General features: G+C 39.5%; 3 protein-coding genes across 10 annotated transcripts; all 3 read left to right on the plus strand.

The window, feature by feature from the left end:
* The first annotated feature begins 13,424 nt into the window (after positions 1–13,424).
* On the plus strand, positions 13,425–98,529 carry neto1l (neuropilin (NRP) and tolloid (TLL)-like 1, like). 8 transcript variants are annotated; one of them, XR_015775368.1, is made up of 13 exons: positions 13,426–14,428; positions 15,850–15,906; positions 16,012–16,146; positions 16,536–16,784; positions 68,415–68,456; positions 68,727–68,854; positions 78,031–78,113; positions 78,955–79,100; positions 88,084–88,197; positions 92,574–93,198; positions 94,094–94,168; positions 97,784–97,846; positions 97,990–98,529. XR_015775368.1 is itself a non-coding variant. In XM_088072038.1 (12 exons), the coding sequence occupies exons 1-11, from the start codon at positions 14,401–14,403 to the stop codon at positions 94,152–94,154; spliced, it is 1,668 nt and encodes a 555-aa protein (XP_087928164.1). In that variant the 5' UTR covers positions 13,426–14,400; the 3' UTR covers positions 94,155–94,168; positions 95,111–98,529. The 8 variants fall into 8 exon arrangements, 6 of the variants coding, with proteins under 6 accessions (XP_042366592.2, XP_087928164.1, XP_087928165.1 ...); XR_015775367.1 differs by lacking the exon at positions 94,094–94,168 and having other exon boundaries at positions 13,425–14,428; positions 95,111–97,846; XM_088072038.1 differs by having other exon boundaries at positions 95,111–98,529.
* Positions 98,530–99,666: 1,137 nt separating this feature from the next.
* On the plus strand, positions 99,667–103,462 carry timm21 (translocase of inner mitochondrial membrane 21). Its single transcript, XM_042510664.2, has 6 exons — positions 99,667–100,282; positions 101,629–101,691; positions 101,786–101,883; positions 102,130–102,203; positions 102,344–102,449; positions 103,002–103,462. Exons 1-6 carry the CDS (start codon positions 99,955–99,957, stop codon positions 103,092–103,094), a joined length of 762 nt encoding a protein of 253 aa, XP_042366598.2. The 5' UTR covers positions 99,667–99,954; the 3' UTR covers positions 103,095–103,462.
* A 1,098-nt stretch (positions 103,463–104,560) lies between these two features.
* On the plus strand, positions 104,561–118,483 carry LOC121960590 (uncharacterized). The gene is made up of 5 exons (XM_042510373.2): positions 104,561–104,926; positions 105,194–105,296; positions 106,404–106,563; positions 112,502–112,634; positions 115,707–118,483. Exons 2-5 carry the CDS (start codon positions 105,277–105,279, stop codon positions 115,925–115,927), a joined length of 534 nt encoding a protein of 177 aa, XP_042366307.1. The 5' UTR covers positions 104,561–104,926; positions 105,194–105,276; the 3' UTR covers positions 115,928–118,483.
* The last annotated feature ends 3,413 nt before the right edge of the window (positions 118,484–121,896 follow it).

Genomic DNA, 121,896 nt, shown 5'->3' on the forward strand with positions numbered 1-121,896 from the left:
AAAGTAGTCGAATTGTAAGAAAAATCTCACCAATTATCTCCCATTTCTGCTTAAAATGACTCCATTCAGAACCCCTATTATGACAAGTCAAATAAAATCAACTGCGACCTAAACAAATCAACTTTCCTGGATGCTGTTATTAACTCCAGACACTGCAGGGTTTCACAAGCAGGCTTCTCAGACAGCGTTTTTGTATAACTCCCAGCAAGCTCCACCAATTAAAATGTCAGACAACTCGATGTAAGCCTATACTGTACAGCCAGTCTCCAACATAAGAACTAAAACTCCCCTTTTGTTTGCGAAGCTTATTGGGAACTGTACAAGGTCTAGAAATAAGGACTTCCTCATACTGTAGGCTTAATTTAATTTAGGTCAAAAAGAGTTTCTGACCAAACACTAACATTGCTTATGATTCCAGCCCAGTCGGCAAAATAAAATAAGAAGTATAGATAGAGGTATAGAAGAAGTATAAATAGAATAAGAAGTAAAAATAAAAATAAAAGATAGATGCTTAACCGCAGACAGCAGCAGACCACTTTTAGAAACTAACAAAAGTGTGTATTTTTTATCAAGAATTAGGGACATTTCCAGTCATGTTTATAGCAGCAAAAAAGGTATTTATTGACGACATGTTGGGACATTCCAGCTGTCTTTTCAGCAACAAAAGGGGTATTTTTTAACTAGAGTTTGGGTCAATTCCAGTCATGTTTATAGCAACAAAAGAGGGTATTTTTTCATAAATAACTGAGACATTTCCAGCCATCTTTGAATCGACAAAATCAGGTATTTTTTTAATGAGCATTTGGGACATTTACAGCTATGAGTGTAGCAACATTGACACGCTGGCATATTTCCAGCTGTTTGCAATGACAAAGATTTTTTTTTTTTTTTTTTAATAATAGGCTGGGACATTCTCAGCGATGTTTGTAGCAACAAAAGAAAGTGTTTTTTAACAACAGGTTGGGACATTTCGTTCTTGTGCATTAGCCTAACCACATGTTAACCAGTATTATCACAACATAAAATAGAAAACTGAAATGTAAGGGTTCAATGTATCTGCTCAATGTGAAATGTATAGATGTAACATATACAGCATGTGGCTTGGAGAAACCCTACAATCTTATTTTTTTGAATGGGTTGATTTTTTTTGCAATAAATCCTTTATTTTTTTTAACTTTTGGAATAAATAGCTTATTTTGATTGTCAGATTTTCTCGAGGACCTCAACATTATGAACCTTACTGCACTTTTGAAAAGGCAAAGTAACAAAACAGCTTGCAAATTTTCAGAAAAGCTTTGTTTGCGCATTCCTGTCTGTCTTGTGTGTGTGTGTGTGTGTGTGTGTTTGTTTCCACATCTTCTATTGTGTCCTGGTGTACCTGCTGCCAATGCTGGAGTCAGTGACTGTGAACAGCTCAGGCCAAGAGTGGCAACTGACAGTGTTATGTGCTTGTTGCCCGCCCCGCACCACTGAATGCAATGAATTAAACAGTAAACAGGTTGTTTGTCTATGCCGAAACATTTAATTAGAAACTGCATGCCTCCAAATAATCACAGAGTCCCTAGCGGCCTGTGCGGGCCTGTGGCCTGACCTATCTATCAGTATTCAACTACTGGAAACATTCAGTCTTAAGTGACACCAATTCATTACAAACAGGCAGCAGTGGGGACCACCAAGGCCACTGCTGCTGCCTCCTGGGTTTTGAGCTGTCAATATGAAGGACAGAGAAGCAGCAACAGTCAGCCCAAATAAGCAATTAACAAATAACCTTTTTGCATTAATTTAGAGCCAACTCTTAAATCAAACTGGAATAGTAAAGTCATTACACAGAATTGCTCTCATGAGTGAGAAATTTACTGTTACTTGCAACTCTTGGGAATTGGGTCAATGAAGTCTACTTGAACAATCCAAACCAGAAAAAAAATGATAAATAATCAGTCATCTATTTAATTTTAAATAAAATATATATTTTTAAGCATTTTTTGCTTGTTTATCAGATGGTTGTGTTTCCATTTTTGGAGAGAATAATAGGATTTCCTTTTTATATTAAAAACATAATTGCAAGTGTTTTCCACTTGACTGGCCAGATGTTCATTAGTTGTCTGATGTGTTGGTTTTACAACATGAACGTTTTGTACTAACATCAGAATAACGTCCAAGCAATTAATGTCTTCTATTAGCGAGCAAAAATCTTATCTGTTACTGACACAGCACTCTCCCCTTCCAGTCCGAGGGGGTTCAGCTGCTTTCATGATGAGCTCTTGTTGAATGCTGAAAAGATTGATTAAAACACCAGAATTATGTGTCTCGCAGCACAATTAAAATCATTGATTTTTTAGAGGGCGGCTAAAAGGGATTTCTGTCCTCATTGATTGTTTGTCCATTCCAATTTGTTGATTATTTCAATTGATCTGAATCTTTGCTGTGATGACACCTCGCTGCAGTGAGTGCAATTTTTACATTAGACTCATTAAATCTGCACATGAAAAAGCAAAAACTGTCAAGATTTCTCCTAATAACCACAACAAGCTTTAGTAAGCGGATTTGTGGAAATTATCTTTTTGCCTCTATAAAAAAAAAAAATACAAGAGCAAAAGTGTAAACAATAGATTGAGCAGTGTTCAAGTGCTCTTTTGTAAGCTGCCAAGCCCCATATCATTAGCTAAGATTACTTAATAATAAATAGCTAATATGACATTGTCATTATTAACTGCATATGTATTTTGTATTTGCATCTAACTGCCCACACACACATTGGACCTGAGTTGGTATAGGTGTGTGAAGCAGCTTCCTCTCCCTGCGGTCTGCTGCTGGCTAAGCCTCTGTTAATTTCACTAACCACCCTGGCCATCTTCTCTACAGTCATCATTAATCATCTCTCTTCTCCTTCCCTTCCCGCTCCTCTTCTCTCCTCTACTCAAAACCCTTCCCCCACATCCTCCCCTTTATTTTCCTCCTCTATGCTATCTTCTCTCCTCTCTTCTGCTGCCTGGTGCTCCAGCATTTGTGTCGGAGCTGCAGCGATGAGATAACACCAACAGGCCTAATGGCAAGAATGCAATAAAGTTGACAAAGAACCTCATACATACAAATTATACTGATAATGTCCTGCTACACTGTTGTGGAACTCTGTTAACCAGAAGATGCTATAAACCCCCATGAATTAAACATATAAATATTGTAAATTACATTTATGATTCAAGTCTTAAAAACGGCAGTGGGCTAAAATGTTGACCAGTACACAAAGAGTCAATCTAAGCCTTTCTTACTCATTGTATTAATGACAGTACACACTGACATGCTGGAGCTCCTGCATGAAACATATGAAAGTAGAGCAGAGACCTTGAGCTAGACATTAAAAACAATTTAATCATCATTCATTATGACATTACATTGTTCATTGGCCTTTTGGGATGTTTTTTTTTTATAGGCCCATGTAGATGACCACAGCTGTTATTCATGAACAAATAGATGAACTACAGAACAGAAAATGTAAATGTAAAAAAAAAAAAGAATCTGTTAATTCAGATGAGAGATCACATGAAAATAACTCTTACCAGCATCTCCTGAGGTATAACATGGTATGAGATTAGGGCAATATGGCACGAGCTGCCTCTGAGATGAATAATTTAACTGCCATATTGCAACATTTGGGCGAACCTATGAGTCGCTCATGAATCCATATGCTACCATGTCCTCGTTTTTTACTTAGAAATAAAGCATTTTAAAAAATTCAGTAGATATATTTACTGTCAACTGTTATGTATTCACTATTATTACGTCACATGCTGCCAGACAAGGCATGGGTAGCCAGAGAATACAGCTGTGTGTGCAACCATGCCTCCTAAAAATGATGTTAATTGCATACTAATTTGTAAATGTTTTGAGAGCATTGTAAAACCACCTGAATTATGCTCAATTATGTTTTAATTTATTTTCAAGAACACTCTCCTCTCATCCAGTTCTAGCTGTTTAAGTGGCATTGCCAGAGAGAATATAGTTCCCACATCAAACTGCTCAAAACAAGGTCTGTGGATTATGTTGAGTAACTGGGCCATGATTTCTGGAGAGAGACACTGCTTTTTAGTTTTCCAAATGTATTTTTTGAGAGAGGGCAGACATCTCCCTGGCTGACATCTCCAACACTTGTCAACTCACACCAAAACAATCTAGCTTTATTGATAGCACAACAGGTGATAACAAAAGTGTGTGTTTTTGATTTTGGGGTGAACTGTCCCTTTACATGAGGTGTGTCTAGCTCGCTGTATTTTTTCACTCTAAGATTTGTGTCCACTGAATGTTATTAAGGCAGCAATCACATTTGCCTCAAAATGGATTTGGCACAGTATATCAGTATATGAATGACATTTTTAGAAGTTAAAGTTGGTGTATGACAACTGGAATTTGGAACCTTTATTGCCTGATACAGTTAAACAAACCAACAAAAATGTCAGAAAAACTGACTGCAGAGATTTAATATCCCTCTCTTTTGAATCCCTAATTTTTTATTTTTTTTTTTGCAATTCATTATGCATCAACACTTTAAAATGTACGCTAAGAAATTACGTTTCTGCCAGTGTTGGATACTTTAGAAAGGAAGCTGCTTTTAGAAATGCAAGTAACACAAAAGACATATACAAAAGAACAGGTAATGCAAAAGATACATGGCAAACATAACAATGATAGATAAGGGCTTTTGATCTGTGCCTTTGTCCTTAGGGTGTATTCTTCACTACAAAATCAAACTTGTGAGATTAAACTTCAAAGTTCGTAAAAACTTTACTCTCTTACTTAGACAAAGTCATTTTATCCATTATAAACATTAACTGCTGCCGTGTGCCCCAGAAAACTGCATTGGTCACACACCAATGACTTGTCTTCACATGTCAATGAGAAGGTTAGGACTCTTTCACATCACTCAGTTTCCACTCAGCAGTGCCTGTGAGGAAAATAAGAAATCTCATGATGGAAACCCAAGTTTTGCTGAATAACTGAAATATTATAGAATGTAGTTTGTATGTTATAGTACTGAAAGAAACAAATCCCACTGATTTTTAGTCTTCCCAACCGAGATATCCCATATAATCCTGGTTTACTTGCCTAAAGTGGGTGTACTCTTCACTGTGACATTTTCTAGAGCAACATCTTTGACTCCAGTTGAACTGAGTGAAATGTACCGTGCACAAACACTGAAGTACTTGACAATTTGGAAACAGAGCGGGGATGTTTAAGGGTGAGAGGATCTCAGCAGCCCGGCCGTGTCTTCAAACACTTGGGCCAATATAAAAGGTCATCTCTCACCACTCCACAGAGCCCACCTGGCATTTCAGCGGAAACGATCTCTCTTCATGCCAGTGGGCAGCGGGGCTCCTTGAACACAGGACAAATAACATTTTTACACTTACACAGAGAGGAGGGAGGGAGTGTGAATCTAAAAAAAAAAAACAACATCAACATATTTGCCATTTTTATTAACAGACTGACCTCAACATGAAGTTGGAAAATTAACCACTGAAGATTTTCAATCATTTTTGAAATAGTGGATCTTTAATTTCACACATAACTGAACAAAAAAGGCTTTTTATTACTAGCCAGCGATGATCCTCACCAGCTGATAGTCCATGTAAAAGGAAATAATAATGATAACTATAACAATAAAACACACTGTGTATTAAAGTTAGTTGGCCCTGATATAAGAGTACGGTATAGTTAAAAAACATTAAATTAATATGAATTTATTCCAACAAAACTGTTGGAAGGTTTTGATGCTTTCTATATAAAGTCAACAGTGGTGAGATTTATGCTTTAATGTTCATATTTGTCAACAGTGTTCTTCACTTTTAAGAGAGTAGACATTGAGAATTAGGAACAGTTGATTAATTTGCATGAATTTAGTTAGATCTGCACAAGTTTGGCTGGAGCTGCTGGAGTGTAAATGCCTCTAAATCAAATAAAGAAGAGGGCAGCGCCAATATTGTTACTGTGAGAGACTGAGCTGGCAGCCGTGAGGAATCACAGGAGGACTTCCAAAAAAGAGAGAGTTTTATTCACCCAAAAGTAAAACAAACAATTTACAAATTCATAACAAAGGGCCCATAAAAGAGGGCGACTAAACTGAGCTCAGGCAATGCTGACTTGACATAAACTTAATAAAAGTGAACAGACTAAACTGACCTAAAGGGGAACCTACTACATATATGATCAGACCATTTTTTAAACAAAGGGGTAACCAAATCTCTAAACTATAAATCCCAGTCCCCCCCATATGTGGTGGGCACTTGGTACATTCTGGTTGGCCACTCCTTGCGTTTAAGAGCTGTATGCTTTAGGGTGCATGGATGTATTATAGGTAAGTTAGGGTGCCATCTTTTACTCCAACCTGACAAGATGCCTCTCCAGCAGCAACAACTAGCAGCAACACCATCAGTACTTGTAAGTAAAGACAGAGAAATTAGAAAAACATAAGAAAACTTTTTGAAAGACAAACTTAAGGCTGACTGTATAAAAGTCAGCTTAATGTGAACACTATGAGGATGAAGCATGAAACAAGAGTAAACTACAGAACACTTAAGGAGTGTGCAGGAGGGCTACTGACATTTGGGACTGTGTGGCAGCAGGAGCAATCATAACATTGACTCTAAAACTGAAGTTTTTACTCCACAAAATGTAGTTAGCTAATGACATGTCCCTTGCCTTTATAATTTCCCCAAGTTACTGTACATGGAAGTTTATGTTACAGCAGATACACACCGTTAATCAGTTTCTTACACTTTAGCTGATGTTTTTTAGGGTCTTGCATAAAAATAACCCCCAAAAAACCCAGAGTAGAATTATCACCTTGCATTTATGCCTCTGCTAACAAGTCAAGTTGAAGTTAGAGTTTACATCCATGTCTTTGAAAACATTGACACCCAAGATCAGTATCACCAATTCAGTATCTGAACAAATGTCTCCCCTTCTGTCACTGAGTTATGATGTTAAATAATAAGTGTTTTTGCAGAATATTATGATGTCACAGTGAAGGCCACCTTTCAGCTTTTGGATATAAAATGTCCTCACTTTATCATTTAAACCTCATTTGTGGGACATTTTGTCATAATTAGCGCAAGTCATTTCTTGAGTTAAGAACAAACACATGTTTTGTAAGGCCACTTTGACCTTTGACCACCAAATTCTGATCTGATCATTGTGAGTCCAAGTGGACGTTTGTGTCAATTTTGAAAGAAACCCCTAATGTTGTTCTTGAGATATTGCATGAAAATGGGATGGACAGATAGACGAACAACCCAAAAACCGTCCTTGGCTATTGCCGGCGCAGAGGCATGAAAACAAAACAATAAAAACCACCCTTTACTCTTTAAATATGAATTATCGCTGTTATTAAAGCCACATGCACAGCTTTGTCATGTGGAGAAATGCAAAGCTCGACAGGCCTGCTATGCCTAGTTATAGTTGCTAAGATATGATTGGACTATTGCTGTGCAGAGGCAGGGCTATGGGAATATGAGTTCCAATGGCTTTTCTAATAAATGCTAATTTAATTCACTCCATGCAACATATATTTGAAATGCATCTGACTTGAACCATGGTTTATTGGATGCTGTAAATAAACAGAGGGCTTATTCAGTGTCAGCTGCGATTCTGGCTTCTCTTGCTCAACCTCAATCCAAAAATAAAAAAAATCTGTTTTTGTTGCATTATGACATTGGTGACTCTAATTCCCTCATCAGGGGTGTTATTGCCCACAGAGTGTCACTCCACAGTGTCTATGGCACCCCTACCAAACCCCTACCAAGTGGCTAATGAGGTCAAATGACGAATTACACAGTCAGTTTAACCCAGGGGCGACTCTGTGACTTCATACACAGAGCAGATTGCAGTGTGTGTGTTAGCCCAAAACCAGGACACCTGTGAAGCAGCAACTCACTGTTTCCTTGTGTTTGATCGTGTGGACAGGAGGGCGGAGTGAAAGACATGCAGAGGAAACACGAGGACAAAAGATCTGCTGAAAAGTGCAAAAAAATGTGCCCTCCCGTATAACTATTCTCCATACTAGAACTAGAGCAGAAATCTGCAGACCAGGCGTAGCAATTCAGCAGACGTTTAGGTTCATAGACAGTGCAGCTGCCCCTCTTGGGCTGAGATTAATTGCTGGATGGATAAAGCCACAGTGATTGACAGATGAGTTGCAGCATTTAGGAGACATGAGAGAGATGAATGTGGAGCAGTTCAAAGTGAAATTAGCATTGAGCACTTTTGATTCCTCAAAAGAAAGTATGCTGGAATCAAACATTTGGAGTTTATCTTGCAAAATGTGATTTTTGCCATCGCATCGGGCGACTCGTAGACGTAGACATCAGAAATCCCTGCAGTATTAAGGTTAAAAGCGATGCTTCTGATCTAACTGACGCATGTGGCGAGTATTGTGTGTTGTGGCCTTGCGTTCTTTAGCCAAAGGTCATGGAGCTCGTGTTGCCTCCATCTGTAAATGTGATATTGTGAGCCGGTAACAAAGCACATTTGACCTTCTGGAGGTTCTACAACATGTATGAAATGATTGAGCAATGTGTTTTGAAGTGAAAAGAGAAAGAAAGCAGGGCTGGTTATGTATATATATATATATATATGTATATATATATATATATATATATATATATAAATAAAAATAGATAGATAGATAGATAAAGATATACATATACATATATATTATATGTCCTGAATTGTCATCACAGGGATACATAATTATACACTAATTACAACCTCTTTATACACATTAAAGGTACACTATGCACGATTTTCCTTGCCCTCTGCCCAAATGTTCATATTTTTGCTGTTTTTGGGACATTCCTTGATATGAAAAACAAAAACACAGCCATAATAATGAACGAAAGTGAATCTTTGGCTTTCACTTTCGCTGGCGATAATGTTAACAAACAGTAGCCATCAATTTCTGCATAGTTCACCTTTAATAATTCAGCTTTAACCAGTGCTCTTTGGCCACAATTGTTCAAATGAACAATATAATATTCATAAATATATTTTCTTTGATGTATAATTACCTGAAACTAAGAATCATTGTGTTTTTGTTACCTTAAAATGGGCTATTTATATCTGTATTGTGGGTTCTCTTCTATATTCTATGTAGCCCAGAACAGACAAACCAAACACTGGCTCTAGATAGGGCCGGTTAGGTTTTTGCGGTTTCGCGTCAGCCACTGTAGTTCTCCAAAATTGACACACAAGAGAAGTTACAGTTGACTACAATTTGCAACCCCTTTACTGGATGCCATTAAATCCTACACATTAGACCTTTAAGACAAAATGATTGATTCATCAAGAAAATAATTGGCAAATTAATATGTAATGAAAATAATCATTAGCTGCAGCCCCACTGAAATGTCACTCCACTAAATTATGCTTTGTCCTCTACAAAGAGTTGCACAACTGGCAAATAATACAGTTTTTTTCCTCTGCAAAGTTTTTTGTGTCAAATACAGTTTCCTTTAACCATGTGTCATTTTTCACAATAGAGGATGGTCTAGTGGATTTTTTGAGAGAGAGCACAGAGCTTGTAATGGCATGCTGCATTGCAAAACCAACAAAGACACCTCAACAAAAAAAAAGCCACAGGTAGTTTATGGGCTATCATCTGATGGAATTATTTTCCCACTGGCTCCAGGTGCAGAGCTGGGATAAAGGCATTCTATCACCAGAGACCCAGACAGCTAATGTAGCATAAAGAGCAGCTCAAAATTTGCCCGTGGTTGCAGCGACCCTTTCTTGTAACTGGGTCCTGCTTAATGAACTACAAGGCGCCTTGAATGACAAATAAATTGTGTTTTTTTTTAGGCCAACAAACTGCTCAATGCATCACTAATAAGGTTAATTTGAGTCCCACCGGGCAGGAGGCATTAGCCTAAGTGTTTATCCGCTTTAGCGCTGTCCCCTGTTAGACTGACAAAAAGAAACTGTGCTGGCAGTGTCATTAGAATGACACAAAGTAGAAGGTGAATGCCCAATTTGCTCATCAGGTCTGAGCCAAATGAACAGGATGCAATCACGAGTTACTTGCTGTTTTATATATGTTGCACGATAATATACTTGTTGTGACCATGGGTGTAGATTTTAGGGGGACGCAGGGGGTCATGTCCCCCTCAATATTTAGAACATTTGCAGTCGTCCTTCTTAATAAGAACATAAAAGTAGCAAAGGACTTTTATTTTGACAAAATTAAGACATTTACACCATAAACCGAACCAGCAAAGACACAAAATGTTGCATTCAAGAAAATCACAAGAATGCAGGAAATTAATCGCCTGGCTCTAGACCTTTGAATCCAGGGCAAAAAGCCATGGTAGCTTTCCTTGCTAACAAATAATGGACAGTAATGTTGACAATCTGATTTTATGTAAGTCTGTATAACATTAATCTGTTTTCTGTCTTAACAGTCTCCCCTGTCTCGTTTGTGTTAGTAGCTCCACCTGTTTGGCGCACCAAAGACATAAGCCAGAGTGGTAATGGTGCAGACCCATTCAGGTTTACACGTTTGTCTCTCGTGACTGGTTGGGAAATATTAAATCTCCCTCCCCTGCAGAAATTAATTAGAGTGGACGCAGTGTCAGACTTATGATGGAAATGCAGTGTAACCCAGTTGATAGTTCTCAATTTTTAGTGTTGAAAGGAAACCTGTGCCCGTGGCTGTAATGGTTGTGACTGTACCTTTGCATGTTGTAAGTGAATCTCATGAGCCTTGAGGTTCAGGAAAACAAGCTGAAGAAACTGTGTTAATTAAACTGAAACTGGACCATGAGCAATCATAGGCAGTGCAACGTATTGATGTGTCTACCTGTGTATGTGTGTGTGTGTGTGTGTGTGTTGTATGTAAAATGCGTGCTTCCCAGTTTGGATGCCCCATTTCCCCAAACTGATTACAATTACAAATTTAGGTTAGGCCGACACAGCACAATAGTTATCTCCGGCCAAATGATAGACTTCCTTAATTAAAAATGGCAGACTTTGAGGCTGCTGTTGAATGAATTATTTCCCTGAGATGCTCCCACTGCCTCGGCGCCATTCAGTCAAACCGACCGTTTACACATGCTGGAGAGCTAAACTAGAGGCTGCTGTTAGGGCTACTGTTGCATACAGTGGGCCTGATAAGCCTCATTTGAATAATTCCCATATAGCTCTGCTGCTTTATCTCCCAGTTTACCCATCAGAAATGTGTGGCGTTGTGCTTATAAAGTTGTCAGACACCACAGCACTACTGTTAATCAATAAAAAACCTCAGGGCACTGCATTGTATTTTGGCGCAGATATTATTGACACCCCCTCAGACTGTACAATCTATAATAGGCTTTGCAAAGAAACTGACATTTTAAATTCTTTTCAGCTGTGTTTGTGAAATCTGAAAGAGCGAGCCAGGCTGCACATGTGGGCCTCGAGCTTCATGAGAGTCAATTGTACAGTGGCAAAAAAAGTCACCAGCTAAGCTTCAGTTCTTGTGTTGGAAGGGGGGTCTAAATCCCAAGTCCATTAAATCACTCTGTATAACAGATTAGCAGGAGCCTATTAGCTGAAAAGAGTTCTGAGATTTCCCACTCCCACATGTCTTCTCAAAGTCAGCGTGGCTCCTGCGAAGTCTGCATTACCTGCTGTAAAAACACTTTCAGAGAAGTGAGTAACAGGCCAATCTCAGGACAGGATGCAATTAAGAGGAGGACATTAGAGACGATAGTGCGTCTTTATCTCAGGGATCTCAAGAGGGTTTAAGAAAAACACACAGAGGAAGAGAGAGAGGCATTTTGCTCTAGCCTGTCATGGGCCTAACCGCACTACAAAATGAAGAGGGTAGTTCATTAACGGTTTATTTTGAGCTGATCCAAATTGTCTGGCGGATGCTAACCAGTAGCATTAACATACACACAGAGGGGACTGAGTCCAAGACTGCCTCTGCAGCAGGAGTATCTGAAGATGGATATTGTCTGCTGGGTGCCAAGACTATTTTGGGAGCCTGAGCCCCTGACTTGTCCCTGGGCACCCTCTGATCAGCTTTGTCATCAGGTGTGAGAGTGGCTACACAATACATACATCCAGACACTCACACCTCTGGAAAGTAATAATTTTTGTTTCGTTTATGAGTAAAAAAAAAAAAACTGACACAAGAAAACATGCCTGATTCACTTTTAATATTTCATATCTTTGGATGTGGGGTGGTATGGGGTACTTATCCATAGTCCGTATGTTACATACAGTAGATGTGAGTCAGCATAACCCCAGTTTGAAAAAAAAAAAAAACAGGCTGGAGGCCAAGATAGAAGCCAAGCGATCTACTGCTGTGGATGGATGGAAGATATTTTAGCCACCTATAAAAAAGTTCCACTTAAAAAATTCAATATCAGTTTAAGTATATGAAACGGGCAGGGTGCTGGATGGGTCCAACAGACCCAAGAGCCTGCTGTTCACTTTCATTATGAATGTAGAGCCAAACCATAATGTTTTTCTCCAAACCTAACCACTCGTGCCTTTGTTAACCATGGTCTTTTGTTGCCTTCCTGGCATTGATTGCCATGTGTTTTTGTTGACATACCGGCATTGGTTGCGGCATACAGGAATGTTAACAGCAGTTGCAGGAGGATACCTAGAGCGTAATATGTAGAAGCAAAAGCCCACTTACAAAGCGGAGATATGTGACGATTTTGGATGAGAATGTGTTGTAAATAGCTAATCGAAGCAGCAGTTGACCAGCAGCTCCCATGTTCAGGGAACTAGAACTGTTTTTCTCAATGCAGTCTGGCGACTTTGACAAGAGTGTAGATGAGGAACTGCAGCTGTTAACGGCTTCCCCATTGGAATGGGCTGTCTGACAGAAAGGATAAAGTAGTGAAAATACTCTCAATATAGCACACACTTAAGTGCACTTGATATTGATTTTTTTAAGGTAGCTTTAATAAACGTTGTTGCTTACCCTCATGCACAGTTGTAGATTGCATAGGGTCCACTTTGGACTCCAGCCTGTTTCTCCAAACTGGGGGTGTGCTGACTCACATCTGCTGTATGTAATACACTGACTTTGGCTAGATACCTCTAAAAAAAAATCCCTTTAACTCTGTAAAAATTGTAAACATGGAGAGGCAATAGATCATCCATGATAACCTCTGACTGTTTGGCACTTTTGCTTTATTTCAGGGTACATCCCAAATATGAGAAATACATTAAAATGCTGGTAAAAGCTTAAGCATTGGATGGTTTTAACCAGAAACAAAGCTCTGCGTATGGATAGGCAAAAGCAGGATGAAAAACGTGCTTTGATGCTTCTTGTTTATAGATAACAGTGCTGTTTTTCTCCAGTCTGTTTCATCCTGCAGCTTTTCCCATGTTTGATCAGGCTGATAGAACTCTCACGTGTGTGCGTTTGCGCTTGTTTATTTCATTTCATATCTCATTGCTTTTTTTCTGCTTACCTTTCAATTTTTCCATTGCGCGGCAGATCTCCGCGAGCTGAAATGAATTCTGCGGCGCTTGCTTATTGTTCCAACACACACTCATTTACACACATAAAAAGCGCTTCTTTCTCTACTCTTTCTGGTGCGTGTTGGTGCGTTTGTGTGTGCGGATCAAGTCCTATCCTGGAGAAGTTTTCACTGCGTGCTTCAGAAGTACGTGCGGATTGTGGCGCATTGGACGGCTGTAGTGTTGAGTGAGCGGAAGGAGGAGGGAGATCATACATTAACTCCTGCTGGCTGCGGGGACTCTCCAGTTGATAGAAGCCAACACAGGGATGGGATGCGCTCAGAACAACAGTGACAGCTTTTGGAGCAGAAGGGACAAATGAGACCCAAAAGAAAACCCACTTAATTTTTTGCTTTCTTTTGGGCAACCCCGTGTTTTCCAGGGGATTTTACGCAGCGCAAAAAGAGTGGAGAAAACGCCGCAGAGATGAGTGTTGCGTGGTTTTACATGCTCCTGAAGGATCCCCTCTCCTGATAAAGGGACCAAAGAGGACAAAACAAGGCTGTCCATGATATTTTCCCAAAAAAGATTGCAAAGGTGGAGCGATTAGAGAAGGGCTGATGACGGGACTATTAATCCTTTCAGTGCATCAAAAGCACCAAAGGGTTTTAGAAACGCTTGGATGGAAATCGGGCGAGTGTTTAGAACTGTTTTTGGTTTTGTATGAAACTGGTGATTAGTTCATCTGCAAGGATCATTGTTTCCCACTGAAGATTTTACTAAGGAGTAAATTTGCTTTTTTTTGTTTCACGGAGAGGTTGTATTGTATGAGCGGTTTCCCGGTGTGAATTTTCAGAAACTCTCGTCTCAATCTTTGTTTCTTCTTCAAGTATTCCCAAATCTAAATGGAATTAGTTGAGTCTGAAGCCGTTTGTGAAAGGAACAGACATGGTACATGGGCACAGCTTCCATCACGGTAAGACATCCGTGTTCATCAGCTGAAGCACACTTGCTCAAAGCTCTTATTGCTTAACGAAAGAGAAGTATAGTAATCCTTTAATCGGCGTTAAAGGACGCGAAATATCAGAGCAACAGATTAAACTAAATAAAAGGAGCAGAGTGGCGACTAAACAAATATGATGAGGTGACACAGACACACTGCATCTTACAACCTGTGAACTCAGTTGAAGGTCACACTGTAAGTTCGTGTAGGTTTTTTTTCTTTCTTTTATTGGAAATACATTTTTATTGCGATCATAGGAAGAAAAAAAATGTGACAACTCATGCTACAGATGTTTTGGCAGTCTTTCTTTATCATTTTTAAAGTTATTTTTCATAATTTGTGTTGTTTTTTTTACATTTTCTATAATGTCTTTTTCTAATTTCATTTTCTATAATAATTTCTTGGTCATTTGTAAAATCTTTTGTATTTTTTTCCCCCTTTCAAGTTTTTTTTTCATGTTTTGATTATCTGTAGTCATTTTTCATTTATATTTTTATCATTTTTGGGTTATTTTTAGTATTTTTTCAGTCATCTGTATAGTTGTTTATAGCATTTGTGTTCATCTTTGGTTTTATTTTTATCCCTTTTTGTCAGTTTTTATAATTTTTTATTATTGGTAGTCACATTTAGTTATTTTTTTATCATTTGCAGTCATTTCTCGGCATCTTTTAATCATGGTATTATTTTGGCTATTTTTAGTCATTGTGTGAGCATTTGTAGTCCTAGTCCTATGTTATTTGCTGGCATTTGTTATCATGCTATGGTCATTTTTGTCATCTTTTATTTTTTTAAATAATTTTTGATCATTTTTAGTTATTTATGCAATTTTAGTAACTAATCATTTTAAGTAATTTTTGGTAATATGTTGATAGTTCATTGGTTAAATTTGAGTTATTTCTAAAAATCTCATCATGTTTTTAAGCACTTTGGTTAAAGCTTATGGCTGATAAATAGTAGAAATCGGAGCCATTCAGACTATGTGGTTGCCCAAAGTTACAGTGCAGGCCTATAGAGGTTACGTTTAGAGCTATTTGACTCTATTAGCATTATAAAGTCTTTTATATTTTTACATTACAGAATACATAAATCACCATAGTTGGCAATATACTGAGAATTCCCTCTTATTCTAATTGTTTCAGATGTTGTGTGCTGGGTTTTTTTTGGGGGTTTTTTTGGTGATTCTTTAAGGTTACAGTCAGGCACAGTTTTAGCATTAGCATAATGCTGATGTACAGTGCATGAAATCCAAAACCTGAAATGTGTTCCTCGCTGACTCAACCCTCCCTCAGCTGAAATCAAGCTGTGCACAAAACAAAGGAAATAAAAGAAAATAAACAATATATCCATGTCACAGTCCTCCTTCAAAAATGTATTTGTCTTTCTGTTCTCACCAGTTGTTGCAAGTCTTCTCATACTTGGGTTGTCTGGGGCAACAAGGAAGGATACAGCAGGTAATCTCCATCACTGCAGCTGCACATCTTTACTCCCTAAATATCCTCTCTTCAAAGCTTTAATCTCACACTTTTTTCTTTTCTCTATGCTGGGTGTTTTTCTAGTGAAGAACAACTCCGGAGTGAAGCCTGCAGGTCAATGTGGAACGTGGGTGAAAGAACCAGAAGGAGGTCTCTTCACTTCTCCCAATTACCCAAACAAATACCCCCCAAACACAGAGTGTGTTTACATCCTTGAAGGTAAATATTCTCTTTTTTTAAAAAGCAGCGTGATTCAGTTATTTGTTCTCTCTGGGCTTATCCTGAGGGGGAAATCATAGGGTCGTCTCAGAGGCTGATGAGATGCGTCGTTTCATTAGACAGGCTGGTATTTTTCACATTAGGTGGTGGTATATTATTGATCAGCGCAGATAATCGGGTTAATAAAATCACCAAAGTGAACGTAGAGGCTAATATCTTTCACAGCTCTGGTATTTTAGAGATGAATTGACTCACAGCCAGGGCTGGAGGTATTGAGCGTGTGGGCGTGCTGATATTGAAATAGGTTGAATGTTCATCAATGGAAGCATGACTAATATTTCACTCCCTATAGTGTGCTAGGTGGTAATTATTTTCATTGTGTCCTCCAGCACCTCCAAGGCAGTGTATTGATCTACACTTTGAGGAGAATTATTCAATCGAGTCCTCTTGGGAATGTAAATTTGACAACATCGAGGTTCGGGATGGACCGTTTGCCTTCTCCCCGATGCTCGGACGGTACTGCGGTCAGCACAGCCCGCCTGATATCAGGAGTAGCGGCCGATATCTCTGGATAAAATTTGTTACGGATGGTGAACTGGAAGGAGTGGGATTTTCAGCAAGTTACAACTTCACTGCAGGTACATTTTTTAAGTTGTTTTGCCTTACTGCTCTTGTCAATTCACTTCTTTCTTTGTAAGCACTTCCCTGCTTTATAGCTCTAACTGCAAGGCTCCAAATGAATAACAAACATCATCCAGGGAACTCGCCCTTGTGGGAGCCTCTTGCAGTGTTATTGATTGTCTGTCTGCACACACTCAGTATTTCCATTGGCAATATACTGTCATTGGCTGAGACACTCTTGTGATGGGGCTAGGCTGCTATTTCTTTTCTCTCTATATCTGGAGCGACGTGGAGCAGTGTCAGATTTTAATTCAGTTCAGCAGCACCACTCCACTCTACAGCTTACAGCGCTCGAAGAAGCTGAGAGAGCGTAGCAAACTAATCGGTGTTGTCGAACACAATTGTGGCAATTACGGTTGTGTGTAAAACCTTGGCTTTCTTAATTTGCCTCATCTTAGGTTGAGATCCCATTACTGAAGCAACGTGAGGATTGATGACAAGGAATCAGGGCATAACCACGATTTAATATTCCTTCACCTACACTCGACTGGGTTTAATAACACTGTCAACTTTTTTAGTGTGTTTGAGCCTTGAAAGGCACAGTGCCAGGAAGCACGAGCGCTATGCCAATTTGTCTTCACATCAACTGCACCTTCAGGGGCATTTTTACCGCTGGAGGTTTGAGTGTGTCATTGTTTATATGATGAACACTTATACAGTACATCGACCTTTCTTCCGAAAAACATGCTACTAGCTATAGGCTGTTAAAAAGAAAGCTATCGAGGTGAAGAGGGACTGCAGATTCATCTCCGAAGGCTTTTTGTATATGCTGTTATCAAGAAATCAGGATGGTGAAGCCCTTCATGGGAAATTGCAGTGAAGAGGTGCAGTCAGTAGGAATAAAATCTACAGAGGAATCAAGTGAAGGGCTTCATACCATGGATTGTTAGGCAGAGAGGCTGCTACTTCTCTGATATTTCCAAGTAGAAGTTAAATCGCTTATGTAAAACTACACTAAGGTAAAACTGCTCAGTGCATTCAGTGTAAAAGCTACAGAGTGTTACACTGTCAGATCCGATAGTTTTCATCCAATTCAGAAAGGAGTTGGAGGGGGAAAAAGAATAATAAAACATGAATCGACACAAATTTCAAGAGAGTGCCAGGCTTGGATATGTTCTGTGTTATAGAGACTGCTGTCTGCTGAGGCATGAATCTCTTATCCTGCAGCTGTTATACACATCAGCTCTATCAACTTCGATTAAGTTGTACTATTTAAAGTACTGCATACAGTATGTGTTACTTGGTGCTCTTCAGCAGCAAGGCCAGTTGAGTAGCTGAACATTTTCCAGACAATTATGTCATTGGATGGATGGCGTTTTAATGCATTTTAAAGGGACAGTTCACCCCAAAAATCTAAAATAGATGTTTCCTCTTACCTTTAGTGCCATTTGTCATTCAAAATTGTTTTGATGTGCATTGCAAAGTGTTGGAGAAATCAGCAATAGAGATGTCTGCCTTCTCTCGAATATAATAAAATCAGATGGAATTCAGCATGTGGTGCTCAAAGCTCCAAAAAATACAGTTGAAACACTCAACAGCAATGTGTCTTTCCAAAAATCATGACCTGGTTACTTAAGATAATCCTCAGACCTTGTGAGCAGATTCATGCAGGAACTTTTTCTTTCTACCAAGCTGCACCCACCAACCGAATCATTACGCTGAAGGAAGCGTGCATCTATTCATGGAGAAGAGGCTTGTGCTTGTGACAGATGTAAATATTAATGACTTCCTCCTTAGCTGAGCTGTAACATTAATTAGTTTAGCGATGCCAGGTGAACAAGCAATGCTGTGCTACCATTAAAGAAATACTTCAACATTTCTGAATTGAAAATTTGCTATTTTTCTAAGAGTTAGCCTGTTTGAATCAAACCCGTACTGCCCAAAGGGGAATGTGCTTTTGTACAAAGGCATAAAAGAGTTAACAATAACAACAATACATACCCTAAAAACAAACACTGGGAATTTGATGAAGGACATTAAGTTTAGTGCCAGTTGCAGATCAGGTGATCAAAGCTTGCTCAGCAGCTGAATGCTGTGTGGAATAAATTCTGATGCCTCTTTTGACTCATATCCTGGGCATGCTATACCTGCACCCTGAAAGGATGCAGTGGATCTGCTTTGATCTGACTCGTGAGTGTCAGCTGCAGAGAAACTCATCCATGAATTTGAAGATCGATATTGATATTCCCCTATTCTTATTTTAAAATTGTCAAATACTGCCACTTTGTCAGTAATTCAGTGTAAGATACTGGTATGATTCACCTTTTGCGGTGTTATAAAACGCTGCCGGTTGGCTGGACAGCACCTGGTGCGACGGTATAATACGTTGATGGGACAGAACGTGTCATGGCCATATCATACACCACTGGATATTGTCAGGTTGAAATGCTGCCGATTACAATGTAGTGTAAGGAGCTGGAAGGTCTGCGTAGGTAGGGTGGGATGGGTGGTGGATGGGTCCAACAAATCCAGGACCCAGGAGCCCAGTGTTTGCTTCCTATATGAATGTAGAGCGAAACCATGATGCTTTTTTCTAAACCTACCCACGCACCTTTGTTGCCTAATCCTAACCACCAACCTTTGTTGACGTTCTGGTGTTGGTGGATAAAGGAGCTATCTGGGCTTCATTAGATAACAGATGGTAACAAAATCTGCCTACCAGACAGGAATTTTTGAATCTTCACTTTGCAACATTCAACCTTTTGAACAGTTTGTGTTGATTCCCCCTAAAGAGCCCATATACCAGCTGCACAGTTGGTAGCTAGAAATGTACACACAAAACCTTTGTTTAATAGTTTGTGCTATCTGGCTAAGCAGTCTCTCCAGGTTTTTAAGGGGTTGTTTTTGCATTTGTTTTGGCCTGAAATGCCTGAATTCACAGCAGCTTTTTCTAAAAAGTTGCATTGCTTACTTGTACAAGTATCAGTATCAGTGCTTAAGCATTTTTTCCAAAATGTTGCACTATTTCTTCAATAAATATGAGCATTTATTATAACTTTATTTTTATGTTGACATCTACATATCATGCTTACCCTGATGTAGTTGGGGACAGTCTCCAAAGCTGTCTTCCCTGAAGGATGTCAATAAAAAATTTAAGCACAGAATAATAATGCAAGAAACATCGCTAGAAAAAAAATACTTGGATAAAAATACATGGAAAGGATAATTTGTTATTTCCAGCCCTTGATAGTCAGAGATAAAGAACCCAGACCACATTTTCTGTAATGTGCAGTTGAAGTATTGTTTCCTCTGCCTGCTCCTCTTGGGAATCTCATTGAAAATTTGCTGAGAGGAAAGAAAAAAGCCCTGCCTCTCGACTTGATAGGAAATATCTGTGGCATATGATTTACATAATTAAAGAAGATAAAAGTCCTGAATTCACTCGACTTGATACTCTGAAATCTGGCAATGTGAATAGTGCCTCACATCTGCAGCTGCTCTGCTAACCGTGCTAATTCACACAGCCCTCCTCTGATGAATGGGAGAGAGAGACTGAAAAAAAAGCAACAAAGGTGACATGAATCAGCTCCCTTCTTTCCTCAGTCATTTTCGGAGCGGAGAGATAAAAACTCACATGCCTCTCCTTCACATTCTGCCAGTGTCCTCTTGGAGGCTCGTGCTCTTGGTGACTAATGTGGTTAGTACAGCAGCCAGTGGAGAAAGCAGTGACTCGAATCTCACAATATCCAGAGTCACATTAAATGTTCAAGTACTTCAGTGAAGCACTTGAAGTCTGCAGATGCTATGTATTCACTTTGTATGTGGCACCAGAGGAAGCAAGAGACGCTGGCGTCTTAGACACCAGAGATTCACTCAGAACAGTGACTAAATGAAGTTGGCTGTCTCGGTGATGCGATGCACAATTTATTTGTCAAACAAATTACACCCAGATGCCTCATGATTGGTCTTTTCTTGCACCACAGAACTTCTGCATCAGTTTTTTTTAACTGCTGCCAAATACATTGTAGCTTATTTTTTCAAGAGTTTGAAGCCTTTTCAGTACATATTTGGAAAGCATATATGTAAATCTATCTACTATTGAGATGATTCAGCTACAAAGACACACTTTCAGCGATGACTGTGCAACTGTGTGAGGATCAGCACACGAAAGCTTACCAGGCCGTGGAGTCCATCTGGCAGGCTGATTGTGTGACTCACTTTAGTTACCTGACTGAATGAGCATATCTTACGCTGCAGTGAGGAAATACCTCTGCCCACCACACACATTTCAGGTGAATCATAGTTACAGCTTATGCAGCCCAGTGTAAGGACAACTTTATAATACTCAGTTCAGCAAAATAAAATGATTTGTTTTATTTGCTAAAAGTTAGATGACAAGCTCAATACCACTTTACATCTGAACAGTAAATAGAAAGCTGGTGCCAGCAGCCAGTTAGCTTAGCTTAGCATAAAGAGGGAAAACCTGGCTCTGTCATATAGCCAAATCTGCCTACTGGCACCTCTAAAGCTCAACAACACGTTTTATCTCCTTTTTAAAAAGCGTTCATCAAGTTAAAACATTTTTACACACAGTTTTACTTATTAAAACATATACTTTTCCCCAGATAGTAATTGTTCTTTGTACAAATTAAACTATTTGAAAATACACCCTGTTCCCTGCAACTTCCCCCTCTCGGTCCTAAGCCGCTAGACAAGCATAAGCATATGCATGTGCTTTCCAGTGTTTCCCATACAGTGATTCACTTCATCTTTTTTGATTATAGAGGTGCATGCAGCACATTTTCTTGCCCAGCTTTAGCTTTCTCTGTTTATACAACAAATGAGACAAGAATACAGTCCCTTCAGCTCGATTCCTGCCGCTGTGGACTGAGGAGAATGAGCAGCAGTCTGGAAATGGACCTTTGGTCAGCATAGGCAGTTGTTGTCAGTGCTCAAATAGCAACGTTTTAAAACCTCATTGATATTTCTGAGTTGAAATACTGTGTAAAAGGAATAGCCATGGAATATTTAGCAGAAACCTGCATTAGCCAATGACAGCGAGCTGACCAAGAAGCATCACCAAACATAAGTAACATAGGTTAGGATTGTAGAACAGCCCGAGTAAGACTTTTTGTCTCTGTAGAATAGGAGGACAAGCTTGTGGAATTACAGCAACAGTATGAGTGCTTGTTTAAACTACTAAGTATATACGGTAAGTGTAAAAACTGGCATCTTGACTGAATCATCTGGTGTGTGCATTCTTACAGTTAAAACATTAAAAAGTGGTCATTATGTCTGCGGTCTTGCACATTTTATAAAACCAGTTAAAAGTTGAAAATCCTCTAGTGTGCACCGGGTATCATGAGTCTCTCATAAATGCCAATATGCAGTGCACTTAACCTCAACATATTATCCTGATGTGACTTTGAAACGTCATGCAGCGCCTGTAGTGTAAGTGTATCATTGGGGTCATCACGTTCTATTACTCCACACTCATGTCTACATATAAAAGGCAGTTCAATCGATTAGGTGGGGAAAGCCGGGGATGGAGCAAACCACCCATGAGAGGTGTAATGAGGGAAAAAGGCAGGAACTCTTAGGTATGTTTGGATTTGCTAAATAAAGCTTTGGAATGATTTCTGGTTTTTTTATTTTTTTATTTTTTAAATCTTTATGTTAATATTCTGCCCAAGACATTCATGGTGGAATGATAAATCAGTTGAAATAGTGGCAATTTGAAAGTAAAAGCGTGATGTTTAGCCGCTGTCTACGTGCTAATGTGATGTTGTGAGGCAAAAAAGGAACATAAGAATAATGACATTGAAATGAAATGAAATTCAGCTGTCCGTCGTTAAAGCCCGAACAGTTTCTTATTGTTCACAGCACATGTGAGGTTGCCTCCTGTAAATTCACATCATCTCTGGCGGTCAGCGACAAAGCTAAGGTGTTATATTGTGACAGACAGCCCTATAATTCACACATAATATCAAATTGCAGGTTGAATAGTTGAATACAGCATGTGCAGCAGGGAAAATTACAGAGTGGAGGTAGCATGGTGTGCATATTTCTGTGTGTGTGTGCAAGGCTGTTTGGGGATTTGAGCAGCATTCTGCTTTTCAGGTCGTCCTAGGGCGCCGTGACCTTAGAACCCTGTGGACTGGTAGATTAAGTGGTGTTTCAGCACCTTAAGCCAAAGCCAGAGCAAATAAAAGCTGCAAGTTCTCCCTGTCTTGCGCTCTGCTCTCTGATCGCAGACTGTATGCCGAGCCAAAACCTGGTGCTGAGGCAGATGCTACTCTATGGAGACCGCTCCATGGAGTATTTGTGCATTTCCTTGACCCAAGAACTAGTTATATACTGTGTCTTTACCTAAAATATTGTGGGGATGTGTAAAGAATATATATACAACATACTCATGTGGCCCATTAGGTTTTCTGCCGCTGTGGGTATGAGAATACATTTAAAGATGAAAGATGAAGACTTTTCTGTGTTCCTTCAAGAAATATTAAATTCTATATTGACTTTGTGTAGTTTTTACGGGATCATTTAGTTTTTTTTTTAAGTGGGGTTGTAAGTACTACTTATCCATGGACAGCATATTACTGTAGCGTACCAGTCGAATTAAACAAGCCTGGAGTGATGGTCTAATGTAGTTTATTTTGTCCTTTATGGTGACCATAGACCAACGTAAGAGCTGAATGTAAATTAAATAAACAGAAAGCAAAACGTAACATTAAACTCTTCTTTGACAGCACCATAAAATTGAGAAATGCACAAAAACTCAAAGTCATGAGACAGAGACACAAATAAATTCAGTTCATACCTCGTTGCCCTCTCGACGGGTGCTAAACTCTGTCAAATTCTCTCCGTTCATCTTTATTACTTATTTATTCCCCATGTTTGTCTCCATATTAACGTTACTACTGTGTTTACCTTGTAGTCAATTTCCATCTGTTACACGCCAGTCTACTGTCTCTTCCAAATAAAAGCATGTCTGTGTTTACAATAAATAAATATATAAAAGCAACATAAAAAATTATAAATGCAAATTTAACACATCAGCTAATGAACATTATGGTCATTATGCACAGCAGATGTCAGTGGACATGCCCTTAGTTTAGAGAAGCAGGCATAATCTAGCCTATTTCTGAGGACAAGGTCAGCAACAACACATATTTTAACCACCTAAAAGTTACAACTACAAACAATCGATATCAGTCTCTTCAAAGCCAAACTTCATTGAGACAAACAGTGATTTGACATTGCTGAACACGGAAGATGCTGGGCTACCACTGTCACCGTGATTATTTTGTCTGTCTTGTTTTAGGGGGCTAAAATATGTTTCATACTGACCCCTCAACAACAGTACGTTGCTTAGCGTATATGTTAGACTCCAGCCTGTTTCTCCAAAGTAGGCTGAGTCTACTGTATGTAACTTATTTTATGAAGTATTTTTCATCATATTATTGGTTGTCAGGTGTGGACGTGGGAAAAGTTTGTTAAGGTTCCCCAGACCTTTACTCAAACATTTGTGCCTAACACAAACTATTATTAACGCTAGTGAAAAAAATGTATTCATATTTTTCTCTGATGGATAGAAATGGCAACTGGTCAGCATGCCATTCATCTTCGTATACTACTCATGCACCTTCAGTGGCACTGCTACTGTATGTTTTCTACTATTAAGAATTCAGGCCATGACTAATGTATCTATGATCAGGATGACACTGATTGATCTAAGTGCCTTATCGCCCCAACCAAGCTCTAACTGGACTGAGAATCATTTTGGAATGAAATGAGTCAAATGGCATTTAAGATTATCGTTGGAACAGGATATATGGGCCTATCATAAAGGAGGCAGGGCCATGAGATTGAACCTAGATGGACTTAAACTGGAAAATTGAAAATTGAACCATGGAGATCGACTCTTTGCTCTTGGAAGGAAGGAACTGACTTTGGCAGCACCATGGCCAGGGTTGGAAAGAAAGTTCAGCAAATCCCAGTTTCACATCTGCCTCCAAAGTCATTCGCCAGTGGCAACATTCGACATTTTAATGTTTGAGTAGTTCAGTTGCATCAACTGAACTCACAGAATGCAATTTCCAAAGACACTGACATTCAGCAGATTGGCAGAGGGTATATTGTAATCCATGATGATTGTCATATACTGTATTTTAGGACAGAATTGAACATATTCTCAAGCCTAACATAGTGAGACAGAAGTAGCTTTAGGTAAGCAGGCCAATGCATAGACCAAAGGGTTAAATTAGCCAAGGAGATGATGGATTAAGATCTGGGGCTTTTATGTTTTATAAACAGTCAAGATATGGGTGAAAGAGCAATAGAAAGTGTCAAAAAATACCATATACTGTATAAAATAATGGCTGTAGTCACTGTGATGTCACCCATTGATTCATGGACTTACTTTTTGAAGCCTTGAGTTTGGCATTTTGGCCAAATCACCAGCTTGGATTTCAGAGCCAGAAATGACCATATTTGAATAAGAAAGTTAAACTGACCCTGAAACTAGCTGCTGGCATAGTTGCATTAACAGCTATGGTTATTGGGGTAGTGCGTATAGCCCTTAAATATATGCATGTTTTAGCTGTAATGAAATGTAAACAGGTGAATTTGCTGCAAATTTGGGCACTGAAACATGGAGGGCTCTATGAATTTACTCTGTTTTGGAGCCAGTCTCAAGTGGCTGTTTGATGAATTGCAGTTTTGGTACTTCTGCTTTGGCTTCATTTCTCACCTTCAGAGTTTGCTGCTTGCCCTCTGCTCTGCCTCTGCTCCTAGTGGAAACTGTTCCTGTGATCTGTGGTCCGGCTTTTTCCACTGTGATACCTCTCAAACTAAATCCAATAAAGACACTGTCAAAGCTTTGTCCCACACGGCTACAGCACCTAAGGCACTGGGAGTAAAATTTCATTTTCCATGGCCTAACACCGGTAGGGATTCAGATTCAAGGAGCACAGAGAAATGGTAGATGTAATTCATGAGAAAGAAATCTCCTGTGGTGCATTTTCTGCTGTCCTCCCGAGATCTCAGTGAAGAGCGTGCTTGCCTGAATGAGCTGCTTGCATATAGTCACTCCTCCATGAATCAAAAAAAAAAAAAAGAAAAAAATATCCCAATTGTTGTTGGCAATGTTTTGCTCTAATGCTTATTGTCATCAGTGCTCCCTACAGTGCAAGTCACATTCTCTTGGAGTTTTCCTCCTGATTGTTCACTGCTGCCTACTGTTTCTCTGATTGTTATGGGCCTGTCTTTTCTCAACTGGGAAAATGTGTAGGTGTACATTGCTCACTGCGAAGGTATGCTCCTCATGTGTAATGCAATTTCTCCAAAGTAATAGCCAAAGGGACTTTGGCAAAAAGAAAATGAGCAGGTCTGTGTTTGTGTTTATTCTTCAGATGACTCATTTCGATGTTAGAAAAAAAAAGCTGATAGTGATCTCGACAAAAAAAAAACAACCTGTGTTTAGAGAACAGGCTCTCTCTTTTAGTTTTCCCGTGGAGTCCCTCATCTGGCTCTGTGTTTTTTAGTTCTGGCTGCCCACATCAATCTCATTTCCAAAAGAACCTCCTATGCTCGCATGAGGGTGAAGAAGAATGACAGTTGCTGCGTTTGAGCTCAGCTGAAGACACCCGTCCCTCGACACTGCCTCTGTTTTTAGCAAAACGAGATGGATGGAGCGAGTTAGCATTGCAGGCACACCTCTTGCAGCTGTGGAAGAGAGCGGTCTCACCCTCACTCTCCTCACTCATCTCTCTGTCTCTCCTCTTTTCAGCTAACACTGCCTCTTTTCTTCTATTCTTGCCTCTCTCCCTGACATGCCTGGCTCATGCTCTCTGTGTGTCATGTATCAGATTCATGTGAAGCGAGATTTCCCATTTACTCATCCTGGCATACATGTTTTACACAATATCTGTGGTTCAGCTATGCAAACCCCAATGTCCACATTAAAGGATAATTTCAGTTCATTACAACCTTATTATTATAGTTTGCCCATCATTTCTATCTGCTATAATAACATTGTACTTCAAAAACATTCTTTGATAAAGATTCATCACAGTTTTTCATTTCCAGTTTCGACTTTTGTATGTGCACAGACTATACTCTTTCACTTTTTCCTTTTAACCCTTTAAAACTTAATTTGACATCACTGTTCTTGATGTCTCCCACAAGCTATGTAACCCCTTAAAACCTGAGCAATTTGGTTTTATTTCTTTTAAAAACTTGTTGAAAAAAAGAAATGTCCCACAAACTTTGAAACTGCAAGATATTACGTTAAAAGGTGCTTATTTTCTGGTAATGTTTTGTAGGTTTTTACTCATTTCGTGCTATTTTTTGGGCCATGTGGGCCAAGCATACATACACAGACAGAGCCATTTTTCCATTCTCTGCATTCATTTGTCCGTATTTGTGCTTATTTCCTGGAAGCTTCTGGATTCGGGTGAAATGGAGCAGTACCACTGGAGATTGTGTGTGCAGTGTAGCATAGTTCAGGTGTGATACAACCATAGGAGAAGACAAAGACATCTAAAAAATGGCGGAACCAAGTGAATCAGTAATATAGTGAAAAGAATTCTCCGTCCACATGTTGCAGTGTATTTAATGGCCTCACAAATCACTGCGATCTACAACGCCGCCTCTGTTAAAAGGTACATTATTACAACCTCCTCCACCATTGCCTCATTTGTTGTATGAAACTTTTGACCCTGTCTTCTAGTGCCATGTATTGGCTGTGTCTGTGCTACCTTCGAGGACACATGGAAGAATTAGGGGGTTGATGTTTAAAGCACATGTATTTTTGTATCAAAGGGGTGCATAAATGAGCCTGACTGACTAACACAAGCATGTTCCCAGCTGAGTGGCAGGTTAGCAATTAGCCGGCGAGCTGCAGTGGTTTACCTACCAGTCCTGCAAGTTGTAAGTATAAAAGTAAATTTATATAGATGAATTTCATTTCACAGTCTCTGGTGTGTCTGCACTTTTATTCTTTTTCCTCTCCTATCTGACATCACACCTCAGCCCATCCGGCTCAGCAGAGAAGTCCCAGCACAAAATGTTCACCATCTAATCAAACAACAAGCCTTCACTCAGGGGACAAGCAGTCAGAGATCATCACCTAGTGGAACTTAACTCACTATCCAACAGGATTGTTGATATTTACGTCCTTTGGCTGTTTGAGCCGCTCCCAGCCAATTACCCTGCAGATCAATCAGTGGCTCTGCCTGCCTCCTGCCTCCATCCTCTGTGGCACTTTGTTAGCCAGGCCTGCTGTTCAGCTACAGATGCTGTGGGGGTCAGGGCTCCGCTCTGTTGTAGCTGGAAGACTGCAGTCGTGTAAACCATGCTGGCTGTGGGGGTTGATTTGTGGCTTGGTTTGGGGATTGGAGTGAAGCATTTGTGTGTGTATCTACCGTATACACACACCATATGTATCAATATCCGTGTGTACATACAGTATGGTGGAACATGTGTATTTTTCTGTGTGTTTACACCGTGCATCTCTCCAATCTGTAACTGAATTTTGGCTGCCTTCCTGTTCAAACCCCAGTGTCCTTCCTGTGCTACAACCACAATAGAGCAACCTATTGTGTATTCACGTGGTGTCTGCTACATTGTACACATGATGCATATGGTTTAAGCACTCAGACCTGCATTGAAAATTAGCTGGGTTGTTGTAAGTGTGTTTTCCCCCTCGCGCCTGTGCTCTGTAGGCATAACAGCTCGCCTAGGGCTCTTTGTTTCATTAGCCTATCACCATGGTGGATCCTTGGCTGTCATGCTGAGAGCCTGACTCTCTCCATTATGCTGTATTAGGCAGTGGTGAGATTGAGCTGTGTGTTTTATCTCTGCACACATTAAGGCCTCAACCCATTGAAAACGTCTTGGAGAATTATTCTCTTAAGAGTTGATTGAAAAGGTCTTTTCATTTTTGGAAGGTGAACCAGTTGCGTTTGCTCATCGCTCCTGATTTGTACCTCTGATTTTCGAAGGACGTTGCCGAGCAGATTGCCTTCCATGCTTGACAAGTTTGTTTTCATCTCCTCGTCAGTGGGATGCATCCTTAGGGAGTTCCTGTATTAACATACAAGGATGAAAAAGTCTAATAAGTCCTTCAAAAGGAGCATGAATGATGAATGGTCTCGTCTGATTATCTACACGTTGCTCCCCGGTTTTCTTACATCGTTTTTGGCAGCGGGTTGGACTCTACATTCCCAGCTTATCATCTAAGAGCAAATGTCTGATTCCAAAGGGATTTAAATCACATTTGGCATCAGGGTAATCTAATAGGTAATGGCAAGCTTTTGTTTTGCCGCTGGGAGAATGATGTCAACGTTCAACAACAAAGGAGGGCAAGACGGTGATGGGATTATGAGATGTGGAATTCGAGTAATCCTCACAACAATTCAGAATGATAAAACAGTTGTAGATTCAGGCATACGCCCACAACAACATATAACACTCCCATATAGGAAATGACAATAAAATGAGTTGATGGGACATTTCATGAAATGAAAGAGCCACTTGGGTCATACACTGCTGGGACTGTGTTGGAGTGTTAATGCATATCATTACCATTTGATAGGCTTATAGAAAAGCCATGACAAGTGGTTTATGGTTGACAAACTGACTGTAATTCTCCGGCTCTTCTCACTCCATCATGTTTTATTTATTTGCAGGTTCCCTGGGTTCAACCAAGGAAGAAATATTCCAATGTAATAATAATGGAATAAAATTTTTATACAAAGCAGGACAGAATAGTGTGCATCGATGTGTATCTGTGCCGGGTTTGGAGAGGTTGTTGAATTGATGCTTGCTCATTCATAACCATAATGGCCAAATTTCGAGGCAGGCCAAGGCAAAATTTTCCACAGAGGGACCTGCTTAGTTCACCTGCCTGCTCCCCCCGCCTGTGTGAAGGATTACTATTGCACCCAGAGGATCTATTATGTGAGCTTGCAGGCTGCTAAATGGCTCCTAAAGGAAAGACCAGGTTAAATTTGAATGTCTGCCGTTTGTCGTCTTAAAGGTGCGCGCGACATTTGGTTTTCTTGCGGCTGTGAAACAGATTGCACGATGTTCTATGCTGGTGTTTTCAGTTCGCTTTGCTGGAGGTGTCAAGCATTTCTTTGACTCCGAAGCCTTGAGTCACTAAAGCTGAAAGAACTATCAGCGTCACAAACATAAACACGTTCTTCGGGAGGTGTTGGTTCCCATCAGCTTTTCTCGCACATTTTCGTCATCTTTCATCCCTGTCAGAAGCTTGAATTGCTCATCCATCTGTGATTATTGAGGTGCAGGGGGATCCGAGAGAACATTTTTATTTCCTTCTCAGACCACTGACCGAACGCCGATGTCCAAGCAAGTCAATTAAGGCCATCGTCTTCCATTGGGCATTTGAAATCTCTCTGGCAGATTGCCAAGAGCAAGGACCTGGAAAAGTCAGGGACTCCATCATGTGTGTTCATCTCTTTCTTCTCTCTCAAACAAACACTAACAGCCTTCTGAACAGCATGGCCTTGCTGGCATTTCATTTTCCATTTGGCAAGCTCGATTAATCACAGAACTCCTATACAATGCGACGCACATGACCACCCACGACTGCTGGCTCTCATTATTCCCCAACGCTGGAAAATGCACAGCTAGGGGAAGCTTAGGTGGAGCAAGAACGACGAGAACGCCATATACTGCCGCATGTATGGAGCGAGGCAAAGAGACAAAGAGGAAAAGAAGAATCCAGCGATACACAGAAGATTTGGATTGCTCTGAATAGCTTACGACCACGCTGTGAGGAAGACCGATAAAAGATTGGGTCTGCTCCATGTCCCCTCAAGGCTCTGCTTCTATCTGAATATTCATTGAGCTGACACTGGCTTTTCTCGCCACCGTCTATAAAAGGATGCCAATTGGCTTTTACCTTGTGGCCACTAATAAGCCTCTGTGCCTAACATGCATACAAACGACTCTTCATGATACACAGACGCGTAGTGATTTCTGCACTTCCACATAAACAGCCATTGCCCTAACAGTTTACTCTCTGTGTGTTTAGATTGCCGTGCATGGAAAACGCATTACTAAACAGCAGTTTTTCTGTGACAGTTGCTTTAAATCTCTGGGATTGAAGTCAAGATGTGCTGACTTTATATTTCATGCATACACTATGATTATTTCATTCATTCTGTATATATATATATGTATTCTGTAATATCACATCTGCTGCAGGGGGATGAAGTTGTTTTGTTTTGTCATCCATATAGCACATTTATATATTTTTTATTCAGTTATGATGCACCATAGTCATGTTTGCAGTTATAAGATTGTAATTTTGCACAGGTCAGATGTATTCTTTGCTGACAATCTGTTTTCTGGAAAATCTGCAGATACAACATCCTGCAATGATCACCCATGAGTCCGGCTGTGTAAACAAGAGTTGAGTTCACTTGTGGAAAAAGACGGGTTTTTTTTTTTAACATATGCTCACTGCGCACATGTATAGATTCATGCAAAATACAAGGCTTCTTTTATTTCTGTGTCTTCATGTACGGAGAGGACGCTTCTCATCCAAGTCAAGCTGGATTCTAGCTGCGGGAAACTACTCAAATCTGTATGCTACTCCTAATCCCTGCGCACAAACACAGACGCACACACTGGACCTCCGCTGAGCAGCTACATCTGAGCCCTCAGATCAAAAAATCCTTTTCATTCTCTACTCCAGTTTGTTTGTAGAGGTGACGTTGGTTCGTATGCTGGCTGTAAAAACGGGTTTGTGAGGTAGAGAAAATAATATCTTTCCAAATACTTATTCATAACCAACCTCACCATGTACAGCAATCTTAAATATTCAGGCATAATCCTTTTGGGGCTCTTCTGGTAAGATGTAGAATTCAAGTGAGATTGAAATCACCATCCCGTCCCTAGATAGCTGTGTGCCACAAGGACATAATTTTCTTTTTCTTAAATTAGAAAAGATTAGGTTGAATCTTTGAGGCTCGGCTGAGAATTTTGTTGCCCTCTGGGCAACACTTTATTTCCTAGTATCTCAAAAGTCTGCTAACTTTACCTTCTGATTTAGTTGATATTTCGCAGTCTCCCTCTAACTCTGTCTCTTTGTTATAGGATGTGAAAATGTGTGCTGCTTGTGCAGGTGATTCATATCAGAGAAAAACAATTTGTCTGTGTGCAAAATGAACTTCACTTATCATTTCAAAGACCTTTGACGTGCTTGACTCTGGTGTTTGACATGGAACAAAATGCCGTACTATTAATTCTGTTTAAAATCACACGCAAAAGGCCATTCCACCACACGCATGGAGCATAATTTATTGTGTTCGTAATCACACATCAGTGAACTAATCTCCACTGCCACCACATTTATTTCCCCATCGCACAGAGCGAGGTAAGAGGGCCTGAAACAGAATCCCAGGGACATACATTAGACAGAGAAATAAAGAAAAGTGTGGGGTAGGAGATGGTGGCGGGATTAGCTTGAAATCACCCTAAAAAAAAACTCATTGTGTGTTTATAGTTTATAGGAGATTGACTGATCAGGAGTGAAGTTGAGTCATTGATTTTATCGTGCTCTGCCTCTGAAGAGACGAGGCTTTGTGGAAACTTAGATTGTGCTAGAAGGAGCTCAGTGAAAATGCTTAAATTGAGTGTGCAGAGAGGAGGGCTTTGGTGTGGCTTAAATATTCATTTGCTGGTGGCACTTGCTCTGGAGTGAGGTTTTAGCTCCTAGCGGTGGATCTCTTGACACGCTACTTGTCAAACATCTGTGATTTTCAGCTGACACAAAGGTGATTTTAGAAAAACTGGCATTTTGGTTGCTCAGTTGCATTTATTGTTTTTCTGTTAAAAGTGAGGAAGGCCTTTTAAGGAAGGCCTCTCACGAGTGTGAAGCTTGTGAACATGTTAGTGTGGTCGGCTCTGATTATTTTCTGTTGCAGCTGTACTGTTGCATAAAGAAGTAGTTAACTTCTCAGCAATAGCTCAGTAAACCTCTATTATATAGAATAGGGAGGCTATGAACCACACATTTCCACATTTGTTTAAACCTTTGAAACCTAAGCAAATTGGTTTTGTTTCTTTCAAAAACATGGGAAGAAGGCAATGAAGGCGTACAAACATACAAGGAAATGACCTCAGAAAAGCACTTAAAGGTTATAATAATTCTGTGACATGATTTTAAATGTTAAATTAGGAGAGATAGAAATATAGTTATTCCTTTTTTATTTTTCCCTAGACATTTTTCCTTGTTTTTTTTTTATATAATTTTGTAAATTCATGTATTTCTTGCAATTTTTGGAACAAGTCTTACCAAGTTGCTCACTGTCTTTTTATCTATCCTTTTGAACGAAATCGCACTAGGTGTAAATACCTGTGAAAGCCGTCTGAAATCAGCACAAGAAAACTGATGCCACTCCAGGTTTCAAAGGGTTAAAGTACTTTTTAGAGTTGAGTTGCAGTAAAAGAAAACAGCCGGGCTTTTGTTTCCTAAGAATATAAAAACAAGTGTGATTGGTTGTCACTCCCACACTTTTGAGATGTTATTTTGAGGCTCCATTCGCATTGACTGACAGCCTGCTGTGCCTCGAGTGTTTGAGGCTGTATGTAGCAGGTTGACACCAACCATCAAGACACCACCCCCTCAACTAACCAAGAGGAGTAGCTAGTGCAGTGCCAAGTAAGTGATCCCGCACTGGCTTCCTAAAATTTGATCACAATCACTTCTGTTTGTTGAAGCCAAGCCTGAGAGCTGATGATGATGAACTGTGCCTTCACTGTGCCTCTTATAAAGCTTTATGTGAAGGTTAAATCCACAACTTTCCACACATTGTTGCCTTCTTGAGTAGTAAGGGCAGTTTCCATAGGTGCATTAATATTACTTCAGGCCCTGGGGCTACACATGTTTTTGGAAGCTCGTTCCTGTCTTCACAAAATGTCGCTGCAACAAGATTTCAGAACCTCCCGATCAATGGACGGCAACAAACAGTAGACAGAGTGCCCCCTAATAAGTAAACAGAATATGAAACTCATTAATGGCAATACATCAACAATAAGTCAAGACAAAGCGAAGTTATCAGCAAGAAGGCCTGCACAGCTGCAACTCGAGGAGATCAGTCTTCTAAGTTTAAAACTTGCAGTCATCACAAGCAAAGGACTGGTATAAACACTGTTTTAAAACCGGCTATTTTCTTACCTTCAGAAGTGTTTTCTCTTGGTCGTCTTCACTGCAAATTCCTTAGTTGTATCTGTAACCGTCATAAAAACCGACTGGGATCCCTGTGGTGCCCAAGGATAAACTACTGTAAAAACTGCCCATTTTTTCCCCCAAAAAATATTAGTTATGTTATTAATGTTAATGTGGGTGAAACGAACAAATTATTGTTATTATTTCATGACAGTTGCAGTGAAGTTACAGTTAATTTGACTTTTTAAATCTGGTTTAAGCTCATGACTGCTGTGGCCCCTGGTACTCAGTCAGAGGCCTCAGGATTTAAGCTCCGGGAAGCCCATGCTTCAAGGCACCACTGGCAGTTGCAATTATGTTATAATATCATCTACAGCAATGATGGCAGCTGTTGACTTGCTGTTAGAGTTTTGCAATTTTGCTGCTTAACTGTGCTAAAATATTGTTGTTTATTTTGGGGGTGGGGGTGTGTGTGTTTGGGGGGGGTGTTATCAGTGAAGGTGATAATTCTTGGCACAGCTTGTGTTTTGTCAACACCTCTCAAAATCTCTTTTGGGTATTCTCGATGCAGTACTGATTGGGATTGGGGTTTTTCATTTCATTAAATGTGAGAGGGATTTCATCAGCTGGAGGCAACAGCTTGCCTCTGGTTCAGATGTGTGAAGCAACAGAAATTACAGTATTTCCCTCCCATAAACTAACAGATGGGATTATGAAAGAGGTTTTAGATATGAAGTGACAAAAGAGTTTACACAAGGGCTGGACATGTCCAACAATGAGCCTGTCTTTTGTGCCAAAGGTTTCATTACATGTTTCATAACAGAGGAACAGTGCATCCATCTTAATCACTTTACCACCTCTGTCATTGCACCCTTTTTTTTCGCTTTGAGCGATCTGTGCTGCAACTCGGCCGACATGATTAGCCAGCTCACCAAAGAGCAGCGTTTCATTACATTGGAGTGAGATCTTTATTTGATCCTACTCTTTTAGCACATTTCCCTGTTAATACCCCTTCTGATGTCTGATTAAAACTCTCACAGTAATGTGACTACAACCCCCACCCACCCCCACGCACGCATGCACACACACACACACTCATACACTCACACTCCTTCTATCAGACACAAAAAGCCAATTTGAGAAAATTAAAAATCTTTTAAAAGGATGTAGTTATCTCACCCTTTTCCAACCGACATTTTTATGTAACTCAATTGATGCATGACTGCTTCCATTAACTTCTGATCCCTAAGTTGGTATAAATACTCTTTTCAATTTAGATAGTGGCGAGTGGTGAATGGGGCATTGCTTTGCCGTGCATGTAGAGTACCGACCTCCGTCAGACTTCTTGACGAATCATTCATTCTTTTATGATGGAGCTTGTGTTCGCTTACCGCAGCTCTGCTGGCACATTCAAAGAACCAGCTGTCTCCGGTGACGTGGCGATACACATCTCTCAATCTTTTACGGCGACTAAGGCCTAAAATTGCATATGTAAATCTTTTCTAACACCACCCCCTGCCACAATCTGATTTTTTTCACTCATACTGAGTAATCTCAATCAATTTAACTTCCCTTTCTATAAGCATATGCCAGTTATTTATCTTCTCTGTCATCCACTCCTTCACTCACTTACTCAGGTTTTATGCAGTGCCGGAGCAACCTTGTATTTTGCCCTCACACCCAATCCTCTGAGGCTCATAGCTTGTAAGTGTGTGCGCGAGAGAGAGAGAGCGAGAGAGGGAGAGAGATAGCGACACTCTAATGGGGTTTATCAAAGTCAACCTGAATACTCTAACAGTCTGGGCCTGAACATCAAAGCCGAGTCTCCACTCCACTGCCAACTACTCTGGACATCCATCAAACACCCAGGCAGGGGAAAGCCTAAATTGACTAAATTGGATGACGGAAATGTTTGCATTGTAAGGACAAATACTCTGATGGTCTAATCCCAGCGTGTCAGTGGGACTGTGATAAAACCTGAAATTGTGTGGGGGAGTTATCTCGATGGTGTCGCAAGAAGCTCCTCTCTATTTCAGACTGTGCAAAAGAATGAAGAAGCAGTCATCCTCGTCAGTAAATTATGCCAGAATGCTGCAAGGTCTGCTCCAACATACTTTATGACATGCTATCGATTCAAGAGAAGATGAAAGGAAATGCTGTGTGATTTGATTTCTCATTCAGGGGTCTTAATTCCCCCTGACACGCATTGAGAAACAGACGGTCCTTTTGATTGCAGCGAATCTGACCAACAGGGTTATTCTCTCTGGGAGATCAGAGTGTTTCTCCCCATTTTTTATTAGACTTCAAAGGTTACATACAGAAATAAATGCAGTGTATATACAGTATATATATTCATCTTTTTGATAGGTTTGGACACACTTTAATCCATCATGAATCTGTATGTGCTGTGCATGTGAGACTCTGTCCATCTGGATTTAGAGTAATGTTTGCATACTCTCCTGGCAGTTATAAATGAAAGTATATTTTTCTCTCTCTCACACACACACACACACACACACACACACACACACACACAAACAAACTGACACTCTGCACAGTAATTCCATGTAAGGGATGGAAATCCATTATGTGAATTGCACTTTACATTCTCCACTGGTCACAGAAACAGATATTTGCATAAAGCTGATCAGGCCTCACTTTGAATTGCACAGTTACATATCATCTTCAGCCATATGTTGCCACTCTTAAATGGAGCTTTCTGGTTAGGACTGCGCACCATATAGAAATGGATTTTGGTATTATGCTGCTGTGCCGTAAGATTACAGCCCCCACTTTCTGGGTGTATTTATGGCCATAGTACTGTGAAAGGAGAAGTTACAGATGAGATAAAGGCACCATATTGACCACGTGCTTTGGTTTGTAGCCCAGTGGAACAGCAAACTGCACGGTGTTGATGATAAGTGATGTAAAGTGTCCTAATCAATTAAAGTGATTTCCTATAAGTGCTTACAAATCAATGTCAAAGAACAGGCATGGCAGTGATGCTTCATCATGAAAAAGTTAATTCACCTGTGTGCAACTACAGGAGTCTACAGCAATGGTAGCAGCTCTGTGAGGCTGCACTTAGGCACAGTGGTGCTTTGAGCTAAATGCTGAATTTAATGTTCACCATGGTTACCATGCGGATTTGGCATGGTGGCATGCTAACATGTACTAATTAGCCCGAAACACAAAACACATCTGCGTCGGATGGGATTGTCATTAGTTTTCGGTCATAAGCCGAAAGACACTAACACATTTGGAGCTGATGGTGATGCAGTGTAAAGTTTAGGGATCACCAGAGTTACAATTTATCCTGAAAGGCGCATGAAGGTATGCACCAAGTGTTCACAGGATGAAAGGTAAAATGTCAGTGGAAAAGTCATTTTGATTTATCCTCTGGGCAACATGACCATCTGTAACAAATATCACCAGTTGTTGTCAAGTTTTTGTTTTTTTTCCTAAGAGCCAAAAACTGTCAACTGACTGATGATTCTAGAGTAAAAGCCAGAGGAGCACTAAAATAATAGGATCATCTGCTGGGGACCCTGAATAGTAGCTGTTAATGTTTATCGAGTGCTAAATCAGTAAATCATCCAATATTTGATTATTGCAACAATATTGGTATCAGTGTATATGTTGTCTGATAAAAAACAACAAATAGCCGAACTGAGGTGCCATTTAAAAACAGTGTCACTATATCATAGTTTGGCCACCAGAGAGAGCTGACAAGTTGTTGTTTTTTTACCGTAAAATGTCCCACATGGACTCATGGATACCCGTAGAACCCACTTTCATTCAGATATTTGGAGGTCAAAGGTCAAGGAACCCCTGTGAAATGAGCATTTAATATTTCCATAGCCAAATTTATAACGTTGTTATTCAGCCCCTTACTGAGAAGCTAGAATGACTTTGTTGGTACCACTGTATTCCTTAGATCTGCTATCATCACTTGTACAGCCTCTTAAAGACAGGAAATTCAGCCGGCAATTAACACGATTAAGAAAAAGTAACACATTATGTATGGACCTTAATTGCATCGTGACTAACACATTAACGCTGACAGCCTTAATAAATATATAATATTGTCTGAGATTTAGTTATCTGTTGTTTTTTCTCACAATTTACTGTGGAAGATTGTACTAATTGACAGTAGACTCATACAAAAGTAATCCCACCCAGTCATCACTTATGACCCGCTAGAAGTGTGTGGCGCTGTATATATTTCCAGAGACTCTGCCCTCCTCCTGGATTTTCTTATTTTCTTCTTATTTTGTCATGTTCAGGATGATTAATGGCAAAACACACAGGTCAGGTTAGGATTTTATATTTAAAATGTATCAATCAGGCGCCGGACTGTAAGCAGTACGCATCCAGGAAGCTGTGAAAGTCACAATCATATAGTGACCCCAAATATAGCAATTCTGTTGTAGTACTTTTACTTTTGCTAGCAATACTGATTACAAAAAGTACTCAAAAATTCCTGCGTAGAATACATGTCAGAGATAGCAACATACATTTGTATTTGCCCCAAAAAATCCAGTGATTGTCAGGCATGCTCACATGTATATATCATTCATATACCATATGTTTCTACCAAAATGAAGCGGTGTCGATGCAGTGTAAGCAAACTGCAAAGGCCAATGCACCAGTGACACACATACACATGCACACACACCTTAACTGTATAGTTATTGATTGCTCCTCTCTATTTTGCTGAGACAGATGCTGTTTCTCCCAGGATGGTACTAGACCACTTGGCTGGTGGCCTTCCTCTCTCCCCCTCTTCTCTTCCTCTCTTCTTGCTAGATAGCTATTCTTCATCAGCAGCCACATGCGCACATACACATACACATACACACACACTCACGTCAAGTCATCACATCACTACTAATCACCTGCCTCTCTTGCTTGAATTTAGACAGCTTGCAGTCCTCCACATTTGTCTTTTTACCCATCTCTCTCTGCTTCTGTCAGCCTCTGTTTTGCCCATTCCCCATCACTTGCTTTTTTTCTTCCATTTCACAATACTGTTTAATAGCATGTATTCTTTCACTTTCCTGTTTCTCTCCAGCCCCTGCCATTTCTCCACCATCTGCTGTTTCCTTATTCTCTTTCTACTCCAAAACCCCCCTCCATGTCTCTGTCTCTCTCCTTGTCTCACTTTCTCGACAGCCAGGACCAATTTCTCTCACCCGTGTCAGTCTTTGTGTGTCAGCCTGTTATTCCTGCCATTTTGCAGCGGACAGGTTGTACCCTGCCTCCGTCTCTTAGCACCATGCTGGGCGTCTCACTGACTTACCACTCACCCTCAGTGAATACTGTCTGTGTCATACTAGATTATTTACAAAGCTGCTGCACTGTTTATCTTACTTTTTGCTACTTTACTGCCAAACTTCATTATAGTTTAAAAATTTTTGGAAAAATACTTTATTACAAATGATGATTGTTTTGTGCTGATTATTGACTAAATAAGGATGCAACTCACGGTTATTTTGACCATTGATTAAACTGTTGATTATTTTTTTAAATCATGCAATCAATCATTAAGTCCATAAAATGATTTCATTTCCTTGTAATGTCCTACCAACAGTATTACATTTCTAAGATATTCAGTTTCTAAAGACATAAAACGGAAAAGAAGTAGTAAACTCCACTTTTAAGATGTCTGAATTGGAAAATATTTGATATATTTCCCTTGTAAATTACTTAAATGATCAATCAGTTATCAGCTGATTCATGATTAACACAGCCATAAATTGTTATGTGTCTCAGCTGTCGACTTATGTTTAGATCAATGAAACACATGTAAACAACAGGTACAAAAACAGGCCCCATGTGACACACCAGGCTTCAGCCAAGCCCAGTGTAAACCCAATTATGTCATTATTATAATAATAATAGTATAACATAGTATAAAGAGCACGAAAGTCTGCTTGGGGATGGGTCCAACAAGCACAGGACTTAAACTCAGGAGACAGTTTTTTGTATCCTGTGTGAGACTAAAATCAACATTGAGCTTTTTGTCACATCATTTGTTAGTCAGTCTTAAGTTATGTTAGTTAGCTGATGTGACTAACATCTAACACAATCTTTTTCATACCCCAAATTTGTTGCCTAAACCTAACCACGACCCACTGCGTCAAAACACATGAAAGATACTGCCCCCGACATCACTGCCCAAGCATCAAAATATAACAAGGACGCATGAGATACATTGGCTCAGCTACAGCAGTCCTGTGATCTATGGAATACATGGAAAGTTTAGATTTGTGTTCTGGCAGCACAAAGGCGTACACAAGAGTACAGGCCTTTGGGATGCAGGAGTGAAAACACCACCAGTTTTTGTTCTTGTGGTTTGTTTATTTTTTCCATTAGGCTGTTTTTGGAGAAATTAGCTGTGGAGGAAATGGAGCTTCGTAATGAATTCAAATGAATATTGAATGCTGTTCTTTAAAAATTGCATTTAACACAAGAAAGCGGTTTCAAAATTTAACCTCACTAATGCAGCGTTAGTGGGATTTTAATGAAGTCACAAACAAAGTGCACACGGCAAAATGATGTTGCTGCAGAACCATTCGGCGCGGATAAAACTCCTTATTAAAAAGTCGCTGTTAATCTTAACCATTGACAGAGCTTTAAATGATGTTTTAGGCATCCTTCTCATTCCCAGAAGGCTCCCTTGTTTTTCGAACAAGTGAACTGTGACCTGTTGAGTAATTTGGTTGTGGGAACCTCAGTCAGAACAGCTTAACAAGCAGTAATCTCCTCATCTGGCACTATGCGCTGTGTCAAGCACAAGTGGGCTTTATTTCACTTATTCGTTGGCACCCATCAAAAATAGATTTAACTATTTTTAACTTGGCACCTGTGAAATAATGCATGTGAGGAAAGGATAATGAATGATCATAGCAGGTGTCAGAAGTATTCTGGTTTAAAGCCTCTGGGCTGAGAGGAAAATTGGACAGATCTTGCTGTGTTTATTTATTCATGCTCGAATCTGGCAGACATGTAGCAAAAGCTATGTTGCGGTACAGCCTCCCTGCTGCTTAGACCCCTACAGCTAGTGCTGAGAGCTAGTGTTTGGCTAGCGTCCTGTTGCCTTCTTATTGTGCTGGTGGCAGGCGAGAAAACCACTGCCAAGTAGGCCTTATCCTCCCTTAAAGCTGCAAGTATTATTTGAAAAAAAAAGTACCATCACTGGTTATAAATGAGGTTGGAGAAGATTTGAACTCCTTCAGATTCAAATTGTTTCATCTTCAAAAAGAGTGTAAAATCAAATTCTCTTTACAAATTATACACTTGTTAACTTTTACTTGTGTGTGTTCTCTGAGCTCCAATGAACTCTTACTTCAAATAGCAACTGCTAACAAATTTGAATTTCCATTGACAGTGAGAGCGGCCTAATTTGAATTTATGAATGTTTTTAACCAAATGCTCAAGAAAGCCTAGGGAGGAAAAACATTTTAGTTGTACTTGCCCATTAGCTTTTCTCAGCTGGCAAATAGCTGCACTTCTTTTTTTTTTCTGTTGTACGCCCTACTACTCGCCTCACAAACAAGCACGCACTGCACACACCTGCAGTAAAACACGCACAGGGAGGAGAGCCTGTCACAGGAGCCGCATCCGCATCGGCTCTGACAGAAGGCAGATATTTGCAGATCTTGTGTTCGTAATGATAAAATGCATGTCTCTCTCAGTGGAGGAGGTTGTAAATGTTTTTAACTTCAAATAGTTTTTCCCCGGGATCTCTCCAGTGGAGGTCCAGCGATGTGCACAAGGTGCTCCTATGTGTTTTGAGCAAGAGCTCAGAGAGGAAACCTTAAACTTCAAGCTGATGTTGATGTGGAGAGGGGAGCTGGTGATGCATTTAAATGGATATTCACAAACAAACGCCAAAAGCTCGGTAAATTCATATCCTAAACTAACCAGCTTTATCTATACGGCCACATTGTGTGCATACTGTATGTGCTGTTAAACACACACAGATGCTCACGCTAATGCCATGCAACAGTGCTTTCACATAAAGCCCTCACAAACAAACGCTGATATAAAGTTGCTCATTTACACTCCGTGCTGTACTCTGCAGTGAAATTGTAATGACGTGCAAGAATATCTATATATACATGTTTAGGTGGACTTAATTGGTCTGCGAAACACGTGCAGAACAATAACGCACATCCGTTTGATCTAAGAGAATTTGCCATAGCAGGAAACTCGAGGCACTTCAGGCGAGTTATCACCCAGTGTTTGTTTATTTTTAATTTTAATTTCAAAGGCAATTTCTTTTCTTTGTGAAACCCAAAACAAGCAGTTACAACGCACCATAAAGTTGCAGCAGAATTTAAGCTGCCATCTGGTTATGACAAGAGTGTGTGATAGTGCGACACTGTGGTTTGCAATGAAAAACATGATGTGATAAACACACTCTCATTGTGAGATGAAGATATATAGACCTGAAGGCAATAAGGAAGAGTCTTCATGGTTTTGGAGGTCATTTGAAAAGTGTGTTGTTGATGCAATCTACCCACCACCTTCTGTGAGCTACTAGATGAGAACTGCAGAATCAAAGATCTAAATTATTTGCACAGATACAGAACCTGTGAGGACCCACAGGAGGAGCATGTAAGGGGCACGTTTGTCTTAATTTGGATTTTTGTGCACATTATGTTATTGCTAAGCATTGTGTTATGATTGTAGCTTTATTTTCATTTTCATTTTTGTGTGTATAATCACACTTCCATAATTGGAATTAAATTGCAAACAGCTAAATTGTCTTGACAATTTAGCCACTTACCCTAATGAAATGGTCTCTGCTGATATAAGATTTAATTAAAGGTGCCCTGTGGAGTTTTTGACCACTAGTTGCACTGTGTAGCGCTTTCATGAGTAGGTCCCCATTTTATTGAATCATTTGCACATGAGAACACATGTGGGAGACACACATCCTCCTGTTGTTTTCATGCTATTTGACTCATCAAATTCACAAAGTTGAAAAACAGAATCAGAATTTAGGAAAAAAAATATCTTTGCAAATGTTTTATGAGACAGGAAATTCATTTGACACATTGATTATACCTCAAGGGTACATACATTACGATTTGGTGAGTAACACTAAATGTAAACATTACTTTTGTTTGCTTACAAGAAACTCTGCAGGGAGCCTATATAGGTTCATGCAATTTTGAACATCAGTGTCGCAGCAAACCACTGTTGGCTATGTAAATGTGTAGCAGAGAACAAAGTCACGCTACGCCTGTGTGTGTTGCAATCTGAGCTTCTCTGTTTTTTGTTTTGGTAGACAGGCCAGCTGCAGAGATCATGACAATACAGAGCTCTAATACTAAAATTCGAATAAGAGAATAATAACTTTTGAGTCTCCTTTTCTATAGAAAATTTAATTTACAGTACTAACTGTTGTGTGCACATATACAGTTTATATAGGCCCAAGCGCATATAACATCTGATGTTTGGGTGAAAGTGTTAATGTTTGTATGACTTAACTTTAAAAAAAAGAAACAGCCATTGCACCCTGATGCATCACACTGACATTGTTGCTCATTAAGTTGCTTCTCTTGACACAGATGTCACATCACTAACAAGGCAACATCCCTGATTCAAAGTGATACCAGGCATGTGTGTGACATGTCAGAATGATGCAAACCTCAGGGTGTGAGGGTTGTGTCTTTGTTTTTTGGCTGTCACCACTCTCATGAGTCCAAGGCTAGTGACCTTCGACCCTCACAGTGACAGAGGAGCACAGGGACCACAGATGCAGAGACCTAGATATTGTTTATGTCTACCCCAAGATGTTGGATTTGGATGTTAAACAGTCACCAATACCACGCGTGTGTCGGACACTCGATTTGATGGGTGGAAAATTTGACAGTGTGTCACACAATGGTTCAGTGACAGCCGGTTTGACGTTTCTAACACAAGAGTGATGGGCAAAGGCTGGAAGATGAAGGAGAGGGAGGGAATGAGAGGCTTTCTTAACCCCTCTCTGTTCTGCACCATGGGATAGAAAGCAAAAGCGGGGAGAGTTTGACAGGACAGGAGAGAGGGGAGCTGGCATTTTGACAGCTCTGCTCTCTCCCTCATACACACACACACACACACACCCACACACACAGTATGCATATACGCTATACATAAACAAAAAAGGACTGATTTTAATACAAAAATCTGCACTGTCTAACAACTGTCAGGGGTCAGGTGTACAGCCCTTTTCATCTAATTTGTTCAAAAAGAAGTTGGTGCCCTGTCAACACTATCACCTTGACAAGTGAACTATAAAGTTAGGTTTTAGGATGCAAAGTGTGCGAGGAGCTCCCTGCGGAGCATTGTTAAAATATTGTAGCTGGATAACATTAAAAGTGTACTGCAGGAGCTGATAGAGGGCAAAGCCATCAAAAAGTCTGCATAGCCACTTTAGAGGATCTGGCAAGAATTATAGTCCTTTTTTCATTGTTTTCCAGATTAAAATCAACCAAACCTTTACTGCAAAGTGTAGATGATAAATAAGTAATTTGTGTTGTTTGTGGCTCATAGCGATTGAAAGGAAATCCAAAATGTGTAAAACAAAAAACAACGAAATATAGCCTTGAGACCTTTTTTTTTCATCTTTTTAATGCAATTGTGTTATCCTATTATAATCTGCCTCCATGGTATAAGCTACAGTAAAAAATCTGCAATCTTAATATATTTGCACATACAGATTACTCTATTGATAGCCACTGCAACAGTTTCTCTCCTTTTATCCATAAAAGAAGCGGATATTTCAGTGAGGTGTCGGGGGTGGGGGTGGGGTGGGTGGTTCAGTTCAATAGATGGATACTGAGGAACAAGGCCATGAGAAAAAAAAGACACAGGATATGAATAAGATCCAAAAGAGACAGAGCAACAATTCAGTTATTAGACCTTTCCCCCTTGCTCTCATCCCTCAGAGTGCTCTGAGTGTCCAGGCATGATGTCGCAACATTTCATGGACATCCTAAGCGCCAGGGACACATATAGATTAGCCCTCAAGGGCAGTCTCACACTGAGCCCATTGGTACTGACTGATTATAGATTCAGCCTGACTATTCTGCCCCGGCATCGACTAAGGATATCAGTGGAAGGGGGACAGTGGCACTGGATACTTCCTCAAGTCACAATAAAGATTATAGAGGATTTTTCACTAAATACTATCACTGGTGTCCCACAGAAACTTTAATTCACTATTGACCCATTTTTCACTTTCAGTAACACCCTACTTTACATGCACACATAGTTATAGAGATTCCCCCATTGGAAATGCAGTCTTCTGCTGTTTGCACTGTGCAGCTCCAGTTTGCACTCTTTGTCTTGACATTGCTTCCCCTGTGGAAACAAGAGTCCACAGCTGTGTGCTTGCAGCTCTGTAAGACTTAGGCACTGCAGTAATTTGAGCTAATGCTAACATCAGCATGCTAACATGCTCACAATGACAATGAGGTAGTGTTTACTATTATAACCATAGTTTAGCATGTTAGCATGCTAGAATGTGCATACTAACAAAGCTGAGGCTATAGCATTAGTTTTTTTCTGGTATTTCAGCCCATTCTTATTCCCAGGTCATCAAATACATTAAATACATTGGGGTCATTGTCACGCCCCCAGCATCTCCTGCCATCACAACACACAGGGCAACCTTTAGTGTATCTATTTAAAACACACTGTAAGACATGTTAAATGTTGTGAAACAATTTCGGTTAGGTTTAGGCAACAAAACTTCTCGGTTAGTTTTAGACTAAAGATCATGTTTTTGGTTAAAATATGTATGTTTGTTACATAATATAACGTGGCATTCAGACATCACATGATTGAGGCCAGTGTGCCATGACCATTTGTAAATTGCATAATGTTATATTTAAGCAGTGACTTTTGGTTTCACACAGGACACAAACTGTGTTCTCCAGAATGAAAGTCTGGCTTTGTTTGACTTTTCCACCTTACTTACTTCCCATCTGCCCTATGCAGACTTTATTGCTCTTAACAATACATCAGTTGCTCTTGCACCAAGTTTTGTCATGGATGGGTGTACATGCAGTTACTTGAAAGCCCTGTGCATCACATAAAGAATCAAGAGGGTGCTTTTGGCTTCAATATGAGACCCTGAGGGCTGTGACAAACTGGCATTTGGGCCAGAAGAAGGCACTAGTTTAGATATAAACAGGTCACAAAATTATTAGGCAATTTATCCTAAGGGGGATGTGGATGTGCTCTTTCATGCCAATCCATCCAGTAGTTGTTTAGACATTTTTACTAAAAATCATGAACCACAACCTCATTGTGCTGTTAGAGGAAAAGTCAGAGGATCACCAAAGTTATTAGGATTCATCCTCTGGACATCATAGATACCGTGTATGCACCAAATTTCATGGCAAACCATTAAATAGTTGAGATTTTTCATTTTGGAGCATGGCTAAAAATGTTTCCTTCAAATGGTAAAACAAGCAAACTGTAATATATAGTGAGAAATATAGTGAGAATATTGGCCCCTATATAGTGAGAACTCAGTGGACTATGCTAAAGCTGTGCCTGCATTTCATCAAGGACTCTATTTTAATTTATTGCTCTCTTTGTTATTCCAATAAGGTTTTATTCTTCTTTTTTCTCTTCTACATGGAGGTCAGACTTAAGGGTCAGCAACAAAGTGGCGCATGTTAAGAAGCTTGCAGCGCCTTGACCAGAAACATGACTTTAAACCCCTGCCTTGTAGCTCTTCATTATACACTGTGAATTTTCTGCCTAACATCAGCAATATTCCAACTACTATAGAAATTAAAGGAGAAAAGGTATCATCATTTTTTTCTTTGTGCGAGTGTTTATCAGATTGTCAGACAGGCAACACTGAACAGAGCTGGATGTGATTGTCCATCCGTGGTTACAGTGTGGACTCTGGCAGCAGTCCAGTCTTATTAGAAGACATTTCAGTGGCCTTCACTGGCTGAAATGATGAGCCTGTCACCAAAGAGCTGTCCATGTGGGCGCATGTCAAAGCAATCATGAAAGCACTGATGGCAAGCAGTGCAGCAAAATGGAACATTTCGACATTCCTGCATGAAAATCTTGAATATACACATGTAGTGTAGGTTATAATGTATGCACAGATAGTCCTCACATGTACATACATCACACATACAGATAAATACAGAGCCCTCCATGAACTCTCCCTCTAGGATCTCAGTGTGATCGACCACAACACCATAACAACCTAATTTCTCAACCTCCTCAATGAAATCTGTCAGTGCCGCCAGTGATCAGTCATGTGCCGGGATGAGAGTGGACTGAAATTTACTGTGTGACACTGAAGCTGCTCTCCCTTATAGCATGATGAGGGAGAGGCTGCAGGAGACGGACACAGCAGTGTGGATGGGTAACAGTTGATGGGTCATCAGTAACTCAATGTGCATGCTGATATTTGTTGCTTTGCCAACAGGGACTTAATCAAGTGTGACTCATGGAGGTATATTTATGTGTGAACCTATTTGTGTCTGTGTGAGAGAGTGGAGGGATTTAACACCTTGTTTTGCAGTTGCGAATAAATCTAACTACAAGAGAAGAGTGTTGTTTCTAAGGAACAGTTGTATGGGAAATATGCTTATTTGTTGTCTTGTCTGAACAATGACTATGAAGCTACAGAAAGCAGCTGATTAGCTGAACTTCAGCAGTTGAAAGTAACAAATTACACTTACTTTTGGACTGTACTTTTGTTTGTACTGTTTTAGTATCTGCATTTTACTAGGGTGTTATTTTTTTGTAAACGTATTGCTCCACTTTATTAAAATGACAGATATTTTACTTTTGAATCCAACTATATTTCTATGAATTATCTCATTATTTCTTACATTTGCTTTGACGTCTCCATACTGGCAGACACTGATAGCCTGCTGTTACTATTGAAAAAGGAAACCAGAAGATCATCCTGACACTTGATAGCCACAATCCGGTGTTGAACAAAGCATATTTACCTTACCCCAGTGAAGAAGAAGAAGAAGAAAAAGAAGAAGAAGTTTGTTTCGACCTCACTTCCTCTTGGCTTTAGCCATTTGTTTACTTTCCTGATGTTCATTTCTCTTCTCTGGCGCTGAGCTGAACTGTAAATAGAGTAATTTGATTCACCAACGGGCTCTGCCTTCTCTGACATCGATTCAGCATGCTGAATCGGTCACATCACAGTGACTAGGGCAACAGATACTCACCAAAGGCCCAATATTGACCGACAGCTGGCTGTTGGGTTGGCGTGTCAGGGCCCTTAAACATAACAAGGCAAGCTGTTAATGCATTCTATAGCTTACAATGGAACTAAACACACATTCACACTTCACATAAAATATTCATTGTATTTTCAGTGACACAGTATACGTGTACATGCATGTGTGCATTTGTGCACTCACTGACTTTGAAGTGCTGATATCTCAGTACCGAGTTATTGACTATCGGCTCCCAGTGCCATCAGTAAGTGAGATTGCAGTCGAAGATGAAAGCAAAGAAACCATGATTGTAAAAGTATAGAAGTGCTGAGCTTTTAGACCTGGATCAGTATGATAGAGGAATTGACAGATACTCAAACATTCTGACCTGCTCTGCTCCGCTGTGAGTCCGCGTAGGAAATGCATTACTCAGCTTCTTTTAAAACACAGTAGCAGCAGTGGAAGAAGTCTTTTCCTTCTGCGTTTATGTTTTTTTTCCTTGAGAAACACCTGCTGGATTTTGAAGTCCTCTTGGGAATGAAGCAACAGTTAAGAAAGTGTGCGAAATGTGGGAGTTCTACTGTTGCTTGTTTATTTTATAGTGTCTCTGCTGCATGGATTGGCTCTCGGTGGACATTTAGCACATACAGTATTAATCTCAAGTGAATTTGAGATGAGGTGAATGCATGCTTGAGAACTTACTGTTGCTCTAAACCTGCCTGGAGGCATAGGATGTTGTACAGTAAGGTGAAACAAGAAAGATTCCTCGTTGCACAGAAACTTTGATGACAAATTCTTTTGTCAAATCTCAAGTATTACCCGTTAAATGGGATAATGCAAAGAAGAAAATGCAAATAATAGCGGGGTTGAAATTATTGTTATACTTAAGGGTGTGGATTTCTAAAGCCACCCCCATTTCATTTCAGTGTTAAGGCATTTCAGCTGTTTCATTGTTCCCAAATCGTTGGCGAAATGAAGTCCAACACTGCGGTCACCCTCCATTACCCTCTAGTCTACTCTGCTGGGAGTTGTTTGGAACAGTAAAACCTGAGGTTGCAAGTGTAAATGCAGCTTTCAGTGTGCAGATAGAAATTTAATTTCTATTAGTATGTGACTACAGTGCCCTACTCTCCCCCACCATTGCCCCTCTCTCTCTTTCCCTGTTGATTGCATTTACTTATTTGGATGTTATGGCCACAGCTTGAAAATATGCTGTGCTGCAAGGAAAGCACTCAGTGGGGGTATTTGCCATCATTATGTTTAACCACTCTGGGTGATTACTTACCTGGCAATTTCATGCGATTTCATACTTAATGTAGCATTTTGGGGAGAGCTGACACAATCTTTGATGTACACAAAGTGAATTTTCTTTCTCTCCAAATAACATCCAATGAAATGAGTATTCTGGTTGGTGTGAAGCCAAATTCAGCAGTTTGCTGCCAGTCACTCTGTCAAGCAGTCTCTCCAAGAATAATTTGCTGACTGGCGTAAATATTTTTCTGCCTGTTATGGCCTTAATGCACAATCAGGATTGGTTGGCTAAATTTAGCAGGAAGGGTGTTTTGGAAATAGACTGCAGAGAGAGAGGCGGGGAGGGTAAGAGCAAGAGAGTAGGGGAAAGACAATGGCAATGAACAATGACTACAGTATATCACTTTTACTATGAGCTTATGATTTTGTAGAGAGGATATGAATCCAACAAATCCAATTCAAACTGATCAAACCTACTTTTATTATCGAGGACAAATGATTACGTAAAAATACTAAACACAAAAGAGGAAATTAATCCAGTTCAGTTTGATCAAATGTGGAATGATTCAACAAGAGAGTCAAAAATGGCCTCATGTATCCCTATACAGCTGCTGCTTCCAATACTGGTTGAAGAGACACCAGCCCTGCATGGATTATCTCTGGGCTCAATGGAGAGAGACTCAGTCAGACCGAACACAGGTTGCCCACTACACTGAATATTTCCATTCTGATTCAGCTAATTTAACACCCGGTGTATCCCAACAGACAGGGGTCAAAGTAAAGACGACAGGAGATCGAAGCTTGTGGGTTTGTGCACGTCAGGGTCCAGCAGCCAGCTTCACTTCATCTTTCCCCATGACATGCTCGCTAGGCCTGGTTACCTGCAGTGTTTTTGTGTTCACAGAGGCCGCTGTTGGGGCTTTGAAAAAAAGCGGCATCTCCTTGGTGACGACTGAAAGCAGCAGCCTGCTGACATGTGTGAAGAAAGTGTGGTGGTTATTAGTTGTGAGTCATTAGAGGTGTTGCTAAGGGTAAAAAAAGTCCCTCACAAGCCTTGAGGCAGCTTAACATCAAATCAGGTGGGAAGAAGCTACAGTATCGGCAGAGGTGGGGCTGATATATAGCTTGTAGAACTCTTGAATCGATCTTGATCTCAGGTGACATAAGGAATGTTTTCCAACCCGACTGCAAGCTATACACAAGATGTTATCCTTGTTTTGATGTAGTGTGATATACAGCTAAAGGCCCAGTTTGATTTCCAGTTTCATTGATACAAAAAATTTCGTCATATACCAATGCATTTTTTTTGTTTCTTGTATTAACTCTGCATGCCTTATGTAATTGTGATACACATTCTGTCTATATCATCTGTCTGTGCTTTGTATGCATCTGCTGTGGAAAAGCAGTTCTTCTTTAAGCTATCTACCTGTATCTGTCTGTCTGTCTTTTTATTCTAACAGTTGATCACATGACTAAGTATAGGGGTCATTTGTAATGATGAACTCACATATTCTGCAGTTCCCTCAGTTCTACCAAATATTTCAGCATCTTTCAGCTGTTGTTTTTTCTCGGTCACAACGTTACTGGTTTAGTCTCTTAGTGCCAATATTGTTTACAGCAGACATTTGTTATTAGCAAAAAGGCTCTAAAACTTACTATACACCACCTGCCCATCACCATCTAGCACATAAAGTTAGAAAGTTAGCACCTAAAATAAGTGAATATTGAACTTAAATATATTAGTGGTGCCTCTTTTTGCTGTCCCAAAGTAGCCAAAAAAGGTTGTCAGGTTTAGAGGTTTACAAATGAGTTATTTAGCATTGCAAAGGTTGAAGGTTTTGCAATAAAGAATTCATGTAGTAGAGGCCAAGATTGCCCGTATTTTAGTATTGATAAAGGATAAGGGCAAGGTCTCATGGGAGAATATTTGCCTCTCGTTTACTTTCATTAAATGTGAGCAGAGGGGCATATAAAACATTGCTTCTGGTGGCAAAGCAAATTTGGAAATTTGCATCATCACATCTTGTGAACTTTGGTGAACTTTGACTGGCACAGTCGGTGCCTCAACCAATACAAAGAATTAGCCTATGTGTGGAGGAGACTTTGACTGTTGCCATGTCTAACCAGCCAATAATTTATGGAATTTGGCAAGGAAAAATACAAACTGCCCCACATGAGATATGCTGCCTTGCTGGCAGATAGTCGGGAGATAAGCAAGGAATGTAAGAAAATGGAAAATGTACCAACAACATCATATTCTGCATTGTTAATTGACGTATAGCAAGCTGGCTTTCTGTGTTCATCACACCCAGCACTGCCCACATGATGCATTTAAAGCAGAAGAGAGAAGATAATGTTATCTCAGAGCCTTACAGTGCAAGTCATTTCTCTTCTGTGCTGCTGCATCATGTCCGCATCTCCCTGTACCAAAGACTAGTGTGAACGTCAAAAGTGCACACCCCACAGCAAATCTGGAGAGCAAATTGTCCTCAAGCGTACACTACACAGCACACTGACAAGCAAAAGCAAAAACAAAAAAGGGACTGCTTGACTTAAAGCAATTTAGGTCGACAGAGGAGTCTCTGACTGATGATTCGACTCTCTGACCTTCAAGGGGCAGCACTAGACTTAACAAGGGTTAATAACTTGGGCTTGATATAGCTCTTTTTATAGCCAGAGAAGACAATACCTTTTTTCACAAGCTGACTATGACTTGTGAACTGACTCTGCATTAGCCAAGTTCTTAAAATGTTACAATTTAATGTAAGAAATGCGTTTCAGTATGAAAGTCTGATTTGCTGCAGCTGGTCTCAATGATTACTTTAGCTTACTCATTGATCTATTCTCCAAAATGCTTCTAGCAATGCAGATTTTAACAGCAATTCTACAAAGCCAATGTCAAATTAAATCCTCACATTCTTTATTGTTTTTTTTTTTAAAGTCAACATCTGCTGTTTTGTCAAGTGCTCAACATTCAAAATCTCTTTGATTACTCCTCAAAGGAAATGTGTCACTCAAAAAATGGTCCACTTGTGTACAACGGTAGTAAACTGCACTCCATACTGCCAGCCTTGTTCCAGAAACAGACATTAGAAGTAGCTGTAGTAGTAGCCCATGTGTTGTAGGGATTATGTTATCAAAGGGAACATGAATGTTGGAAATGTATCCAGCACAGCTGACAGTTGTGATTGTTACCAGAACTGTAGGTTTTATAGCTTGCTCTGCCTCTGGTCTAATGACCAGCTCCCCATAGAGCTCTTGTTGTGCTACACAGCTGCACTGCTGGTGTAATATTCTTAATGCAGCTGTAAATCCTTTTACAGTACTTTTCAACAATTTGTCAGTCACTTTAGTGATGGAAAGTGAAAGAAAGCTTGGAGCTCAGAGACCAAAGTCTCAATCTGCATCTATCCCCCTGTTTCTTAATCTCTCTCATAATCCCTCTCTCTGCCTCAAGCCCCGTAAACACTGTGCGATTTTTGGCTGTCTCAGACGAAAGAAAACGACTGTGGCAGAAACGTATAGCGATGGTCGTGGCTCTAAAATGATGGTCCTATGTCGCACAGTAAGAGAGGGTGCAAAGACAGCCGTTGTCTTGGCCGGCAATCAAAGACAGCCTGGGATAAATATGACAGTGTCGTTTGGGATGAGTATCTCACAGTGCGACTGCTGTTACGACTAACCAGCCAACAGAAATGCAGCATGAAATGACGCACTGACCAGTGCGACACTACTAAACGCTTACAGAGCTAGAGCTCTTGTTGCAAAACTGGTGTGCCAAGTTGGCCTTTTTCCCCCAGCCATGACCGTGTCCACATTCCCTTCCTCCTCCTCTTCTTTAGATTTTTCCTGACACACATAAATGCCGCTACGGCAAAGATTCGATTTGTTTGTTTTACATTTTTCTCTACAACTACAGCGGCGTAGATGAATGACGCCCGCCGACAACCCTCTGTTGTTGATGCCGATGGACGTGGGTCGTAGGCTGCGATTCAGTAGGTGATATCATCGCACAGTCTGCACACATCAAACTTGATGTCGTACCCATTATTAAGATCCATGTCACACAGTGTGGCTTGCGCTAAATTTATAAGCTTGCAAAAATCTCACAGTCTGCAGGAGGCTTTAGTCAGTCTCTCCATTTCTCTCTATAACCACAGATTTAAAGACCTTTCCCCACTCACCCCTTTATTTATCCTGCACTCCCTGATTCAGTGTATATAAAGGCTAATATTACCCACAATTTCACCTTGAAATCACATTATTTCAAATCTAAAACCATGTTACCGTAACTGTTACTCTGCTAACATGGCAAACAATTTGTTCTGCATTCTCCCCTTAAATCCACTTGTGTTTGTATTGGCCACTAGCTAAAGTGTGTTTGGCTGCAGTTTATCACCCCACTGGGTCAAATTGTAGCCTGTTGTTGGCATAGGAAAGTCTGTGAGCCATTGATTCCCCCCTGGGCCCGCTGGAACAGATGCAGAGCGGCAGTGAAAATTGAAACAGGAGCCTGCTACCTCTCATAATTCCATGACAGCGAAATGAAACACTATCTCAAGAAAGCAATCAGACTCTCAAATTACCTTTCTTGGGGGTGCATTGTTTGCAGATCAGCAGATCTGTCCTCGCTCTGTCCCTTTATGTCATTGTATCTCTCTCTCTTTTCCTCTCAGACACTCGGTGTGCAGTAATGAGTGGCAGAGTGGCGATGTTGTGTTGATTTATTGCATGGTTGCCCAAATGGAACCTGGATGGAATGTGTCTGTCATTGTGGCCTGAAACACCTGTGATGCCTTGGGACAACTAACTGCTCCATCAGGAATGGGTTCCCGCCTGAGCCATCAGTGCACCCTGCACACACGCGCACACAGAGTGGTTTATACAGATACACAATCGAATGCACAAGCACTCAAAACAAAACGTGTGCTAATCTGCTTCGACAAAGCTGCACAGTCATTCTCACAGATTGGCTTGCAGTCAGATTTAGCTGCTTATACAGTATACCAGAGGTGTGGTGGTGTGTATAAGCAGAAGTATAATCTATGGCATTGATACAGTATTTCACCAGTGAAGCACTACAATAATACAATGTCTGACTTGCAATAGACCTTTAAAATAACTGTCGAAATAGATGCAGCAATTTCTCCATTATACATTCTTCTTGTCCACATCTGGTGCCTCCTATTACCAACAATGCAACTTAAGTGCTGAAAGTTCAGAAGGACATTTGGGTGTTTGATGCAGCTAAGGGGTAATGTAGCCTTGAGTTTTAAGCACAGTTGTGCAGCAAGCCACAGATGTCCGGTAAACTCACTTCTTTCAAGCTCAACACCCACAGATTTTTTTTTTCATTTGCAAACTTGTAGACCTCAGCCCCCACTGATGCTGACTTAAGTGACATCGCTTGAGGCAATCTATCAGATTTTGCACATGTTCTATATTTTACGTTTATTGTGTTACGTTTATTTTACTATAAACGTTTTACACAATTTGCAAAATGAAGATCATGATGTCTTCAAGAGGACTTGACACTGGGGACTGAGATAATAACTCATTAAAAAAATGTTTATTTAGGTAAGAAATCAAGTATGAAGTAGGGTCATTTTCTCAAAGATTTGCATGCAATCAGACCCCGTTTTGCAACCAGTGGAATCGGCCCCTGCAGGCAGTTAGAAAGAATGCAGGTTTTAAGACTCTTCCACATTGACTTCATGTTTTAAACCCTGAGATAACCCCTTGACTTTGATGTGCAAATTCAGTGTTGTTCCCCCTTAGCTGTGGATAGGAGACTTTTGTTCCCAGAATTTCCCCTTTCAGGCAGTGCCTCCGTCCACGCAATTGTTGTATTGATTGAAGTGCTGTCTCCTGAATAAACTCAAGAATGACACAAGCGCGCTATTCCTGCACATGCTCGGTTAAATATGAAGCCAGTGCACCAAAATGTATTAATAATTAACTATCTGACAACTTTGACATTAACAACAAGCTATAGGAAGGAAACCCAGATGGAAGAACATTAGTTAACAACTCTACACCAGCAGCTGCTGAACCACAGGATTTCACAAGTGTTGTTGATCAATGCCATTCATCACACTGTTACCCAAACATCTGCTGAGATTTTAAAATGTCTTTATATGAAAGCTGCCTCTTTGCTTTGGTCTGTGAAAACACAAGAGGTGGAAAATGACTACATACAAAACATATGATCTGCTTAATGATGCACCAGTACAAATAAAACTACCAACGTTAAACTCAGCAGCATACCCACCTACCAAGACACCTCTACACAGTATACCAATAGTCACACACGCACACACACGTAGGATGAGGTACATTGTTCAAAAGTGCTGGAGTAGCGTTGCTTTGTGCCATTGTCATTGTTTCCCAGAGGCATTCTGGGAGGAAGGAAGGAGGAGAGAAGGAAGAGAGCAGATGTAGGTTTGACCAGTAAAAGAGATGGAAGAGCTCTCTCTCACACAACTGTGAACACACACAGTCACACACACACACAAAATATGGACACATACACACACACGCAACCATAAACAGATTTCTCAAATCCATCACTGTGAATAAAGGTGCAAAATGAAGTGAAACTCCATCCCAGCGAACAAATTCCCTGCTTGCCTCTCAGAGCAAAAATCTTGATGGACGCTTTTATTCAACGTGGCACACAAACAGTGAGTGTATCGGTAACTGCAGTGTGCGCTGTATTCTGACCCGCAAAAATGAGCAAAGAAATGAGCAAAAATGTATTTGTGGACATAGAAATGGATTAATTGACTGTTTGATCAAGCTAATGAATGGATTGTTTTTTTTCTTGCAAAGCCAAAATGTTCAATGGTCTGGAGACAAGAGTGACATTTGATTCAATGAAATCAAAACCACTTAAGGAAGTACATGAACAAAAGACATAATTAAGGACATTATACCACATTGGTAAATCATAAGAGTGCAATATATTTTACCCATATGGAAAATTATTTCAAGTATGAAAACATCACATTTGTAATGTATTTACATATACTAGAATACTATATATGCCCCTATTCAAAAATTTGAACAATTTAATATATGTACATATACAGTATGTTATGCTAATATAGATATCATGAAAAAGTATAAAACATACCTTATGTGTCAGTTTAGTATATATTTTTTTGAACTATGCTTTCATACTTTTTACATTTTTCATACATTTACTAATATACACTGTATGACAGTGATACCAAAGTACATTTATTTAAAATGTTTTTAACAATATGCTGTTTTTCTTTGGGGTTCAAATCTTTGAATCCGTTCACTCCACTGGGTTTAACAAGTTGACAGTTTTTTTTTATATATCAGGCAACATTTTCTTGTATTTGGCAGATGTATCATCCAACAGTTAGACAAAATATATATATTTTAACATTAGAGATCATGAACTTTTGTGAAAAACAACTGCATTTCGGCAGAAGACATGCCTGTCAAACCTCTCAGCTCTTTCTCCAGTTTGTAACTATGTAACCATAGCAACACCTGACGCACGCTAACAGAGGGGGAGAGAAAAGACTCCAGTGCTATCGCTCAAGTTTGCCTGTCCATCACAATTATAATTAAACTGATTCATCTGTTAACGCTATTTTTATTTGGATCCTAAGAGGTCAGAAATTCAGAAGAAACTCATTAACTTGTTTAAGTAGTGCAGATACCGTTAGACTGTAACATGGTGAACAACAGTATTTTGACACCAAAGTTTATATTCAAGGAAACAACGCAACTCAACTCAACTGTTTTGCCATCTAGTATTAATCACTATTGTCAAGACCACACACACACACACACATGTTCACACACAAACCAGATATGAGCCCATGTAATTTTCAAAAACATTCTCAACTTCTCAAATACCAATGCTTTGTGTGGTGGACCTACACGTCAAATGGTGATGCTCAAGGTACCCCTCCAGCACTAAGTCCTACAGTATAGGGAGGTGGATTCTCACCATCTGACATCCTTTTTCTCTTGAGTGATGGCAAATTGCACGCTGTGTTGCACCTGACTCCCCCCTGGGCATTATAGTACATCTACATCTTTCTGTGCTCCTTGATGATTTTGGAAATGCGTGCACGGTGTCTATGCTGTCTTTCCACCCCGGCAAGGTTAGGCTAAAACTCCACCCACCCAGTTCAGTTGCTTACCACGGGGGTTTGCTTGGGCCCACCGCTTCTCCGCTGCTTTAGCTGGTCGGGATCAGTATGACTGTGTCAATTTTACATCGTGACAGGGCGTTCATTCATCAGGCTCAACCCACTTTACACAACAAATCCATTAGAGGGAGGAGCCTGTGTGAGATAGAATGATACGATATTGTAACCCTAGTTCTGTTAGCACAGGTGGAGCTCTCTACCTATGGGCCTTATTGCTCCTACGCCTCTCATTAAAAGAGTGTCTGATGGAATCTGCCTCTCTATAGACTGTAGGGTCTGCTTTTATTCGGGAAGGCATGTCCTGATTGGCTGGCTGCGTTTATGCTTTTCTCTGTGTACCAATGCCTGTGATTAGAGCATTACTACTCAAAGAGTCCAACAGGGGACTCCGCCTGTGCTAACAGAACAAGGGTAACAGTATCGTATCCTTCGTTACATGCATTGTGTCCTTTCAAAATAAACCTCCATTTTCACAGGAAAAGTACAGTATCCGCTTATTATATGCATACAGTCTCTTTTTAAAATGAACTGTAAAAATGGTAAAAGTCTTGTTTTTAGGTTTTCTTTCTCAGGTGCAGGCAATATATGCACATGGTTAGGTTTAGAAAAAAACATTATGGTTTGGCTTAAAATATGTACATTTGTAACTAAATTATTGCTATTTAATGTGACATACTGTATGTTGCAAGCACAAAAGCGGTCTCACAAAATCCTGTTGTACTATACATTGTATTATTCTAAATTATGTATATATATAATTTATCAGTCGTACACATCAAAGTCATATACAGTATATATACAATATAAATGGGAAATTGTAAAAAATATTAGAAAGTAACAGGAATCCAGTTTCCAGTTGAAATTATGATGTTACTATCTACATTTACATACTGAATATGTTTGGTGTTGATGGAAGGGCTCTTTATTTCATCTGACGGGTCTGTGGGGGTACATCGTGAACGACTGGTTTAGAGATTAAAGATGAACCAGATGACCCTGAGTGTCACATGTTTGCCCGGCTGAGCTGTCCTTGAGCGAGTCACTCTATACCCATCTGCTTCAAGAAGTGTCCTATAGCTGCTTTCCTTATGGAGATCAATAATGTATCACATGAATCATTACTTCACACACAAGGGCAGAGATTGCACATTGCACACAGATTCTTGTAATCTATCTGAAATGCTGCGACAGTCCGTCCTCCAAGCTCCGACAGATGATCTCATTTTTTTTTAAAGCTGATATTTCTGGAAACTGGACACCTCCACTGGGACATACAGTATTGGGGTTAAGTGCCTTGCTCAAGGGCACTTGAACCATTGATGGGTGAGATAGAAGTTGAGATTACTCAGCAGCTTTTCCCCACTGACATTCCCAGCTACACACTATATTTTGCTTTCAGTGTATTATAGTTTTGGTGGCCGCTGTGATGAATACAGGTCACTGGGAGGCTGTATTACTTCCTGTATTAAAGTGGAGCAATGTGAGTTATTCTTCCTTTGATAAACAGACAAATTGCAATCGACAAGACACACTCCCTTTCTCCTTCTCTTTCTCTATGCATAGTAGTTCAGTGCAGTTCATAGCAGGATCGCTGGTGTGTAGCTGGTATTGCTTGTGGCGTGGCGGTGGGGGTACACATCGCTGCTAATCGCTGTTCGGGGCATGGACCCAGCTCACTGGCCATGACACCCAGGGTGTGGTGAATCCTATCAGTCCCCAGCAGATCCTGTGGCCTCCTGATTTCACAGCTACTGTCCTGTGTAGTTGGGCTGTCATCCGCAGGGTCAACAAAGCCCTGTGTCAAGTGGGTATGAGCTATATAGCTAATCTTTACAGTGCCATTTGATCGAAAAGAGGTTTTCACAATAGCCTTTTGTTTGCTCAGGCAGTAATTTTGAATAGTCATGTATGTTTGTTTTGGGAGTTGAAAGCCGGATGACTTGCTAGATTGAAAACTGCAGACTCGCGCTCAAGACAGGGCGCTGTGGAAATATGACAGAGACAATCACCTCTGCCAAAATTGTGCTTTAGCTGTGATTGAAAGAGCTGCAAGTAATCAAACTGTGGAAAAGGCTTCCTTCTCCTTCCCCATCTCTCTACCTCTTCCCCCGTCTGCCTCACCAACTTCATCCACAGCTGTGCCTGGTGTGATTAATGACAGCCATTCATTAGCTTGATCAACCACTTTAGCAGAGATTATTAATCAGATGCTTATTTAAATGTCACTGCCGAGCAGCTGAGAGGAAATGAGGCCACTGGGAAATTGAGTTTTTTGTGTGTGGGCTGCTTATGTGTGTGTGCATGTTTGTGTCCTTTGGTTCCTGGAATGTTGCCACACACTGATAACCATGAGCCTCATTCATATGCTGTTTAACATACATTGGGCTCGGCAGTTAATACTGAAGGGAGGCAGCGGAGCCTAATGCTCAATTCCGAATGAGACCTAGTGTGTCTCATTAATAAAACATAGTGTTGTGCCTGTATTATGAAGAGCAATACGGTACTTTTGGGACTGTACAGTTACTAGAAATTTACATCTCCTGACACTTCCGCAGTGTTCTGCTCCATTTGTGTGTGTTGGTGCTTGTATAATATTTCCCACTACAAACAGAGCTAATCAGGGCCTACTCATCATTTGTTTCAGAATTTTTTACCAGAACAAATTCCTAATGATTATTTTTGTGTCTGGCTGCCAAACTGAATTACCGTCGCCGCACTGCAAGCGTTATAGACATGTTTTTGAAGCAATGTGTTGAGCAAATTTAAGCTGGCATTTGCAAGCTGCTCGTGTTTGCTTCCGGAGGCATTTGCACATAACTTCTGTAAATTCTGTTCTGTCTGTGCAGCTCTCTGGCTTTCATACACAGTTATACACCTGCTGTACATTGGTATGAACATTGTTTCGTGTTGTCGGATGATGACAGTGTTTTGTGTGCATGAACTGTGCTGCAGGGCAACTTAAAGTCTGAGTCCCAGGGCTTTAAAGTGAGCATTTTCTGTGTTGCAAAGGGTAAATACAGTAAGCCCCAGAAGATTACACTCTTAGTCGAGCTTTATGAAGAGAGGAGAGGGTGTGGCCATGTGTGGATGTGCTCTGAATTCAGCTCAGTCAGGCAAAGCCATTTATACGATGCAGTGGAGAGAGCGTGCAGCTATAGAGGAGCTGCAGTGTGAATACAATGGCAGCACGTCAGCACATACTGTGGTGAAATTTCTTTTTGTGCTCACCTTGGTACGTTTTCATGATATTTATTATTCATCATAGCAACATGCAGCGATGCTTTTGAAGTTTCATGTTCATCCTGTAATCAAATGTTACACGTGTCCAGCATCCAGCATATAAATAACAAGGTGAAATCACCGCTGTGGAAAGAGTACACGTACTTTATAGTTCATCCATCATCTTATCAATCCATGTAATTGATTGGATCAATTAATCAAGGAGGGCAGCGAAGGAGAGGGGGTGATTGATGGCGGAGGGGATGGAACTCACCTGATTGAAATTCAGGAGCCGGAGTCTAAAAAGGTCAGGGGTCGCAGGAGAGGCATTTATAGGCAGAGCAGCCTCTTAGCGCTACCTTTGTTGCCATGTTAAGAATAGCCTTTATCAAAAGTGTATGTGCGTGTGTGTGTGTGTGTGTGTGTGTGTGTGTGTGTGTGTGTGTGTGTGTGTGTGTGTGTGTGTGTGTGTGTGTGTGTGTGTGCACGCCTGCATACATCATGCATCTATTCCTCAGAGGTTTCTTGGCCTTGTGATCGCGGTGGGTTAAGTGATGCCGAAGCCCAATAATAAATCTCTGGCGCAACCAGCAGAGATGACCTGAAGGTCACTGTTTCATTAACTGTCTTCCACTTTGATTTTTTCTTACCTCTTTCCTGTCTGCTTCCCCGCCTGGCTACCTGCTCACTACACACACCTGCAGTAAACATTTCAAGGAGGGTAACATGGATAGACATAGGAAGGTGACTTAAGTGTAAGGTATAAATAAACATGCTAACAGGAATAGGTTGACATTTTTAGGAGAAGCTAATTCACTTTCTTGCTGAGAGCTAGATGAGAAGATCGATACCAGTATTTAATCTATATGCTCAATATGAAGCTACAGCAAGAAGACTGTTAGCTTAGCCTAGCACAAGGACAGCTTCTCTCTGCCCAAAGGTAAAATCCACCTACTAGCAACTCTAAAGCTAAAAAAATGACACATTGCATCTTGTTTATTTAATTGATACAAAAACTAAAGTATAAAATGACAGGTTGTAGTTATATGCTGCCAGACAGATTAAACAAACAGGAAAAAGCAGTTCAATTAATGAGCTTTAAAGATGCTGGGAGGGATTTTTTTTAAATTCTTCTTTTCTGTTAAACTCTTAGACAAAGATAAGCTTTTCCTTTATTTCCACTGTCTCCTTGCTCTAGCACATAGACTGTGTTTTAAAGATGGAAAACATTTCAGCATTTCAGTTGCTGTATCTATGATCATTTTGGCTTCATTTTTGTACATTTCATCTTTATATACAGTGTACGGTCTATTTACCATACAGATATGAGAGTGGTATCAGTGTCCTCATTTGATTCAGTTGAAAAGAAATTAAGATTTGTCAGAATGTCAAAATATGCCTTCATTAGGTTTACAGCTAAAATGTGTAGTCAATTTGTCAGCATAAAATGAAATTACAACTCTTTAATAATCAGTTAATCATAAGTCAAGTCTTCGTTTAAGCTAAAATTCTACATATTTCAATGGGTCTAGCATCTCGTGTGAATATTTGCTGGAATTATTCATCTTTTGTAGTATTAAATTGAACATTTTTCACTTTTTGTACATTTAGTGACCAAAGTATTAATTGCTCAATGGAAAAAATAATTAAGATTAAGCAGATTAAGTAATCAGGAAAATAATTTTCAGGTGCATCCCTAACAGTGGCGTTTGTGCTGCCTCACTCAAATATGCAGTCCGATGTGTTCATATAGTTACACTCATGAGTCACTTTTAATCAATGAGTGACATCAATATTGTCTCATCATCTGTCTGTAGAAAGTAGCTAGACAAGTTTCATTTACCTCTTTGAAAAACCAATAGACAAGAAATCACATTAGATGTCTGTTTTTTACTCTTGAAACAACAAAAAAATCACTTTCCATGTCGACATTTACAACTCACCAGCTCTCCAGATGGAGAGCGGCTTCATGGTTGAATTTGCTTGAGTTGTAGCCTACAAGCAAAGCACTGCTCTCCCTAAAGACAAATAAAATGTTGTCACTTTCAGTTAGTTTTCCAAGGACAGAGGAGCCATGTGTAATCTTAAAATGCACAGTGTTCCCCATTCAGCTTTTTACAAGTCGAATCATTTGAGTCTTAGTTAAAAGCAACAATTAATCATGAGGGAATTGTAGTGAAAGTCTTTTGAGTGGACTCTTAGCACTCCTCCTGACTGCTTTTGTGTTCACATGAATGTTTTACTATGTCCCTGTTTAAAAATGCCAAGGAGAGAAGGTTTCTGCAGTGTTGCTAGATTTGTCACAGGTATTCAGTGGGCTCTCCTTCTTTCCACCATAAGGGGAGTTTCACCTCTTCTGAATCCCCGCTAGAGCACGGCTCAAATCGGGCCAAGAATCTCTCTCCTTTGATTATAGGTTTTATGCAGCAAGTGTCATCATCAAACCCACCGAATGCTCATCCTCTCTCACCCTCCATTTCATTTACTTTTTTTCATGTGTTGTTCTGTCATCGCTGCCAGGTATTCAGGGCTTGCTCCTCATGTCCAGCGTACACACACTGAAGCTCTGACTCATGTCTAGACAGAAAAATTAGGGCATACATACAGACAAAAAAACTGTGACATTTAGGCAAGGTGTTCATGCTGTGCAATCAGACCTCATTTTCCACACTGAGCTCCGTCTGTGGTAGCCATGTCTCGATTTGGCAAGGAACAATCAGATTTAATGTGAAGCCTTTTTTGTGTTTCCTATTTCCGCAGGCTCTGTCCTCAAATGAATGCAGCCCAGAGCGCACAGCTAAGGGCATATCTTTGAAAGCACAACTGCTCTGTCACGAGGCTGGAATAAAATGGTATCAGCAAGGTATTGAATGTTGAGGATTTTTTCTGTGCCAAAGACAATGCTGTATGTCACAGCATGGCATCACGATGACATGCTGTGTCATTATAGTGAAATTCTTGCTCAGAAATGTTTCTAGGGACAGTTATCCTATTATGGTTTTCTGTATTGTGTCTTAAATATAGTATGGAAAACTTTAGGTTTCCTACAGTTCCAACATCTTTTCTACTCTGGCTTCAGCATTATATTAAAGTGTGCTAGATTTTATTATATTGTCATCTTCTCCAGGCATGCATATGTAAGTGTTGACATTATGCAGCCAACATTTTTCCCGATATTTGATCATATTCCAGAGGAAACAGTTGTATTGAGAAGCTCTTGTCTGTAATTTTTTACGATAGAAAGTGTCACTATACTCTGTTACGGTCATTCCCGAGCTGCAAGTAAACAGCAAACATACATGTGGCTACATGCTAACATCAGGGAAACATAAACTTGGTTGCCGATGTCTTTAATGTCTTCCAGATTTTAGATCTTATTCCTGATGGAACATGTCTAGTTTTGTTTAGAAGCTTATATTGGTGATTTTCCATGGAAAGTGTTTCTATTTTACAGTACCGTCATTTTCCAGCTTCAAATAAATAGCAAAAGTACATGTGTTACATGCAAAAGTAATGGGGTAATGTAATCTTGGTTGCTGTTCTGTTTCTCCCTGGTTGTGGTTCATATTCCTGCTGGAACATGTCATGGTAGAAAGTGCCGCTCCTGTGTTACATTTATTCCCTGGCTGCAATTAATATTAATTAATTATTGGACTGCCGTGATGGTGAAGAGACACTAATACCCGTTTCCCACTAAAATTAGCATGTGCATGCCGGTTTTTTAAATATGTGTAAACCCACAAAATATAAGTGTTTGGCTTCATTGTCCCTGCCACCGAACTCACCGCTGGAGAGCGAGTTGTCCTTTCTGTCAGCTTGTGTGTTACATGTTGTCTTGTGGGTGTGTCCATGCGACGTCACGGACATGCAGCAGAACAGAAACACACCAGAGAGCAGCAGGAACAGAGGTCTATGAAAACTTTTCAGGGGTTTCTTCTCTTTATGTATCTCATACTTATGAAGTCCCCCTTTCAAACTCGGTGCAGATGTATTCGGATCGGTGTTTTAGCGCTGTTTAGGAGGAGATGGAAGGTAATTAGTGACTGCGCATCATTGCATTTTGCTGGTTAAGGAGCAGAAATTAACGCATTCACCTGGGTGTTGTATTTCTATCAATGTGTCTACGGCAGGCATTTGCCCCCGATGTGAATGCAGATTATACGCATACCTGTTGCATTGAAAAGCCAGATGTTAGCAGGTGATAGTGTTTTTTTGTGCAGTGGAAATGAGGTTTAAAATACAGAGGACATGAAAACACTAACCAATCAGAGCAAATTTGTTTTTTTCTGGAGGGCAGCTTAAAGAGACAGGCGCTAAACAGAGCGTGAATACAAAGACAAAGTGAAAAGGTGTTCCAGCACAGGAAGTATGAGGACAATAAAAAAGTTTTACCATTAAAGCATATAAGCATGTTGTGGTACACTGGATTCAAGAAAAACCTGAAAATGAGCATAATGGGTCAGTTTTCATCATGACTTCATATAATACCATTCACAGCTCAGACGGAACAATAAGGAAGTTTTGAATGAGTGACACGAAGGCTCATAACAAGAATCAATCCTTTTGTCTTTGTAAAATTACAATTCACCTTAACTTCAAAGTCATTTATCCCTTAGTCACTGCTGATATATCTGAAACTGTGCCAGAGCGTGGTGAATAAAGCACACAAACGTCCCTGCACAGCGCACACACAGAAATGATGACGTGAAAAGAACAGTAGAGATTGTTCAAGAGTCGATTTCTGTCTTGTGTGAAGTCATCTGAGGAGTGATATTGAATCTATGGGGATAAGAGACGAGACTGTGATGTTTCACTAGCAAGACGAGGTAACACACCTCAGCGAGGACGGGCCTGTTGATGTAATTTATTGCAACATTATACAGAAAAAAAAGTGTTCAAGCTGACTTTCAAAACTTCACCAGACACTTCCCTTATCTTATTTAGCTGACAAAACGTAGACTATGGACCCTGCTTTGTTGAAGTTTCTGTTTTATTCTCAGTGTGTAAAAGTTTCGTTGAGGATTAGATCCACAGTCCCCTACGGTCTGCTAAAATTTTCTGAAACCTCATGGATATTTCCAGTGTTTTTGCTTTTCCATTTATCTCTCTTAAGCTCCAGTTCTTTTTTTGTTCTGACTCTGCAAAAGGGAACAAAGATAAGACTTACACTTAGCCTATTTAGTGAGCTCAGAGGAGTTTTCACACATATTCTGTATGTCAGTCCCAAAAACATTATCCCTGGTGTATTCTTATTGAGACTGGTGTAATCATACCTGTAAGTCAGCAGTGATGTGACAGTGACATTGCCTTTACTTGAATAGCTGTTATTCCCTTCCAGAAAACAACATACTGAAGGTTTTCACAGCTACTGTGTCTAAGAAAATGCATTTGGTCTTATTATGCTAAACCCAATTAAACCAAATTACTGTCAGAGTTGCTGTAAAATACAGCTGCACTTTCTAGTGATTAGCATGTTAAATGAAACCCCACAAGAGCATCTACTGCACAAGAGTTTGACCTTGATCCTCTAAATTTGCTTGCAAAGCCTTAATTACCAGTAAATTTGGTTGATTCCATATTTTGACAAATATAGCTCTAATGAGGGTCTTTTACATAATTTTGGAAAAGTGGGGCTTGCTGTGGTGAGCTCATTCTCTTCATTTGGTTAGCATAAGAGCAAATTAGAGTTGTCGCTTTAAAATGTGTTTTTCAGTTAATGTAATGTACTTCAACAGACTTAACATAGAGGAGACTTTTGTGCACATATACCTCAAGTATTATAATGCAACTAAGAAATATAGGGTTTAATTACCTCAGTAAATGCATTCAGTACACATGCAAAATGTCACATGGAGGTAACATTTTTACCATGCTAGCATCAGCACTTTGGTCCAGGCAGTGGCAACCCCAAAGAGGGGCAAGGAGGGGCTTGATCAATTTGAGGCCAACATTACTGTTTTTATGAAGCTGTTGTACACTCGTTTTTTTTATTAAGCACAATAGTGATGGTGTGTTATGAAACTCCATTGGTACCAACTGTGTCGGTAGCCCCTTTACCATAGCTTGAAGGTAACAACATTTTGTACAGGAAGCAAGAGGCATGGCCATCTCCAAAGCAGTCCCTTGAACTCTCATTTCAAGATAGCAGAGTCAAAATGGCTTCTATGGCTACCAACAATTTTCCCCTAAACTTGAGAAGGCTGGTTCCCAGTAAATGCAAAAAAAATAAGAGACCAAAGTACTCTATAGCAGTATGTGATTCCTTAACTGTCATGTTGACACTGTTTTCAACTGGCCTTATGTAACAGCATAAGCATTTTCCTGAAATTCAGTTATGGCTTTTGTTTTTGGTGTGCCGCCCCAAGATTTTCAGTGGCCCCATCTTGTTACCCCTATGACAAGTTTCTGTGGGTACCACTGAGTCCAGACTCAAATATCTCAACAACTCTCAGAGGGATTGCTATTAGATTTGGTACAGACATTGATGCCTCTCTCATGATCAGTTTAAATAAGTTTGTTAATCCTCTGATATTTCATGCAGTGCCATCATTGGAGTAAAAATTGAACTTTCCAAATATTTTTGTTTAAGTGTGTACTGTACATACTTGAAAAAGTAATGATATTCCCATCATCCTGAGCTGAGCTGAGGCTAAACGGAGATCATGATCACAGTAAACATTGTATCTGTTTAACATCAGTAAGATTTAGTTGGATAGAAGGATTTTGGTAAATGTGTAGTGCAGAGATGTGTTAAAAAAAAGCAGCCTGCCCTCTCTTTTGATGCACCAATAGTCCAAAAGTGGGCCATTGGACACACACTCTTGTAACCTGAAAACAAACACGTATAGCTCCCAAACAGAAGCACATTGCTAAATATTATGCAGAATGATGGCTAGTACTTGTTGCCCTCAATGGCCGATGTTGTTAGATTTAGACTTGAGGAGTTAGATTGGCTTTAGGATTATGGTTAATATTTCAGTGTAAGCCCCATCAGAGGTGAAGTAGGGCGGGTCTTGTCTTTGCCATAGTAGGAAGGTCCATTGACACAATTCTTCATTATAATTAGCCATGTGCTCATGTTTGGGAGAGTGCCATTGGACAAATGGGCCATCAGAACAATGCGTGTTTGTTTTTGGGATACCAGGCTGTCAGACAAATGGGCTTTCTGTCCAATGGTACAGTTTTCCACTACTGGGCCTTCCAAACTATCAACCATGGGAACAATTGCATGGCGCTGTTCAAAAACTGCAACAGTCATGCATAAGTTTAAATGAAAAATATCACACTCAGAGGCTTATGGCCCCAGAAGTTTGTACTTGTGGCCATCACAGAAGACGACATGGCCAGCAGCCAACATGCCAACTGCTTTTTTTCAAGCGACAGCAAAGAAAAGAGAGTAGCAAAGCATCTAAGAGTGCCAAAATGATTTAGGAGTGAGCTCTGCAATATGTAGTTCCTCGGCACATTGTTATACCTGGTTGTTTTTGCCTTTGTGAAGATCCTGATTTTGTAATCATGTATTAAAAATGAATGCCCCCTCCTCTTCTGCTCTCTCCTCAGATCCGGACTTTGCAGACTTGGGAGTCCCCCCACCTCTGCCCTGTAGGTATACTCCCTCCCTCTCTCTCTCTTTCTGCCTCTGTATCTTCCTTTTTCTCTCTTTGTCTTTGTCTCACTTGCTCTCACATTCACTCCGTTTTATCTTTACAAATCCTCTTTATATTGTGCTTTCTCCAGTGATACACGGTCTAAAGTATGTATTTGTGTGTCACTCTCTGGTATTTGTGAGTCCATGTGTTTTCTTGAAGCCCATTTTTGTATATACGCATGTTTTTGTGTTTTTATGTTTTTATGCATATGCGTGTGTTTCAGCCTGTCAGTATGACATGGTTGGTCCAGAAGGTATCGTTGAGTCACATCAGATCACCAGAGACGGGAAGGCTGGCGCCACCGAGGCCGTCGACTGTAAATGGTACATCCATGCGCCGCCACGCTCCAAGGTTAGTGACGCTAAGCTACGCTCCCATCCAACTGTGAATTAGATTTACTGCCAAATTTTGAAATGTCACAGAGAATAAAGTGGAAGTGAAATTGTGTTCCCATCAGCTGGGTTGATGACAGCAGAGCATAGTTACATCTTACAATAAATCAAGAAAAACAGATGCTGCAAGATTGTTTGTCTTCGCTCCTTGTGAAATGTAAAACCCCAGCTTTGAGACTGTGTTGCGATATTGAGTATTTTTGCCTATTAATTTGGTGTTTCAATTCAGCGTTACCGCACGCATGCAGTCAGATCAGGGCGTTTCATCAGGAAGCTTTGATATTGCATGTGGGTTTGTCTGCAGCTGTCAGCAGTATCCCAATGTGAGTGCTTGAGGCTGTGAGAGGGACTTGTTCCTCTGCTAGGGTCAGACAGATAGGCAGAAGGGTTTACTTGGGGTCAGGCCCATTTTTTTAATCAGCAAGCTGTTGCCAAGAGGAATAGAGGGATGGAAGGAGAAGGAGGGAGGGAGATGAGTGAGGGCAGACCGGACAGACAGAGAGAGAGAGAGAGAGAGTCAGTGCTGATGAAATAGCATTGCCATGCAGTTTGACCCTGAGGCCTGCTGTAGCCTGTGTTTGTTTTCTCTTCCAGTCGCCATCTGGCATGCATAAACATATACTGACATGCATTCACCCACATCCACACCTTTTACATACTCTAAAACACACACTACACATGCTTCCTTATCTACCAGAGGTACCCCTGCTGTAGTAATGCTACAGGATTAAAAGTTTCCCGAGGGCAGAGCAGCAGTGCAGCAAAAGGCCACATTTTATAAACGCTATAACTTCTCGTATAACTCTATATGGTCTGATCATATACGCAGGCACACAGTCCAGTCCATGACTGCAGTAAATCTACTCCTGAAATAGTGTTGGCTCTCTTCTGAGAACGTTTGCTGAGTTTGATTTAATAGAATAAGGCCGCATTTTTACTTTGACTTTTATGGTTAGAACAATTCAGTCAAGGGCAGAAGGTATTATGAGGCAAGCATTTTGAAGATTGAAAGGGTCCGGTCATATCTATCACTGTAACTGTAATTGGTGATGTAAAATAAACCTGTAATTTATGCTATAATGGCTTAAGGATGATCAACGTTTTACTGCAGACAGTTTAGCTTATGTGACAATTTCAAACGTACAGAAAAACCACATGAAGTCAGTTTATATGAAACAGTGATTTAGGCCCAGCTCCAGTACAACCCTTGACCCTACTACAAAGCTCTTACCTCCAAACGTAGATTTTTCAAAGGCATGCGAGTGTTAACAGAAATCATCAAGATGGCTGCATAGGCAAGAAAAAAAACACTGATTAATTTATTTTTGTTAATAAAGATTAAAAAAATACAGTAACCACCATATTATCTCAGTTTAATGTTGTTTCAATGTATTATGGTCATTTTCTTCACAACAAGCATAAAAAAAAAAAACCCCAAAACATCAATGTCTCAGTAGCTAGCTAACATACATTGTAGGGTTTCCTACACATTCATTTATTTTTGGCAGCCTGCCATGATAACAACATCTGCCACCAATTATTGATTTCTTAGCTGGGAGCTGGCATGTTCATTAGGACTGCTATTGAAATATATACAGTTCGGTTATTCATTGCACCAGACCCTCAGAGTGCAGAGCATACTGTGGGCACAGACAGCAACAGAACATCAGGCACAGTAAAACTTAACCATTCACTGTACTGGGTCTGAAAGTTCTCTTCCAGTCACAGCAGCTGCTCCTCTCATCCATCGATCTGATACGATCAGCTCTGAATTGATTAACTTATCAGTTATCCACCCTGCATCTCAAAAAGAGCTGCTGAGGGAAAAAAAGAACTTATGGATAGCTCTGTGCTGTGTTCACTGACCTGCAAATACCTCTGAATTTATAGAGGGGACACAGAATGATACAAAGGGACACACACACACACACACACACACACACACACACACACAGAAACCTGAAAAAGTTTGCTGACCCCACTCTCCCCGTGTCATCAGCTACTGCCACACATAGACTATAATTCGGTTGGAAATACTGCACTGTTGGGGCACCCAGTAGTTCAGTTCGTAGAGAAAGTGCCCCATATACAGAGGCTACGTCCTTGCCACAGCGGCTGCGGGTTCAATTCCAGTCTCGACCCCTTGCTGCATGTCTTCCCCCCTCTCTCCCCCTTTCATGCTTTAGATGTCCTATCTCCAATAAAGGCAAAAGACAAAAAATCTTAAAAATACTGCACTGTTATTGCTGATTTGTACAAAATCCCACATTTTAACATATTTCCATGTTGTGCCCCGTCACAATGGCATATAACGCCCGAAATTTAACTAAAGTCAAACAGTGAAGTTACTGTAGACTCTCAGGGTATGAGCACAAGCTGCTAACATTAGCTAACAGAGCACAGCTGATGGTCTTGTCTAAAAGTCTGCCTGTAACCCATGTAAGAGAAAACACCACAGTGCAAGGTGCCAATATCGCTATGTCTGGCAGCACTTGTTGTTTACATTAACAGCAGCATACCGATGACGTATTAGGGTCTTGAGTGGTTGTCTCATTTCATAGGGGAACTTTTCAACCCACACCTCTTGTTTCTTTACTCTGAGGGCAAAGTGGTGCTCAAAAACATGGGGTATGGATAAAAATATGAAATGGGATTTGGCCTCAGTGTATCTGATTTTATTACTGGGGTTCAGTTCAGTTCAGAGTGTGTGCCTTCTCCCAGGAGTGAGATAAGGCAGCTGCAATGTCAGCTCAATGGTGTCACTGTTTGTTTCACTAATTCAGCACTTGTTAATGTTACAAGATGTTATCCTTGGCCACCATAGAGAGCTTTTTAAAGTCATACACTTCAAATTAGGGAAGCTATTAAACTTTGTTCCACCCCTGATGGAGAGTCTGATGTGGTTAACGGTACTTTTTCATGTAGGTTTTTCATATCATGCTGCCAGCTCTTACACTGTCCACACACACACACACACACACTTGTGATCTGCCCTGATGATAATATTGGTGCAACTGTGATTCATGGCCACTGCAGTTTCTTAGCTCTTATCTGACATATTCTTCAGGTCGCACTTTTCCAGCTAACGCCCTTGTTTCCCTTCAGAGGTGTCCTTCGGATACAGCTACTTAAAGTCCCAAGGCCACAGGAAGTCAGAGACTGCGTCATCCACCTAGAGCCATTCTCTTCATCATCAGCACTCATGTGGAGCCATACAATAAATGTAACTTTGGTATTAGGAGGGACCCTGGCCTCGGTTAAATGTTACGGTCGATGCAAAAAAGCAGCATTGATTCCTCAGGCCCTCTAAGTGGAGTGCGTGAGTCAGCCTCACGGCTAAAAGTGGACCATAAGTCAATTTTGAGTGTGTGGCATGCATGCATCCGTATGTGTGTTAGGCTGAGGCTGGATGTGTGCATGAAAGAGCGACAGAGCGATCAAGCCTGGCAGTATGATGTATTTTCCTTGGTCTGAATCAGTGTCATTTTTTGCCCTGCAGTAGTGTCTCACAAGGCAAGTCATGGGCCAAAGGCTGACAGTCATTGGCATTGATGGACAAGGCTGCAAATAAAATTTTTAGCACAAATCTATCACCCAGTCCTGAAGCTCCCACCTTCACGCCACTGTTCACACTCACTTATACTTGATACATAAAACTTATTGTCCTCTCTTTTTTTAACATGCTCACATGTTACTGCAGCCAAGGAGGTGCAGAGGATGCCACCCACCGCATCACTGTGCATGTGCTGCGTGCTTTCATTTCCTTATGCTGATACAGTACTGCACTGTGCCCAGTGTGCCAGAAACAGCAGAGAGATAATGACATCCTATACCGGAGGCTCTAATTAGACTGCACCGGAGCGCTCCAGAGAGAAGGGAGGAGAGGGGGGTACAGAGGAGGAGAAAAAATGGGAAAAGGAGGGGATAAGGGAAATATATACTTAATTATGCATTTTATCAAAGATCTAAATGTATAGGGAGAAGGTTTAGGGGTGAGATGGCAGATGGCAGAGAGAGGGATGGCGTGAAAGGGGAGACCAACTGAGAGATATACCTGCAAGTAAGCAATAATGACCATGTGTTGTTGCCAGAAGTGACAGCACTGCACCAATTTTAAGGCCATGATGTGATTGCTTTACACAACCATGTGTCATTTTAATTCTTATGCCTCCGCGACGGTGACAGCCTTGGCGGGAGGCATTATGTTTTTAGGTTGTCTGTCTGTCCACACATCCATATGTTCCTTTCTTGTCTTGACTCGACCCGAGTGATTTTGAAATGTCTAATTGGACTCAGCAGTGAATTTAATTTGTGGAAGTGGATTTTAGTAGTGATAGGTTAAAGTTCAAGGTTAGTGTGATTTCGTCTGTCTAATTGTTATGACGGTGATATCTTATCAAATTGAGGGCATTTCTTTTTCTAATTTTTCACAAATATCCAACTCAGTGATAAACGGATTCGATTTTGGTGTATCACAGTTCAAGGTCACTGTGACCTTGCCTGTCTTCTTCTCATGAACACGAAATTTTAGGAATTTTAGGAAGTTACATCCAAAAGGTCACTGAAAAAACAGAGATTTTATCCAACTTAAAAGAATTACTTCACTTGGCAACACATATGAATTAAGTTTTCTTAACTCAATTTCAAAGCAGTTGTGTTTGTCTAACTTGATAAAAAATGTAATTCATTTGCGGGCTACCGGTTGAATTATTATTTTAAGTTGGTTAACAATTCTTTTGTTTTTTTCAGAGGTCAAAGGTCTTTTTCTCATGGATGAAACTGTAAGTGCAACCTGACTGGTTTGTGGAAGCATACAACCACGAGGTGGTCGTTCCTTTTTACTATAAAAAGATTTTGCTTAGACCACCTTTAATAAAAAATAATTAGCTTTTACTGGTATCCATCATAACATAAAAAACAACAACATGTAGTTAGTGGCAAAGCAGTGCAACACAATATCAGCTTTTATATACATACATAAAATTACAGCTCTCGTCAGCTGCATTCTGTGTTGTTCTAGTATCATTTCTTCTTCTTGGCATTTCTGTTTGGACAGCTGTCTGAGTTTGGCTGACAGCTGTTAGTTGTCGGGGAATATTTTCAGTTGCCTCGTTTTGACTCATAACAGCAACTGCATTTCCCACAGACATCATTTGTGTCTTGTCTGTTTTACACTGTCTGGATTTTTCCACCATACCTGTCTGACACCCTCCTGCCTGACACCTTCCTGCGTCTTTTCACGAAGATAATGGCCAAAATATGGACCTTCATTCTGACTGTAATGAACAGCACATACACGCTTACAGGCACCTTTTAGCAACAGGGAGAACATATTCTTCCCCCAGTCAGTGATGGATTCTGCGTCATTATTGGGCGCTGCTGAATCAATGAAGAGGCAGCCTATTTTCCTGCTGGAGCCAATCTCTCGCCTTACAAATTGGTGATTGTATCTATCTGATCCATTGCCGTCATTTGGCTTTGGGATGCCATCTGCAGTCTGATTTTTCTTCATCATTGGTCAGTTAGAAGAGTTCGGCAATGAGAGCAAACAGCTTTTATTTATGTAGCTGTTTGTTGATGTCTCTCTCACATAATGAGGCCTTATGATGGCATTTCCAGTCAAATCTAGCGACTGGCATCCATCAGACATTGCTTTAGTGAATGCAAAAGTAGTGCAAAGATAACACAGGCATGAAAAATTGCAGTTATTTTTCCATGCTTGAACTCAGCAGGATGCATATGAGCGAAATGGGAACAACTGCAGTCTGCGATACCATTTCCACCATTTCATGTCGTAAAAACCATACATTTTGATCCAAAACCATAAGGCTGTCATCTTTTACAGCATAAAAGGGTGTATGTGACAGTATGTTGTAAAGGCTTTTTCTTTTATCTTCAAGTTCGCCCCCTTCCGTCAAATAACAATCATTGAAAATGCTTTTGTTTCTTGTTTCTTTCAAGTTTACCCTGCAACTATCAGCACTTACAATGGTAGCCATGTCCAGAGGCTGCATTTCTATCTGTCCTGCACTAGTGTTTCAGGTTTTACACTTTACACTGGCAGCAGGAAAACAGCTCTGTAGTAGAATTTTTGGATACAGCAGTGCATCGGTGGTGCTTATCTTCTAGATAAAGGGTAAAAAATAAATAGATTTAGTGAGCTGTGCTGTTCTTCCAGATATAGTTCAAGTGCCAGACTGGTTTACTTTGCATGAATACATTAAAAATGATCATCTCTTTGTCACACTGTTCCTTCAGCACCACAACGCCATTTTACTAAAATCATCCTGGAAAATACATCCGTGAAGGACAAAAACATTAGCTGCTTTATCATGTGGCTACAGCAAGAGGAGAGTCCTAATTATTCTTATCTTTTTTTAAAAAAAGAATAATTATTACCCATTAAGTTCATGTTAAGCTGCATGAGGAGTCACCAACACCTGCAGCTCATCACAAATCTTAATGCAAAGCTCTTATCAGCTGTTAAAAGACCTTGAGTTTAGTCAGATGGATCACATTTGGCCTTAACTGGTATAGCAAGTAGGCTAATGCACTGGTGCATTAGTGCAGCTCTGAAATATGTCAAGATGACAACAATACCAAGTGTCAACAGCCACATTAGCGGGTCTGTAACACTCTATAAAAAACAACAGTGCTTGGAGCTAGATGCTAATGTTAGCAGTCTGAGATGCTCACTGCCAGGCTGGTTGGAATTTTATTATGTTTTGTTGTATTTGATTATAAACCAAAGTATTGGACAAATCAGAATTACACAAAAAATATACATTAATAATTTTTGAGGCAGTCTTTGTGTGTAGAGATAAAACTGAAAGGTCCAGTTTGTAGGATTTAGGGGGAAATATTGGTTTACTTAAGAAAGTATGTTCTTTTTAGTGTATAATCACCTGAGAATAAAAATCCTGGCACTGTCATATTTAAACAGTAGCCCAGATTGGACAAAACCAAATACTGGCTCTAGATAGGACGATTCTTGTTTTCTTGTTTTGTTGTTTTCTCGTTTTCTCATTTTCTTTTATAAAGCATAATGCAAATACCCTAGATTCATACTTAAGTACAGCACTAGAGTGAATGTAGTTGCATTACACTACTGGGCATTGTACATTTATGCAACCGAAGAATTTGTTCCATTTGCACATTTTATTTCATATCAGTGTTTCTCAAGAGACGTGGTACTGTATATGAACTGACTTTGTCATCAGGAGCAGGATGGATGGTGGATTGCAAGATAAACAATAAAACGAGTTGTGTGTTAGTGAGTCATTGCTGTGTTTCCTGTGGCTTTTTAGTCATTAAAGTGAGTGTTTTTTAGCAGCCTGTTGTTGTTTGTCCTGCAGCTGTTAAGGCATCAAACATTGGTGTTTGGCAAATTGCAGCTGTGTTTCCAGCTGCTTTTTAGTCATCAAGGTGGTAGTTTTGTAGTGACATGTCTCTGTTTTTCCACCGGGAATAGTTAGCACTTTTTTACAGAGACATTGCTTAATTTCCTGCTGTGATAATGCCATGAAAAAATGATTGTATTGTGCACAGGCATAGCTGCCTTTTAAGTGGGGATTTTGCACCTAAACCTTTGTATTATAAGCTTATCTTTTCCTAGACATAACCAACTGTCTAACCACACATCTTCCAGAGTATTGCTGAAACATACAGTTTTAATGTATCCATTACATACTAACATGGAAATGTAACTTATCCGTGGTTTGCAGAAACGATACCAACATTTATCTTGGCGATTGGTTTGTACTTCCTACATTGTCAAGTGATCTTCCTCTCACACCGCTGAGTTAATCATCATGTCTGTCTGAGTTCATCCAGTTTGGCCAGAAACCAAATTTTATGTCCACCATCTCAACATTTCAATTACATTTAAGAGACACTGTACTGGAAATTCATGCAGTATTCGATAGACCACAACAGCACTCCACAGTGACGTCTGAGAAGAAATTATCCTCAGAGCCTCTTCCGTCTTCCAGCCCTTACTGTAGGGATCAAGACATTAATATCAATACAAGGCCATACACATAAATTATAGGAAAGGCATATACTCCCCATTCACAGTATATGTTTATATACATTCATCTTTGCATTCTGAAGCCCGCTGTGACATTGAGTAGTATTTCATTCAGTATCACAGCATAGAATACAGATATGCCCTGATTCTTATGACAGAGCCAATACAGCCAAAAGAGTAGCTGAATATGACAAATCTTTACTAGATGGAAGATTATTGACACCTGTATGAAATCGCAGAGGGGGATTTGCTAGCTTGTTTTCCCCTCCGATCCATTTCACTTGTCATGTTGTTGGAGCTGAGTTGACATTGCGAGGTCCATTATCCTGCTCCATCTGTAGCTTTCGTCTTTGGGCATTTGAAGCGTCACATTTCCCTGTCACAGTTCTGGAGCGGCCTACTCATTAAACATAATGATGGCGAGTGCTGTGCCCAGCCGACCGGAACCATAGCTGTGATTGGGCGATGTTGGCCTGATGAATGAGTGACAGACAATGATGCAAAGGCAGAAAGGAAGTGTTAGTTTCACCCAGGATAGCTGCTGTGAAGAGTCAAGGTGGGTAGCAAGGTGGATATTTCACTCAACAAGGGATTGTTAGGGTAATAAAATAGTCCATATACCTGTCATGGTTTGAAAGTCTTTGTTATCTACTTTAGTGTTTGGAGTCCATGAATTTCAAAGGAAGGGTCTTTGTGTAAAATAAACTATAAGTGGGTGACATTTTGTCTCTTGAGCATTCAAAGCTTGTGGCAAAATGTCCAAGGTCTCCTTAAAGTATAACAAGGTTGTAGGTTTTGTGTAATGCTTTATCTCAACAGATATGGATAATGAGTCTAAAGCTAATAGACTCTGTCTGTCTCTGAGTCCTCATTTGATATGCGTGTGTAATGACTTTGTACAAGCTGCAGTCTGTCAGTCTTATTTCATTACAGAGCTGCTATATCAGGCACTGGGATAATGAGTAAGATGCACAGGCCATAATGGGATAGAGCTGAAATCTTTTCTGTTCACCTTTTTCTTATCTGTCAAGTCCACATCTTTAAATATCCTCATTTGATGTCTTATATTTCTCTCTGTATTTCCCCTCCTCTCTGCCAACGGACAGATCTACCTGCGTTTTCTCGACTATGAGATGGCCAATTCCAACGAATGCAAGCGCAACTTTGTGGCAGTGTACGATGGTGGCAGGTGTGACATTTTAACCTTTCATTTTGCCAAATTACACAGAGGCTCCAAGTGGCTGTAATGAGTTATTATTTTTTAGGCCCTTTATCTAATAATAATGAATAAATCATCCCCTTATCTTGAGATAACAACTTACAATTGTGCTTTTAGATACTGTTCCTTTGCCCTAGTCTGTCCATGTCAGGATGGCCTCACATGACTTACTGGGTAACACACTGGGAACTAAAGACCAATGTCTCAACTCAGATCCTTCTGTCAGGTACTGACAGAAGGATCTGACTCTGCACCTGGCCAAATAATAATCAAACACAAACATAACTCTGTGTAAAACCACAGCATGACGTCTCTCCACTTGTTTTTTGTATTGATTAAAAAATAATAATAATAATGTGTTAATAAGGGAGCTTATTCAAAAGTAGTGGGTGGGTTTAGTTACCTTTGGACAGAGTCTTGCTTGCATTTTTCTCCTGTCTCCAGAGTTAATGTTAAGCTAAGCTATTGAATAGACAGATATTAGAAAGCTATTGATCTTTTCATTAAATTTCTAAATCACACTATTCCTGCAAAACAGCAACTTGATTTTATGTCCAGATAAGGAGATACTAAAATCTCAAAGAAAACAATATTCCATATTTTGAGATAAGCATATTATTAAAGTATTAATGGTATGCTTTGAAACAAATATGAGCTCCCCAGCACTATAGTTAATATCTTGTGATAATTTAGATATAAAGTTGTGATCCCACGATAACAGGCCAAAAAAAGAGTACATTGTGGATTATTGAGATTCACAGCAAATGTTATTTGATAATAAGCTATCTTATCTCATCCTGTCTCGTCTCAGTTCGGTGGAAGACCTGAAGAGCAAGTTCTGCTCCACGGTGGCCAATGACATCATGCTGGTTTCCACGCTGGGTGTCATCCGCATGTGGGCGGACGAGGCCAGCCGCAGGAGCCGCTTCCGGATCCTTTTCACCACCTACCAAGAGCGTAAGATATCTGCCCTCACACATGTGCTTTTTATCATAAAGAGGTTTACTGCAGCATGACCAACCAAGTGAAGGAAACTGATTAGCTTTATTAATAAGGCCGCTACTCCGTGACGACGACATTGACGTCAAAATAAAACAGGTCTGGTCTTTAGTGGTTGCCGTTAAAGGAAGATGGAGGCACAGTGACCACGTTTATGGCAAGTTATATCCAATGTCGTTAATAGAAAAGGTGCTGTCAGAGGTTTCCATTTAGTTTTACGAGCATTTAAACAGAGACAAGCCGGAAAGCAAGAAATGTGATTTCCATTATATGGAATATTGCCTGTGGGTTATTGTGAATATGACAGTATTGCTGGATTTTTTTTAGTTCAGCTCTGCAGCACTACCTTAATAGATAGATAGAAAAATGGAGTGAGAGACTGAGACAAAGGAATATCTGGGTGAGCTACAGTATGTTCACAGCTACCCATTTTCTTTCTCCCGGAGAGATTTGAATCCACACATACACACACACATTCAACAGAATCACACCTTCTTCCTCCCTCTCATTCAGCGGCTCCTCATTGATAGAGCTTGTAGCCTGACAGGGGTTGCAGAGGGCATTCTTTGTACCAGTGAGGTGAATGGAGCTTGTGAGTATACAGTATGTCAGTGTCATTCAGCATCTTTTAATGCCACACACTCACACACACATACACACACTGCAAAACTGAACATTGCATCTCCATTTTTGGAACTTTAAGAGGAATCTCTCGCAGTAAACTGGATGAGAAAGAAAAAAAACTCTAACAATAACGAGCAGCCTAAAAACTGTATTACATAAAGTAGATAGAAGAAATGTGTTAAATTAATTCACTGAGTTTGCAGTTAGGCCCGGTTCCAGAACAAAACGACATAGGGTGCATCTGAAATTAGTGGAAGTGAGTTAGTAGCTACAATGTGGGCTTGAAACAGCACTAAAAACAGTAGAGAGTATGAAATATAAATAATATATTTCAATCAAAAACTCAAAATCAGCACACAAAAGAACATGTATGGCTAAAGCAGGGAAGTCCATCTGTATTGATCCATGAATGAATGTATGTGATTCTACAGAATTTGTTGTCGACAGCTGCTTAACGTTGTATGACAAGCTTCTCCTTCAGTTCATGAAATCCCTGCAGCAACTGAAGGCAGCATGATTGATATGTTGATAAATCTGCAGCCTCTGAGAAATGCCATACCAGAGTTGTTGTGTCATAGTGCACGAAAGTTCACTGTGTTTGCTTTCATCAAATCACCTTAAAAAGAAACTTAGGTGCTACAGTATAGTTACACAGACCTCTACACACTATTATGCTTATGAATAAGACATGCAGTTATCAGGGCTCTATCAACTCTTATTATCAACTTTATTTACAGCAAAAGTACCTTCTCGTGTTTATCCTTGAACACGCAGTGCAACCACTGTTGTGTACATTTAACTATGTGACTGTGTAAGAGATTAGATGGTTGTATAAAAGTGTTGTTACTAATTCAATATATCATTTTAAAGGTCCAGTGTGTAGGATTTAGAGGAATATTTTCGCAGACATTGATTATAATATAATAAGTATGTTTTCTTTAGTTTATAATAACCTGAAAATAAGAATTGTTGTGTTTTTGTTAACTTAGAATGAGCTGTTTATATCGACACAGGGAGCGTTTCCTTATATATGGAAACACCGCCATGTTTCTACAGTAGCCCAGAACAGACAAACCAAATACTTGCTCTAGTTGGAGCCATTAGCGTTCTTACGTTTTTGTGTTGACCATCTTAGTTTGAAGCCCAACTGCAACGAGAAGCGGCAAAAAAAACACTGATTTGCTAGTCAAATTGCTTCATTATTGCTTCAAGTGTTTTTGACTGGTTTAAATCACTGGGTCTGTTTGTTTTGGAGAGAAGGACCTCCTGTAAAAACCTCCTGAACAATGAACACTAAAGGAATCTTCACCGGGAGAAGTTTCAGCTGGTTGCAATCTGCAATTCTCAGTACTGGACACCACCTAATCCCCCTAAATCTTACACACTTCGCCTTCAAAACTCTTTTTGTGCCCTGCATGATAAACCTGTCCATGGGCACATCCAATCAATATGAAGTTAGTTATAAGAACATTTGTAGATGCATTCAGTGTTGCCCCTATTACAGCATTAGAGGTCAAATTCTGTTGTCCTTGTGTCATGAAAATGTGACAGGTCGATAGATTAAGCTTTACAATGATACATGACTACATGATTTTCTGTGAAGGTTATCCACTTTTTAACTGGCTTTATGTGTAAAATGGCAAAAAAAAAAAACCTGTAATGATCAAGGGATGAAAAATGAGTGATAGCTACCATTGTAGCCATGCTATCATGCATTTTCCAACACTATGGACCTTTTAGAAAATGCATACCAACATACTGGCTCACAGACTAATTACAATGATTACTAAAATAGCATTGGTTCTATATAGTCAGATAAACAGTTTCACAAAATCAGTTTCTTTCTTTTATTTTAGTTTTTATTTCTATAGTTTCTATAGTAACTACCTGATGGAAAATCATACTCCGTCTGTCTTTGGGGTGCAGATTTGTAGGGATGTGTGCTCATGTTGTGATGCTCTGAACCATCCTGACATTTCCTGAGGTAAAGCTTTCCATTTGCTGAGCTGTCATTATCATGTTTAACTGTAATTGGCACAGCTGTTTCAGAGCTATGAAACCACTGATGAGGGTATTTAATAATCACCACACCCGCTGATCTGTGTTCACCTTCAGCCAGACCTCTTGCACATTGCGCTGCTGTGCATACATAAACCTAAATAGAAGGTGCACTCACAGACGCTCAAACAGTTCATGTGCCTAAGACCTACCAATCAGTTGTCACTCCTTACATACCTACAACATGTCTTCATTGGTTGTGTGTGTATATTGTACTGATAAGACACTATTCCACAGACTAGGCGACAACATTAGTGGTGGACCTGTTTGTGTTGTGAAGTCAGCGTCCCCTTTTGTAAGGCCTTTTCACCAAGCAGAGCCAGGATGTGCTGTTGCCGGGGCAACGCTTCTGCCTAAGTCACTCAGGCGATCCCCAGCCAGACCTCAGCCTTTAGAGCAGCATCCACCACAGCTCAGCAGCACTGCACCAACCCAGTCAACACAGTGAATGAACAGGTGTACCAGAGAACTGGGAAGCAGCACAAACAAGTAATTCAGTCTAGTGTTTCTATCTGAAGTTGCTGCTAGTGCAAATCAACTTGTTTTGAGTAGTTTAAAAAAGTAAAACTCACTATCGTACATTGTTAATAGTGGAGTAAGGCAGCTTATTTAAGTCTGCAGCAACATTTTATCACAGGGTGAGACTTGTGTTCAAATGTAATGACATGTAAATCTTATGTACATGGTTTTGACTACATGTGTGCACTATTTACCTATATGCACAAAACGCTGATATGATGAGAATTAAAAATAAGCTGACTTTATTAAACAAAACAAGTGCATTAAAAAAAGAAAGGCTACAGTTATCATTTGAAACTCTAAAAGCACAAAACAATTATGAGTTCCATCTGCGCTGCATTTCCAGACCCACAAAAATGTCAGATTTTAGAGAGGGGACACAGAATGATTAAACAACTGGACACACACACGAAAAAACATGGAATATTGAACCTGTTTTGAAAACTACGAAGTTGGCGTGTAAATGTGATTCACACAACATGAGGTTGTATTTCTTTTTAAACGTTCAATAATTTCAGACGAAGAATACTGACTTGGTGTCTATCAAACATTCATTTGACTTAGCCAAATAGAAAAAAAAATGTGTTTTTTTCACAGCAAGCATTGGACTTTGTTGGTTCACATACCTTCTATTTACTTGTACCAGAACAAATTTGGGAAAAAGACAGAGTATGTAATGCTGAAGTACCTCTCGCACTGTGTGCTACAGACACACAGGAAGTTAAGAAATTCCTCTTGTCAAGTGAAAGAAAGACAACGTGTAACTACTTCGAGTGTGTGTACTCTGTTACAGGTGCACTATCAGGGTTTGCAGCTTATAGGGCAATTTTTACAATAAGTGTTCCCTTGACACAGTAGATCCCAAGCCTTTATATGTTTGTTCACAGCTGCTGGTTCCCAGTGGGACCAACAGCTTTTAGAGAACTATTCACAGCTGCTGACTCCCAGCGAGATGCTCCGATGGGGAGAGCGATGTTCCCAAACGCAAACATCCACCTTCATCGCCTGTGCTGGGTTCACACCTGCTGATACTACTGATCTTGTGCTGTTTTCAGGCTCAAACACATACAAACACACACATGCTATGCAGAACTACAGTGTAAGATTACCAATGTGAAGTATAAGAAAGTGAAGCCTATCTTTACCCAAGAAGCAATTATGTCTTAGGTGATAAATGTGCTTGTGTGACATCTTGGCTGTCAGCATTGTTCCGCCTCATCAACAGATACCCGTCTCAGGGGTTGCAGATGGAAATTTGCTTCACTATACACATCACTTCTCGTTTCTTACAAAGCTTCTTTGCTGAATGCATGAAAGCGTTTGAGAACAAAACAGTATGCTAATGTCTATCAACATATGGATCTTTGCTAGGTCTTAGACCTGATTATATCATCTCTACACACTTGTTATCTTGGTTACTTTGGGATTAAAGAGACTAGTGTAGGGATATTAGATTGTAGCATAGTACAGAAACGTACAGTGAGATAAGAAGCATGGATGGATGGATGGATTGATGGATTGTACAATATCCCGGGTTTTGAAACTGGGATTTAATTACATAACAAAAGTAGAAAATGTAATCCACTTAATCACCCTACAAAGCCCGCTGTTTTTGCTCAGTGTATTTAGATTACATACAGTATTGCAATGCTTAGTTTAAATTTCTCATGAGAACCACTAGGGTTTTGACTAAGATGTGTTAATTAAGTCAAGGCAATTATATTTAAATTGAAAGTGTTTAACAAAGAACTTAACAAACAAAATATGAAATGCAATGCAATATTTTCGATGAAAATAAATAGGTAAATAACAGTAAGAGACCAAACTAAAATATTTTTAAAGTTATATCTAAAATTAATGGTCATTTGCAAAAAGATGGTTCTTTAGCCGGTATTTAAGAGAAGTAATAAATCAACCCCACTTCTGGGATAAATGTTGGCATTGTACATTTCTGCAAACCACAGATATATATAATGTTTGCACTTCAATATGCGCAGATATATTGAACTATACCTTTCTTCAGGTTTCAAAACGCTGGTCAATGTGTGGTTTTGTTTAAGCACAAAAAAACAATTGGTTATGGTTAGGAAAAAACATGCTTTGGCCTAAAATATGCAGTTTTTTTGGTAAAATCCCCGCTGTAAACACAACAATGGCTCGCTAAAAAAGAATTGGTTTTCGTGTTTGTTGGTCTTGAGCAGTGGTCTGCTGCTGTCTGCAGCCTGGCAGCAGTTTCATCTTGGTGTGACACTGTCCATCATCCCATCCACTTTCAGATGACAAAGTCAGCTTATATGCATGTAATCAAAACTAGGTCACTAAATTGACATTGAAATGCTACATAATAAAATGGACAAATGTGGCATGTTAGTGCTTTGCAGAAACATACAATGCCAACATTACATTCTGGTCACTGGGCTGTAGAAATGGGGGAGGAAAAGTAGTAAACTAGCAACTAAAGATATACACCCTTTACATATCAAAATAGATACATCCATTAAACTACACTGTCCCCACAGTCTCTGGTGGTACTGCTCTGTTTTGTTCGTATCCATAAGCTTTCAGAAAACATGCACAAATACTAACAAAATTAACGCAGACAAAATGCCTCATTAGTCTCTGTCTTTTTGATATCAGTCAGGAGCACTTTGATTGAGCTGGAGGCAAGATAGGGATGACGGACTGACTCCCACATTACTGTATTTAATATCAACCATATTATTATAATTCAGCATAGACAATGATGGAAGGAGGTTATAAAATATATTGCCAAAAAGCAACATTATGATCAAAGACAATAATCATGAGTGCAAAACCAGTAACTGACAGTAATGTTCCAAATTAGGCGAGTGATTACATGACTGCAGGTGTGAGCGCAAAAAATATCATCACATCAGACAAAATAAAGAATCATTCTCATCTACCAGACATAGCCTAACTACACCCCTGTGCAACAAAAACACAGCTCTAAAATTGTTTTTTGATGACAAACATTGGTGTAAACCATGTGTTGCTTCTAGCGCTTCACTGCAGAAGAGTCTTCACTCTCGGAGCCTCTGCAGAGACACCCAGACTATTTTTCATCAGCCACTCATTTAGGAGTTAATTTATGCTTCCAGCAGTGAGTTGGGGATGTTTCTGTGTGGGCAAAAGGGCACTTTTATCACAGAATGTCTTGAAAATTAATTTCGTATGAGATTAGTGTGGATCTCACTCTTTATATCGTCTGGTCTGTGGTGTGTGAAGGAGGCAAAAGAAGAAGGAGTGAGCTCCCTCTGCTGGCTATTAACAAAAAAAAAAAACAGCATTACATCTTTGGCATATGGTGTATGAGAGAAAAAGCATGAGAAAGAGGGAAAGGGGGAGAAAATGGGAAGAGGAGTATCAGAACACACACAGAGAGCCAATATGACTCAGGAAATGCTGGCAAAGGCCCAGGCAGGACAGGATACAGAGAGAGAGATAGAGATAAGTCACTCTAATTTGGTGTGTTATTATTCACTTGGGATGAGTGCTGGAATGAAAACAGCCATACATCACAGTGGTAACACTGTCAAATAGTCCCCAGCTCTGCCATACCACTGGCAAGCTGCTTTAGTACCCAGTGCCAGTGTTATGTGTGAGAGGAGAGAGACTGGGAGATAAAGAGAGAGGATGAGAGACACACAAGAGAGAGAGAAAGAGAGAGTGAGAGAGAGCGGCTAAATAAAGCCATTTGTTATAGTCACACATCTGTGGCAAATAAGTAACGTTTCGAATGTCCAGAAAATGAAAGTGGTCTCAAAATACTTTTACTATTTATATACTTGTCTACAAAACTGTGTGCATAATGGATAGTCTGTGTACTGATGAAAAGCACTTACCATGGGTAATTCTTTAATTCCAGTCTGCAGTAGTGATATAATTAGTTAGATACATTTTCTCAAGTATTGCACTTAAAGGGACAGGTCACCCCAAAATGAAAAATACCTACTTTTCCTCTTACCTGCAGTGCTGTTTATCCATCTAGATACACGTTGTAAAGTGTCAGAGATATCAACTGTAGAGAGGCTTCACTCTGATATAATGGAACAAGATGGCACTCTGCTTTTTTTGCTTAAAACACCCATAAAATACATTAAAAAAAAAAAAAAAACTACCAGCCATGTCTCTTTTCATAGATAATGATCAGGTTACTCAGGATAATTCACAGTACTTGTTGAGCAGTTTCATGTCGGAACTATTTTCTTTCTACAGAACTATACCTGCTAATTGTATTACCGCTAAGACGGAGGCATGGATCTACTGCTAGCTAACCTAGAACCACTGAGCTGGCTAATGCTACAGCTCAGCTGAGGAGGACGCCATTAATGTTTATATCTTGCGCTGTCAAAAGCCTCTTTTACATGAGTAGATGCACACTTCCCTCTGTGCAGTGATACGATTGCCAGGCATAGATCAGTGGAAAGAAAATTGTTCATATATGGAAAATATTACTATTACACTCATACTGTATCCAGTACTTTTACTTGTGATGGAGTATTTTTACCTTGTGGTCTGAGTACTTCTTCTACCACTGTTTTTCTAACCTTGTGAGTGCACATTTCTTCCTTGGACAATATTGCAACTTCTTTTACCAAAAAAGGTGTTTCATATGGCAATATTGAGTAGTACCTTGATTCAATAGATTTTTTAGAAATACTATAACCACATGGGAAAATTTATATTTTGGCCAATAAAATATGTCATGTCACATTGATGGAAATATCCAGTGTTGCCACATTTTTGCCATTGTCTGCAATGTCCTTGTATAATACAACCAAGGATATAAAAGAGATATATTCTGCTGTATACAAAGCCTATAATAAAACCTCTATTATTGCACACTGTAGATTGAATGGTACAAACTGTTACCCTGTCGCTAGCTTGTTGTGGCACTCTTTCTCTTTGTAACTGACAGTAGGAGGCAGTGAATTGGCCAATCAGCGGGCTTATGCATTAGTTTGATTGGTTGTTGAGAGCAAGGGCACCTTGGCTTTAAATTATCTCGCTCCGTTGTCATGCTTATATACCATGGAGCAGTAACATTATCACACTGGTTTTACGATCATGTCTTGCTGATGGGTGACTCTTCTTCTTGAGACGTGAAGGCAGTGCTGCGTCTCAGGCCACACTGGGAGGTGCTGGTGCCATGATGAATCACATGCTAATGTTTATGGCCTGGTTTATATTTCTGTTGACAAGGCCTGTGCACCAAGGAGGAATAAACAACATCTCGCATAAATAGGAGGAATTTGTTTGGGGTTTGTTATGTGAAATGTCACGGCTATCTTTCTGGTCACCACACACACGCACACATACAGTACAAACACATTCTAAGAAATGCATTCATATCCACAAGTTGTCTGTGCAAATGTTTGAAGAGGAGGATGAGGATGAAAATTCATGAAGAACAGATGGGTTTGGGGGGGACAGGTCTGATTTGAGTAATGCCCATCCAAATTTATTTCCTCAAAATCTGGCGCACTGGAAGATCTCATCAGCCGTACTTCAAATACTGATTTGTGCTGCAGCATCTCTAAAGGGTCCTACACATTTTTTGTTGTTAACGAGCTGGAATTCACTGAAATGTACTCAACTGTTTCTGTGGCTTCTGATTAGATGCAAGTGAGTAAGTACAAGATAATGATTTTAGCAAAGTGAAGACATTACTGCAGACATTTAAAGTAACTTTATGTTTATTTGCTCCATCCCTTTCTAGCTCCATGTGATGCAGATGCCTTCTTCTGTCACAGTAACATGTGCATAAACAACACACTGGTGTGTAACGGCATGCAGAACTGTGTCTACCCCTGGGATGAGAACCAATGCAAAGGTGAGATGTTACTTTTTAGCATCATCAAAAGAGACACAAAGGTTTCATTCATGTTTGAAGTGACCCCAACCTGACAGATCTCTGCCCCTAAACAGTTCACATGCAACCAATATAGCGAAAGACGTCCCATTTGCCAAACAGGCATTTGGGTAAAAAATGGACATACTGGTACAAGTGAATGATCGCCATAATTGGAAGGTCTGATAATGTCATGCTGCATTATAATAGCCATGTGCTTCTGTTTGAGAGAGTGTGTAGCATAATTTCGTAGAAATGCCCTTTGAGCAATGGGCATTTGTTTTCGAGATAACAGGCTGTAGTGCCAATGGGCTTTCAGGCCACTTACTCTATTAGCAACTACTGCTTGTAGTTCTGTGGAGAGAGAGTAGGTGTGAGAGGAGTTGGGAGTGGTGGGGCTGCTATGTGTCAGGTTACATGAAGGAATGGTTTGACTGGGGGAAAAAATCACATTTATATGCCCACACTATTCTGAATAAATAATAATCTGTGTCACATTAGACCAAAAAAACGTATTTGGGACAGATGTGTTTGTAATGTGAACATAGCCTTGGAGAGACTGTGTTTGAAAGTTTCAGCACCATGGAGAGCGACAGGGAAAAGAGTGGGTTTAAACAGTACTGTACTTTTAGTATGATCATGGTTGGAAAAATAGTTATGGCATTTGTGTCTGTGCACCAATCAGGATTTTTTTTTTACTGTGATTCATAATGATTTATTCTACAATAAATCAATAATAAATAGATAAAGATAAATATTTAAAAAATAAAAGCCAAGTTTTCATGGGCTTCATTTGTGTGTGTTAGTTTTATGAATTAGAAATTCCCAGATTAACAGAGCAAGTTAACTTAATCAGGATTACTTTGTTGACTTGCTGTGTTGGTTTTTGTTACTATTTAATCATATTGTATTAAGATCTAAGCAAATGGAGAAAACCAAATATCGCAATATTTTTGACCAAATACCTCAATATCACTGTTTTAGGGTTGACCATTGGTGCTTTAATATATATTTAAACAACATTTTTTTGATACCTAATAATCCATAATATGGATAAAAATGATTGTGTGGGTAAAAGCAAATAATAAAAGATCTAGAATACTCTGGTAAGGTCAGAAAATTACATCATTTTACTGTAATGCAGCATTTAATACCAGAAAGAGACAACACTTACTATTTTAGGATATCGAAATTTAAGACGATATTTAGTCTCAAATCACAATATCATATAATATCAATATATTGTTCAGCCATAGTTGTTAGATAATAAATTGTATAATATAGAAAAACAGATTTTATGTGACTCAACTGATCCTGTTCTTGGTCCAGGTTCTCCGTTTCTGTTCTTTCAAGGTGCCTTACTTTGTTTCCATGCCTCAAGGCAAGCAAGGTCCTGTGTATTCTGTCAATTTCTTCATTTCCTCTATAGTTTGATCCCTCGCTGCACTGAATTTTAAAGCCACTCGATCTATACATTGATCCCCGGTGTCTCCCTACTGACAGCTCCATAATTTATTACACCTCTAACGCAGAATTTCTTATTGAAGCATCTTCGTACGGTACATGATGCCATTCCAATAATTAGTGGGGACGTGTGAAGGGGACTCTGGGGATGAGCCAGTTTTTCTCTGCATTATATTGCCAATTAATTAGTCTTCTGTTCCTCGACCTTTCATCGTCCATCACTGTATTTCAGGCAGATAAGATGAGATCTATACTGTAACTCCCCTGAGTTGAGCCCTCTAGTATTGAGACTCCCACATCAATAAATACAATGTGTTTTTGATGTTCATTATGCTGTTGTGCTTGGCTTGCAATTAAGATCTGTTCCAGTTTTTCCTTTTAACATACACACACATACACACTAACTCTCCCGCCTGCTTCAGTTTCTCTTCAGGTGCAGTTAGCAGGAAACTCCCAGCTTTGCAGATAGAAAAGCTGCACACAGATATGCCTGTTCATTCTGTGTGCACAGTACTGTAACTCTCTGAAACAGAGCAGATGACATATTGCATCAATTAATTAAACTCTGCATGGTCTATACCTCACTCAGACTAAGATACCTCTCACCCCGACAGTAAGAGTTTGAAAATGTGCAGCGCTCAGCAAGAAGAAGCCATGTTTCTCAGCCTGTTAACTCCATCTTCCCGCCTTTTCTCTGCTCTAGTAATGCACAGGGCCACCATAGTGCCCACATTTGTCCTCATTAGTGGTAAAATGTCAAGTTTTATTCCTTTCTCCTTTACCCTTCTCAATGTAACAATTTAACTGTCATTGAAACTCCGTGTGCTGTGCTACATGTTCATTCAGCATTTAAATGTCACAGATCTCCCCACAGATCACCTCACTACACACACTTAGTCAATGCTACTCATTGTTTTCCCTTGTGATAAATGGACTATAGCTATGACCCAATGTGACCTTGTATCCATTTCTTTGATAGCTCATGAAAATGGTTGCCTTAATCTTGTACATGATGAGGTCCATCTGTTAGAGATTTCTTTACACATGAGCAATGGTGTCTCCTTTGAGCTGTTGCTAAGGAAATCTTCATGACCATTTGCTAATCCTCAACCCCCGTAATACTGTTGCTATGCCTTTCTAGCTTTCCATTCTTGCATGGCATATGGCATGGCATATGCATTTTACATGTAGCAATGGTGGCAGATTACCTCATTCTGTTGAATGTCTGAATTATGGGCCCCTGATTTCAAACAGGCATAGACAACAGCAGGCTTTTCTCTTTTTTTTAATTACCATAGATTTTGTTGGCAGAAATTAAACTGTCATGACATGAGTCAACCAAATTTATTAAGATAACATTAGCTTTATAAGTTGGGTGTAAACCCAGTGGCAAACTTCGGGACTGAAAAATTAGGCTAATACAGAAGTGTCAGAAACTGCAGTTTCTCAAATGGCCACCTGAGCCTGGCTCCTGAAGTAAGTTAATCCCCATAGACCCTCATGTTAAAATGCCCAACAGGAGATATAACATGTTTATAGCCTGTTGCAAAAAATGTTTTGGCTAGGTTCTTGAATGAGATCCACCCTTCTCTCTCCCACAGCTGTACCACTTTTTGCTCCAAAAAAGAAGGTAGAAGAAGGTAGAGGGTAGATTTATTAGTCATTGTTTAAAAAGTCAATCTTTGAAGTTGAAGGGTGAGTTGATTAAATTCACCAGCTACTGTGAAAATTCTATCCGGTTGCTTGGGCATGTTGGCTTCATTCCTTGCAGTGCATTTTTTGAATTTGCATCAGTTTTGTGTCCTTATGGCTCCCAACAAGGTCTGCCAATCCAGGGCAATAGCTTGATCCAGGATGATAGGGGTTAACCATGTCTCCGTCAAGATGTGCGCAGAGAAGTCCCCAATCTCATCCACTTTATTCTCCTGCAACCGGACATTAGCCACAAGAAGGCTTGGTAGAGGAACAGCTCTTGGTCCAAGTCGGATCAGCCTTGCCCTGATGTCGGCTCTCCCCCCTCTCTTTGACTGGCACTTTTGGTTTTATTTCTCTGCTCTGGTCTAACTTGCTGCTCGGCATATGCCATTGGTGGGGATCCTCCTGCAATCTGCTGCATTCAGTCCAAAACCCACACAACTTTTCCTGATGTTGATAAATGCTTCTCTATTGTAGAAAAGTCATGCTTCAGCAGAAGCTGTACATTTGAAAGTTTTTTTAAAAAAAGACACTGTGCATATAATGGGCATGAAAGTATTAGGAAAACTGGATACAGCATTGGGCCCCTTTAATTCCTATTAAAGATTCTCAGTGGCACATGATGCCAAACAAAATTTGATTTTTCAAGTGTAAAATTACTTAGATCATCCGCATCGTTGGGCCAATGGAGCAAGCCCACAACAGACTTTCCAAGCCGAGGGGCTAACTTCCGCCGTCCAAGTGGCTTACTTCCGGTCTAGCACTCAGCTAATTTGAATGGGGATGAAATTATATATTATATAATTTGTTGGACCAAATGGTTCAAATCACATTTCACAGGGGGTGTGATGCTAAAAAAATGCATTCTCTGAATTTTCAGTGTGAGTGTATGTGAAAAAGGCTTTTGGGGCCCAGTGGCATCATGTGACAGAGCCAAAAGTTGTTATTCCACTGTTTGGCCAGAACAAAAATTGGCTTCAAACCCTGGCGCACTTCCTTGGGGCTTGGCAGTAAGCAAAAACTGATTCCCTCTCCCCAAGCATCCAAAACTGACACTAAAGGGGTACCGAGAGTTTGGAGTGTAGGGCCACTAACCATGTGTTGGTATTTGACGAGTTGGGAATGAGAATATGTAGCGAGGCCATATAGTTCATATTCTCTTGTAAGTTCCCTGTCTGTTGTGCTGTCTCTGTGTACAGAGAAGAGGAAAGCCAACATCCTGGACAACCTAAACAACACAAACGGGACCATAATTGGTGTCACCTGTTGCATTGTCCTCATCCTCCTCATCGTGTCTGTCATCGTCCAAATCAAGCAGCCACGCAAAAAGTACATCCTGCGGCGTGAGGACTTTGACCCTACCATGTTCCAAGAGGTCTTTGAGCCGCCTCACTATGAGCTGTGTACTTTACGGAGTGCCACCACAGCTGCGGCGGCCTCAGCAGACTTAGTCGACCTGGCGGAAGACTTTGAGAACTACCACGCCCTCCGTCGTGCCTCCTCACGGTGCGTCCACGATCACCACTGTGGCTCCTCTTCCAACCCTGGCTCCGCTCACATATCCCAGCTCTCACTCAGTGGCCGAGGAAGCCGCGGGAACTTGAGCAGAGACGCAGCAGCCGCCACTCTGCTCACAGACCTTCCACAGCCGCCCATGGCAGTGCGGCCCTTGCTACCATCCGCTGGAAACCGCAGGAGCATCTTGGTCATGAAGCACAGCTATTCGCAAGAGGCAGCGGACAATGGATGCGACCTGGACGACGACCTGGAAGAAGTTCCCACCACCAGCCACCGGCTTTCACGCCACGAAAAGGCAGTACAGCGGTCAGTATCCATAGATTTCTGATGAGGAAAGAGCAACAACTATAGAGTTAACTATGGGGATGTTTGTGTGTGGGATACTTAGGCCTACATTTATTTTTGTTTTCCTCTTATTTTAGCTTTGTTCTTCCTCTTCCTCTCATTATTTTTTTAAGATTATAATAAGCTTCTTTTTTTGCATTGACCCTTGTTCTTTCTCCCCTTTTCTATCATTACAAACTTCTTTCACAAAGGGCTAAATTATGATTGCCCCCTCTTGCATGCTCATCCTTGAACATGTCAAGTGCCCCACGCTAGTTTTCCCAAATTGTGCTTTAGAGCTTAAATCTATGAGCTCTGTTGTCCTTTGAGGTTTGTCAGAGCTCTTTAAGCAAATACAGACCTCATTTTAAAAGATATTAATTCTGTAATCAGTCCATTTTTGACTGTTAACACAAGGGCTTGAATTGGTGCCTCATAGAGATGACTAACTTCATTGACATTAATGCAAATTATTATAAAATATGCATTTCTATTCTTAACTGTGATACTAAAAATATATGACTTATATTCTATATAGCTCCATATTTTGGCATGAATAAGATTTTCTATAATAGAAGAGTATTTTACTGTGAACTTGCACCTTGACTGCTTGAAAAGTAACTGTATATGTTTACAAAAACACCATGTGAAGGTACCAGAGTACATTTTTGGAGAAAAATACTTTCCTGCATGCACTTTCTATGTGCTCTTTCCAGAGTGTTCTTGACTGTTTATTCATTTTCTACAAGATTGCATGCGAGGCTCCCAGAGACTACGCACTAATGAAGTTTCACTGCTGTTATGTAGCACATTATGCATTCTGACCTCTCTATGCAAAAGGAGTTTGATATTAAATATAAGAGCCATGACATTTCAGGTTCTGCCTCATTGGCTCTTTGAGCAAACATGAATCAGAGTACAACACAACTAGGGTCTAAGAGACAATCTCAAGGTAAGCACCCTTATCCAACAATCAATTATATGTTGTTGTGAAGTCATCATTTGCCCAGTCAGTATATATTTTTATGTAAGTTCTTTTTTTCCTTTTCTGTGATCTTTGCGCGGGTTTATATTTTGTTTGTTTTTTATGTTTGTTTGTTTTTTTATTTGTTCATTTTCACCAAGATGGTTTTCTTGCTTGCAGCCATCTTGCCCTCCTAGTGAGTTTGTTTGAAGTGTTTGTGATGCTCAAGTTTACTGTATGTCCCCCTGGGGACATATTGTATCACTCAGTGAATATTCATTAGCATGGACTTTTTCAATCATCTTTAGTTGAAGCTGTTATCAGATAATGTGTCTAACCTCTGCACTTTTTTCTCCCAGTAGGCCTACAGCAATTCATAATAATCGTGTAAAGACACTTGCTAAGTCAACGTAAAAGCACAAATTTGAAGGCAGACACACTCCCACGTTTTTTTTTTATTGAATTAAATCAGTGGGATTTTTTTGCACACATTTAAAAAAAAGCACACTGAGATCATTTAAATCTCTGTCATTTACAAGTCTTAACTGATGACGCACATACAGAGTTTTGCATGATTTATGTCACTTGTAGTATTTGATTTTGTGTTTTGTTAATTGTGAAGCATAGTATTTATGCCTGTGTGTAACAATTCATGTGTATGCTCCAAGACTGTGCTTCCATGAGGTTGCCATAAGCACTTAAAAAAATTTAGACAAATAAATTTGAGATGTAAATAAGTGATGAGAGCGACTTGTTCATTAAAAAGTACGTTGGGAAGTTCACGCCTGCAGCTTTATGCTTGCATATAACGGAGCAGTCACATAAAGTGCTACCCATTGTTTTGTCTCTTAGTGTGAAAAATGTGCTGTCCTGTTGTGTGTGTGCGTCTGCTTATGTTCTACATTATGTTGCATTGTCTCCATCATGTAGACTTCTTGAGAATAGTGCAATCCTGGATCAGTACGAACGGGCGTCACTGACATATGAGAAAGCGGAGCGGAGATTTACACCAGCATGATGCTGATGATGATGATGATGATGAAGGGACACTTTGACGAAAGGATATTAAATATGTATTCATCTGCAAAGATGAACACAAAGGACTAGATGCAAATACTTGATGCTGTGAAACGTACGCTGTACGTACTGTAGTCAATCCAGATTTTTTTTGTCTAACTGGAAAGAAATGGACCTTTAGAGTGATCATTATTATCCATTATTAAACTTTAAATCGGAGATGTTAGTCAGAAACATCTGTCACTGTCTTAGGTTCCTCACTAATAACAAAATTATTGTGATCCAACATATTTAAGTTATTTTTTAAGCATGTGAAGCATACATATTATGATTTTTATAGCAAATTATAGATGCTTGCAGTTTGTTAAATGTAGGAAGATTTATTTTTAGAGAAAATTGGAATTAATTACTAACCTCTAAATTAAATTTAATAAAGTTGGAATAACCAGAAGCTATTTAATTTGGATAATAGCCTGAGACCGAGTTGTATGACTTGTGCATGCTTCTTTTATATCCATCACAACATCAACATACTAACATTAAAATATGAAAAGCCCCCATCTACTAATATATAAGTCATAGGACATACAAAAGTAGTGCAAAAAAAAGCATCTCCAGAATTAGCATTGCATGCTGTGCTTAGCAAAATCATTAGGTAAAGAGAATTGTGCAAATAATATCACCATTTTCATTTTAACACAAACTGTTTAACTATGCTGACTAACTTTTTGACAGGCATTTTTATTTTAGAATATGTTTTTTTTTTGGCAAACATATTTACTTAAAGTCTGTTTGTCTTCTAACTCTCTTCTACTGTAGGGGCTTAATATCTTTGTATTAAAACAGACTTTTATACTAGGGCAAATTGAAAGGATGACACTTTTTACAGTTACTCAAATTATCTTTCAGGGCTGATTTTACTGATGCTTTGTAAAATAAATAACAATAAAGCTTCACCTTTTTTTTCTTTGTTTTATTGCCTTTTGGTCAGCAGTTCCTCTGTCCTTTTAGTGTGTCTCACATTCATGCATTTTTAGATGTCTGTTTATTTGTTGTGGCTGATTTGCTTTAGAGAAGGACCAGACCAGAACCAAAAGGATTTGTTTCACCAAGCAGGACAATAAAATGAGTCCTGGATGGTTCAAGTAATCGCAGGTATCTGACAGCCAGGTTAATTGACTTTTTGTGTTTGTCCTGATGAGATTAACCCCATGTATACTGCAGGGGGGATGGATCAGCCTCACACTCTTAATCACACTCACTGTTGGCAGACTGCTTTTGTAGGAAAAACAACCTGCAATATGAAGAAAAAGAATAGTATATCAGCTGTGAGCACAACGACAAACAATTCACGCACACGCTCGCATTATATAGGGCTGGGCGATATAGAGAAAATCAAATATCACAATATTTTTGATCTAAAAACCTTGATTTGTGACTGTACTATAGGGTTTACTCATGGTGCTTTCACAAAACATTTACACAATGACATTTTTTCATATTTAATTATCAATAATGTAGATATAATCACTAATAGCTCATTTATGCCAAATGTTAGATACATACATTGACATGGATGGAGCCTTCTGTCAATACTCTGTGTACATTTTCTAAAAGCGTAAGGATACAGACAAAACGAAGCAGTACCATCTGAGATCATGGGGGCAGTATAGCGTAGTTCAGGCACGATAAGACCATAGGACACCTTTAAAAATGACGGAAAGGAAGGAATCGGACATATAGTATATGTCAACATAAAGGACGCATGGAGGTATGCGGACACTGACGGTCACAGTGTTTGAAATTACGGGATTTATTTTTGTGAGTAAAGGGAGTATAAATGAGCCTTAAATGGTTAAAGGAAAATAAGGGACCAGCTAGAACATACTTTTAAAGACTTACATTATATTACTGTAAAGCAGCCCCCTCAAAACTAGAAAAAAGACAGGACTATATCAAAAATCTAAGATGTTACCTACTCTCATATCCCGAAATTGATATATTGCTCAGCCCTTCTTACATATGATGTCTTTTTTCATATGCTGTGTCACTGTGAGTTTCTGTTTTCTTCTCACTGTGTCAGTTTTTATGGTATTTACCATCTATGTGTACATCATTTTCTGTATTCAGTGTCATGTATGCATTATTTACAACCATGCTCTCCACTCTCCTTTTCTTACACACACACACACACACACACACACACACACACACACACACATACACAGACATATATCTCTGCACACACTGAATAAAATATGTTTCTTTTCTATGCACACACTGCACTCATGTCTGTGTTGTCTCTCTGCTTTACAGTTGTCCCGATGCTTCTGTTATAGATCTTTCAAAACAGCTCACACAAACACTCATCTCTTCCTCTCTTTTCTCTCTCTCTCTCTCCCGCTTGAGCACACACACGCTCACACACAAATTCACAAATTTATCTGCCAGTATAGCGATGGAGGCAGACGCCTCAGTAATTAAGTAAGTCTGAACCAATTCGGTCGCAGGCAGCCCAGGCAGCAGATGAGAAAAGTGTAGGGCCCAGAACAGACTTAAAGTAATAGTGTTTTCATTTCTCTGCAGATACATCAGACAGATGCATCATTCCTCTGCATCTTGCCAAGTTTGACAGCATTCGGAGCTAAGGTTTCTCTCCCTTGCATCTTGAGTGAACTGTTGCCCTGAGCAACTTTACCAATGTAGAGTGTTGTGATGAGAAAAATTTAAAGAAAAAAAAAAAAAGGTTTGTGGTGTGACGCAAGTTTTTCTTCTTTCCTTTGGGACCGCAGAGGTGCATTTTCCCCACTCTGTACCTGTGCTCCTCAAGTGGCCGGGATTGATGAGCCATGGAACACTGATAATTTCAGATACGGGACTGAAAACGTTGGTTTTTGAAAAATAGAGTACCTTTAATGTAAAGTTGTTCTTGGAAGAAAAAAATAGAATCAGGTTTTTTAAATCATTTTCATGTAACCCTATCTCAGCTGCTGATTTCACATTATATTTCTTATTTTGATGTCATTTCTTTACAGTAGAGTATCAGGTTGTTTTTATATCCAAACAAGTACAGAAAGCCTTGTTGAGAAGACAGAAACGCTGAATGTTTGAAATAAAGTGATGTTAAACTTCAAATAGGTGCATATACATGATTCTACTAACCCATCAACTAATGTTTTATTCCCACTTTCACCCATGTCTGAGCATTATTTACTTACTTTCTCTTTGTCAAACTTCTTTGAATTGTGGTGTTTGTTTTTTTTAACCTGTTTGCATATTTATTTAATAACAGAAAATGCTGGACAGAATGTTTTCAATAAACTAATGTTTACTGATTTTATTGGGATTTATTTTGTCAATAACGTGTAATTTTCTATTCCTTTCAGGGCTATTGAAGATGCTAAAATCATGTACTTAATAATTCCTTTGAGGATGTATAGATCCAGTTATCCAGATATATTGGAAGAAAGTGAATAATAAGTATGTTTTATAATAACTTAAAAAATAAGAATCACTGTGTCTTTGTTGCCTTAGAGTGAGTTGTTTATATCTACATAGGGAGCGGGTCCTTTTCCTTGGTGTTTACCATGTTGTTCTACAGAAGCCCAGAATGGACAAATCAAACAGTAGCTCTAGCTAGGGCCAATTGCCTTTTTTTGCATTAGCCACTGTATTTTTATACACTTGGCAAATGGGAGAAGTTTTAGTTGGTTTCAATCTGCAACCTCAGCCACTAGATGCCACTAAATCCTACACACTAGACCTTTAAAAAAAATTGGGGTGATTTATGTTAAACAGTTTCAACAATTCAAAACCACAGAGTGGATATTTTATGTACATATATAACATATACAGACCAGGAAGAGACTCAAAATAATCACAAAGAGATGCAAAGGAGCTACCAAGAGACACAAAATAACCATTAAGAGAAAACAAAAATAACCTAGAAAAGACACAAACTAACACAAAAGCACAAAGGATGCATAATGACTCAGAGATACAAAACAACAACAAAAAGTTGGTTGGGCCTTTTGCATATCTGTGCCCAGGGGCCCATCATTGCACAATCCAGCCATGCCTAAACCAGCAAACAAATAAGTGAAAGGGTGTGGTATAACCCCACCAGAATTCGTAGCAGTGAAGCGCCCCATTTATATTGGAAAATAAAATTTACAAAAAACAAAATTGGTAGAGACCAAAAACAGAGCTAAATGACAATGAACACTAATATTGCTCAGATTCTTCTGATTGTGAAACACTAGATTTTCATATCAACTTAAAAAGTGTGCTCTGACTCAAGAACATGTGTAAGTAAATTATACCTCTCACCATTTCAATGTTACTAACAACTAATAATAATACAATGAATGTCCTTTTTCTCCAGTCTGTGAACGTGTACCAACTGTTTTCTGCTTTATGGGCATGCTACGTTTGTTTTTGCATTAAAAACTCAGTCACCCATGATTCCCATCATAGTGTGACGACAACAGTAGGCGCCGCAGGAATAGGAATACAAAACACGATTGGCTTTGCTTGACACGCCGCCCGTGCACGGCATGTCAGAGCAAATAATATAATGTTGTGAGTTGTAAATTCATAAGTCGCTTTATATTATTACCGCCTGCGGTAAGTTACTGCATGTTAGTTTTAACAGCTTTAACAAGCTGTTGACCGTGATAAAGAACGTGCTAACTCGGCTAGCTAGCTGTATGAGCACAGATAACTACATTTCAAGCTAACCCGCAGAGGACATAACAATGGCTTACATGCAGATATTAAAAGCTCTGCACCGGAATCTACAGCAAACGGTGACACAGTACAGCGCGCAGAAATGCAAACTGACACCAGTGAGTTTGGTCATCCACACACACAGGACAGCGTCCACAGTGTCCAGACTGACCGTCCACAGAAGAGTCGAGCCCCCTTCATGTTTCATGCCAAGGCTGAGCTGCTTCATGCAGGCACACAGTCTGCGGGGGATTTCACTCGACTCCACGGCCAGAAACCAAAGCAACCCAGAACAGAGAGACAAGTCTGTGTCCAGGTACCAGAGCGGGAGCCCAAAGCCCTCAGCTGCACAGAAAGGTGAGCAAACACTAAAATCCAGATGAGTAGCGTCCTCTCTGTGTGCTCTCTCCCCTCAGTGCGCCAAACTGCATGATCACAAAAGTTACAATGTCAAATGTCAATGTCAAACAGACTATTGCAATAAAAACTCAAAAAACAGGTCGACTTTTGGCAAATGCTAAGTAGAGTAAGGCTCGAGAAATGACATAGTTAACCCTTTGAAACCTGAGCATTTGAACACGAAGAAGGCAATAAGCAATGAAAGGAGAAATGACCCAAAAATTGGTAAAGAAAAAGTAGAAAATTTCCTGAATTAGTAAAAATAAGCACAGAAGAGAAAAAGCTTAAATTTCTAATAAATATGTAACAGAATTTTGAAATATGTAATTATGATAATTATAAATATAGTTTTTCCTTTTTTCCCCCTTGGCATTTTTAAATGTATTTTAAATCTAATAATTTACTGCAATTTGTGGAACAAACTTTTTCTCTATGTTTTTGAAATGAATTTCACCAATTTCCTCGGGTTTCAAAGGTTTAATTACTTGTGAAAGCTGAGAGTTTAATGTAAAGAAAAGTGTTGTTGCTGTAGATGTCAAAGGGTTAAATGAAGCAAGACAATTATTACCCGTATTTTATGGATTCATATTTTACTGTTCAGTAGATATTTTAGATCTTTGAAACACTGTCTTAACTGTGTAATAATTACAGCAATACTTTGTGCAATTACTCAACAGAGAAATACTCTTCATTATCCTAATTTATTCTTACCAGCACAACTCTTAAATGTATCTGACATATGTTTCACATATTTTATTTCTTATCCTTATTTATGTTTTTGTACATATTGTGTTGTACATTGTTGCATGATGCACTTTTTTCTAGGAATAAGGTGCCTTTTTATATTTCTACATTTTTACACACATACATATCTATTGTTTTTCATGCTGGTGACACATAATGCACATTATATATGTGTACATACATATGTGTATATATCATTTAATTTCAGATTTTTACTTATTTCTTATTTTGTAACTGTAAGGAATCATAGTTTTCCCTGGGGATCGATTAAGTATTTATGATTCTGATTCTATTTTATAGAAAGATTCAATCACTATAATTATTGATCTAAAATGATATCTGAATCAAGACAAATCATCATCACAAGTGACCAGAATCCAATGCAATGTCTGTATATCTGATCAAGGAGCCAAATAACGCATTAGTTATTTATTGATTAAAGCATCCCCTGGTTGAATTTGTAAGCCTGTAACCAACTCATGTCTCGTAATTCTACGATTGCAGTTGACATTAAACAGTTGACAGATTGTCTAATAATTCCCGCCGTCAATTTCTTCCAGTAAAAGAAGCTGGCAGAGACTTCACCTATTTGATAGTTGTACTCATCGGGCTTGGAGTGACAGGTAACTACAAGATTTCAAGCAGATTTACCATCTCATCACAACTCAAATATTGGATATGAGCACTAATATGTGTTGTTCTGGGTGTGTTTTTCAGGCGGGCTGTTATATGTGGTGTTCCAGGAGCTGTTTTCTTCATCAAGTCCAAATAAAGTTTATGGGAAAGCCTTCAACAAAGTCAGGTTAGACCCAGAGGTAAGACTGAGATCACAGATTGCCGACGAGGCCAAACATTATCTCTTTTCTTATGTCCTAATGACAACAACTTCAACAGTTCGTGACTTTACTCTCGAGTGTGCAGCATTACCCTGAATGCATGAGTTTAATGTGTAATATTTGTTGTATTACCCATTCCACACTTAGTTCAGTGCAAATCTTGTCATTGTCATCATCTCTGTTTAAAATAAATGAAGATAAACATTTTATTTATTGAAAATGTAGGTGATTGGTGCATTTGGGGAGCCAATCAAGTGTTATGGTGAGACTACCCGTCGAGGAAGGAGGCAGCAAGTCAGGTGGGAATGATGTTTTTATATCCAAATAAGCAGTTGATTATTAGTACATAAGGTAATGAATATTTTGCACCTTTCTGTCCAGAGTTTTTAATTTTATTTTTATCTGATTTTGTGTGTGTGTGTCTTTTTTTTCATCTTAGTCATCTGGAGTACCTGAAGGATGGACTGAAGCACATGAGACTTAAGTTTTACATTGAAGGCTCTGAGCCAGGCCTCAAAGGAACAGTACATTCAGAGTCAAAAGAGGTTGGTATTGTCTTTGTGCAGTTTATAAAATGGATGTGACATTTCACAGCAGTGATATTCATGCTTTGCTATCCCAGTATTTAAACAAGGTTTCCACAATCATGAAAAACCTGGAAAAATCATGCAATTAGCAAGAATCATTGGAAGTTTTGCAAAAGTCATAGAAAGTTGTTGTGTGTTAAAAAATTGTTGCATTCATTTTCAGTGAATAACCTTCCATGGCAAATATATGTGCTGAAGCTGTAACGTAGCTCTAATCTAATCTGATGCGTCGGTGTGGGACGGTTTTGTTTACCATGAAGTACATTTCACTTTGCCAGCTAGCTGTTACATTTGAATAGAGTCAATTTGATATGTTTGTAAACTGTTAGTAGGGCAAGAAAATATATCTTATCGTGGGTCCTTGAATAGTCATGAAAAATTCTGATATTTTCTCACGAAAATGTGTGGGAACCCCTGTTTAGTTCAGTTACACATGAGACAGCAGACAGAAACTAAATGCACAGTGGTAACAGACTGTACTGAAGTACTGTTTAATTTGTTATTTCACAGAATCCTGAAACTGGAAAATATGAGTTTCGTTACATATTTGTGGAAGTGGACACCTACCCAAGACGAACCATCATTGTGGAAGACAACCGATGAGAAAGATAACAGACTCAACCGTGTCAATTCACTGCATGGTGAAATATGTGTTTGTGTTATTAGAAAAAATAGCTGAAAATTCACTGTCAGTGTAACTGTAATTTACCATGATGAGCTTTTTATGATAAACATAAAGAGTTTGGGCTGATTGAAATGTTGCCACAATAATGTAGCATTTGGTGAAAAGCTTTGCAAAGTGCAGTGTGTTTCACAGAAAATGATGTTAATGTGTCATTGTTTTATAAATAATACACATGTACCACAAATTGTTTTTTGACTAAAAGTCTACTGGATGACCTGAATTTTGCAATAAACTACAATCAAAGATGCTTTTAAATTGTAATAAAAATGTTTGTTATATGCACAGACATACAGAATGTGTGATTTTTCTCTGAGAGTGATAGATAGAAACTATGGTTGTCACTTTGATTGATCTTTCAGCTGTATCAAATTGGATGTTTGGTTTAATTGAGGCATTAGCAGTTATTTCAACAAACCTTAACCCTTAAAGACTCTTTAAAATACTATATCAAATCTATCTCATATTACACCTTTAAAATGTGGTAGATTCGTTTTGTTCTTCTTAGAAATAAGCTCAGTCATATTCACTTATTGTGTATTTTCATAGGTGTCCTTTCCTTGTAAATTTACATATTGATTTTTCGTCTTTGTTTACTGCACAAATCTGTATTTGGTTGTCTTTTAGACTGCGTTATGGCACTATGACCACTGGGTGGAGTCAAAGAGTCGATAGATATGAGCAACCTGATATGACCTTTTAGATTATTTGTTATCATTTTCATGTATTTACTTTACTATATGTATTAAAATTGACATTTTGCAGAGGTTTTCAATACGTTTTCGGGGAAATCAGAGAGGAAGAGACCTTTAAAACTCAACATTAACTGAAATCTAATATTAAACAGTTAACACCGAGGTTACTCTTTGAATAATTTCGCCTCTTAACATGTTTTTGACGCGTTGATATACATAAATGGTATAATAACACCATTAAAATGGTATTTATTTGGTAACATTTTTACGGCGAACCTGTGCTACCTTCAAAGACCTTCGGATCAGAATTGTTGATGGACCTCAATGAAACACCCCAACAATAACCTGAAAAATGGCAGTTTTGATTAGATCTAATCTTCGAAGTGTTTGACAACTTACCGGTAATTTAAATCCTTTGACATTGCTACTTTTTACGATGCTTTTTTAAAATGAGAAACACTATTTTGGTTAATAAAACGTCAACTTAGAACCTAACTGGAATGATCTTTCTAATCTCCGTTTTCCTACGGAAAAGCAGCTCCGCATTGCTTGACTTTAATAAAACAGCAAACACATTATTCATACGTTTTTCTGTGACTGCAACAATAGCACTTGAACGTAAAAAAAAAAAAATGAGCAATTTACGGGAGGCAAGTGAAGGCACCAGTCCCGTGAACCCGCCCACTGTTAAACCAAAGAGAGCGTGAACGCGCAGGGGTGTGCTAAGTCAGTAAACGCTAGCTAGAACTCTGTAGGACTAGTTTAGTTGTTTCTTCAATGTTAAGTTAACGAGTAGCGTGTCTTGTAACTAGCTAGTAATCTTGTATATAACACCAAGAAGCTATGTTCCTAAAGCGAGTCTGTTTTAGTCGTTGTTTTGTTCGCGGCGTGGGTAAATAGAGAAGCGGCTGTTGTTGTTGTTGTGGCCTGCTACACGTTAGCTTAGCTAAACTAGCTGTAGCCTCAGCTGGTTGCTGCAGCTCTACTCATCTCATCTCCGAAACGACAAGGGAAATGACACATCTTCCAGCTATCTAAGGCTGAGCTTTCGCTTTATAGTAAGTAAAAATTAACGTCGTTGTGTTTGCACTTAGCTATACAGCTAAACCAACTAAGGAGCTTTCGTGCTAAACTTACCATCTGTTTTAAGTTACTGAAAGTGCTTTAACATTAACCTATAGCTCAGGCGGTGAGATGCTCTGAGCTTCTGGGTTTATTAAAGCGATCTGGTTGTTGATTCTAACATTTGTTACATGTGTTTGAATTGAGCAAGATAAAGATTGCCTTTATGCGAAGAAATTGCTCAACATGTTTACTGTTTTCAGGAGAAGTTGTGGTTTTGGCCAGGGATCAGCAAGTAGTTCCCCAGCTATGAGAACCTCCACTCACTGACTTACATCTCACAAAAATGGAGCTGTACTGGTACATGTGAGTACAACTTAATTCAGTTATAATTACAATACAGCGCTAAAGTCTTAGGCTATCATATATGTTATGTTAGTAAGGTTGTAATGCGGGTATATACACATTTATTTATCAGTCTCTTTGTTAAGAATAAAACAAAGAATATAGAGAATATGTACTATGTATTAAAACACCAACAAAAAAAGTCAGAACAAACCTCTCTGAAGTCAATCTTTAGTTGTAAAAACATGGAATTATACAACCATAACAAAAGGTAGCTCAAACAATCAATATTGAGCTTTGGGCATGTCTTGAATGCAACCTGGTATAAAAACACCAGAAGTTTTGTGTTGTAAATCTCATGTTGTCAGACCAGGAGAGTTCAAGACATGCTAAGTGAAAAGGAAGGTTACACTAAAAACGTACAACTTTAGCCTGTTAAAGTAGTTTTATTCTCAGATGTTTGTGTTTTTAATACTGCATACATATGCTCTATATTTTCTGGTTGTATTGTAGTATGGAGATTTCTGAGAAATAAATATGTATGATTATTATAACCTTGCCAAAATAAGAGTTTAAGGTGGCCTAAGGCTTTCACACAGTACTGTTATCTCCTGTATTTATTTAATTTTATTTTATGTTTTGTAAAAGTAGAGTTGAGGTCTTTTTTCCACACCTTCCATAGTATTATCACCTTTTTCCCATAATATGTATTAATAGCATATAATGGCTGCACAAGCTGTTATGATTATTTACCATCATATTAACATTATTATAAAAAATGTAGTTGTATTATCATTTTACTTTAAACTATTTTGTCTTTCAGTTGTTTTTCCCCTTGCTCACACACAAATATCAGAAACATGGGTGCCATATTTGACAAATTTAAAGTGCTTTTAAAAGATATTATAATTAGATTTTTGTCATTGTTTATGTCCTACACATGTATATTATGTTAAATTTAGTATGTCTCCTTGTCTTTCTTTATGTGTCCTTTGATCATTTCCCACCTTTCATATCATGGTTGTACCCATAAATTCACTACTATTAAAAAAAAACAAACAAAAAAAAAAACCTGATGTATAAAGCTGTCCATCCCTGTCTTATCCTGCTCTCCTCTTTACTCCACAGAGTTGTTATTATATTCATTATTATCAAGATATTCTTCTATGTGTGCTGGTACCGATCAAGACAGAGGCAGCTGGCAGCATACTTGAGCAACCCACGCAATGCTCAGATAGTCATTGTCGGAGGAAGGGCCTACCTCCATCAGATGTGTGAAAGACAGAGTGTAAGTGCATACCCCCACATACACACAAACACATCCTACATTTGAAACGTATAATCTAGCTGTCAGCTACTGGAGTGGTTTTGCGCCTCCGGGATATGTCTTTATTATGGAGTATAAGGTTTTGGTAATAAAGAGAATCTTTTTATGTTGGCTGACTTCAGTATGGTACACTGAGCAGAAAGAATTTGTAACATAGCAGCAAAGTCGTCTCCTTTCAACAAAATTGGCCGTTTTGAATGAAAAATGTGGTACCTTTGTGATTTGTGTACATCCAAAGAATATTCTTTCATCTTGGGGATAGGGAGGGTGTGCGTGCTCTTTCAGGGCAGACACATTGCACTTTAAAACACAGCCCTGCTTGACTTCATGTTTGCTTTGAAACTGTTTTCCATTGCTGTAGCTTTACATGTTGCTGTTTAACTGAGCTTTAGTAAACAACCGTGTTCAAATTGAGCTTAAAGAGCAACTACACCCTCAAATTCTCAGAATCAGAAATACTTTATTGATCCCAGAGGTAAAATTGTGAAAGAACTGCTAGAATCCTCTCTCTCAGCATATTTAAGTGACAGACTGTGACTTTTGGTGGTGTGGTAGTGTGTGGTCAGCGAACTGGGGGACACCGACCGACTGACCACCACCCGATACATGAATAGAGCTGGTAATCAGAGCTATCAAACCTTGAGAAGCTGCTGTCACTCTCTGTTTCTCTGCTGGAAAACCTGATGTCTCGTGCACCTTTGAGATGAACAAGAAGCACATTTATGGTCCTTTGAGAGAGTCAAGGAGTCACGCGCACAAAATATTCAGTTTTTTGCTCTTATTCTGAAAAAGACAATATTCCTACTAAGATGTTTACATGTCTAATGAAAATGAGTATTCCACTAACACTCCTGTGTACATGCAGCCGTGCATATTCCAAATTATGTGCCCTGATGTGCTGCGTATCACATTCACATATGGAGAAGTAGGACAGCTGGAGACGCTTGTCATTTTTCTTCTTTGCATCAAAAAAGGATTTTTTCACAGTTTCCTACCGGTGGCTAACATGTTCGACTCCCACTTTCCTTACTTCACCTTCTTGAAAAGTTGATATTTTATCAACCAGAAATGTGGGATTTTCTTTTGCGTGCATCTCTACCCCACAGCTTTGCAAACTGTTGGCGAATTGGTTTGTGTACCACGTACCCTTGACGACACAGTAAAAACTACAGTAAAATCCCTGGTTGAGGCAAATATTCCAAATTGGCTGTATACATGCCCAAAAAATGCTCCTAAAATTCAAATAATACCAGCATATCCCATGTCTTAATCGGAAAATGCAAAATTCAGAAAACAGGCTAATTCGGAATATTTAAGGAATATCATAAGGAATATGCTGTTTCCATCAAATTCAGAATATTTTCATAATAAATGTGAAATACGGGTGTGCATGTGGCTGTAGCCACTGTTGAGGTAACAGTGTTGTGGCTGAGCTAGTAGCAGCTCTACGATAAGAGACTCCAGTGTTGTGGGGGAGTGTCGGTACAGTACAGAGCGTTACTGTGCTTTTTATCACAGTTAACACAACTGTCGTTATAATATCTTTTTATACCTTAACATACGTAATAGACCTCGGAGTCCTTCCTATTTTGTGACAGTTTGGTGGTTGGGAATTCAGCTGAATCAGACGTTAAAATCCAAGTGGACCCCACAAGCTAATTTTAAGCAGAAAAAGCAGGTTTTTACATAAACAGTGTGTTGGAAAAATCAGTTTAACACCATATGCCAACAAGAATCTGTGTAATAATTTGTACTGTGATAACAACCATTTTGCATGTAGTTCCCCTTTAACTTCTTCAGTATTTTTTGGCCCAGCGGCAGACACACTGAAAGTGGTGCGTCACTAAGCGAAGTTCAGCCCTATTCTCAGAACTGTCGCTGTTTTTATCCAATCGGAGTATGCAGCCCCGGAGTAAGGGAAAGTCAAATAAGGTCACAGTTGTGTTACATTTTTGCAGAGGAGTTGTTTGCTCTCTCTCTCGAGAGGACATGTGGTTTTCAGTCACTTTCACTTTGAGTAGAATGATGAAAAAGGCTACATTCCACTTTCAGTGACATGCTGAGCGAGTTTGTGGACGTGTATTAATAGCTACACATTTCTGGTTTGCATGTGTCTGCTTACATTTTTCTGTTAAGTTGGTTTGACCTTGTTGACAACAGATGTCTGGCAGGACAGGTTACAGCTTGACAGTTATTCAGTTAATAGGCTTTTTTGAACAAGTTTGTAAAATTTCAACCATGCATGTGAGATTTTTCTGTGCAGATATCACCAGTCAGGCAGAAATGTATGAATCTTAGAAGGTCTTGTATTTCCTTTATCTGACAAAGTCCAGTTGTCAGTCACTGATGTTCTTTATGCTGCCCTTTTTTTTCTTGAAATCTCACAGTTTATATCTTTTGTCCCATGTGACTCATGAGATAGATTGGAGAAAAAGAATGGTCTGCCCTGGTGTTTAATTTTTTTGAGATTGTTATGAGTTTATGTGGTTAGTTCGAGCTGCCCTTAAGAGTAATTTGACACTGGTATGACCTTCGTAGTGTTTTTCTGTTTGCTTTGAAACTTTCTGCATATTGCTGACACACATGCTTTTTATACATATTTGAAATTGGCTACAAACTGCAGGCTTATCTTTTATTGTTCCCCTCAAGTGCTACTTGAATTTACCAACATTATTGTGTTTATGTTCTCAGTGGTATGTGTAGAATAGTAATGCCTTTCCTTGAAATCAGTTTGTTTGGAGTCTTTTCTGTGGGCTAAGCCACAGGTTTAGACAGCCATCATGATCGTGCTTCCCCCTGGGCCTTTCTGCTTTACTGCCTCTCTAAAACACCTGGAAGCAATCGCCATGATTCAGAACCATCCCAAAATATGCTCTGTGAATCATATAAAACAGGTTTCTGTGACGTCTTTCCAACTCAGATCCAACTTTTGCCCACTTCGCCCACTTCTTGGTAGATATTGCAGAAGATACTGCAAGAATGAAAACGACATCCACACATTTCTCAAAGAAATGATTCATTTAAATGGAAGTCTGCATTAAAATTCAGTTTAGTCATTTCCCGATACTGCCCCAGTGTCTGAGATATTAATCAATGCAGTGTTTTCATCTAAGAGGCACAGATGTGATATTTTTAGCGTTGTTTGGAACATTTGTGCAACAGGAAATGCCCCATTTGTGAAAGAATAAGTAAATAAATGATACAGTTGAAACTGAGAGTTGCCAGGACTTTTGACCTTGAGTTTTCCCCAGACCAGTTATAATATCCTGTGTTCTATGGGAAATGCTGTCTGACTTTAAGAGGAAGTCCGGTCAAGTTTGATATCACCATTCTCAGTGTGTATACAATTGAGTCCACTCGGGTTGCAGCGATATACTGGTTTTGAGGTATACAGTGATATGAAATTTGACTATTATCATACAGTGTACATTTGCTTATCTAGGTTATGTTTTTAAAAAATGCAACTGGATTGATAATCTCACCTTTAGTTGAGTTATTTTCAAAAGGGAGACTTAATAATTGTTTCACTTCTTAATTATAGGGATAAAACATTTGTTCGACCAAAACTAAACCTTCTGTTTTCATTCTCTCACGGGTCACTCTGACTGATAATCATAGTAATTCTGTAATACCATGATACCATGGAACTGCAGTATTTTCTGAGATGTCTACATACCGTGAAAATCTCATACGGTTTCAACCCTAAAGTCCACACAATTTGTGAAAGGCTACCCTAAGCTGGTTTCAGTGAACCAGTTAAAAGGCATCGTCACCAAATTCTGACAGTGTATTTAACCTTTCTGACCCTCTGAAAATCTGTTCTTGTGAATAAAGCTGAAATAAATGCCCTTCTTGGCTATTATTTTGAAATGATCTCTTATGGACATAGCATACATGCTTAACACAAGGAATGTATGGTAACATGAAATATGTAGAGTTGTAAAAAAATTGGATTTAAATGTCTCTTGCCTCAGTGTATTTACATATATGTTCTTTCTGCTTTACATACAGGCTAGTTACATGTCTAGTACAGAAGCCCTTGTACCTCCTCTTTACATTTATCTTTCTCTTTTTCGGTCTTCTACCTCTCCCTCCTCCCCTCCTCCAGTCTGTAATCTGTCCTTATTCCACAGCTTCTCTCTTTGCTCCTGCGTTCTCTCCTACGTCCCTCTCTCTTCCCCTTTTTGTTTTTTTTCCCTTCCCCTCTTCTTTTCTCTTTTCCCCCCGTGTTCCCTCTGCCGTCTCTGGTGTATAATGTTCCCTGTTTAGATTTTAATGGAATCTGCAGCAGGGAGGCCCCACGGTCATCCATAACCCGGCACCCTGAAAGTTTTCTGGAGAGACGCCAAGACGACTTGAGTCCCGGGCTTAAATGAATCAAACATAGTGGAGAGAAAAAGTCTTGATGTAGTATCACTCACTAAACCTCTCGGACAGTCTTATTCACGGCTACCTGAGAAGATAAAGTGAAGCCAGAAAAGCAATGAGGGAAAACTTTTGATACATGTAGGCCCTAGAGAGAGATCGAAGAGATGGATGTTTATAGATTATTTGACATCATCTTGTGTGGTTTAGCTTTTTAGGCCTACAGGAATAAGGGTGATTATTGTAGGTTATTTGTGGTTTTGTGTTTTAATTAAATGAATGCATCATTCTCCATCATTACCACAATAACAGGATGGCAATTTTAAGTAACAAAGTACTTTGCAGTTCCCAGTTTTTGCACGTTCTCAACAAGTATTTGTTCGTAACTACAATAATACAAGTAATATTCTATGAGGAGCTGTTTTTAGTTAATATGCTGCTAAGAAGCCAGCCAGATTACTCAGGTACAGCTCCATTGTTCAGAAGAGATCATACTTTATGATGTTACTCTATGATGTGTCATTTGTGTCCTCTGTTGGAGCTTTACGCAAAGATATGAATCATTCTTTAAACCTATAGGCTATCTAGTGTTGTCAAAAATATGGATTTTTAATTTTTATTTATTTATCAATTCTGAATATTTGCAATAATTTCAGTACTCAATTTCCACAGTATCAATACACCAGTACCAGTGGCGCTTTCTCACTCTTATTATCAATATCTACAGAAGTTATTATGCTCTTCTCTGCTACTAACAAAGGAAAGAAAAGTCGCTGTCATGTTACAGCCTTTTTATATTTATCTTTTAAGAAAAAAGTTAGGTTTTATGCCCTCAATGTCAGTTTGTCCCTGTGGTATCGAAATTGGTATCAAATATCAATATTTTTCAGGGTATTGTTGAGGCTAGAATTTCAACACCAAACACTAAGGCTATCATTTCAGTCTTTCTTTTTTTTTAAAGGAGCTGAAAGTAGAAATATATATTGGAAAATTATATTAACGCAGCGAGTGTTACAGCCTAATGTAATGTAGAAGACCACTGCCTATTTCTGTGGTTCACTGGCAGACTGCTCGCTCCTGCGATTTGTGTAAACGACTTTATTGGGGGGGGGGTTAACATGGATCATCAACTCTGGGGATTAAAATGTTCCATGCTGGTCGGAAAAACACATGTTGAAACACAGAAAAGGGGTATAACATGGGCAGCTCGGCACACTTACAGTATCATTAATTCCTCTTCAAGAATATTGTCTTGCTGTTTGTTTTTTGATGTTTGCACTTCAGTGTGTGTACAGACTTGCTTGTCAGTCTTGAAGCAGTGAGTTAACAAGAAGTACAATATTATCATAAGCAGCAATGTCTTCTTTGGAAATGTGTACAGTAAAACCAGCATAGTTAGTATCCTAATAGTGCTAGCAGTGTTGACACTTGTACTGTTGGCTTTTGCTTATTGATTTATGAGCACTTGTGTATTTACACATGTTTCTGCTTCTTTTGTGTGAGTCATTAACTCTGTGTCTTCTTCCTTTTTTAGCAAACGTCTGTCTGGCCTAGTTGGTATGGTGTTCAGGATGACCTGTCAATAGAAGAGCCCTCCACAGCTCTGCCACCAGCTGCATCCTTCTCCCAATTGGACATGCCACCACCATATGAGGCAGTCTCTGGAGGTAGCACACACACACACACACACACACACACACACACACACACACACACACACTCTTTCCCTTAGTGCGATACACTTTGTCTGATGCTTCTTTGTTCACCCGGCGGTTGAAAAGTTCAGCAAGGGGGACATTTTTACCCCTCTTCTTCGTCAGTCCTGGAAGCCACAGCTTGTGGGTGCTAACCACTCATATTATTTCCTCTCAGTTGTTTCCGTCATCACAGCACCCAGTAAAGTAAAGCTTGATGCAAAGGGTTAACAGGAGTGTCACTGCAAATACTGACGTTGTAGGTTGTGATTCAATGTCGAATTTCGCCCGTGCATAGCGTGACCGCAACACTAAAACAGCGTATCAAATGTGTGTTTAATTCACATTCCCCACAGTTACTACAGTTACATTTTTTCATTCACTGTGTAACGAGCGTCAGTGGGGAAAGTCCGCCTCGTATTGTCACTGAACATTCCCTGCGGTTGTGGTATTTACATAGTTTCACTTACTGTGATAGAGAGCAGAGGTCAGTGTGAGAAGGTTTGCAGTGGAGATGGTTTGCAAGATGTGTTGCTAAGAAGGAGGCAAGAACCGAACCTTAATTTAAATATGTTAAATAGGTCCTATTGTGCTCATTTTCAGGATCATGTTTGTATTTAATACTACAATATGTATACATACTCTGATGTTCAAAAACTTTGAATTGTCTTCATACTGTGTGTGCTGGGAATTCAGTATTTACCCTCTGTCTGAAACACTTTTTATCGCCTGTCTCTTTAAGCCCCTCTCCTGAAAAAAGCCCAGTCTGCTCTGATTGGTCAGTGTTTTCAGGTCTTTCACATCTAGGCTGCAAAAGAATGCAACCAAGTTATATGTTTTGCTGACCTTAGCATGTAGTGTCATGTAGTATTGTAGGGTATGCACTTTGAAAGCAGATGACAGATTTAAAGAAATCTGTCACTATCTGATGCTAAAGTAGAAAAAAACATTCGGAAAGAGTGTTCACAATGGTCCACGGCCTGTGCTCTTTGCTTAAAGGGACTTCCTTAGCTTTCTTCCATTTTTTCCCCCGTTATAGGGTTTTTTGGGGGAGTTTTTCCATAGTCAATGTTAAGGTCTAAAGACAGAAGGATGTTGTATGTTGTAAAGCAATCTGAGGCAAATTGTGATTTGTGATAATGAGCTTTAGAAATAAACTTGACTTGACTTGACTTTGGCAAAGTTTACCATGATCATCTCACACTGAACAATTTCTACGTATAGTAGCAACTTGTAGGAAAAATACAAGAAACCTTAAGTGCACATCAGTTATGTTGTAGCCTACTGCGTGACACAGCCTATGCACACTGCCATTGTGGGTGCAGCGAAACCCCCTAACACAGAAGTACAAGTCCACCTAAAGACTAAAACTACCACTCCTTTGCCCTAATCAACATAAAACCCAGTCACTGATAAGAGTACAGTTAATTCATCCAGTTATCTGAACTTGATGTGCACAGGTTGAAACTACTCCTGACAAAAACTTGCCATCGCACCTCTCTGACTGTAGGGGTCATTGCCACGACCAGCAAATGAACACCAGATGGAGTCTGAACTGCTACTCTAAAATGTAGTACTTCTATCGGTAAACTTGTCTCTTCTGATTAAAATGAGCTCACACATGTACGCACACGCAGAGTACTGTTTGCTCTAAAAAGAGAGCGTACACTGTGAGTCAGTAACTTAATCATAATGAAAGCCATCGCTTCAAGGTTTTCTTTTTATACCAGACAGACATGCCTTGATATGTACTGCTCATGTGTCAGTCAAGTCAAGAGTTAACTCATTTCTGTTATCTGTTTTTGGCAGAGCTGGTAAGGGAAAAAACAAGTCCAACTCTTTTCACTAAGAGTATGTACTTAATGTACTACTGGTGCTTTAGGAGCCATTATGAGTTTCTTTATTCTATGTTTCCCCATTTATGTTTCTCATGTCATTGTGAGTTTTTGAAAGATGAGAGAAGCTAGCAAGGTCAGGTGTTGAATCTTCCATATCAAGATTCAGAGTGTCCTCTTTTGCGAGCGGTATCTAATTTGATCTGAAGGGCTCTTTCTGTGTGACAGCAGGATGTGGTTACAGAACGCAGAAGTAGTGACATTTTAGCTCTATTTGTAGTACAGTACACAATGTTGCATCCTGAGTTTTTGCCCTCACATATGAAAAGTTTTTCGATCTGAGATACCAGAAGGTTTCTCAGGGCTTTCTGTTCAACTGTGTTCATGCTTGAATGTATACTTAGTGCTTTTGGTGAAGTCTTACAACATTGAGTCTTACACTTTCCTCATGTGTCTACGCAGACACAATTTTGCATACTGTCGTTATCAAATTGTAATTGTGCAACCATTAAGATATAAAATATACAATATTAAAAAAGTCACAGTCCAGTGCTCATGCAGAACTTCTAAAACAAATAATGAGGGTACGGCAAACATACTGGAATTGCGAAGGTGATTTGGGAAAGTGAAATTTTGTAACGAGAGCACGGCAAACAAGGAATATGGATGAGCGGACAGTAAAGAGACTACGATAACACCTTTGCGACAAGAAGATGTTTGAAAGAGAAGAAGCGCTGCAAACATAATTTTTTATTTGAGAGCGACGAAGAGGATTCAGGATTCCACGACTCTGGGTCAGTTTTTAACAACATCGTTTTGATCTGTACTTCCTCACCGTCACTGGGTTTCAGGGATTTTTACACGTGTTTGTTGTTTCTGGAAAAGGGTGTTGACTTCCACTGCATTTCGCTCCTGAGTCTCTCACACACCTAAGATTTATTGATATTAAGGGTTTTTTTTCACGTGGTGTAGCACACACTTTGGTGATGCAGCTTAGGGAGAAATTGTAAGCGTTTGATTTGATGCAGAGGACCTCAGTGTTAGTGCAAACATGTCAGAATCATTGTCACAAAATTTGATTGCAGTTCGAAGTTTGTAATCTTGTATTGATTCGTTGTACAGCCCCAGTGTTGAAGCTTATGTAACATAATGCTTATATTTCTTAAACTGCTGGTAAACTTGTTGACCTGTTTTCTCTTTTTCCTTGCAGAGGACGATCTGAAGCCCCCGCCCTACAGCGAGTGTGCTCACAGCGACGAGGCGGACGCTCCTCGTCCCTCCCATCACCCTCCTCTCATTTCTGAGGGAGGAGACACCATTAGCGTAAACGAAGCCCCACCCCCCTACACGCCATCTCCCCCGACACAAGTCAGTCAGCAAGACGTCTCTGTTAGCCACAGTGAGCCCCAATCAGACAGCAGGTCCACCTAATCAACCCCCCAATGCCAGTTTGCCTTTTCCATGCACTGCCTTTCTATATTCAACCTCAGTGATCGTTGCCAGCCTAACTCTCATCACATGAGAGCAAATGTGTATTTGGATGTGAGTATGAGTGAGTGTGTGTGTGTGTGTGTGTGTGTGTGTGTGTGTGTGTGTGTGTGTGTGTGTGTGTGTGTGTGTGTGTCTGTGTGTGGTGGTTTTTAGATCCAAGTTGTTTTTCTACTTTGTATTGTTTAAAAAAAAAAGTGGTAATCTGATGAGTTTAGCAATAACAGATCACATCAGCAAGCCTGTGTGCCTCAGTCAGGACCACAGAACTGCCTCCCAGCTAGGATGAGGATAAAATACCCTTGACCTCGAAGCTCAAAGAGAATCAGTGAGACGCAGACAAGCAGAACGACAGATACTTAAAAGCGTGTTGCTCCTGATGTCCGAGCTCGCTTCCTTTCACAGATCTAATTTAACTGACCCGCTCTACAAGCATGATTTGGGGAAATGAGAAGTTTTTAGTTCCTGCTACTGTGGTGGATAAAACGTGGGAAATTACTTCGTCTGTGTGTCTATAGACATTTTTCTGAGCAAAGCAACTTAATAGTGCGTGATGGACAATTCATAGTGCAGACAGTCTAATTAGATTTCAGTGTACCTAGCTGCGTTCATATTGAATAAAAAGTTAAATGTTTCAACTTCTGCAAACTGTTATTACTCTCAACGCCTCATTAATACTGCACGTGAGTTATCTGAAGACAAAGTATGTTGACGGAGAGCTATTTGATAATGAATGCTCTAATTGTCTTAAATAATTACCTCATTAGCATAACTGGTTATGTTTAATATATCACGGTGATTATACGGAGACATTAGGCAATTCAAGTGCCTATTACATCTGTGAATGGAAGTGAGAGAGGACAAGCGGAACAAGTGAGTGGAATTAATGAACATTTTATGGCAGCAGACAAGAGATTGTTCTCTGTTGATTTTCACCTCTGCTGCTGGATTCTGTCTGTGGCTGCTTTACAAGAGCACCTATATGCCAGAAAGCAGGACTCTGTGCGAACAGTATGAACCAGAATTTTTGTTATTTTTTCTTTAAAGATATACTATGCAGGATTTTCTTTAAAAAAAAAAAACACACAATCTCAGTCATCACTTATGACCCACTAGTTATTTGGCGGTGTATTTATCTGCAGAGACTCTGCCCTCTAGCTGTATGCTCTTATTTTCTGAGTTTGGGAATGTTATGGGCGTGTACCCCACCAGTGCTCAAGCGAGGTCGGAGCTAAACAACAAGTAGCAACCAGGTGCCAGACCGTAAGCAGGAGGCATCCAAGAGACACAGCGTGGAAAAAAATGCAAGAATAGCGAGGCAAAATGCCAAAGGAGAATGAATTTGGGGTTGGCTTTTACTTTCACTTTCTCTGGCACACGTGTTTACAGACAGTAACTGACAATCCTGCATAGTGTACCTTTTTAAAAAGTTGTGGAATAGGACAAAAGGTCTTCAAAAGAAGTCTGAGGAAAAATTGTTGCGCTGTCCCTCATCAAGTATGAAAACATTTTCTCTAGTTTTAGATCCAGCTGTGGGATAATCAGATCAGTTATAAATGGTATTGTTGAGTTAAAGGCTTTAATTGAGTGAAATATCAAATGAAAACTGTAAAACAACCCTGAAAAATTACTCACAGGGTTGTGAGGCTCAAACTATTTCTGGAGCTGAAGGCTTAACAGTCATCAACAAACTCAGTTATTACTTTTTTTTAATTGTTGCAAAATGAAGACTAACCAAAAAATATTTTTTAACATTTGTGTCTGTTCTTTGTTATCTTTATGTTAATCTGCCACAAGCAGGCAGACGTCAGCCAACTTCGTGCATTTCTTGTGTTTGTTTCTGATATAGTATTGCTTTGGGAAAGCTTGTTACTGCGCTTTCTGCTCTTTTTGTATCACTGCATTTCAGATAATCTGTGAAAAACACTGTAAGAAGATGCCCCCAAATGATCCACCTCCTGAGTTAGTTTCAGCAACAATTTAATTATTTTACACTTTCTGAACATTCAAAAAACTGAGAGAAAGATAAACAAAATGACTGCATAAATGACACTGCATAAATGTATTTGGGGCTTTTAGGAAAGAATATGCAGAAAAGGGTCTGGTCTTCATTGGGTATCAGAATTAAAATTCGTTTCAATGATAATCCTTCGCTGTGAAGACAAATCGAGGAGCATCCGTCACTGATGCCTTTAAAGAATCTAAACTTTGGATTTAAAATCTAAAGGATGCTGCATGGTGCAAATCTCATGCAGCTTTGAACTCTGTTGATATCACTAACATGGCAGATGCATGATGACAATTGACTACCCGAACCACAGTGTTACAGGCTCCCACTGTAATGTACGTTCCTGTTTGTTAACTTCATGTTCATTCCCATGGTGGGTGACATATCAGATCTCTCCACTTCGTAGCTTGTGAGTTGGGGGGAATTGACTTATTGTGTTTTGATTTGGCGGAAAATCCGTCTTCTGTATTAAAATGTTGTTCATAATTGTGCTCATGTTGTTTTCTTTCACTTTGTGCATGGAGTGGCTTATAGACAATGTCCTCATGCTCTAGAGGAACAATTGTTGCACTCTGGTTCCAAAATACACTGTCTTTACCTAATTTAAAACTGTTAATAGTTATTCCGCTTATATTTTTAAGCAGAGTTGAAAACAATTTTCTGTTTTATTTTTGTTTGAAGTCTCAAGCTCAAACTGAGACAACCTTGATGACATCATCAGGATTATTTCTAAAACTTTAGAAACCACACGACGTTACGTCATGTCAAGTAAACAACTGCATGTCTAAAATAGAAACGAGTTAATAAAATGTACGTCAAAGTAACCCTGTAGTATTTTAAGTTTTAACTTTTTGCTACAGGTAACATATTAGACAAGTTTATTTGAAAGTCTTTTTAGTAAAAAAAAAAAAAAAATCGCCTTATTTTTTAAAATAACAACAGGAGGACAGTGTTGTCGTACTGGAGATCGGTCTCACAAGCAGCCTCCAGACCGCTTTGTGATGGTCTCAACCGTGTCTCGCAATCAACCTAATTTTTACTCAGTCTTGTCTCAAAGAAGACCATCTGGACCACAACGGCTCGGATTTTACTAATTTTCCGTGAGCACAAAAGGACTGTTGAATAAAAATGGTTACGCTGATTTTAGTTTTTAAGTGTTTACATTGTTTAAACATGGCAAACAAAGGAAAATTCAGGTCTGCAATGCCTTTTGATTATTTTATATCATATATATATATATTAAAGCACAAGCATATATCAAGGTATCTTCAATGCCTTCTGTGGGTGGTTTCTATGGAAATGCAGATCTTTCAGATCAATTTGAGGAGTATCTGGTTTGCCTTGTCCACATTCATTAGTGTCATGCAGTGTTGCAATTGTCCTGCCTTGGTCTTTCTCTCTGTTCTCAACCCCCCAAAAGTCATGGTTTTGTCTTGGTCTTTCCAAACTACAGTACTGATAGAGGGACACACAAAGAAGACATTTTGTAAAAAAAGAAATTAACTTTGGATGATACTTCTTTGATATGTCTAACTAGAGAGCTGTACTGCACTGATTTAGTCCCCCAGCTTTTGTAGCTGTAGAAAATCTGTCATGAATTGAAATCTTAAGTCTGTATAGACACAAGCATGGGTAGATTATGACACAATGGGCCCCTTAGACATGCAAAAGGCCCCACTGCCTCTTTTGCATCGGAGCAAGAAACATAGACCTTCAAGTTGTTTAGCCTCTGGTTTTGTGGTTTTGCATTTCTCTGTAGTCATCACACATCTCTGCAGTTTTGTATCTCTTCTTCATTTTTTTCTCTTGGTAGTCATTTTCTGTTCCTTCACCAGATGCTTTGCATTTCTTTGTTGAATTTTTTGGGTCTTTTTTATGGTATTTTTAAGTCTCTGTGGTTGTTTTGCCCCTCTTTGTGGTCATTTTGAGTCTTTACCTTGTCAGTACATGTCTCTTCAAGTATCATTTGCAGAAAAGGGCCACGGGGGGGCCAAACAGTTTGGGCTGCTGGACTTGTGTCATGACGTCCTGTTCAGGAATCACTTCATGGACATGAAGAATGATACAAAGATGAAAAACTGTTGAAAGCACACAGTAACAAGTGAATATTGTTTTGACACAAACTTTTTAAAAAGTAGTCCTATGGTGTGCCACTAGAGAGCAGTGTTGCACCAGTGATGATTTCAGCCCCATGTTTCAGGACAGCCTGCACCTGTTGCTGAGCCGTGTGCTGACGGCAGCAATGCTGTCGGTTGGTATCATTCCAGTATTGATTGATGGCTTTTATTACACATTTTGTGACAGAAAATGGCACCGACATTTGCTCCAAAGTTTCATGCTTTAGATGGAAAAAAAAAATAATTGGGCTCGATCAAGATCAATTGTACAGCCCTCTTGTGGAATGTATAGCAGAGTAGATACTCAAGGACATTCATTTTTCACATCCTAGCCTCTCAGCTGCCGCATCACTAAGCTGCATACAAATCAGCCGAGCATGAACAATTCGCAATGTGTGTACTCTTGATTACGAACCTTTTTTGGTAAGCGAAATATTGTGCATGAGACAAATCAGATCCATTTGACAGCCGACTGCAAAAACAAGCCACGAAAGGGAAATAAATAAATGTGGAACTATTGGGATTATGATAGAAGATGTTCTCATTCTCCTGCATTAAAAAACATTTATTAGGAATTATAATGTACCTGTCTGCTATATCGACTGTATTATTTATTGTTTTTGAAGCCGATGTCGCTCTACCTGTGAAATGAAGGCAATCCATCAAGAATACAGCCTTCATTCATTCATGTATTCATGTGCAAGAGTCTGTCGGGTGTCAGTGTTAAATATAGTTGGATAAGCTCTCGGTGTTTGTCACTCCTGTATGCAGTGCACTGGTTTTGCTGTGAGTAATTGATGCTTTCAGGGGAAATATTTGCATTTTGGGAAACAGGCAACAATCCATCATTTAAACTGCTTTACTAATCATTACATCTTGGTATAAACAGTTGTATAATGGATACAACACAGAACACACACTCCTCAGGGATATTAACTGAACCCCTTCCAAGATTGTTGGGGTCTTCAAGGCTGTTCGAGAAGCAGAATAGACAGCTCAATAACCCGTTGTTGTCTGTCAAATGTCTATTGCACTTCCAAGCCTTGCATATGTGCCTATCACATGACTAGTAATCTGAGGGCAGTATGCATGCAGTGGTCATGAAAAGGAAAAACGCTCCACCTTTTGAATTCAGCAAGAAAGGCACATTCCAGGCATGGGTGAGGATGGATAAGATGTCAAAACATATGCCTGTTATTGATTTCCAACCTCAAAGTCATTTCAGGAGGGGATACCCGTCAGCACGCTGACTAAAGGAGTTATTTTACACTCTTTAAATTTTTATCTCCCCACAAATTCATATTGCATCCTTGTGCGGGCACTGTATAACATCACAACAGAGGGAATGTTAATGAGTTTTGCAGGTCATTTAACGGCTAACAGATTACCCTCTTTTCTGTGTTTGAACACCATCACTTTTTGTTCTAGTTTCTTACTTGTTAGTTTGGTTCAGTGTGATGAAGCCAAATATCCAGTTAACTACAGTCTATAATACATTTAAAGTACATTAAATAATATGGAAATGGAACCACGTCTGCTGTAATTATATGTCGAAAGCTGAGTGTGCCTGATCAGCTTCAGTTCTTCAACATCGCCTCTGGCAAGAGGCCATCTTCTTTAAATCGTATTTGTTTCAGAAATGTAGTTTGTGGGTTTAATAGTAAACAAGATTTGTCCATTTATCAGCTGCCGTGACCTGTTTACAGAGAAGGTGGTTTCCCGCTACGCATCTGTAAGGTGTCCAAACATGAACATCAGCTTGAATAAGATCAGAAATCACAGTGAAT

Source organism: Plectropomus leopardus, chromosome 21 (assembly GCF_026936395.1).
Source record: "Plectropomus leopardus strain MGB_pleo_1.0 chromosome 21, ASM2693639v1, whole genome shotgun sequence".
NCBI lineage: Eukaryota > Metazoa > Chordata > Actinopteri > Perciformes > Serranidae > Plectropomus > Plectropomus leopardus.

Bases quoted from the DNA above. Each gene is read 5' to 3' on its own strand.
- neto1l (XM_042510658.2), top strand. From the start codon at position 14,401: ATGGTACATGGGCACAGCTTCCATCACG. The intron at 16,147-16,535 runs GTAAATATTCTC...TGTGTCCTCCAG, and splicing joins GTGTGTTTACATCCTTGAAG to CACCTCCAAGGCAGTGTATT. The intron at 88,198-92,573 runs GTGAGATGTTAC...CTCTGTGTACAG, and splicing joins GGATGAGAACCAATGCAAAG to AGAAGAGGAAAGCCAACATC.
- timm21 (XM_042510664.2), top strand. From the start codon at position 99,955: ATGGCTTACATGCAGATATTAAAAGCTCTGCACCGGAATCTACAGCAA. The intron at 101,692-101,785 runs GTAACTACAAGA...TGTGTTTTTCAG, and splicing joins CATCGGGCTTGGAGTGACAG to GCGGGCTGTTATATGTGGTG. The intron at 102,450-103,001 runs GTTGGTATTGTC...GTTATTTCACAG, and splicing joins TACATTCAGAGTCAAAAGAG to AATCCTGAAACTGGAAAATA.
- LOC121960590 (XM_042510373.2), top strand. From the start codon at position 105,277: ATGGAGCTGTACTGGTACAT. The intron at 105,297-106,403 runs GTGAGTACAACT...TTTACTCCACAG, and splicing joins ATGGAGCTGTACTGGTACAT to AGTTGTTATTATATTCATTA. The intron at 106,564-112,501 runs GTAAGTGCATAC...TTCCTTTTTTAG, and splicing joins AGATGTGTGAAAGACAGAGT to CAAACGTCTGTCTGGCCTAG.